This window comes from Blennius ocellaris (genome assembly GCF_963422515.1).
Source record: "Blennius ocellaris genome assembly, chromosome: 5".
NCBI lineage: Eukaryota > Metazoa > Chordata > Actinopteri > Blenniiformes > Blenniidae > Blennius > Blennius ocellaris.
Genome location: NC_137654.1, coordinates 20,396,989 through 20,541,167, shown reverse-complemented (window position 1 = coordinate 20,541,167; position 144,179 = coordinate 20,396,989). Strand labels below are relative to the sequence as shown.

The 144,179-nt window shown below is 42.1% G+C and overlaps 5 protein-coding genes across 6 annotated transcripts in view; 4 read left to right on the top strand and 1 right to left on the bottom strand.

The window, feature by feature from the left end:
* The window catches only part of prpf6 (PRP6 pre-mRNA processing factor 6 homolog), a 14,042-nt gene extending 10,608 nt beyond the window's left edge, over window positions 1-3,434 (top strand). Inside the window, exons 16-21 of the mRNA XM_080496718.1 lie at window positions 186-362; window positions 482-615; window positions 814-905; window positions 1,416-1,530; window positions 1,641-1,767; window positions 2,259-3,434. Of these exons, the coding sequence (XP_080352844.1) occupies window positions 186-362; window positions 482-615; window positions 814-905; window positions 1,416-1,530; window positions 1,641-1,767; window positions 2,259-2,411 (798 nt within the window). The 3' untranslated portion in view covers window positions 2,412-3,434. The remainder of the gene's footprint in view (window positions 1-185; window positions 363-481; window positions 616-813; window positions 906-1,415; window positions 1,531-1,640; window positions 1,768-2,258) is intronic.
* Window positions 3,435-7,759: 4,325 nt separating this feature from the next.
* aar2 (AAR2 splicing factor) lies at window positions 7,760-10,509 on the top strand. The gene is made up of 3 exons (XM_080497318.1): window positions 7,760-8,738; window positions 8,815-9,044; window positions 9,687-10,509. The coding sequence occupies exons 1-3, from the start codon at window positions 7,973-7,975 to the stop codon at window positions 9,852-9,854; spliced, it is 1,164 nt and encodes a 387-aa protein (XP_080353444.1). The 5' UTR covers window positions 7,760-7,972; the 3' UTR covers window positions 9,855-10,509.
* Window positions 10,510-68,864: 58,355 nt separating this feature from the next.
* Window positions 68,865-83,785, top strand: emilin3b (elastin microfibril interfacer 3b). Its single transcript, XM_080496176.1, has 6 exons — window positions 68,865-69,395; window positions 79,388-79,510; window positions 80,202-80,512; window positions 80,666-81,012; window positions 81,131-81,481; window positions 81,998-83,785. The coding sequence occupies exons 1-6, from the start codon at window positions 69,223-69,225 to the stop codon at window positions 83,141-83,143; spliced, it is 2,451 nt and encodes an 816-aa protein (XP_080352302.1). The 5' UTR covers window positions 68,865-69,222; the 3' UTR covers window positions 83,144-83,785.
* Window positions 83,786-91,063: 7,278 nt separating this feature from the next.
* On the bottom strand, window positions 91,064-116,357 carry b4galt5 (UDP-Gal:betaGlcNAc beta 1,4- galactosyltransferase, polypeptide 5; the record flags this gene model as incomplete). The annotated part of the gene is made up of 9 exons (XM_080497149.1): window positions 91,064-92,792; window positions 93,333-93,434; window positions 93,920-94,042; window positions 94,131-94,318; window positions 94,464-94,580; window positions 95,703-95,830; window positions 95,982-96,095; window positions 96,612-96,731; window positions 116,249-116,357. The coding sequence occupies 9 exons, from the start codon at window positions 116,355-116,357 to the stop codon at window positions 92,645-92,647; spliced, it is 1,149 nt and encodes a 382-aa protein (XP_080353275.1). The 3' UTR covers window positions 91,064-92,644.
* Window positions 116,358-117,664: 1,307 nt separating this feature from the next.
* On the top strand, window positions 117,665-137,716 carry slc9a8 (solute carrier family 9 member 8; the record flags this gene model as incomplete). 2 transcript variants are annotated; one of them, XM_080496003.1, is made up of 16 exons in its annotated part: window positions 117,665-117,906; window positions 119,252-119,436; window positions 120,613-120,693; window positions 122,506-122,564; window positions 127,277-127,360; window positions 127,830-127,931; window positions 128,148-128,182; window positions 129,130-129,273; window positions 131,899-132,034; window positions 132,124-132,229; window positions 132,312-132,428; window positions 132,532-132,614; window positions 132,706-132,817; window positions 133,759-133,979; window positions 134,815-134,961; window positions 136,664-137,716. In XM_080496003.1, the coding sequence occupies 16 exons, from the start codon at window positions 117,665-117,667 to the stop codon at window positions 136,775-136,777; spliced, it is 1,968 nt and encodes a 655-aa protein (XP_080352129.1). In that variant the 3' UTR covers window positions 136,778-137,716. The 2 variants fall into 2 exon arrangements, with proteins under 2 accessions (XP_080352129.1, XP_080352130.1); XM_080496004.1 differs by lacking the exon at window positions 129,130-129,273.
* Between the last annotated feature and the right edge of the window lie 6,463 nt (window positions 137,717-144,179).

The window sequence follows — 144,179 nt, the reverse complement described above, 5'->3', positions numbered from 1 at the left end:
TTAACACATCTGAAAGCCACGGAGATATTTACACCGCACATACTGAGCTACAGTATAAGGGCATTATGTGTTAAAGCTGTATTATTCTACATCGTTTACCCCACAGGCAGGAGAGTGTCAGAAGAGCTTCCTGTTAAAGAGCGTCTCCTGTCTAAAAGCGTGTGTATTTGCAAAAATCTGTGCAGGTGTTTATGAAGTCGGTGAAGTTGGAGTGGGTATTGGGAAACATCGAAGCCGCACAAGACCTGTGCACTGAAGCCCTGAAGCACTACGAGGACTTCCCCAAGCTGTGGATGATGCGAGGCCAGATTGAGGAGCAGTGTGAAAACATGGATAAGGCCAGAGAGGCGTATAACCAAGGGGTGAGGCCAGGGGAGATGTTGTGTTTTCCTTTTCTTGAGCACTTGAATAAACCACCAAGTGCGGTGTGTGTTTGAATTGTCGCATCTAAATGATGATTGTGGATTTGTTTTTGTTGTAGCTGAAAAAATGCCCCCACTCGGGGGCTCTGTGGCTGCTGCTGTCTCGTCTTGAAGAGAGAGTCGGCCAACTGACCAGAGCCAGAGCGATCCTGGAGAAGGCTCGACTCAAAAACCCCCAGAGTCCCGAGCTGTGGTGAGAAAAAACACTTTCCTCACTTAATGATCTGTGGAGGTGCTGCCTGAGCGGGTGACTGCACAACTATACATGAACTTTTGAAAATAAATTGTCTTTTACAGTCCCTCAAAATTATGTCATTCTGAAAAGCTCTCTTCTATGTGACTCTGTGCCTCTTAGATAATATGTGTGTGTGTGTGTATGTGAATTAACCAGGTTGGAGTCGGTCAGACTGGAGTTTCGGGCTGGACTGAAGAACATTTCCAACACACTGATGGCCAAAGCTCTGCAGGAGTGTCCAAATTCAGGTCAGTTTGTTATGAACAACAGGTTGTCTTTAGTCTCACCAGGCTTTAAAATCGATTTCCTTTCATTGTTCCTCCCAAGTCTTCTGGTTAATTCAGTTTTTCCCTGAAGTTGTAGGCATCCTCACTGGTGATTAATCTACTGTGAAGTCATAACAGATCTCACTTTCACCTCTATACATATAGCTGATATTACTGTGTCTGTTTACTCAGAAAATCATTAGTAACCATCAGGTGATTATAAGTGTTGAGATCAACATTAATGGATCATGATGTTGGAGTTATCATTCAGGTGTCAACATACAAGTCTTTACGTCTGTATAATTAGAACCGTCCGTATGACTAACTCTCCACTAATGCCACCGAGAGGTGCTGCTGAGAAGACAACAAATATCGTCTCGGTTGAAATTAGTACGTGCAAATGAAATCATTTGCTTTTGAAGTGAGTCCTGTCTAGAAATGTAAAACGTTACCTGGTGTCCCCCCCCCCCCCCCCCCCCCCCCCCTGTGAAGGTATCCTGTGGGCAGAGGCCGTGTTTTTAGAAGCCAGGCCTCAGAGGAAAACCAAAAGTGTGGACGCTTTGAAGAAGTGCGAACACGATCCACACGTGTTGCTCGCTGTCGCCAAGTGAGATAACGTCCTCTCACACTTTCATACTAATTACACATGAAACGTTGTTCAGTCCTTCAGATAAAAGTCTGTTTTTTTTTTTTATCTTGACCTTGTGCACACGTCAGGTTGTTCTGGAGCGAGCGTAAGATCACCAAAGCCAGGGAGTGGTTCCTCAGGACGGTGAAGATCGAACCGGACCTGGGAGATGCTTGGGCTCTCTTCTCCAAGTTTGAGCTGCAACACGGCACAGAGGTAAATATATATAGTCTACCAAAAAAAAAAAAATTAATTTTTTTTTTAAATCTCTTGTAACCTTTGTGTTAGTGTTGCTTTATTAATATATTCGATATTTATACTTAAAGGCCTGTTTGATTTTAGTCCTTTAATGTACTTTTTTTGTGAAAGCTGCACCTTATTTCAGCTTCTCATTTCAAATGGTGCTTTATTTCATAATTGTCATTTTGTCTTTATTTTCCCTCCTGCTATTCATATGCTAGTAACATGTGCTGCTGCCTTTAGTTTGAGTAATGTCTAAGAATTTTAGATTTGCTTTGTTTTAAAGTTTATCTGTGGATGTGAAAGCAGCTCACAGTCTGAATGTCCTCAAGGACGAATGAAGTTTTTCATTGTGGATGTTTGTTTGTTTTTCCTGGTACCGTACATAGATTTGTAATGGCCGGCCCGTGCAGCCAGTGTCTTATATCAGCGTGCGTCTGAGTGGTTTTTTCCTCTGCGTCCTGCAGGAGCAGCAGGACGAGGTGAGAAAGCGCTGTGAGAACGCGGAGCCCCGTCATGGAGAGCTGTGGTGCGCCGAGTCCAAACACGTCCTGAACTGGCAGAAGAAGACAGGAGAGATCTTAATGCAGGTAGCCAGCAAGATTAAAAACACTTTCTAAGGCTGGGGCTTTTGGACTGAATTCACCTGGAGGAGTCACCGATCCAGCAGAGAGCAGCCGAGGACACGCTCATTAAACCGGGCCGTCTCCCGTCTTCACACCTTCCCGAAGTGGGAGAATTCCAACAATTGACATGACTTCATGTCAAAGTGAAAGTGGATCCCAGCTCATTTGATAGAATGAAAAGCTGCTGTCAGGATCAGTGTCGAGACTTCCTCCCATCCGCTGCAGTCTGACTTCATCCACTTCAACAAATCTCTTGACACTTGTTTCTCCCGGGTTTATTTTTCTGCAAACATTTAGAAAACTGCTCAGATTTTACTCACAGAACATCATGATTCCGTCTGCTCATGTGCATTTGTTTAACTTTTCCAAGCAGTTTAATTGAATGGCCCCCACATGCTGTTTCTGCCTCCCACAGTTTTTTGTTTTAAGTCTCTGTAATTCATCTGGACGGCAAGATCATTAAACGTTAAAAACAAGACGAGTGAAATGATGGCTTCTTTCATTAACGTCTAAATTAGTTTTAATGAACATTATTGGACACAAAAAGTTGATCACGAGTTCAGTGAGACCATTTTCAAATCCATCAAAGAAATATTCTAAAGGGAGCGACAGCAAATAACCTGCAGTGATTAATCAGGCTACTTCTTCTCAAGGAAATTAAAACTTTGAAATATGTTAATCTAAATCTGTGGATCGTTTTCACTTTGACATATTGTCTGATTTACTTTGTCAATAAAGTTTAATTTCACACTGTTTGAACTCCTGGTAAGAAACGGAGTGCGTCAGTTTGTTTAAACAGCTCGGTTCGTTGGTTTCATCTGGAAAACAAATATTGAAAGATTAATTTTCCCCTTTTATACCCTGTATGTGGGCATGTCATAGCTCCAGATTTGGCTTTATTCAGTGTGATGTAAATAAAGTCTTTGTCTTGTGTTATTACATGATTTCTCATGTTGTAGTGATGCTTTTACTTTTTTTGTTTTTTTTTGTTTTACATGTCTGCTGTAGTCAAAATAAACAGACGACGTTTAATTTTTTTCCCTTTTTTGTGTGTGATTTGAACTTTACATGTTGGCAGCTATACGTGTATATGGTGTGTTATAAACCTTTAGCCGTACAGTTTTAATCTACTCGTCCTCCCATGCACATCAAAAGCGATCACAGCATATCTCGTGAAATTGTTCCTGTTTAATAGTCTCAAGAAGCCATTTTCAGGACGGAACTGAACAGGAAGCAGAAGTCACCATTTTGGTGGCCTCACTGATGAAAACACCACTTCAACTCTGCAACAAAGCAGTTCAGTGGAACTGAAAGGATGAAGGGAGGTGATTGATGACAGAAAAATTTCCCCAAGACTTGATGGGACTGGAGTTTGGTGAAATCCTATACTTGGCGTCAGCCGTCCATGACGGTGGAGGAAATGTGAGCGGCAGACCGCTTGGTGATGTTGGAAACCACAGAGCGCCACGTCGGAAGTCTTTCAAGAAAGAAACGACCTTTCTTGCATCCAAAACCGCTGGACGATGGTACGTCAGATCAACGATGGGGATTTTCATTCAGAGTTGTTTGGAAACGACGCAGGGAACGGCAAAGTGCAAAACAAAGATGTTGGAAAACAAACTAAAACAACTGCTAGTTTACAACACGACGCGATAATTCCCCAGCACCGACTACCCAACTTAGGCAGGACTGAGACGAATCTGATACAAGGCTCCTCAAACATCTCAGGAAGAGCTGAGTACGTACTCTCGAAGAAGAGCTGCACATGCAGTGTGTGGTTTGGTTTCCAGTCCAACAAAGCTATTATGCTTTTGTTTGTTTGATTTTAATGAGGTATAATAGTGTATCGGATCAGTTTGGGTTTTTTTCCCAAATAGATTCTCTCCATTCCTGTGACTGTTCTGGTTTTGTTTGTTTTCCAGATGTTGTAACGCACATTCTGTGGGATTTCTTCCCTCGGCTTTCATACCCATTTAATTTTAAAGCACAGAGTTGACTTTTCTTTTGATTCCATCGGACATCCATACGATGACAAGATGCCCACTGGTTGCCTCCTTTTAGAGGTCTACCAGGAACGTCCAACTGGCCCTGAAGTCGGCCCAGGATTCACTGGAGAGATTATACCTCTGGCTTGGCCTGGGAATAGCTCGGGGTCGCTGGAGGAAGTTGCAGGGGTCAGGGATGCTCTCTGCTCTCTGGACTGCCACCGTGACACTACCCAGGAAAAGAAGACGGGTGGATGGATCCATATGACGAATTGAAGTTTGGGAATGTCACAGCTATAAGTCATTACCAATGCTTTATGATCAAATGTATTTTCTCCTCTTCTGTCTTGACTATACTTATAAAGTTCATCATTGATCGAGGAATCTGAAGGAGTCCTGATTCATGAGATCATGTTTATTTTTTTTAGTTCCTGAAAGCTGCTCAGTTCCTTCTGTTTGATGTTTGTTTTCCCATCTGTTCAAATGTTGTTCATTTGTCTTGATTTCAATTGGACATCACCAATCTGATCTTTTTTGCCCATTTTTACCTGTTCTGTGATTTGTACCATGTCTTGAAAGGGAATGAAGTCATGGAGTTGTAATGTTCACTGTTCTTGATTTGATCTGGCATTACTGGCTCTCTGATTTTTGGCTGTAAGGACTCCCAATTTCTTTCCATAGAGATACACATTAGTGTTATGCCAGTGTCTGTCTGTCTGTCTATCTGTCTATCTGCCCCCCTCTCTCTCTCTCTCTCTCTCTCTCTCTCTCTCTCTCTCTCGCTCTCTCTCTCTCTCTCTCTCTCTCTCTCTCTCCCCTTGATTCTCCTTTCGGTTTTATACTTTATTTGACAGTCCCATTTTTTTGAGTTGCTGCTCTTTTTCTTGGGATGCAAAAATGCTTTCAGCTCGTTTTCTTTTTCACTGGAATACTAAAAATGTAAAACAGCATCTTTTGTAATAATTTTGATCGTCCCTTTCAGGACGAAACGGATTTTGCCCATTTCTTTCCCACTTTGCTGAGTTGAGAAAGAATCAGTGTGACGACTATGACATCAGTTGGATGAGGAGTGGTCCTGCTGTCACTGACACAGATGGATTTACTCATGTGAGGATCCCGCAGAAGAACATGATAAATGGCAAGTGCGCTTTTGGTGCGTCTTGACGCATCAAATGAGCTTTGGCCGATAATCATAGGAAAATAAGCAATGTTGTTTTTTGTTTTTTTGTTTAAAAAAAAATTGAGTTGTGGTTTTCTCTGTGCCTTGGGGTGTCTGTGTAATATTCGGGGCTATACTGTATAAATAAAACTAAAGTGAACTGAATGAAATCCTCTCTCCTCCACAGTGTCTGACCGGAGCTCTGGTCCGTAGTGCCCTGCTGATTCTCTTGTTTGCCACCTCCTGTGGTAAACGCACATGTGACTACAAAACAATACTGGACTCCTACAGAGAACTCATCCTAGTTGAGCTTCAAGATATGGTATGGCAATTAATTTCATGGACATATTTCGCATTGATATGTCACGGCGAGTAGCTGTTACGGTTTTAAATTGCGCGTTGTTCCACGATCAAGCTCAAAATGTGACACACAGTTACACTTTTTATTTCAACCCGTGAGACTTGTTTGGATATTTTGTCAAAGGCTGCCATCCTGTGTCTGCTGGGCTAACTGGTCCAGTTAATTTCTTATTTCTTGTAGAATTTAACTGGTGCATCTAATCATCACAAAGAGAGAGACCCCTGTCCTTCAAGAAAGGTAAATACATTTCAACCATTATGGCCAGAGTAATTTGTTCTCATCTGATATCAGAACCTGTGCAAGATTTTGGTTTCATGTGCTAAGAAGTGTACCGAAATATATGTTTATTGTCCGACTGGTGATATAGGCGTATAGGAGCATCAGACAAACTCTTTGAATATGTCAAAATCCCTTCACTCTTCGTTGTTTTGTTTAGGCACATCGCATCCTGGTTTCCATCTATGGTATGACGCAGCAGGTGCGGTGTCAGAGGGGCAGAAAGGAGCCATCTGACCTGGAAAAGCCAGTGGGGAGAATGGAACAGCTCATCATTTATAACTGCAACTCTGATCATCTGGTAAGAAGAATCACACAAACAAACAATGCTGCAGCTCCTTAGTCCCAAATCACACATTGTTATAGAGACTCTAAATAAGTTTGCTGTTTTTTTCCTATTGCTTTTAGAGGAAGAAAGTCATTTGTTCTGCCGCCCAGAAAATACGAGGGAAGAAGAGAAAGAGGATCAGGATAATTAAAGCCATAAACGCATTGATTGTTTGTTGGCAGAAATTGCAGAGTGTCAACATGCTGTAAAAATAGGAAATACTGTGTATCCCGGTTCTAAAACAAATATGTGCTCAATGTTAATGAAGAGGATTCAGCAGGATTCAATAGAAGACATTTCATGGCCATTGCTCTACTGTTATTGGACTGCTGTTGCAATAATCATTTACCTGTTGTCAAGTTCTCAGTGTTTTCTATGTCAGATCTATACCAGACTTTGCATATTAACAATGTCACTTGTCTAAGCAATAGTTTTCATGAAAACCACAAATAAGCTATTAAATATACACAATTAGTTCAAATAATTTCAGAAAATGCAAACGTTCTCACTTTTTTTTTAAAACCATGATTATATTTTCTTCTTATAAGCTTTATGTTATCACACACCTGTAGATCATATACTAGTTACTTTTTGGATACACAGTACAAAAAAACATAACCATTTGACAGATTTCATTCAAATGTCTAGACTATGCAACTTTTATGCCATTTGCTTATAATTTATATGTAATTTACAAAAAGTACAACAATAAAAATGCTGAAATTCTATATGTTGGGGGGAAATCATTTCTTCTTCATCTCATTAAATCAGTTTTGTTTGGTCTTTTTGTTAACTTGGAGTTAAATATCTTTTAAATATACGATTTCACCTCGTATCAGTAATTAGTACATTATTACTTATTGGATGAATATTATGCATTGTAACCTAATGTATTATCTGGTTTAATCATATCCAACCAAATATACTTTCCTTTCAAAAAGCACAATTCAGAGAAAAAAATACATTTTCTTCACAACTTTATTTTGTTTTAACAGCTATTTTATTTGCAAGATAAAAACAAGTGAGACAAAAATAACATAAGCGAACTATTATTATTATTATTATTATTATTACAAATATTTTTGGGATCTGGTACATGTATAAAAAAAAACATCAGACAGCGGAACTAAGGTTGTGGCGTTGTTTCCGCCCGGATCAACAGCTCCGCCGTACTGCTTCCACTCGACGTTGTCCTAACGAGACATCATCAACTTGGAGAAGTAACCATTTAAAGCGCGTTTAAAACTACTCCACCGTATTAATTTATGTTTGCTGACATTTTGCGATTTATTACCTGAAGATAAACGCGCTCGTTGGAAAATCCGCGTTGCTCTGCGCGAGCTTGATACAGAATATATTGAAAGTGTTTGTGGACATGATTCGTTCCGTGAACGCGTGAGAGCAGAGCAGAGCAGAGTTGAGTGATTCGGGCTTGTAGACTCAGACATGGCCAGCAGCAGTTCAGTGGACATGGACCCAGACGTCGCTCGGAGGCTGTTTGAGGAAGGCGCCACCCTCGTGCTGCTGGGTGTTCCTCGAGGCACTGAGCTGGGACTGGACTGTAAGAGCTGGCAGGTGGGTCCTCGTTTCCGGGGGGTGAAGATGATCCCCCCGGGCCTGCACTTCCTCCATTACTCCTCGGTCAACTCTCCGGCGTGTGGTTCAGAAATCGGACCGAAGACGGGCCTCTTCCTCACACTGAAGCCCAGGGAAGTGGTCCTGGCCACCTGGGACCCCAAAGAGGAAGATCTGGATTTCTCAGCCTCCAAGAACCAAGAGGAGGTGAGCCGAGTCCGGGCCACCTTGCACGAGCTGGATCCCTACCTGGGTCCCTATCCCTATGAGGTGATGAGGAAGTGGGTGTCTCTGTCAGATCGCATCAGTGAGGAGGTGGCCAATAACCTGCAGCCTCTTTCAGGGAGAATCTGTGCCTTCAGTGATGTGATTCCAGAGGTCGAGATGAGGCACACCAAAGACCGGGCGGAACAGCCCAGGAATGACACGGCCTGCCAGAGCATGAGAGAGGGTCTGGACAGACTCCCACGGATGAAAGTGAGGGAGGGGACGGAGCTGCGGTTCTCTGACATCCCCAAGAAGACTTACCCTCCGGGGGCAACGCCGGCCGAGATCACCCAGTGCAGCATGGACCTGAGCTACGCTCTGGAAACCGTCCTGGAGAAGAACTACGATCAGCAGCCTCTCAACCTGCTAGGTATGTCTCAACCTCTTACAAACCAGTGCATTTTATACGCAGAAAGCAAGGAGGTAAAATGTCGTCGTCTCCGCAGGCGAGCTGCAGTTTGCCTTTGTGTGCTTCCTGATTGGGAATGTGTACGAGGGCTTCGAGCACTGGAAGCGGATCCTGGCTCTCATGTGTCGCTCGGAGGAGGCCATGCGGATACGCAAGGACCTCTATCTGGGGCTCATCGCCGTCCTCTACCACCAGCTGGGGGAGATACCGCCGGACTTCTTTGTTGACATCGTGTCACAGAGCAACTTCCTCACCACCACGCTGCAGGTAAGGTTTTCTTGCACACAAGCAGTATTTTGTGCTCGGATCGAATCGCCGAAGGCGTGCCGGATCGATTCTTGCTTTTCTTGAGCCGTTTTGACTCTCCTGCAATAAACTCATGTTTCCATACGTCACGACACATCTGCAGGTTGATGAGGGAAAAACTAGTGACTTATCAAAGTTTATATTTTAATATTCAAACATTTCAGATAAATAAGTAAAACTGTATCTGTACAGTTTGTTTGGCTGGCCTTTGTTAAATCCAAAGGTTAAATTATGTCTTCTTGTGGTAAAAAGAGCAAATTTGCAAAACTTTCCATTTACATCCTTAATGTGTGCCATAGCGATTCTCCTCTAAGCTTTTTATTTTTCTCTGTTGGGAGATGAGACATAAAAGTTTCCTGGTGAAAGCTGTTGTGTCAATCCGCTGTAATAAAATGTTGAAAAGAAACATCTTGAATCTTAAACTCTCAAGTATCACTCTGTTGTAAGAGCGCAACTCAAAACTGTAACAGTAAAGTGAGTCTGTCACTCCCTTCATTTGCGATTCTGTCTTTTGTGGTTAAAGAGTCTCCATAAGAGCAACATTGGCAGCGTAGTTTCTTCTGAAATCGCGATCAATCGTGACATTTACTCGTTTGTCCCCAGGACTTTTTCCAGTTCGCCACGGCGCCTGGTGTCGACGGCACCCTGCGGAAGCGGGCAGAGAAGTTCAAGGCTCACCTGACCAAGAAGTTTTCCTGGGACTTTGAGGCAGACCTGGAGGACTGCGCTCCGGTGGTGGTGGAGCTTCCTGACGGAGTCACAGTGGACTGAAGCCGCTTTGCTGTGGATCCAATGGCAACAACGGGGACATTGAAGCAAAGCTGTGAAATGGTTTCAGAGGATCAGAGGACTCAAATGATGGGCAGTGGCACAGGCCAGGAGGGAGTTCCCATGCGGGGGTCGTGGGCCTGTACGGTGTCTCATGTGAGCAGAAGTTGTGTTCGACTTTATTATGTTCTTTCATTTTCACAAAACATCTTCCCTCTCTTATATCAAACATTCACTTTTATGCCTTAGTTGACCACATTTGCTCAGCGAAGTGAAATGCTGAGTTAAAACACTGAATTCAAATGTGAAGTGTTTGTTATTAAAGGCTGCTGCATATTAGAAAGGAGTGGCGCCCCCTGGTGGTCTTATGATCCAATCACAGCAAGTGTCGCCTTCAAAATAATTTGACAATAAACCAGTTGCCAGAACAAATCTGTTTAATGTCGATGCATAATTTTCAACGTCTGCTTTTCAGAAGTCACAAAATGTGTGCAAAGGAATAAAGTTTCGATATGAATGGCTCTAATTTTAAATAGATAATTATTACTATGTTGTTACTTAGTGCTTTTCCATAGTGGTGTGGTAGTTTTTATGAAAATCGTTCTTGTTTTGCATATTGTCTTTTTCTTTGATTAAACACTCCTCTTAATAAAATATTATAAAAGTCAGCTGATTTTTGCACGTTATTCCTTCTATCCATCTACCGTGGACCTGATCCCATCTGCCCCGAGGGCAGAGGCCATGCTGGACAGTTCACTGGTTCATCACAGGACAAGCACGGAGAAACATTCACACGTGCAGGACATTTCAGCGTCACTAACCAACCTCAGATGCATGTGTTTGTGACTATAGGAGCACTCGTCCAAGTGATCCAGAGGAAACGTACATACATACTACACGTTGGGAAAATATACAAACTGCAAGCAGAAAAGCTCCAAGCTTTCATTTACTTTTCATTATTTTCCAGACGGCGATTTCTCTTTATCTTCCACTAGATGGCGTACATTGACCTTTTCTTTTTTTAATGAAAACATTCCGTCCTTCGAAAGAGCTAGAAGGCATTGTTGTAGATGTTTGGACAGGAAATCTAAGAATAAAAACCTGCAGTTTGAAGACCGCGGCACGTCTTTTAGCTTTTTCTGTCGAGGATCTTTGAGGGATGTGAGGAGTCAGTCTGGGCTGCACCAAGTGGAAAACATAATTATCTGCACTTTATTAGAAATGTATTGATGGAAATGTGTGATTTTGTGTGATTAATGGGGCTTTGGTTGTGTTTTCCTGTTCAATCCATCAGTCTATTGACTGTTTAATTTCACCACTGCCCTTCTTGAACTCTATTTTCTTCCATTATCTGCATCTCTCCTCTGTGGTATACCCCAGCCCCTGAACTAATCTATAACTATAAAGGTCCAATGAAAAGGACACAAAGCCATCTAATGCAATTATGTGTGTCAATAGCGTCAGGGCCTGTTGAGAGCGAACCAAAGGCCGATGCAAGACCTCCACTCTCTTCCCAGCAGGCACATGGTATTGTGGAATAGACAGTAATGGTCGACCTTGTGATAAAAACTCACCCTTTAACAACTTAAAAGACGATCAATCCTGTGTTTGTGGTCCACTTTGAGGCCAATGGGGAACTTCACTGGTTCCTATTTTCCTTGAGATTGTAATTAGGAGGAGAAAATTGCTTGGAACGCATGGAGGAAACATATCGGCGCAACATCGCTGGGCTTGTGTGCCAGTGATTTGTAGATTCTGATTCCCCCCTTCGTTGACAATGTACGGTCACAGAAACGACTCTGTTGGGATGTCTTTGGCTTCCCAGCTCCTTCATTAGTGCCGTAATTACAGTTTTTACAGCAAGTCAGCAGACTTGGCCAGCTTTTTCTGTGCCGCATGAAACCTTTTCTCCACCGGCAAATCTCTCCCGTTGTTCCCCGCGCTGCAACCATTTTCCTCCCTAATCTCCTCTATTTGTTTTGTTTGGTGCGGCCACCCCGGGGAGCAGAGCACACTCGGAACGCGGGCTGGGTGGATAGTGCCGACCCCTCGGATGTGAGCAGGCCCTGTCAGTCATGGTGCAGCTCTCTCTCCATTAGATGTGAGCGGGTCATTTCCACGGGGCTCACAGGCCTCTCGCCCTGCCAGTGTAAACACAGGCCCCTCTGTTTCTGTCTCGCTCACCCGCTCTCCTCCCCTCTGCACGGCGGCAAGGGGGGAAGTTACAGTGCATGTGTGTGTGTGTGTGTGTGTGAGAGACATTTTGACCGTGTCTGCTCTGGTTTTATATGAATTCAAAAACGGTCTTTAACGACATGTGGACATAGCTCCTCACTTATTGACTGTGGTTTTCTGATCACTTAAATGTTTGCACTAAAAGATAGTTCAAGACCGTTCGCTGTGCACTGGGAAGGAATTTGAGAGTGATTCCTGGAGACGCATCAGATTATATGCAATTTCTCTGACCTTTTTGAACAATGGTAATATATTCCATACATCTTCTATGCTGCTTTATCCGACCTCACAGAGGGCTGGAGCCGATCCCAGAGGGCTACGGGCAAAGGCACCTTAAGCAGTAGCCAGTCCATCACAGGGAAAACAAAAAAAGAGACACATCCACTCTCACATCCACAACAACTGTTAACCCTCGACACCGTGGATTTTTATTTTAAAAGTTAAAACAATTATTACATTTCACTTATCCATTGTCATTGCATTTGCTCCTGTACAACAACCATGCGGTCCCAGTCATCATGTCAATGAACACAAGCCACTTCTTTGATCTGATTTTGTCGCGGTACAGCACAGTGAGGGAGTCCAGCAAATCTACCCCACCTATATTTTTATTTATTTATTGTACTCTCGCTACTGCAACGCAGGGTGACAGGGATGGCTTTTTCCCTCTTCTGGTCCCATCTGTCTACCTGGCTGGATACACACCAGTGAAGTTACCGAGAATCCCGATTGACTGGTTTTCATATCATTTCACCACAGCAGTCTTCCCCGTCACAGACCCTCATCAGGTTTTCGTCAGACGTCCGACTGGCTCCTGGTAGTCTGTAGCTGCGAACAGTACCAGTCAAGTGGATTCCTACCTGAGCAAAAGATGACAGGGACATATGTACACGAGCTGTCAAAGAATAACTTCTGATTCGGTTGCTTTAGTTTTGACTGGGCCAGGCAGAGGATAATGTGGCCACTTGCTCCAACATGTGGCAGCTCAGGGGGTTGTACAACTCTCCCTGTATATAGTACATCTCAATGTTGTGCGGAATACCTTCAGATCTGGCCAAGACAAGCATTTAGTCACTCCGTTATGGTTTCGCTGGAAGGCGTTGCTGCAGCTTGTTCCTTCCCTTGAATGGGACCATCTGTTCACCTCCAGAAAGCTTCTCCCTCATCGGGGTGGTTTTCAGCTTTGATACCAGTGGCTGGATCTTGTGCAGTGGATCTGGATGATCCTGTGTTCCTGCCTCGTTGCTATTGAAGGGCTTTCTTGAGGGCTTCTCACTGATTCGGATTCATGGCGTCAGCTGCCATGCTTTTTTAGTCTTGAAGTTTCGGGGCTTTGTCTGGGTCACACTGTATCTCACACAGATTTGACTGCTCTGAAATTAATTCAAGGACATTTCTATCCAGAGTGGCCTCACTGCCATTCTGGATATTGATTGTAGTTGGCACTGGTGGCTGTTCTCCTTCTGGCTAGATGTGGAATACCAGACTCTGTTATGGGACGGAGACCTTACATTTTTCCTCGGCATCTTCATTTTCCTTTTCAATCTCATTAGCAGACTCATTCTGCTTGGAAAATAAATAAGCACACACAATTATTTTTATCAATCATATTGTTCTCTGTATGCTTTAATTATACATTCGAGTGCTTTTTCAGGCACAAATATAAACATGCACATATAGGCATATGTGATTGTTGAACATACTATTTTGACCTTTCACTATTACCCGACCTTCTAACTGGATCTCTGACCTGATTCTTGGGTCCAGTCTTCCTCCACGGTCAATCTCATCCTCAGGTTCACTGCCCTCACTGTCCATTGAAACAATCCTAATGTGCATAGTGAGGGTCCTGCGGCCGTAAAAGTGTCTTATATTTGATAGTAGATGGTACATCAAAAATATCGAGTATGTTGCTCATTGGCCAATCAACCACATCTCCAAAAACCTCTTGTGTTTCCTCAGAGCAACATCTGAATGAAATCATGTACCCAATTCAAACCAGGATTTTCTTGAACAGAAACATATCCTGCAATGTTTTAGAAAGATATAAAGGAAAGAAAATCGAAAGAGACAATTCTGGGCCAGAAATGTGGTTTGTTGCCTGAAGACAATGCTGTGGGTTGACTTGGAGTCAACAATCAACTTCACATGAAGAAGAAGAAGAAGAAGAAGAAGAAGAAGAAGAAGAAGAAGAAGAAGAAGAAGAAGAAGAAGAAGAAGAAGAAGAAGAAGAAGAAGAAGAAGAAGAAGAAGAAGAAGAAGAAGAAGAAGAAGAAGAAGAAGAAGAAGAAGAAGAAGAAGAAAACAGAGAGAGAACCCTAACCCGAACCCATTATGGGACAGTCCTGGATTTAAACCTGGGAAAATCTGGCGGGTGAGATGAAAGTGCTAACCACTGCAGTGCGCCACCTATGTAGGAATATGTGTTTGTGTGTATTATCAACTTTTGATAATGTGGTTATATTACAATACTATTGTTATATTCCATTTATATCAGAAAAAAAAGACACAAGTTAGTCCTGGTGTTAGTGTTGTAGAATTTCCCCCCACTCTCCACACTTTTCCCAAGTGCTTCTTTTTCTCACTTTTTAGTCCGGGACTTCTTTCTCCCAAGTAAGTTTGTTTTCATGATCGCAGGCTGCCATTCCTCTGTAATCCCTCTACTGCACATTGAGCCGGCTTCACATGTCTGACTCGCATGACCCAGTTGTGAGTCAGGCACGTGTACATTTTCCCAGGATGCGTATATATATATGTGTGTGTGTGTGTGTGTGTGTGTGTGTGCCCAAACATATGGACAGGAGCTGGTGTTGAGGTATGGAGAAGAACAGAGGTTCTAAATGTGGGGATGGACGAGGTATAAAAAATGCTCCTGGAAATCTCTTACGCCAGAGAGAAGGGAGAACGTGTGTATGTGAATGTGTGAACAATATGTTCTGTTATAGCGATCTGCTGAAGTGATTAAAGGCAGGAGCTACAAATGAGGCGGCAGACCTTTGAGGTTCGGCCGGCGGGCCTGTGTGCCTCTCTCATCATGTACAGCGAGGCACACAACAGCTGGCCAATAAATTTCCGAGACCAAGTAACTAAATTTGTGGAGGTGAACCGAGTACAAGCTGCGATTAGTGCACACGGCAGAGACGGACATCACCCCGACTGTCATGTCTCAGTGTTGTCACAGGACTCATAAAAGTGTCTGCGCCTGCACTCTATATCATCCACGAGAGCTTCACGAAGCATCGGACGGGATTCTGAATCAAGTTGTAGCCAAATACCACACACACACACACACACGCACACGCACACGCACACACACACTCACACTCACACACACACACACACACACACACAAACAGGTTTTCTTTCCTTTTGTTATTTTCTTGTCTTTTGTGTATAGATGTCCTGCAGTGAGACACAAACGTATGCAGACTGCATGGTTTGCATACTTTGCTAGTTTGATCTGTGCAGGTGAGTTATCACAGTGACAGCGAGGCGGTGATTAGTAGATGATTCATTGTGCTGCAGATTATTTTGGGGATTTGTATGATGGCGTCTCAGCAGGTTCAAATGTTTGTCCACCTTATTAATAGCCTCACATTTTGTGTCCATGCATCTGAGTAGTGTTTGGCAGCTAAAGATAGTTTGGTATTCATTCTGTTAATGGAATTGGATCTTTGCTTGTTTGGGGGAACCTGTATTGTGTGTTGGATGTCTACAGTGTGCAAAAGAGCATCGTCCATTTAAGTTGCAGGTCAGCGTTGCGCTCAAAGACACTACACCATATGGACCAATGGGGGCTTGAACCTGCAACCTTCTGTTTGAGAAACCTGCTCTACGAACAGAGCCATAGCCTAACTAGTCTGTGTCTGTTCCATTATGATGAATAGTTCAACTTTAAAATGTTCATTACTACTTCACTGATTTGACAAGATGGACAGATTTCAGTCAACTGATTGAACGGCGTGACTGATTTTGTTAACGTGTTTAATATGCTCTGTTCTTAAACTAACAGCACATCAAACTAACACTGACACTCAAGATGAAGTTAAAAAGGGAGTTGTTCAGTGTCTTGCCTCATCATGACTTTAAAATCTTCCCACAAATACTTTATGTTATCTCTCATGAGGAGTGTTTGATTTTCAGTGTTTGTTCCTATGATGACTTGAGACCCTATGGGGCAGCTTGCAATCTGATTTAGGTCTCCACTACACTACAGTAAAACAAGACTACTACGACTACTACTTGTAGTGTGTCGGCCCACTGACATAAAGTTAGACATCAATACTAACTCTAATCTTTACCTTGAGTGTAGCAGAGTTTTGGGGGCTTCACAAGGGAACTGCCAGTTTGTTTAGCTCTTAAAAAGACGACACCACACGTGTTTCATGCCTTTCGGGGACATTGCATTGATAAACATTGCTTTCCCGCGGATTCACTCTAAATTCAACAATAACTACTGAATGCTAACTCTTCTTATTCAACCCATAACACAACTTTATCTTTAAGTCTTATCTTGAAACATTCTCTCTTTGGATAATATTTTTTTTTTCACCACAAGAATGAGAAGTTCAAATAATTTCGGTACATAAGAGAATTCTTTCCCCATAAGAGTAATAAAAAACTCACGCCCTCTCCCTTCTGCTTCATTTTTCTTCCTGCTAACCCTATTTGTCTTGAACAGTTGTACATCTGTGTGTGAGTGTGCGTGTGTGTGTGTGTGTGTGTGTGTGTGTGTGTGTGTGTGTGGGGGGGGGTATGAGGTGAAAGCTACCCCTTCCTGGTAGCCCCCCCACCAAGGAGGATGGGGGAAGGGGGGAGGGGAAAGAGGTCTTTCTGATTTCAATCCCCCCCCCCCACAAAAAGGATGGAAACATTCATCACTCATAGTTTCCCACCGGGCATTAAAGTCATTCCTGTTTTCTTCTGTCCAGTTTTTCCTGCTTGATATCAATTTTCAGTGCTTTCTTTCGCCTTGTTTCTCTTCACCCTCAGTTGCCTGCGCCCTCTGTCTTGTGAATAATTCAGGTGTTTCTGATGCATTATTCAGACTTTTTCTTCCCCTCATACTTGCACACATACTGCTTTTGTCTACTTTGATTTTGCCCCTCTTTTTGGTGAAATATTGAAAACGCTCCTTCGTCTATGCCCTTTTTAAAATCCCCCCTCAATCAGGCTGTTCTCCTGAACATCAGGTATAAAACACTGACTAACCACAAGTTGTATTGTTTAAAAAAAACAAAACTCTTCAGGGCCTGAAAATATGCACAAAAAAAGCTTCAGTTCTGATTAAATCATCACTGCCTTTAAAAAAAAAAGTGTGTAGCTTAAGTGTTGAAACTAGCAGCCTGCTGCTGATGTGCTGAAGTGAAACTGGCTCTGATGTTTATTTGAAACAAATCACTTGCAAACTTTATAGTCTCTCTCTCTGACTTTGAATTTTCACTTTGGTGTATCTCGCGCTGCACTAACGGCTCAGAAATGGCTGCTTTTACTTTAGCTTCTGCCAGTTAATGTTGCTTTTCTTGTAATAGCATTAAAGAGTGGACTGAATTTATTTCAAAGAGAAAATGCATCTCTCTGTATCACTGTACCGCTCACCTCCAGATCATTCTTGAAAGCTGAGGATTTGTTTTGCGACTTGGAGTGCTGTCAAAAAGCCACAGAAAATCTCCATCTTCCCTGTTTCAATCACCAAATCTCTTTAAAACATCAGTAAATCTTCTCTTTCTGTCTCTTTTGTACTTTTTTCCCCCTCATCCCTTTCTTTCATAGCTCCGTCTACTGCTTTCATCCCTCTGCTTCTTTCTGTCACAGCTCAGGCTGAGTTAATGGCGCCATCATCCAGAGGACTGATATGCTACTAGTGTGGAGCATGCTCGTTTCATATCTCCTCTGTACTGCTGAGATCCTCACTGAGAATCATTCACAGGCTAAATAAACATAATTACACACGTGGCTATTTATTAGGTAAATAACTGTTAATCATCCTTTTCTTTAAAGTGTTTCCATTCAGCCTTCCAGCCATAAATGAGTCTCCTCCAGTGTCGCTGGCCACAGTCCCAGCTCCATCGCAGCCGATTGTCCCGAATCGGGGCCCGAGCTGCCTCCTGTCTTGTCCTGCTGCTGTCACCACCACCATTAGGTCCGTCTAATTGAGCAGGCTTCTGTCAGTGTGTGTGAGTGCGTGCGTGTACGAGGCCATGTTGCGGCCAGGCTCTCTGGAGCCAGGTGGCCACGTGTTTGGCTCGCAGGAGGACGTTTTTTTCTGTGCATGTTAAACCACAGGCAATAAACACAACCATGTGATGTACACACAGCGCAAGGTCTGATGCGATGCCAAAGGCAGATGATGAATCGGAAGACATTAGACGGCACCAGAAATGGGACATTTGGCCGATAAGGTAATAATTTGGCAGAAGTTGGTTGGGATTCGTCCAATATGTTAATGGAAGTGCAACAGAGTGATAATGGCTTTGGATTTGAGATATGCAGCTTAATGGATAAACACTGCAAATGAGAAATCAGTGTCTCTTAATGAAAGAGGAATCTTCGGGTCATACATCCAATTAACTCAAACATAACTGCACATTCTCCTGCACGCACCACATCGACAAGATGAGGAGAAAAACGTTTCAGCAGCATGTTATGTGTGGTCTGATTGTGGTATGTGAACCCAGGATGATTAAAGCGGTGCGATCCACATCACGACTGTGGAGGAGCTGCTCATCTGCCATGATGTCATGAAAAGCAGCAGCGTTATGCTATAAACACCCCATTTTTCGCCGCCACACGGAAGGAGCATCACTTCAGTGTTTGTGCCATCTCAACTCTCCTCTCCTCAGGTCACCCTCTCTCTGTTATGTGGCTTTGTGTGCTCCCGCTCATGTTTACCTCCCCGACCCCGGCTGCCTGACCAGTAAACAGTCACTGGCTCTGGTCCGGGCCTGGATCAGCTCCATGTCCACATTACCGCCGAACCACAGCTGACTAATGAAAGTCAGGCCCGGACTGGCCACAGAATGCCTTCAGAGAGACTACTGGAGTGTCCTGGCAAGGGAAGAAAACTACTACTGTAGACATGCCAGTGATGTTAAACATCACAGGATGAACTCAGAAACACCAGATGAAAAAAAACAACCAAAAAAAAACACGAAAAATCATTCAATATGTTTTCTATTTCTACAAATTTATATTCATGACTCGCTAAAGCTATAATAGAATCATTCAGTGATGTCTTACTTTTTATATTTGACCACAGTTTGAGCAACAAAATGCAAAACAAAGTGCTTCACACATTAAAAACAGCAGATAAGGTAAAATACTACAGCTGGTACTTACTAAAATGAGGCCTTAAAATAAATTTAAGAGAATTGTTTACATACATAAAAAGATAAGGACAAAATTGTAATAAAATAAATATTGAGAATGAGTCAGATGAATACTTGAATACATGGGTAAAAATGAATAGCAAGATGTAACTTTAGGGTTAGATAGATAGATAGATAGATAGATAGTGCGTGTGTGCATGTGTGTGTGTGTGCGTGTGTGTGTGTGTGCGTGCATGCTCACTGTACTGTACATTTGTGGCTCTGGGACACACACAAATCATTTCTTGTGTTTTGCCAGCTGGGGTGTCAGAACCTGATGGGAGTGGAGTATCCACCCCTCAGTTCAGACTCGAGGGCTTTTATTCTTGTAGTTCCTGGAGGGAAGACGTCCAGTTCAAAGTAAACATTTGATCTAAAAGCTCCCTCAGTCACACACACAGCTGGCCGTACAGAAGAAGACAGGCCTCCCATATGTTCAGCTTATATACCGGGAATAAGGGTGAAGATCTTTACAGCTAATGATATTCTACTCCCGCTGCTTCCAGTCTGTATCCCTTCCTGCTCCCCCAACACCCGGGCAGCCAGGATTCATGGGTAGACAAACAAAGGCCTGCGCGCCGGCGGAAACACGTGCAGTGATTTGGTCTCATTTAATGGTCAAAGAGGGGGGAAGACCAGTTTTCTTTTTGAACTGAAGAATGGCGCTGGCTTATATTCATGATGTGACCGATGACACGTTTTTCATTTTGGAGTGAAAAGTTAAATTGCCTTGATATAAAATACTCTTTAGATTGATACTAAACAATAATGGGGTGATCACTGTGGCCCCGTTTACGTGATGTTTTAAGTGTAAAACGTATAATTTTTGCATTTTCTTTTCATAAAGGTTTTACCTTTACCTGGCAATGTTGCTTTGAAAATGTTTACGCACAGATGGCTGAAAAGCTGAAAACATTGTTTTCATGTTCATCCACAAGTTGGTGCTATTGGTTATTTTTTGTAATAAAACCACACACACATACATGCGCAGAACAATATGCTACAAACGAACAATAGCAAGTACATGGGCATTCGCATGGACAGATGATCAAATTGGATTGTAATTCCGGCACGACTCTCAACTATCAGACCGCCAATTCCCAGGAGAATATGGACTGGGAGTCCTGACACTCTGGAGGCAAACATTGTTGTTATTGTCCATCTGCTCGTGCACGTGTAGAAGAACTATTTATTATTGCTGTGGTGTGTATAGAGCCTTGGTTGGGCAATAAACAATAAGAAAGAATAATAGAGGACCCCCCCCCCCCAGAAGTTAAAGGTGATACCTGACTTTTGAAAGGACTTGTGTATTAAAGCTGTGGTCACATGTCAGATAGGGAGACAGGTTCATATGTCATGGCCAGCATCAGAACTTGACTGTCTCACCTCACAGCTCCCACGCCCAATACTGTTTCCCATGGAGGGAAAAACGCATTCACACTCTTCATCTTATCCTCTCCTTGGTTTATTTTCACACATATAAATGTCCCAAGAATGGGTTTCCCCTTAGTTAGCTGCATTTATTAGTTTAGGAGGACATTGACTATGACTGCCTTCTGATTGGAATTTTAAAGTCTAACTTGATGTTGTCCTGATGTTTAAGACATCCATGTCACAGAGTGGAGAATGTAAATTTTGGTGTTTGTTCTTCTTCCACTGACAGAAACATTCCTTTTCTACAAACCCTTTTCAGAAAAAAATGACACACGCTTTAGAGATTTATGAGCTCATGATTCTCTATAAAATTTGTTTAATGACCTTTTGATTTTTACCAAATGAAACGTGAGTGGAAACACTTTGATTTTCAGCTCCTGGCAACCGCTCCACTTTTTTGTTTTGTGGAATGGTCAGTTCGTGGTTTTAGTACAGGTTCTTTCATCTTTTCTGTTCAAATAAAGCTTTGGCTTGGTTTGATCTGTGTGCACATAGCAGGTTTCTGTCTTTTTTTGATTTGAAAAGCAGACTTTCGCTCCGCTTTTCTTTTGACACTCCTGTCAGTCTCGTGAATGCAGTGGAATGATTGGCAAATCAGTGGCCGTCACACCCAACCAATTTGGAGTCCAGCTTTTCACACAATTATTTCACACGCCCGAGAGAGACCTTCAACTCTCCCGCAAGGATATAGGCCCACATTGTAAAAGTTTTTTTTTTTTTTTTTTCCTTTCAGTTTTAATATTGAGGTTAGAAGATCTTGACTTTTTATAAGTTAACAGGGACTGGTGGCAGTATGTTTTTATTTTTTATTTTTATGTCTGTGTGCATGCTGAAGACATATATTAAACATATTCTTCCCATACAAAGCAACAAAGCCGTCTTTACTGCTGACGCCTTTGTGCTTCGGAGGGATTCGTGGCTAATCTAAAGGAATTCCTGGCTGGTCCACTTGGGAGTTGTTTCTCATGCAGCTATGCCCGCGTTTCAGTAGTAGTGCTGCTATGCTAAGTGGATACAATCTGCCTTAAGTTAGACATATGGGGTCGCCAATGTAGAAATTCTTGTCTTAATAGCCAATAGCCTGAGAAAACACAGGGCGGTCTGTAGATCTGCACGTTGGGGGATCCTAATCCAAACCACACAAATGTACTTACATGTGCATGCATGCACTCCCTCTTTCTGCTGCAAACACACCCACACACGCACGCACACACGCGCACACACACACACACACACACACACACACACACACACACACACACACACACACACACACACACACACACACACACACACACACACACACACACGTGTTTGACTGGCACATGTTCAGTGATGGCTGTGGCAGATATCCTTCATATCCGGTCCACCAAAGAGTGGAGGTTTGTTGGTCTTTGAGATTCCTGGATGAGATGTTAAACTCACACTGTCATCACTCTGGAGAGCTTTTCTTTCTTTCTTCTTTTTTTTTCTCCAACCAAACAAAAATAATTGTATTAGCAGGGAAAGTCACCCTCTCCTTAATTGTGTGTCAGTGTACCTGCAGCACCAACCTATAAGGATACCTGTTGTGTTCTTTGCATCTCAGGTTATTCCAACAGAACCAGAAGGAAGTTCATCAGTTCTGCATTCGCTGTTGAAAAGCTTGAGAGCTCAATGGGCACGAAGGTAATTTGTATGATTTATGGGCTCGGTAGAAAGGGAGCTGCGGGTCATGGGATCAGGACTTGAGTCAAGCTGGAGGGTCAGGGGGATGATTTATTAGCCACACATTCGCACTGCAGGAGGGTTTAATGATGAGTAGCTCTGTTGGTGATGCGAAAGGCGATGATGTGGTGGGCGGAGTAGCTCAGGTTATTGTTATGTATACTGCAGTTTCATGACATTGTTAAATTATACTCAATATGTGGCCATCCCACGACGAGAGTGCACTGAATGTGTGGGGTCTCACCTTGCAGATGTGTTGAAGTGCATCGGTCATTAAAAAAAAAAAAAAGGAAAATAGAAACCTCACAACATCTCATGACCACAGCAGAGCTCTAAAATATCCCTTCTTTATGCAAGACACTGAATCTGGAGTGACTCCCAGTGGTTTGTGAGCCCAGTTTTATTGCGTGAGTTTATATATGAATGGATACACGTGGTGGATCAAGCATTAAAATGAGCTTCATGAGTAAAATGCATTTACAATTTAGTTTGGAAAACGTTATACCACAAAACAATTTTCACATGTATCATTGGGTTTATTTTCCAGTCTGTCTGGGGTGTTTTATATTGTATATATATAGTAATCGTGAAGTGATCTAAACAACATTAATGGATCGCCATGAATTGTTGACAAATATTTTGTTATACTTTGTCAGAATGGCTGTTACACTAATTTGTGGTAAACCATGACCATTGGACTTCTGCTCTATACCACTACTTCATTTTAAAGGCCATTAAAAGATTAGCATGATTTAGAGGCTTCAAAGAAACTTTGTTGGAGCTTCATTGAAACTTTTTGATTGTTCGCATTGTGAAATGAAGAATATTATTGTACGCAATAATGTTAAACCTTCCCTGGCTACTGAGCCCAGCTTAATATTCAAAACAGCTTGACAGTGACTTAAAACTCTCAATAAAGATTTGTAATTTGTCACCATTAACACTCCTTTACCTTGTTTTCTCATTATCGTTCTCTACATTTCTTATGATTGTGGATGAATTGCAGTGAGGATGGATTCAATCCTGGTTGATCTTTTAATTTTAATTAAAACTTACAATAAAAACAATGTTTGATATTCACTGTTGTTGGTTGCTAGTTTCACATCTATTGTAGTTAATGCTATTGTCCACATTTATTTATTTTTTGTTATTTTGATGTTGCGACTCCTTGACTTTCCCTCCTCAAACTGATTGCTGCTCTCTGATGTGTTCCACCTGTGTCTGAGTGTGAGATTGTTTTCACCTGCTGACTGTGGTATATATTGTGCATCTTCTGTGAGCTCTGGTTGTTGGCTTGTCTGTGTCTCTGGGCGTTTCCAGTGTCTCATTGCCATTTTCTGTGATCTCAAAGGCTTTGTGATTTTGTGTTTAAAGTTTGCGCTGAACAAATGGGCTCCTCTTCCACTAACGGTGGTGTCTACCATATTGAGTTTGCCTCTGTGCCAAACAGAACAGCCATCTTCTCCCCAAATGACTTGATGTTGGAGCTTTTTGAATTAGATTGATGTTCTCTTCAATCATCCAGGCAAATAACAATGTTTGTCATTAACAAATCATCCGTCCTAATTTAAAAATGTTGTTTAATTCAGATGAACTGGGTGTAATCAAGCCATTTATTTAAATGAAGTGTGATGAAGGAAAAAGACCTGAGTTCTCACGTTGATGAACTAGTTAAATGTTCCTGCTTTGGTCTACAGAAGCACAGCAGAAAAACATGAACCTCCAATTGAAGCAGACCCTTGCTTCATCCCAGTTGTGAAGTTGTTTGTATGAACACTTATGAAATTATCATATTTTTTCAGAGCAGCAAATGTGTAAAACATTGTGGAGGACTTTCATAGTGTTCCTGTAAGGAAAAACAAAATAAAACAATCTAAAAATGATTTCCACCCATAATACTTCACAACTATACTTATCGTACTTAAGGGCAATTCATGGAGAATGCATATTACCTGCAGCATCATTGTGAATACAGACTTGACATCTGGAGGAGAATTCCTGTCTTTATTAAAATGTGAGATTTGTTTGACCAACCCTGTGTCATATGAAGGATTATTTTGTCAGACAAAGCAGCCTGTTTAAACTGTCCTGGGCCTCCACTGAAGCTCTCATTTAAACCAACATGCTCCGGCTCGCAGCTCTAAAATGAACATTTCACCAGTGATTTATTGACACTGATCCACCAATCAGGAATAATTACATTCCAAACTGTATTATGGAAACTATCCTTCTGCTCTGTATCAAAGCCTAGTGTGAGACTGGCCGGCTCCTCTGCAGCTAATGTATGCATACACATGCATGCCTGGGATGTTTGCCGGCCCTGGTGAGGTGCAACACAGGAGGCTATGTGGAGTAGACACAAGCAGCAGCTGCTGTGTTAGTGTTAGATCCATTACAACCACATGTATAACCTTTGGCATGACATTAAAACATTCTTCTGGGGTGACAACAGGAGATATGACAGAAGAAATCACTACAAAGTATGTTGTGTACTTTTACATGCACCAGAAGGAACATGGCCACAGTCCAAACTGTCACATTGCACGAGCAGTATACATGCGAGCTGGCTTCACTATCTAATGTATTGGATATTCTCATATTGTCAGTTTGGGCTCTAACGCAACCATAGATAGGTGCAGTCCTGATTCAGAAAAAAGAAAAGTGTTGGGACACAAAGTCCAACAGATGTTGATTTACACTAGCAATTAAATATCGTATGATAATTAAAGGCGGCAATAAACAACAAAAGTCTTCAGGGTAGTTTTGACAGGACAGAAGTTTTCTTGGAGTTTGCTCCAAGTTTTTAAACTAAAAGCAGATTTTTGTAGTTTCATTCTGGGGACAGAAATCAGGAGTGATTCAGACGACCTGTGAGGTCTGCATGTCTCCCAATGCAAACAGAAGACAGGAAATGTTTCCCACAAATATATTCAAAGCTTTGTAAAACAGCAGTAAGTATTTAAAATTACTTCTCAGACAAAGAAACCGGACAAATGTTGTCAACCTTCTTTGTCCATCTGAAGGCGAAGTTACTTGGATAGCACTGTTCGTGTGAACATGTCAGCCCGTTACTCAGATTAACTGAAGGTCTGTACATGTATTGGAGTCTTTTGACCCAACTCAGTGACTCCACGTCAAAGACAACCCAGAGCCAGCTGTCTAATAAGAGGAAATTATATTAAAATGATATGATGAGGGTTTGGCAGCTGGACTTTATCTAAAATGGGTTTAGGTAGCCACAGTGATCAATCGAAGTGCACACAGGCATGCAGGCACGCACCTCGGCATGTGAGCGGACCTCCAGCCTGCAGAATCCTCTGTGCCTCTCCTGTGCTCTGACACTGTGCCAAAAGCTGTGAAATGAGATGATTATGTGTGAAACGATAAGCCTCTCACTGGTTTCTGTGACCAGGACTGGACAAATGAGGGTTAAAGGTAGGTGATTGATAATGTTGAGAGAAAGCTGCAGGCTAATGCAACTCCATGGGGGAGTGAGGGAGGCTAGGAAAAAAAAAAAATTCTTCTACATCGCTGCATCCAGCTTTCTTTGTATCCTGTGGCTTGAGGGATAAAAGTATATACAGTCAGAGATACATGTGATGGAGGCGTAGCGTCTCCTCCTGCGGGAGCCCCGTTTCATAAATGATCCCAGGCTGAACAAACATTCATCTGGGTGTGAAGTGCGGTCTTTACCTCCTAACCCACGGTTCCTCCTGCTCACAGCCCCCCGGCGGCGTCGGCCCGGCTCTCCTGTGATGGCATTCCCTGCATACCTGTGCTCTCATCTGACGGGAGCACATGTGCAGGTCACAGGGCCGCAGTGGGGAGCGGATGTATGTGTATTAACTTAAATCTCCAGTGACAACCCAATTTTCCCATTATTGCAGATTAATCTTTCCCAGGCTGCTTGAGGGACAGGGTATATAGGTTTGGCTGCTAAGTGAAGAGGGGGGGGGGGGGGGGGGGGGGGGGGGGCGCAGTGCGAGGGCTGAAGGTGGGTATTTGAGTGAGAAGCCTCAGCCCTTATCGACTGTGACCTCTGACCCCCTGATGTGAACTTGAGACGAGCTCAGCAAAGGCCGACCTCCTCCGACAGTGTAATTAGCGTGAACAATAACGCACAATTGGTTCCAGTTGGATTAGCTTGAACTCATCTAATAAGGCCCGCAGCGCACCAAGTGGCTCAGTGAAGCGCTCAGTTTGGGGAATGATACACATTCTTTGATGTTTTAATGAAAGGCGTCTCTCTCTCTCTCTCTCCCCCTTTTCACTGCCCGGTTAAAGCCCACATGCACAATAGATAATAATAGAAGTGTTAGGTCCAGCAATAAATAACCAAAGTAATGCAAGCAGTCTTTTCACTGTATAATTTACATTTTCTCATTTCTGTGTCAGCTGCTTCATTTCTCAAGATTTTCACAAAGTGGAGTCCAGAATTTCTGCAAAAATTTGGTTGGCATGAGCATATTCATCTGTAAGTGCTTAATTTTTCATTTCTTTGGATGACGCAATCAATCATGCTTATTGTAAGCCCACAATGCATTTCATTGTAATACTCCTCAGACATTTTTGAAAGTACTTTTGGTCCCCAAAGAGGACATTAATAAAAACATTTGCAAGTCATAAAAGGAAATTCGATTTTTATATTAAACTTCAGTGGAGCTTCAAAAGTACTTTGATTCTTTAAAAATATGTATAACCCAAAATGACAAATGTAAAAGGTTTACGGTTGATTGAAATGATAACCTTTATTAGAATTTATACATTTCTATTCAAAACCATCATGAATTGTAATGAATACATATTGATTTCACAAAGAGCATAGGACTAGTGGTGTTACGGTCGAAGCGTGGACTCAAAGGCCGGACACAGCAGGTGGTGAGAAAAGTGTTGTCTTTATTAGGTCTCAGGGGAAAGGTGGGGAGCATTGAAGCAGAGCTGTGTTCGTGCAGGCGAAGGTCAAAATATTGAATTTCAATTGAGGGCTGGATATGAATCTTGCTCAAAATCACAACACTTGGAGCGACTGGTGAAATAACACAGATGACCTGGCAACAAGATGCAGAATTGAATTCCAACTTATACTGCACTCACCAGGTGCAGACGATCACAGACTCAGTCACATGGTGAAAGACATCAGGGCAGGGACCGGCAATGAGACATGAAGAGGGAAAGACAAGGAGCCGAAAACGAGAGACTCCAAATATAAACAGGAAACAGACAAGACATCATATTTTTCAACATTATTTTACTCAGAATACTCTATGGAGGGGGGGGGGGGGGCTTGCATTTTTTCCTATAAGGAAACATTATGGCAAAGGGGATTAATGGCATTTAAAAGGGATATTCATTTGTTTTAAATACACATTTTTGAAACTGAATCTAACAGAATCTAATAGTGTAATGGAGAAAAATCCAAATCATAAAATACCAACCATAAAGTATAATGGATCTTATGGGTTTCCAAAGGTGAGTAGCCGAAACAGCTTGTCGGGGAAATTAAGGTTATCATCTGATTGAAATCTGTAGTATCATACAACACAATCTTTCTCACATCTTCCACATCTTTCTCAAAGCCAAACTTCTCATCAGCCACACTGCTTGAGGCGTGTCCAGAATTAACCAATGAGGAGGCAAAAAAAAGCAGTCACCCGTGCAGAAAGCGGGAAATAAACGGGACCTGTGGGAAGTTGTGATGATTCTTAAAGTGTGAAAGACAAACAGTTTTTACCAATCTGCTCAAGAGGAGACAACTTTCACCCCCTCATGTGGTAAAAATAATAAAGATATAATTTTCTGTTGTGTGTTTTGCAAAATATTTTGTGTTGAAGCTATTTGTTTGACAGTTGCAGAAATCAGACCCAATGTAAGGTTTGGTGATGTGCTGGTTTCATATCTGTATGGCTCCAAACTAAAGGTTCACCCAATCGCACATACAGATATTTGTGAAATAGAGATTTCTTGCAGCTATTGTTTTGGACATCTAAATATAAAATTGCAGCTGTAGCCCTTGGCAGTGACATCAATAGGTAATATTAAACCTGAACTTCAATAAAAAGCATTAACCTTAAAACAGGAGGTATAAAGTATGAATGCTAAAAAGTAAAACCTGGGTATCTATTTAACACCATTCCTTTCACTTAGAAAAGACTGGATGTCTGTTTGTGGGGGAAATATGGCGCCAAAAAAGCAGGGGAAAGATAACTGGAAACACTTCTTCAAAATATTTTCATGATTGTGCCTGTGAAGTCATTCCAGGCCACCTTGAAGTCATGGAGCGCTCTCTTTTGGTTTTTCTCAAGTCCAAAGGAATAATAAAAAAAATAAATTTACTACCTTAGTCTGAATCACCTGACCTGAGTCCACACATCTGCTTATTGCGCCACCTATTCCCATCATATGTCTCTAGTCAGTTAATAAGAAACTGCAGGTAAATACGGAGCTGAAGCTGGGATTACGCAGAGTAATGACTAACAATTTCAACATACCGTCAACCCATCTGCTTCCTTTCACCTGTGAGCGAGTGGCTCCGGCAGGAGGTCTCGGCACGCACGGATGTTGACGTTAATTGCCCAAAACCTTTTTTTCTTCCCCACAATGCAGCCAACGAGGAGTAAACAGTTGTATTTGGTTAGGCCCGTCACAAAAGGATTGCCCTCAACTGAGTCCAACTTTCTACAATGGTATCTCTGTTACTCAACATAGAAAAGGCTCAGTTCCAGACTACCGGTATAAATTATAACTACTGTAGTCATCCAACATTTTTTTAAGGACCGCCTCAGATCCCAACACAGACTTGAATAATTTACTGTTCTGTGTTTTACTGTAGCTTGGATACAAATGATGGGACGACCACAACGACTACCACAAAGCCCCGGCTGGTAATTTGGTCTGTTTACTGCCCAAAGTGCCGATTGATTGCAGCTCTTTCCCTGTTTACTGTTGCAGAGCCGCTTCCAACTTTATGAACCAAAACGAGTGGACTCCAGACCTCTGCAGAGGATTCTTCTGTCTTCGGCTCCTGAACGGCTTCCAACAAATTGAACCTTTCTTCTCTCCTCTCCGTCTTCTCTCCGCAGGCGAAACGAATGCCTGAACGGAACGCTTTGATTCATTTCAAATGTTTTGTGTTTCCATCTCTATGTTTCCAACTTTTCTCTCTCCCTGTATTGTGTTAGCATCGAAAGTACTGAATCCTGTGTGCCTCCTGACATGGCTTCAGATGTCCAGGATGTTTCTATCTTTATCAACTCTTGTAGTGAAATGATAATCAGCTAAAGGAAAAAAAAACAAAAAAAAACAAAGCATCCTTGTGCAATGTGCAGACATTTAATCCCTTGCAGTAGGGGAATGTCAAAGACTGAAGCGTGCCAACTTCGTCCATGCAGCTTGTTTCCTGTGGAAATGACTGACCAGCCCTTCTGGATTTCTGGCTGAGCTGATCACGAGCATATCAGCACTACCATATGCTGTCTTCACCGTCTCTGAATACATTCGGTTCACAGTTTGGTTTCTGTATATTAACATACAGGTTAAAGAGTAAATCAAAATGAGATTGACCTCTTTTAGGTCAGATAGATTAAAGGGTCAGATGTTGCTCTTGTGGATAAGCAGAGTGGAGTTACTTATCTTGCTTACTTTGCCCTAGTGGAGAAAGCACAAAATCAATTTATGTGTAATCACAGCACAATTATTGTGAGGTCATGTGGGACAACGTGGAGGCAATAGGAAGTCACAAATCCTCAGATCATTGCAGAAATAACCAAGCAAGGAGTTATAGCGTACGCTGCCAGCACTGTTTAATTAGAACTGGGGTGTCAGGGGAGGACTAGCCACTATTACCTCTGATTGGCGAAGCTGAAATTATTTCCATTCCTCCATCAATTAAATGTAGTGGTAGAGGACCCATCTGTTTGTGGTTACAGTGCCTGGCTCTGAAATATGCTGTATCCTCAGCTATTCTGTTATTCCGATGCGGAATGGGCTTTGTTATAATCACAGAATTTGCTTTGGTTTATAAAACACTATTCGGTGCAGTAAGCACGTCTGAGAGTGCGTGTGCGCTGAAAGTTGACTCCCGGTCACTTGTTGTGTTGAACAGAAACTTAGCCAACAGCCCAGCATGAGATTACATCAGTGATTATGTTGTTTACCATGTTTGACTTTCCCACAGAGCATTTGCGTGGGTTCGGATGGTGTCACGCGTACATTCGAACAATGGCGTATATCAGGTTTATGAAGGTAGGATTATTTTAATGAGTCCGTCTCTTGCTGTGAGGAGCGATCACGGGTTTACAGTGCGGAGGAAAATTATGGCATTGCCGTTCTAATTTGGGTGCACTTGGGCGATGTAGCATTAAGAAATTTGTTCAGCAATTCATAAAGCCAATGTGAGATAATGTCCAAATAATGTTGAAATCCATAAGCAAACAAACTACACAGCAGAGCCTCTGCCAATTCTTCATCATGGCCGCACAATTGTTAACGCCCGCAGCAAAATAATCAGCAGACATGTTGGCAGACACAATCTAAACAAGCACAACCTAAACTTTTATCCACTTTAACTCTTTTTTTTTTTTACAAACTGCAGTATTTGAGCCAGAGAACACAAACAAACAGAGTAACCAAAGACCACACCTCCACATCATTGCATTTCGTTATCAGATTTTCAAGGCTTCATTGTTCCCATGATTCACTATCCTCGTGAGCTTTGAAGATCTCATGTGTGAAGTCCCAAAATGCCTTGCCATTCCGTTGTGTCCCGGAGAAAGTAAGTCGAGGCAAACCTCAGTCTTCTATCAGGTCACGGTCAGAGGGATTTCATTGTAATCTCCATGATCTTCTCTGAGGGTGTTTCCCATTACAGTTGCTGAGCAACAAATAACATCCACTGATTGTAAAAATTCACACACAAAAAAAAAAAAAATCATGATGAAACTTCTGCATCCTTCTTGTATAAGCAATATTTTGGACATGCTGTTTTATATGCTGCTAGGGATTAATACCTGACCGTCTTTAGATTGTAACGGATAACTGTAATTTGAACAATATCAAACAATATAGAAATTGTATAGTTTCCTACTGTGTGGCACATATGTTATAGTAGGTGAGAGGACATTCAGGGTCACCACAGTGGATCATGTGATCTGTTTCAGACGGGAAGCCCATCCCAACACAGCCTGAGCATTTGGTAACGCAAGGGTTTACTTAATTGTCCATTGAGATGACCAGTCAACTGTGGGATTCAAACCATTGAACTTCTACATGCAAGCTGGCTTGCCTTGCTTCCCAACAATAGTAAACATGCCCATATGAATAATATTAAAGATTTCTGATGTGACATCATAGTAAGACCATCAAAAATGTGAATCGATATATTGTCTCCTTTTATTTTACGCAAAACTTAAGATTTGTATGGTCCATATAAACATGTAGAGCAGGCTTTGGATCAGAGATTTTCAGGTTTGAATCCCACTGCCTTCAGGCTACCTGCTCCAACCATGTGTAATTCATGCCAACTATGAATAGGATGGATTAATTTGCAGATTTTCCATCTAGCTGATAAACTAAGTATTGTAATTTTCCAAAAACAGTGTTCAGCTCTGTCAGATTTGGTGGTTTCACAGCTCCAACACACTTGATTTAAAAGACTGAATTGTGCACAGCAGGGGGTCCGTAGGATCGGATTTAGGAAACAATATGTCAGACTTAATTTACTTCCTCCAGTCACAGATCCTGTATCATATAATCAGACATGGCTCTTTGATCTAGATGTCCCAGTTAGCCCATCAATTCAGCTGATTGGTTTCTGTCTATCTCGTAGTTTGGCGAAAAGGAGGGTTGAATGAGTGCATGACGTTGGACGCCATTACTCACTGCATCAGACATGCTTGGAATTCCTGGCTGTTCTCTCCGAGAGATGGCTTTCATTTTTATGATCACAATCACACAACTTATTGTCATGTGTCATCAACTTGGCCCACAAGGGCGCTGACTTCGAAATTCAAGTACTTTATTGTGTTCGGCGCAGCGCTCTCCCCTGTGCATGGGAATTTCAACAATGCAACTTGTAAAGCCTCATTATAGGTCGTGTCAGGGTGTGTTAATATTTTTCGGTGTTTTTCTCTCATGGAGACTTTAAAAGAAAGAAAGAGAAAAAAATAAAAGGAGTAATTTTCAGTTGGTTTCCAGGAGCTCGAAAACTTATGCAACACATAACATGTGGTGGTTGGGTTCTTGCACACACACTGGGAAGATGTCACACGTTCAAGATATTAACAACACACACACACACACACACACACACACACACACACACACACACACACACACACACACACACACACACACACACACACACACACACACACACACACACACACACACACACACACACACACACACACACACACACACACACACAACCTGCAGTTGTTGATTTGTGGTTCCTTCATATGGCAGTCATACTGAGCGAGACAGAGAGATAATGCAGAGCTGTTATGATGTGCTTGGCCAGTAGCCTATGTTAGGAGGAGTTGTGTGGTTCTATAGAAGTGACCAGAGAGAGTTTCAGTGATTTTCAATTCCTATTTGGCTTTTTCATGTGGCTCCAGAGCTTATGTAACAGCCTGGCCAGCAGCTGCTGTTACATCAGCAGCAACAGGACAGTGATGTCCTTGGAGCACAGCTGAAGTCACTCTCAACAGCACATGTTAAGGTATTACAGAGGCTAAATGGTGCTTGACTGTTTTCTGAGTCCATTTGGACCCGTCATTTATAGGTGGGCCTAGTTTCAGTGGGCTCTCATCCCTATTAGATTGGCCTGGAGGATCAAAATGTGAAACTGACGGGTCGGGTAGGATGGCGCCTGGCTGATGATGCGCTGGATGCAACGCACTGGTGGAAAGAAAAAATACTCAGAAAAATCCTTGGCATGAACTGTGAGTGAGGTTAATAAATAATGTGGGGGATAAATGCGGGAAGTCGGGACAGCATCTGGCTTTTGTTTGACCAGCAGCCACAGAGCCAGCCTGCATCTCCAAGTTGGAGTATCTCTGTTTATCTGTTCACTTTACCATCTCTGTTGCCCTCATAAACTGCCAGCTGTGTCAATACAGTTGTGATGTTTGCTTCCTCTGACAATGTGTCTGTCAGACGGTGGTGTCAGCCAGAGTGCTCCATCACAAAGGCCAAGAGGAAAAGATCTGAACTAAAGTCAAACTGAACTGTAAGGGTAACATTGCCGGTAACGATGAGCAAAGAGTTGGAGTATATTTGTTGATGCTTCTTTTCAAGTCAGTGACTTGTAGCCACTAAACACATATGTTTTTGCTAATATAGCACAGACCACGTCAGATGTTGAAACAGATACATTTCACCATTTAAAAAAAAGAAAAGGAACATGGGCAACAAATGTATAGTGCAACAATTTCTTTGATTGATTGGCAACAGAATACAGAATACGACCAGGTATGAAAGGAACATTTCCTCCAAGATATGAAGGCGGACAGATGTTCAATAATCTGCAACAAAGCAAATGGTTTGTCATGAAAAGAGAAGTCATAAGTGAAGACGATCTAGAAATACATGAGTTTCCTCTAATCAAAGCTCATTTAAAATGATCTGAGGCAAAATAGAAAACATTAGAATTTTGAAAAATCAAATGTTAAAATTCTTTTGGGAAAAATTAAGTGTTACAAATAAGGATATGAGTAAAACTGTACTCTAAAAATGTGTTGTTTTTTATTGTTTGGATAAAATTTGATTGACTCATCCTTTGAGAGCATTGGTTTATTACCGAGCCTGTTATTAGGCACAAATTAACCATTTTAGCCGCAGTAGATATCAAAATGATCTCCGTCAAGCCAAAAATACCTGCGTTTTCAATAGTTCTTGTACTTATTTTCAAATCCTTGTCATTGGTTTCTTAACATGCAGCCAAATGGGATGAAACACGCTCGCACCCATACAGAGACGGATCACCAGTTTTCATACAATGCTGCGAGTTTGCTTTCCCTCTCATTTGTGGCAAAATATGTACAGTGTGTGTACTCTGTCAGATCTCTTTTACTCTCCCTCTGAGTCTGCAGTCTTTCCATGTCATCACACGCATACGGACATGCACACATGCCAAAAATGTTCCTTGTAGCATGGACAATTAGACGTCCTTCTTCACAAGAGGCCGTGCTGGGAAGGAATACCAGATCATTACTTTGTCATATCGGAGACCTCACACTGATGGATCAGCCTATTCTCAGACGTCAAGAAGAAATAATGCAGACCCAACAGTCTACTATTACACTGTGGAAGCTACATATGGTGTGAGAAGGAACTATCTATTAAAACAACGAGGGTAGAAGGGGAAGAAACCGTGAAAGTCATGCAAAGGAAAGGGAGCATGCAGAGCTGACAATCAAAGAATGACAGATTCCCGAATTAAGAAACCAATGGCATGATGCACACAGATGTAAAAACGTAAGACAGAGTGACAGAAAGTCGTGGCTAAACTCACAGTCAATAATCAGGTCAGAGGTAAAATTGGCGACAGGATCATGGTGGTCCAAAACACGGACAGGGTCACTGAGGTCAACTCTATTTGTGGCTGAATTCGACCTGTCAGCTTGTCCATCCATCCATCCAGCCATCCATCCATTTTCTGCCGCTTATCCAGGGCCGGGTCAGCTTGTATTAGGGAATAATTAGTGAGAAAAAAATGGCTTTGCACAGGTCCGGTTGGATTGATGAAGACGGAGAGTCTCTGGCAGGTGGAAAAAAAAAATTGCTGACCAGGTCACGAGTTGTTTGTGAGCCAGTGAACTGTGTGACAGTGAGTCTAACAGCAGCTCCGCAGGGCACGCCTCCACCTGTGACTTTGATATCAGTGCTGAACTGGAAGCTCTTAAAAATGCCTCCCTGACCTGCAGAGAAAGAAAGGAGAAGATAAGCAGGAAAAAAAAACAAAAAACAGCTGAAGTGGAGATATTTCCTGGAAGGAAACGAAACCCATTTAGAAACCTTGAATTCCAGGCTTCCCAGGCTCCCCACAGCAGCTTGGAAACTGCGGGGATCAGATCGGCTCATAGTGACAGGATGGCACAAAGTCAACTTCCTAAGAGGATGTTCATCTATGTAAATGAGGAAAATGGGATTTTTGTAGAGAAAGTGCTGTTTCTATTTTCAATTATACAACAGGGTGTTTTTCTCCCATTTTTTATTTAATTTTTAAATTTTTTAACCATTTTACTTGTCTGTTTGGCTTTCTATTGTATTTCTGGCACTTTGCTGACTGAAAAATTGATGAGTCTGGTGTGATGTTTTCCTGTGATTGTGGTGCACCAGCAAACCAGCGTCTGACCAGTAACATTGTATTTTTGGACAAGGACATTGGTGGCACACCAACGTTAATGTGTTTTAGTCAGCCGAGGTCACTTAAGTCTTTCCAAAAGAACCTTGTTGTCATGGACTTACTGACCTTAACATGCTTTTGCCTCTTACTTTTTCCCACAACCGTGGTCAGGAGACACGGGGGGAGACTTTATCTTTCTTTCCGAGGCCAAAGCTGATGCTCGCCTCAGCAGTCAGGAAGCAAATCTTGAGGCTAAAGCAGTAAAGTAGAAGTGGAAAAATGCTTGAACTCAAGCTCCTTAACACATGTATGATATGAAGACAAAACTGTGTTTATATTCTCCTCAAGCTACCTTTGGTTCAAAGCTAACCCTTTTAGCTTCCTGAAAGAAAATAAAACTGACCTGGTTTGAAGAAGTGTATTTCCCATTTACTTCCTTGCAGCTTGTTTCAGTATGAGGCAATTCCAGGCTTGTACATTACGGCATGCTTCTACAAGGGCTCGGCGGCGTGGTTAGTGCTGCTGCCTCTGAAAAACAAAGGTTGTTGGTCGTAATCCGGTCATTTGTATTTGAGTTTGCATGTTCTCCCTGTGTGTGGGTTTCCTCTCACGGTACGAAAACATGCATGTGAGGTTGATTGGTGGCTCTAAAAAGACCCTAGGTGTGAATGTGAGTGTGTGTGCTTATCTGTCCCTGTGTTCACTCTGTGATGGACTGGTGACCTTTCCAAGTGTACCTTGCCCATAGTTCACTTCGATTGGCTCACGGCCCTGCAGAGGAAGAATCAGTATTAAAAATGGAAGGATGTTTCTACCTGCCCTACAGAATTTAGAATGACATCACAAAGCAGTGTAAAGATGTAAATTAATGTTGTTTTTTTTACATTGTAAGTATAAATTTAAAATAGACATTTGAAGCCAAAAATGTGTTGAACTCTGGTCCTTTTAAAACCAAAGGGACCATGTGTTGCTTCAGCAGTTTTCATGAGTTAGTTATGGTTTGACTTGGGAACCACTGACAGCCCTCTTCTTATGTTTTGGCTTCTTCAGATTTAGACAACACTATTTGAGGTTAGAGTAGAGGACCAGATCCAACGGCCCATAAAATCCTCATTTCAGGCCTTCTACCATCAATCTCCAATCCAGCCGGGGCTCCCTCCTCTCTTGTTTTGTTTGTATAGTTTCAAACCTTTTTATTTTTTAACAGCCGATGTTTGTCTACATCTTTATGTGCTGTGAATTCCCTTTTCAGCCATGCTTTGAGATGGCATCTGCAGCTGGTGAATTCTCATGTGGAGCGTCATGGAAGTGCTCAGATCACAGATCTACACGGCAACTGTCCACGGCAGCCGGTTGCTTGTGGAACCAAAGTCATTAACAATTTATGTTGTGTACTTTGTGTGTGTAATTTATGTGTGATGTTGTGCAACATGTGTTTCGTGCATTCTGAAACCAACGTTCATGTAAAAGAATTAATGAAAATATTATATCGTTTAATAGAACAATCATACAGGTCATGCAATGAAGGGAAGTTTCCTGTTTGAATGAGTTAAGAGTTTTGTCCCTGTTCCTCTTTGATCCAGCAGGTATTTGAGGCTCGTCTGTTCAGTCACTCAAACTCTTTCAGTGGCACTGCTCTTGTGTTGGGTGTTCTTGTTACAACACTATAAACACACAAAAGTACTGCGTCAGCTTTGTCGTGGTCACAAGTGATTAATACTGGCTTCTGGTGTGCTGTTTACACTCTGAATAATGAGTCACCGTGCTGGACAGCATCTTCTCTCGCTGTGTCCTGATTATTTGGAAAGCTCACGAAGACACAGTTTGAAATTTGAGGATGACATAACGTGTTAATGTTCTGTGACCATGGGGGAACTGGAAAAGCAGTTTGGGAACCACAAGACGGTAATGAGCCACGCACGCACACACGCACACACACACAACAGTGATTTAGTTCCGATTCAGAGATCTCCAATGTTGACTTGTATTTTTTTCCTCATCGCGTGTGTTCTCATGAAAAATTGATAACCACTAGAGAAGAAGAACGAGTCCACAAACATGCACGCTCACACGATAGTTTGCACTCCTAACCCAAACCCTAACTTTATCTCATTGGATTAAAACATCTCACCCTTCAAATATATGTCAGCTGTTACCAGTTGGAACCTCATTAGTGTGGTGTGCACATTGAAAACATTATCTGTTCACTTGGAAAAAAGAGAGTTGAAGTATAGTTTTATTTGGGACTCTAAGCTGTAACTTACAAGCTACTAATCGGTAAACATCTTATAGGCCAGGAACACAATATTTGTCCCAGATTTGCTCTGAAGCTGTACAGTATTCAGTTAGTAGTAGCCAGCAAAGCAAATCGTAGGTATCTGTCCTGGACAGTTTGATTTTAGCTTGCATTCGCAATTGCCTTGGGCACTTATCAAGCATATGGAAGCAGTATGTGAGAGAAAGCCTCTTGGTGTGTGTTGGCCAGACATGAGAGGAAATACAATGGGAGGGATGAAATCCAAAACACTAATCTCGCAGTAAATCCACGCAGTGGATCGGTGGCTGTGAGAGGTCAGCGAGTTGAATGTGGACACGTCCGATGTGGAATTGCTGTGTCATATTTCACACGTGGTGTCGGGCATCGGCAAGCAATTTTTCTGGAGGAGAAATGATGTGTATCACTTGTCGTGAAATGTGTTCAACTCTGTGTGTTTATGTGTTTATGGGGCTGTGGTCATGAAGACCATTGCTTTCTGGTCCACAGTCCCAGGGTGGATCCTGAGTTCTGGCAGTGATGAAGAATATTGTTCTGTTGAAAACATTGAAAGCCAACACCACAAAATCTGACTGCCCGCAACTCCGATCCCTCAGGATGAGCCCCTATCACCCCTTTCTCTTGTTATTGTCCTCCTCTATTCACAGTGGGACATTCTTGTTTGGAATATCTTTCAGGTGCCAGAGAGAACAGGATATTCTCTATTGTAATAATAATAATACAAAGTCAAACAGCTACAACGGTCAACATCTTTTAAGATGACTTTAACGTTCGATGACGTGTTTGAACTGTGCGTCTGCACACTCTGACACTGTCAGTCTACTGAAATGGAGCAGGTGTCAGACGATGTGCAGGTGTGTCTGCCAGAGGGAAAAGATTCTAAAATGAAATACTTACCAGGTGATTTTCTCGCACTTTTTTTTTTTTTTTTTGCTCATTTCACTTTCCATCTGAAAAGACCAATCAGAAAAGGCTTACAGGGCAGAGACATGTCCAAATACGGCCATCATCACCATGGGCTCCAGGTGTCAGGCCACGTTAGTATCAGCGACCCCCACCGAATGCATCTGTCCCCCTGCATTAAGCTCCAGCTCTAACCTCAGGCTTCCCAGGCCCCGGACAGGCCACACCTGGTTTAACCTGTCCACAGATGTTGAGTCTGTTTGTGTGAAGGATGAGGGGAAAGCTGCTGAAAAGTCGGATTGGACTCATTCATTGGCTGAGATCCAATGTTTGATTCCATAGTCTGGTGCCCTCGAGCTACTGACTAAAATAATTAAAGTAATTAGTGTTCCTTAATTAGTTCATGCAAACAAAATGCCGATAATTTTCTGATGGACAATTTTCCAGAACAACTCTCTATTCCTTCTAACAATTGAGTCAATGTTTCAAATCAAACTTTCATGTCTGTTATTTGTCCATAAGTAACTGAGTATGTATGTCTGGGACGATGCCAAAAAAAAAGATTACTGAGAAGCCAGAGGCGCTTGTGTCTTTGGTTTAGATACTAAAAGGCCAGAGGTGGTAAATGAGACCAGTGGTGGAAGCTGTCAGATCTCATCTTGATAATTCTACAAACATGTGACGCAGAAAAATAGCTTTACTGTCATTGGTAGCTGAGTACATTCACACTAAAACCATCCCACACATGCAGACCTTTGGACAGTTGGAGAAAACAGGCCCGGGGAGAAAATGCATAAAATAAGACAATCAAGCCCAAAATGGAACTCAGGATAAACTTACTGTCAGGTGAATGTGTTCTGCTACCATAACAGAGTGACATTAAAGACGTTAATTGCAAGCATCTCTTAATTATAAATAAATAAATGCAAACATATATGTAGTTTAGAGAGCTCATATGAGGTTCTCAGGAAATTAACCATCATCATAAGCCATCCCAATTTTCCCATTTCATACACATTTTCTGTATTTAATCTTAAAAATTGTATTTGTGTTGATTTCCACCTTCTTTTTATACATTAATTTCTTCCTATTTTGTGTGAGAAATGCAAACATTTTCAAATAGATCTCATGCATAAATGGTGAACATCAAAATGAAGATGTCATCTGTTCACAAAGATCAGACAAATTTCACTTCCAACAGTTTGGTTGCTGTTATAACTTTATTATTGTCACTCCTTTGTGATTCAATGGACGAGTATGAATCTGAGGCCCGGTCGGAGAACAGATCTGCTGATTTGCTGATCTCCTGGGCTCTGACAGCTTCCAGCTGCCCCTTCTCCCCACTCTCACGAGTGCAATGCTTTCCAGATGTCTCACACTGACTGGCTGGACAGATCCACAGCTGGACCGCGGGATGAGAGAGCGAGAGAGCGAGAGAGCGAGAGAGCGAGAGAGAGAGAGAGAGAGAGAGAGAGAGAGAGAGAGAGAGAGACCTGCCAAACCTGGATAGTTCTGCTGGTCTGTCACACTTGATAATGTATCTGTTTCAGTTCAGTCCAAATGAACCTTAACCCACAAAATGTCAGATAAGCAGCAATCATTGACATTTAACTTTTACACCAACAGTTTCACATGAGCAGAGAGTGCATTTATTACAGTGCTGAATATGTGCACCATTATGCCTCATTTTGAAATCACAATTACTCATGGGCTCTTATATTACAATGCATACACTTTTTTCATGCATTCATTTGATTTATTACAGCAGTCATCAGAAAGTGTTTTGTTTGACATCCTTCTCCATTCGGGGATACATTTGCGAGCACATGCATGCTTGTACGTGCACACACGTGTGTAGGAGAAGAAAGTGCACTGTGTCAAAACAAATGATCCTGGCCCTCAAGCATCTGTTTGCTCATTGATATGTAGTAAATAGCTTTTCGCAGATGCACAGGAACAATAGCCTCCAGGAAGAAGGCATGAAAACAAAATACAAGATGTTCCCTTCTTTATTTGCAGTTTCCCTGTAACAACTTAAACTCCTGAGTGTTTAATTAAAATGAAAGTGGATGCCTTGTGAACTTGGAAAACATATTAAAACTTTGAGCCAGTGTTGCCCCACCTGCTCACAGATCCTCACGCAAGCAGTTTGAAGGTTCCAATGTGGTTTTTGGATCATCACTGTTTTACGACAACACATACCTTGGGCTCTGAATCATGTGTCAGCTTGAGCTACATGGTTGTATTCACGTGAGTTTGACCATGTCCGTCCTCTCTGAGATCTTTTATGACCTTTCAACAGGACTCATTTGATGTCAGAGGCCTTGTCAAACCAGATGGCCCCTCTATTACTTTTGAGCTTCAGGTTAACGTCACATGGAAACTGCTAATAGCATTCACACTTATTTTTGAGACAGTTCAACCTGTTTACACAACAATGCTTCAAGTGAAAAGTCATTGTTTTTGTAAAGTTTCACGTGCACACATCAAACATTCTGAAAACGATGGTTTTCGTGTTGGGCCTCGGGCGGGTGGTGTTGGTCATATTTAGAATGACACTACACACACATGCCTGCATAGAACAAAATGCTATAAACATTAACAATGGTGAGGGCAGAAGATGAAGTTGGATTGCAAGTACGTGCGATTCTCAACTATTACTACAGCTATGGTGCGCATGCCAAGTAGCTGCGTTTCTGCCGCCAACAAGGAGATGAGACCCGAGTTTTTTCAAAAGTCAAAGTCCTTGCTCAAAGACGCACATTAACTGTAGGATTCAAACCTGCAAACTCCCGATTCCAACTAACCTCTTCGCCACCACTGCGTATTTTATATAAAGACTAAGAGTTGCAGCCTTGCACACAGCTTCAATTAACATTACTATCAACAAACTATTATACAAGTAATATCTACCAGAGTGCCAAAAATAACATGAGAAGAAGGCCGAAAATGAGTTGTACAGAGGCTGAGGTTGTGTTTTCTATTACGGTACATGGAGATTTATTTACTCATCGAGATCGGATGTTAGTCCAGGAAGCCAAATAATTTGCCTGCTTTCCTCTGCAACTCTTTTATGTATCTGGACTTGTTGCATCCGAACCTGTTCAAAGATAAATATATTGCAACATTTTTAGTGTCTGCATTACATTAAGATAAAATAACAACTCCTCAGACAGCCTTGACTTTGAAATTCTTAAAGGTACAGTATATATGATTAAGGAGACCCCTTCCGTGCTCTTGGGAGCACAAACGAGTTACTGTTCCTCAAGTTTTGTGGTGAGCTTATTAGTTGTTTCCAAGAGTGTTTTCACTATCACTGACTCACTGCACCATCGAGTAGTACAAAGTAGCATTACAAGAGTGACTCACTCAGCTGGTCAATCATCATCTCATCTTAGCATATGGATCATTTTCAAAATGTCTTTGGGTAGTTTTAGGTAGATATTTCAGACTATATCTTCAAAGAAGTGTCAAACAAACATAAGAGGTTAATCGAATGTGTTGCATATCGCCACGATTTAGCCTTTTTTTAAGCCCTGTAAAATTGAATATTACCGTCTTCACGATGATTAGACATTATGTCTTAAAGTAACTGTTTTTGTATTTCCTTGATTCCTTGTCTTCGGCAAAGCCTCTTCGATTCTGAGGCACCCAATCATTTCCCCCAGGTAGTTGGTACAAGTTCCCTTCGACACTCACTGTAAATATATATATATCTCACAGTTTCTCATGATAAATGAGTATGTTCAAACGCCTGTTTTTAAATTCAATTAGTCAGAATGCATTTTTTACAGTCCCTGAACACTCACAGCAGGAATTATTCTTTTCTTGACTACTTTTTGCTTGACCTCATAAGATTTGTGTTGCCTCGCAATCATTTCTGCAGTCCTGTCTGATTCATAGGAACAGTTGGTGTGCTTATTCCACACCACTAGTTATGAGAAACACTCTGCAGACACCACAGTAAGGATAGATGATGTGACACTTCACGTGATATCGTTTGTGCTCATTACTCATTTTAAAAGGCCGATCTCGGACAGTATCCAGCTGTTGTGAGTGCAGCTGCAGCTGCCTTGGCTGGCTGTGATAGGTAGAGCTCTGGATGTATATACCGTTATTGTTTGAACCTTGAGACAATCTAGGGTGTGTCAATACTGTAGTGGAATCCTGACAAATACATAGTCAAAGTTGAGACCTGCACAGCGCTCACATTGCTCACATGGCCTCTGTTGTATTGCACCCATTACAAGAAGTGTATCCCTGCTGAAATTGCAACAGCCAAAGCATAGCTGTTTCTAAAATATACTATAACACCCTGCATGAAACAAATCACGATTGGAGCTGCAAGCCTGTCAAACCAGCACACATAGCTTTATTTCTGAATGCAATGTCCTATGATTCATGATTCATTCAGCCTTGAATGGATATCTTTGTCAAAGGATAAAATAAGTGGCCATAATACAATCAGTTGTTCTTGTTGCAGAGCTGTATTAATCTGAAGGAATGCGTATTTACTCTACAGTAGGCTTCATATTAAGTAAAGCTTTTCTTAGTAACAGTTTTTGCCCCAGCAACAGGCGATTGGGATTCTCCTCTTAGAACGTAACCTTGCTGAAGATGTTTTTACAGTTCTCGTCACTACATAGAAAGACATAAACCACATCGTAAACAATTAATAGTCATTTAACCAAATGACCAAACGTAGAATAACAAAAAATAAAACCCAAATAAATAACCACAATAGACAAATACAGGCTCCCTTCACTCTACTGGACCTCATCCTGGTAAAGGTGAGACCTTAGTGGGGGCCTGACTCTAGGATTCATCTCCAGAGCCCCCCAAGCCAATGCAGAAACAATCCCTCATCCAACACACCTGTTTCGATTGCCTGCAGTACCTGGAGAAAGCCTAATTGCACTAAAGTGGAACATACAAAGTCAATAGGGAAATTCCCTACTCAGGAAATGTTTTGGGTTTTTTTTTCTGCTGTGAGGCAAAAGTGCTGTCCACATCACCACCAGGCAGCCCACAATATGATTCAGCAATATGAAAAAGATCAGCTTCAAATCCCTTGAAAGTATTTGATGATCTGTGGTCATGCAAAGTTCCAAATTACAAACACTTGACTAGTCTTATCATTTCAGGCAAGAGAGGAAACACAAGCTGCAAGGAAGTAGGAGAGGAGTAATAATGAAGGAATAATTTGTGATGTATAGATTCCTGAGATCACATGTAGCCGTAAGCAGTGGCTGCATGTGTGAAAGAGCTCTTTGTCTTCGGTCCAGGTTGTTGGGTTCAGCTAATCAAACGGATTAGAGACGACTTTGAAAGTCTGCCCATTGGAACCGGCCATCCACACAAAAACAAACACACTGTAGTGGCTGCAGCCGTCCACTTTCACTGACGTGCCTGTTTGTGTTGATGTATGTATGGGAGCATATGTGTCTGCATACCAGTGCACTGGACTGTATGAGTCTTTGTGCTACAATTTCCTGTGTGCAAGTTGTAAATGTGGATCTATTTGTGTTCATGTTCAAGGAAAGAACATCCTTCCAATATTAACTAGCTGCTGTCTGGTTCCTTTTCAAATGACAGGAGAGAGAGGACCTACTCACTGATATTTGCATTTTCCTGTTCCTCGTCTGACCCGACATAAGTCGGCTGTGTTGACTATATCTGTTTCTGGCATTTTAATGCAACCCAGATCCCATCATTCCTTGCCTCATGTGACGCTTTTAAGTGCATCTGTTTGAATGAGGATGTCAGAGTCTATCCATACATATGATGCACAGCTGAGTTTTGTACAATATTTCAGGTTTTTGAAAAGGCTTCTGCTTCACATCCATTAATTTAGATCATAAACAAAGTAAGCAAACCAGATTGAGATGCTGCACACAGCCTGATCCAGATAAATGTTGCACTTCCGTTACAGCCTCAATCCTGATGATTGTCTTCGATCAGTCGCTGTCAAACTAGGTTGTCATGTCGTTTCTCAGGAATCTGGTTTTAAAGAAAAACAGGCTCTTTGGTATCGCTCTGCAGCAACTTTTATCATCCATCAACGTGGAGCTTGAGGCTCTGTGCCAGAAAGCTTCCACCCACACCCAAGCGTTGTGTTGTGGTATTGGCCCCCAATGCTGACAGTCACATTGAATCATAACTCAATGTGTCCGGTCAGAGAATTGATGAACATCCATCTGTCCATCCTGTATACCGCCTTAACCAAATGAGTGCATTATAAACCAATCTTGGCTGGCTTTGAGCGAACAGACTGTCAAACCTCTGGCCACCAGTTTTATTCAAAGCCATTTCTGGATTGCGGACGAAAGTTACGCACAGGGAGAACATGTTATCTCCACACAGAAAGGCCCCTTATGAACACAGAGAAATTGACTTTGCGAAGCAAGCTTTTTAACAACATATTGGATTCCTTGTTTTCTCATCAAAAACGCTCAATCTGAATAAATTATAAAATCATTGATTGGTTAATTCCATGTTACTTTGTGTTCTTAATGGCTTTTGAGGGTGAATATTATCATTGGTTGTCTGAAACTTGTGGACCTGAAGGTCAGGGCATGACAAGAGAAAGGCTGCGGCTTATCAGTGAGGATACAGACTTGTTAACTGCTCCTGATCCCCTGGCTTGATTACTTAGTTCTCCAAAACAGGGAAACACCAGGACTTTCCAGTCGATTTTCTCCACGTGCATGTGCGTGCGTGTTTGTATTTTCCCTTTGCTGTGTCGGAGTGCTTCCACTGAGTGTTTGCTCAAGAGGAGAAAAGGTCAGATTGTGCAGGTCTCGGTTTTCTGTTATGTTTCAGTCATGGAATCACAGATGTCTTTGTGTCTTTGCTGTTCGGGTTAGACTCTCTTTAATAGTCTGTACACCCACAAGTGAGCATGTTTACATACACAGGCTCATTTCATTGCCTGGAAGTGTTAAAGTCTGGGAGGCGAGGGGAGAGTAAAGCGCTGAAAATGGGAAAACAAGCTGTTTCAAATCCAAGAGACGGCCTTACACATCACCACCACCACCACCACCACATTAGTGAGACCTCAGAGGAGATCACACAGACACAAATCAAAACTGGGAGAGGAGGTGCTGGCCTCTATTTACTCACAGAGAAGTCTCTTCGATATAAATGCATTTCAATATAAATAAAAGCATGAAATTGATCATGCTTCTAGCTGAATGCTGGAATGATGGAAAGCTCCAAGTGAAAGCATTTTTTTTTCAATTTTCACAAAGAATTGCACAACAGCCTGTTTTTTTTTAATCTGGAAGTGACTACTGTGTCTGTGTCTAATCAACCACAATGTTGATGCTCTGAGCTTACAAAATGGAATGAGTTATGGTTGTTTGCAGCTTGGTAATATTTTTGCCATGTTTATTTCCAGTATATGATGCAGGAATACTATAATGAACCACAGCCGGCACCACATGATTTCACTTGTTTTCACATGCATCTTCTCACTCTTACTTTATCTGCCTCTCTAACCGCCTCCCAAACTGAGTCCCAGGAAATGTAAACGTGTCACCTTGCTTTTCTCCAAGATAGTTTTCTCATTTTGAAATTTGCTCCAGTAGAAGGATCTTCACATATTTCTGATATCTGTCAACCTGTAAGATCACAGAGAGCAAATTCAGAGGTTGCCAGATACAAACGGGATACAAAATCATCGCGGTGGCTTTGCGTCCCTGTTTGACCAGTGTAACATTTTTGGAAACTATGTAAATCCCTGGGAAGAGCATTGCAATGCAATACGAAGAAGAAAAACAGGAAAGGAGAGGCCACTAAATAGGACAGAAGACAGAAAATGAATAAATATGTCATTGAAAATCCACTAATTTGGAAAATGTGTCTCACTCATTCCAGATGTTTTCGAAAACCTAAGTTTTATTTGAAAGTGAAGAAATGTCTGGAGTCTCCCGGTTCAGCTTTGTTCTTGGTTTGAATGAAAAGACATGATACTGCAGTTATTGTAACAGAAGCATATTGTGGCAGCCCGTTGGAGATAAGATACAACTCTGATCACTGATGGCCATGAGGCAAAAGTTACCACAAACAGGAAAATGTTCTTGAGGTCACTCATCCATCATAGGACAATAACAGAGACAGACAATCACAAATACACACACTCACATTCACATCTATGGAATTTGATCTAGGGTCACCAATTTAACTTGCATGTATGATTTTGGACCCACGCAAACTCCATCCAGAAAGTTCAGATATTTGGCCCATCGTGAAATTCTCACTATGAGGTGGGGATTGTTCCCAAAACAAAATCTGCCAAATCAACATCTTCAAAATGTTGACAAAGCATACATGTATGTACATACATACTCAAGCATTGTGGTAAAAAATGTAGAGTGGAAACATCTGCAAGCCTTATCATGTACCGCAATTACCAACTTTATGTGCATGAGTAGATGTAATTCTTTGTAAGAAAAATAGAGGTAAAGAAAAAAATCGTGTAAAACTGGTATTGCATAATAACTTCAACTGCTGTTCGTGTGGAAAGCATGCTCTAATGAAAATATCCATCAAATCTATTGAGAAAACACTTCCTTTATTTTGAACATTTAAGTATATGGAAATCAAATAGCACTCTGACATATTGAATACAATGGAATTGAACAGAATAGCAAAACGTTGTTAATCCCACACAGGGACATTCTTTTAAGCAATTGCTCCATACAGAATAGAACATGCAGAATAAATGTAAAAGAAAGAATATAAATCAAATACGTATCATTAAATATTAACATGTACAGGCTTACTGGTGACTAATTGAAGCACAAAAATGATTAAATTAATCAAAACAGAAAACACTATTTACAGGGAGAAGTTATAGAAACTTACATTTAAAGGAATGAAGGATCTCCTGTGGCACTCGATGCTGCATTTTGGCGGTTTGAGTCTGCTGCTGCAGAGCCTGATGGTGTTGAATGCACTGGAGAAGTCAAAGAACTTGACTCTCACAGTGCTGTGCAGGTGGGCATAGATGCCACAAGTCTTTCCAGGTTCTTCATAATGTGGGACATCAGCACCACCAGTCTGTAGTCCTCAGATGCACAGGGACGTAGTGTTTTCAGTACAGGATTGAGGATGTCTTCCAAAGCATGAAGACTAGAAACAATAGGGAACTGAACACTACAAAACAGTTCTCATGAATGCAATTTGGCATAGTGTTGGAAGGCATTCTAACATCATGGATGGAGCTTTTAAGGCCTCTCTGTGTGGAGTTTAGAAATTGGTTGGCTGGCTATTCCCAGTGTAAAAACATACATTCCATTCTTTCCCATTTTATTTTGATACACTCCTGTCTTTTCCACATCCCTGCACACTTGCCATTCCATGTTGGCTCTTTTTCTGTGTCTTATTGTGTCAGTATATTTTACATGTATTTTCTTCTCCCCAGTGTATATAAACCTCTTTTCTGCTTGTCTCAGTGCCAGATCGTCATTGCACCTTTGTGTCGTGACATCCCACATTTTCCCTTGACTTCACTCTGGTGTTTCTGGGCACTGTTAACATTTCTGGATTTACCTCTTCCATTATCTTGCAGTCTGAACCCAACCTGAACCTTCAATAAACTCTTTGAACTTTAATCTTACTAGTGCTAGTGCACATCTGCTTTTGGGTTTGCCACAGTCCATGACACGTACTAGTGATGGGCTGCTATGGTCCAAAGCCACTGGAGCTGATAGCAGTTACAGGTTATCTTCAATCCTAAATCTGCTTCTCCAACCTCAAGGCCACCATTGCCCACAGAAGACCTGATATAAGGGATGGATTGACAGATGGATGGATAGATAGCACTACCGAAACACTGAAACCATAGGCTATAGTCAAAACTAAAAGTAATGAAAGATTACAAAACTCCTCAAGATGAATTGTGTCTGTGTTCTCCATGGATTATTTTGCACTTCACACTCTTTTATCGTTTATCTAGCACAAGGTCATATCTCTTTGTTTTAGTTCCATACTCAAAGATTCTGCCAAATTCTTGGCTTACAACTGGCCTTGTCCTCAATCAATACTATCTAAGATGTCACTAATCCAGTGGATCTTCTGTACTGTGCTTTCTCTGCTACTAATTCAATCAATTATACCAGCAAAGCTTTTCCCCATCTCTCTGGCAGGTGTCCCTCCGGTCGCCATGACTCCCAGGGCACTTTCTGTGTCCAGCTGGCATGTTTGCAGGAACAGGGACAGCTGGGATCTTTGACCATCAGGATTACTGCATCCCAGTCAGTATCATCCTCATCAGCCGCAGCCCATCAAGACAAGAAGTTTTCCACTTCAAAATCCATGGAAATCTTTCCAATTTCTCAGCCATCACTCCAATTGTACGTTCATAGTTTTACTCAAATCGTGACTGTCTATAACTACTGACTCCAGTGAGTGAGTGGTTTGGATATATTACTGATTTGATTGTTTAAACCTCATACCTGACATTTTAAAGTTGAGAGAAAGGTCTTTTTTGATATGCAACACAGGCATGTTGAGACTGTAATAAGGTTTTGGCATGCAAACCATGAATGCTCTAGTCTATATCCTCTGTGGAGATGGTTCCAAGTGTAATCTCAGTATGGCTATGGATCTAAGCGACAACAACAGAAAGGGGCTTTAACACGCCATCTCAAATCTGACAAACATGTAGCATGAAATGAAGTGTCATCTTTCGACCTTGATGGCTCCAGACATTTGAGCTGATATGTGGAACTCTCCAGTGAACCATCTGCATGTGAGTGGTGTTGGTGTAAAGAAAGCATTTAATCAGACCGTGAAGTTGGAAGTTGTTCAAAGTTGTGACATTCAGACGTTGGTTTTAAATGCATAAGTGATAGGACTGTTGCAGCTGTAGTATCTGTCATCTAATGCCCTAAAAGTAGCTAAAACATAAATGTGTCAGATAAGAGACCAACTTTGTTAGTGTTTCATCAAAATGAGACTATATTTTCATAATTCCAAGATTAATGTACTTTATTGATGTAAACGTGGAATAGTGGTGAGCAATGTTGTCCCACCGCAAGACTGGCATTCAAGTCCAGACCAGAGCATTTCTGTGTCTCAATGTAGTATGTACCCTGATGTTCAACTCTTTAATAAACTCTCGCTCCCTGTGACCCTTAAGTTTAAAGAAGTGAGTTGAAGTTGGATGGATGAATGGACACTAGGTCTGGAACATGAACTGATTCCAAGCCGAGGTTTCATTCAGGAACTAAGATCATCTCCTGTGCCTACATAGTTCTCTCTGGAAACTCTGATAACCTCCCACAAGTCAAAGAGATGGCTGGTGATGGTTAGTGACGTTAAAGTGAGCAAATATGTACATAAGTGATTGTTTTTGTTTCATGCATCGAGACTGACCTGACCCTTACCTTCACCACGTGTTGGCTGTGGTACATTTCAACCTGGGTTTTTACTAGGGTTATGCCTAAGACATTTGTTATCATTCAAAAAGGCAGAGAAACTTCTATCTGTTAAGAAGGTTCCTACCATTCAGTAGACGTTTGGTACTGATGCTTGACTTAATCTTTCTGTGTGTAAATGCAATTAACATTGATAAGTTCATTAATTTGTTCATATTTCTTATTGAATGAACCTAGCATGAACTCAGTCTCTTCCTAATGGAACCTCAATGACATTGGCTCGAGCCACCAAATTTTTGGCATCTCTTGTATAGACCTGCATATTTGCCATAGTTTGTGCTCATGGTCACACACGGGCAGAGGGCACAAATGAATTGACCTCGGGCCTCCGTTTGGCATGGCTATGGGCCTCCCTGTACAGACTAACAGACTCCTGCTTTTGTTGTGTGCTACCCTCTGAAAGCCTAACAGCCAGAGTCTGAATGTTGACTGTCCATGCTAATGGTAAACACTAGCCAAATGCCACAAACAAACAAAAGCAAACAAAGCAAAGCGCTTTCATGCTATTTTTGTTATGAGCTTCCTTTACTGCATCTCTTTCTTTTTTCTGTTCTCCATCTTTTCGTGTCCCCTGGAAAGCCTCTGTGGTTAGTGTGCTAATTTAACAGCGGAACAAGAAGTAAGGGGCCAGCACTAACAGCAACCCAAAGTTCATTCAGATGTCTGATGAAAATCCAGCTCTGCTTTGTTTACACAGTCCTGCAGAATGGCTCCAATCATTTGATCTCTCGTCCACGTTGGGTTTTCATTTACCATTTCCTCCCTATTTATTGCTTATATGAATGCTTAGGGACTGATCTGAACTTGAACCTATGTTTTTTTTTTTCCTTTTGACCGCTCAGGACTTCCATTTACACATTCACACAATAATATGAAACGGTGTAATTTAACCCAGTCACACAAAAAAATAATGTGTGCTTCCATGAGCACCAGCACAGCTGCTATGGTGGTTAATCATCCATGGTTTTGTCCTGTATCCTTTCTCTTTATTTGAGGCTCCATCTAATACACAGATAAACATGCGACTGATCCAGTGCCAGTGTAAGTAAGCCAAATCCTGGTTGTGAGGTAGTCTGTGGCTTGACTCCATTAGCTTTGGCCCAAATGGGACCACTGTGTTCCAGCTTTTGACCAGCAACACTGGTTCACAAACCCCTGGATCTGTAGGCAGACTAAGGTTCCAAAGATTTACACTGATTGACTGGAGTAACCACACTCTTTCTGCATTCCAGAGTTCGCCTGTAACCGAGACTAATTCTGTAAGCCCTAATAGATATTATCACTTTACTCGGAAAACCACACACCATTTAATTAAACCCGACTGCTCTGATACTGCAGCCAAGTGGTGGGGTGTTTGAAAGAAGTGCCAGTTAGTTCGGGAGGACACATTTACAGGTGTTAACCAAGTAATTCCTTGTTTTTCATGACATCTGAGTAACCTTGTATGATGTTTTTCTCCCCCTCTGGTCCTCAAATTCTCTGACTGTCCATTCAGAACTTTTTAACAGGCTGTCATCGTTTTTCCCTCCCAGTGTTTGCCTTTAGATGACTACGCCTGCTGTTTTAGAGCTCTGCTTTTCATTGGCTTTATGAGACCAACTGTAAATTCCTGAGTCTGTTGTGTCTCACCGTGGACTTCTTCCAGGTTTCCCTTTTACTCCACCAAATCCTGCCTCACCCAATGTAACCGACTGGCAAGCTCTTTGCCTGGCATACCTTTTGCACTCTCTGTTTGCCCTGTGAAAATCTGTGGGACTAATTATGAGGTGGTAATTATTAGGTACAGCTGATTAGGGATGTGCTGGTGGTGTGGCTTGATGGAAGGAGTCCCCTGTTGCTCATTTCCCTCTGAAGGTGTGTGGCGTAATGAGCTCAGGACCATTTAATACTTTTAACAGACACAATGAAAAGGCAACGAAAGATGTCTTGAGAATAGTTTATTGAGGTTTCATTTGATTAACCTAACAATACTGTGTTTTCACAAGCCACTCAACATGTTTGAGAACCTTTTGGTATAAGAAAGCGAACAGAAGACTCGGCATGTTTCCTCTAATCATTGTTCTGGGGTACGGAGTCAAGTCTCTCATAGGAGTAAGGCCATGAGGGCAGAAGTGAGAATGAGTGACTTTTTCAGTAGTATTTGCATAAGTTTGTCTTCTGAGTGATTCCGTATGTGAAATGAAAGGAGAATGAGGGAAACAGAGCCAGAATGCTGACTGTGAAAATGGAATAATATAGTGAGCGGTGGAGTGTGTGTTTGTGATACACTGGCTGAAGGAGGCTCTTTAGACATCTGTTAATAATTTTGCAGATGTGTGTTGGGGACAGAGAGGGGCGAGTTTCACTGTAACAACAGAAGCTGCATTGTGCTTTGTCTAATTTACTTGCTTTACATTTTTTTTTTTTTTTTTGCAATGCAGGCGCTCCAAGTGTTGACTCTTGCTTGCTGAATGGTTGCCATCACTCAGAGTGAAATGTTAGCACACGAGGGTTAGCGTATGAGATAGTGCGCACGTGTGCATAAAGTTTCTCTTCTCACACACACACACACACACACACACACACACACACACACACACACACACACACACACACACACACACACACACACACACACACACACACACACACACACACACACACACACACACACACACACACACACACACGGTAATCCTTCATATAGTTGTAATGCCAGTGAGGCCTCAGGTAGCTCCTGAAATGCTTTGAACTTGTTGCCGCAGCTTCTGTCCAAAAGAAATGAGTTTCTTAACAAGAGCATATGACGTTTTGAACTGGTGTATGTTGGAAATTCTATAGCAGACATTGAAGGCATTTGAATTTGTGTGGTTTGACCTTCTCTGATGTCGGGTTTTTACAAAGAAAAAGGTCCCTGAGAGGAAAATGTTGTAAATAGCATTCCGGGATCAATGAAGTGAAATCAGCCCCTCTCTTTACCACATGATCCAGAAAGACGGAGAAAGGGGAAGTATGAATGAAAGAAAGACGGGGTTGGAAGGTGAAAGAATGTCATAGACAGAGACGGTGGTGGGAGGGGACGAGAGGCTATGCAGAGCGATGGGACTGAGTGGTTGACGGGTTGAAGGGTTTGGGTCTGATAGCTCGATGTGCATCACTGGTCCCACTCCGTTCTCAGCCCATACACACTCGTACCCCTTTTCTAACTGAGGCATTCAGAAGCACTTTCCCACTGGGAAGGTCAAAGCCCCATTAGGAGAGCATTTTGTTGCTATTTGGTGTTTGTTGTTTGGAAAGTGAGTAGAAAAGGCAGCCTGGTGATGGAAAGAATTTGCTCCTGCAGCCCCTCGCGCTACCAATTCAGACTCCGCTAGTTCCCAGTGGGTTTTCTCTGCTCCCACACGGGGTTTCATAAGTGTCCAGGCAGAGGCAGTTTGTCAGTTTATATGAAACAAATGTATTTACCAGAAATCTGTTAGGTCAGAGATGTTAGGTTATCACCAACATTTCTTTATGCTGAAACTGAAAAAACAAAAAACAAAAACAAAAATGTTTTTCCTTAAGTCATTTCACCACAAGTGTATCTGTATCCGTGGGCACCCCTGCAAGCACATGTGCTGGTATGTGCATACATATGTGCAGATTTTAATGCTTTTATGTTTATTGGCACAAGGTGCATGCTGCAGACTTTGAAGATGCCAGATCAGGAAGTCGGGAGAAATTAAAGCGGTTCTGAGGAAAGTGAAGTGGAGCACCAGGGGAAGGTGGAGGTGAGTGTTTCTCTTTGAACAGATGGACTCCACAAGCGGTTTTAGCATCCATGGTTGAGCCTTATGCCAACAGTAAAGCCTTGAACACAAGCGTTTGACTGAAGACATTTTTAATAACATTTGTGGAGAACAATTACCTTTGGATTACTTCAATACCGTATATGTAAAGACAAGAGAGTAACATAGTGTAGTACCAGTGGTAATATTTACTGGCTACTGCAGATACCAGTAAGCTGATGAAACACTTTTTTGCCTGTACTGTAGCATAATACAGTTCAATGTATTCTGTTATTCTCCAAGCCTGGTTAAACTATTTCAAGTTATTAGACCGTTTAGCATTCATGTTTCTGTTGTGGTTTCATTGTAATGGATAACAGATGCATCAATTATTCTCCTACTGGGGTTACTTCTGTAGCGATCCCACCGAAAGGTGATCCGACTGCTAAACGTATGATTTTGTGATTAATTAAAATTCTTATTAACTTCTGAGACAGTTTCAAAATACAAAACAAAGAATTAGTTATTTTGTTATATGAGCACCAAAGATGTGACATCAAATTATTTTGGGTCTCATTGAAGTGTTGCTAATACATGAAAGGTTTTGTCTGCATTTTCATTTCACAGTATTCTTCTGTGCAGTTACATATTTTTTATGTAAGTGCTAAAAGCTCTGTTATTAATTGTGCACTTCAAAATAAAAGACTATCATCTTTTGAATTCTGAGCTTGAACTGAGTTATTTCCAACTTCTCTTCTTGTCCATTGTAAGAATCTCCAGAAGGGCCTGTGATATTCAGTTTTGCCTCCAGTAAGTCTGTATTTGTAGCACTCTAGCTTCTTTCTTCATGAGTACAGAAATGGAGCTGAAAACCTTTCGGCCAGGTCCCTTGCAGCATGGCGACTGGCATCAGGGAGAGTTTGGGCGCGACACAGGAAGCTGCTATTTTAGCTTTTTGGTTTGTGTTAAATGGCATTTGAATTAAAGGACAGAAATACATCAACCTCCAAGGACCAAAGTCAGGAAGTGCCACACAATGTCAGAGCAGATTAGCCATTATTTTTATGGTGTGTCTGATAATGAATTGCAAACAGAGGCATGCACCTCTTATCTTCAGCTTTGTACGTGTGTGTGTGTGTGTGTGTGTGTGTGTGTGTGTGTGTGTGTGTGTGTGTGTGTGTGTGTGTGTGTGTGTGTGTGTGTGTGTGTGTGTGTGTGTGTGTGTGTGTGTGTGTGCTTTTTGTGGGATGCAGAACTAAGACGTCAACCCCAGATAATGAGCGCTAAGGACTTGGGTTGCCATCTTTGCTCTGCCTGAAAGGCTTGTTAGTTGTTATCCTGTGGTGGACATAACCAAGAATACTGTAACTCAAGCCACATCATTCGTTACAAAACAATGGTGTCATTTCCAAGCCAATGTTTGGGTCTTTTTCTGGGCTCTCACACACCCACCAGACTTTCTGGATTGTGGTTTCTTTGTGGTGACGTTTGGCATTGCAATAGCTGCTGGCACCAGCCACTTCAGCCTCTGCTGGGTTTCTTTTGTACCTAATTGCTCACCACATATGTGACAAATGATGCCAGATGCCACAATGGAGAGAAATAAGGCTCCCTCAGATTTATGAGCTCCAGGGAAACAGTTGGCCTTATTTATAGGAGGTTATTTTACTAGACCTGGCCCCAGGGAGCGGAGAGTGACTGCACCAAGTGCCAATGCAGACCATGGCACGTGTGATCCATTAAGTTGTCCTGGAGAAAAGCTGTCAGGTATGTGGAGTGGCAGGTTGTCCTGTGTGGTGAGGGTGTATTTGTGTTTGTGAAGAAAAAAAACAACAAGAGAAGAGCACAGGAGGTTTCATTTCATAGAGAAAAGTGGAGTAAAGTCCTGAATTACAACTTGGCTTTGCAAAAAATTGAGAAACATGCAATGTTTCTCAATTTTATTACCACTTTTCGAGGTTGAACAGCTCCAGAAATAAATTCAGATTTATTCATTATGACCATAACATAGATATAATGGAATCTTCAACAAAAATGTTTTTGGTGGTTTCCAAAGATTGTTTTCACGAGAAATGATTACTCTTTTTATGAAAACAAATGATTTCTTAAACAAAGTAAATATGAATGGGACTCATCAGTGAGTCATCAATCAGTATCTTGACAAAATGTAAATCAATCTCCATTATATTCTCAAGAAATTCTACAATAATTAATCATTAAACTGTTGTTTACTTGACCTCAAGCTAAAAATCAATTGAGTGAGGGAACATTCAAATTTTTACTTCATGTTCATCTGGAGCTTTTCCTTTTAGTCTGCAGATTTAACAGATCAACACCAAGAAAAACACCATGGCACAAAAAGCAACACTCCTGCTTACAATGAGTGTTATTGTTGCTCCACAGTCATTCTGGAATGTCAATATATGGACATATGCATTCATCCATCCATTCTCTATATTGGCCTATTTAGTGTCATTTTGAGACGAGGGTGTTGACCTGTACTGCTTCAGAAATGCTGAAATGACATCACTGAACAAAGCATCAAATACTTTCTGTCAACATTGGGGAGGTCTCGTGATGTTTAGGGGGTTTCTCAGGTGTAACCTTGGTTTGCTCAGCACGGCACCAACCAAAAACACACATTTACCAACACAGACAGAATTGAAAATGACTAATGGATAGTGACTCCCAGGAAAACAGTATGAAATATCCATTCACTTAATGGAGCACTAAAATGGCATTGAGCCATTTTTCACACCAACACTTCAGTATCGGCACAACAAATCAGCACAGGAGTCCTGTTCACTTGCATCTTTCATATCAGATGATGTGATTATAAACATGCTGAGCTGCTGTTGTGACATTTTCTGCCGTGTAACTTCTACAACAATGTTTTTGTACTTTTCTAAATGCCACACAATGCATGTTCGATGACTGTGGTGGGACTCTCACTGACGGCATTTTCAAATCGAGATATGTGTCCAAATAAAAACTGAGAAATCCTCCATTAGATACATCAACCCTGATAAACTGATTAAACAATGCTTCTCGTGCTTCCCCGTCATGCAGCCACCTTAACAGGATCCATTTCAACAGAAACAAGTGTTGACACATTCTACACAATCTCCACTGTGTGTAATTACTGTCTAGTAATCTATTCCTGCAGGAATGCTATGATTTTGTAGCCTCTTGTTTTCAATCATCTCAGAGGCCTTTGTTCTATTTTGTCATTTAAACCCCGTTGTTGCCCAGAGACAGAAGGTCGTCGGCGTGTTTGATGCTGCTCCTCTGACTCGTCTGTCCTCTCCTAGCTCCCTCAGGTATGCAGCTTCGGGCGTCAGACTGCAGCCCAGATGATCCCTTCTCTGCAACGTGTCTGCTACGCTCAGCTCACAGGAAGTTAGGGAAGAAAAGAGACTTCACCAGATTTCACCATTTCACTGTTACTGTATAAGTGGAGTTTAGCCGATTGAGGCCTCCAGTTTAATATGAATAACAGGTAATGAAGTGTTATAGTCACTGCACTGATTTTCCGCTCACTTGTGCTGCAGAAAATAAATTTTTTCCCCTTCTCTGAATATGAAGAACTCATAAATGTCACCCACTGCAGGGTGCTGTGTTTTTTACAAAAACAATGCCAGATTACAAGTTGTGCCAATTCCACCAGAGTGATAAAAGCCTTCATCATGGTCCTCGATCACAGCACAGTAAATGGTCCATCTCGGCACGCAGTCCCTGCCAAAAAGCTCCTCTTTTCTTCTTTCTTTTTCACTGGTGTTTATAAATCATAAACTCAACGTACAGGCAGGGAGGCAGAACTAAGCTCCATGGACACGCATTAATTTTGCTCACTGAGCTCCTGCAACTGAGGTAACAAATTCAATCCCCTGAAAGGTTGCAAATGAAGTGTTGTGCAAGTTGCTTCAAAGTTTGCACTCGATTACAGTTATGAGACCATTCTTCTTTTTTTGGTCACAGTTAATTATTATGAGGGTCTTAGCATCGTGCACTCATTTAGTTCTGCTGAAATAAACCATTTGGTTTGAGGAAGATGCTCATTAATGTGGAGTTTAGATTAATGAATTAATGACAGCAAGGAAAAGAAATGAGTAAACAGCTGAGATGAACTTAAAACATGCAGAGGACAGTGAACAGTTCTTCACTGAGCAGAGAGAGAGAGAGAGAGAGAGAGAGAGAGAGAGAGAGAGAGAGAGAGAGAGAGATCCAGCAGCTCGGCAAAAGATTTATTTACAACACATTCGTAACCAAAGGAGGGGCATTGGGGTAAATAGGCCTTTATAGCACATTTTCACCACTTAAGTTGTCTCAAAGTGCTCCACACTGTTCACACTGCTGCTGTGTGAGGTGCAAGTATAAGATTGAGATTGAGATGGGGGAATCAAACCAACCAGCCTTGTTTGAGCAGTGATGGCATAGAGATTTGAGAAGCAGACTTTGGATTGAGAGTTTCTTGGTTTGAATCCCACAGCTGATGTGTCACCACTTGAGTGGCCCTGATCAGTACCCTTGGCCCCCATTGGCTCTGTGGAACGCTGTCGTGTCGTTGCAACTTCGCATCCTAGAAATGGGACAGGTCAATGCGGAATAAAAGAATTAGTTAGTACTGAAAGATGTGCTAAATTTGCTTCTTTGTAACACATTTTCCCACTTACTGCTAAGTAGTAAGAAGAAAACTGTTTTTTTCTACCAACAACCAATGAGAGTCATTGTGTTTTACAAGATGTCTGATTTACCTTCCCACTATCTTCACTCAAGGGCCTTTTACCATTGACTTGGAGAAGACTGAAGCTAAGTGACTGGGTGTTTGCAGTTTTTGTTGCCTTTGACAGACACTCTAAAGGCATTTCCACTTAAAGCCTTTATGCCCAGACAAGCGAGGAGGAACCAGCTGGCACCAGTCACTGATGCAGTGGAAAGTGTATTGTGACTCCTGGTGCATGGTCTGATTGTAAAGGCTGCTTCTTTGGACTGGGGTCCGAGTGTTTCAGAGGGTAGCGAATCCGGCTCCAATCACAGTTAATGCACTGCAGAATCAGTTTAAAGAGGAAGCCAAATGTGCGGCTACAGGTCTACAGTGGGACTTCACAATTAAATCCCTTCTTTATGATGGCGCAATGAAGGAAGGAGGGTTGGGAAGCCAGGCAGTGGGAATCCGAGGATTGATAGAAAGGACACACTGCAGACAGTGTAAATAGTGTGTTTCAGAACTACACGTGACTTTTTTGGGACAGAGGAGTGATTTTTTTTTTTAAGGATATGGGCAAGGAAAAGCAATGATGGCTTTAGTAGTTTAAGTTTATGACCCTTTTAAGTGTTGACCTCACGCGAACCATTAACGACCCCCCAACACGTGTGGGAAAAACACTCACAAACTCAACAAATGAGGGCACGCACACAAAGACATATATCTTCACACACGCACAACACACAATGTTCTAAGAGCGATTGGCCCATTTCTGTTGTTTCCACCACAGGAAAGCAAACAAACAAAAGAACACAGGCTGCTATTGTGTGGTCCAGCTTCTACCACTGATAAGGAGAGGATAGCAGGAGCTGCAATCACTAGACAACAATTGAAGTAGATATATGTGATTTATTTATTTCAGTTTTCACTCTGATAGTACAATCTAAAGGACTGTGAGAGACATACACTCCTACTATGCTATCTAAGTCAAATTGAAATAACTGGATAAAACTGCGTCCACGCTATCACCCACTTAACTCAGAGCAAAAAAAACAAAAAAAAAAATCTAAACCCGCTGACCCTGAGCAGGCCAAATGCTGCAGAACACTGTTTCAAGTCCCTCCAAAACAAAAGAATCCCTTCTCCATCATGTGTGTCTACTTGGCTTTTGGAGGGATTTCAGAGAGACTGGAGAAAAAAAAAGGTAAAGACCTCATCTTAGACACATGGAGCAAGTTATGCCCATCCACACACCCTGCAGTGCTATCATAAGTTTGGTCGCTTCTCTGTGAAAACACACAATCTGAACAGTGCATACCAGTCTGAGCCCTGAATATGGGACAACTGAGGTCCAATATTTGACCACACAATATACTCACCCGCAGTGATTTGCTTTTGTTGTAACAATGAGCTGCCTCCAACATTCAATCACTGATGGCGGTCGTATGAAAGTGATCACTGGAACTGATGGATTCGTATTTTGCTGGAATAGTATGCAAGAAAAAAAAAATGTATTTGCTAAATTAAAAACAAGAATGATTAAATCTTGCATATTTCGAGCACAAAAACACTTTTGAGTCCGGTTGGGCCACATAAATCAAACTTTTTTATTTTCCTAATGTTGAACAGGTGGAAGCTGACATCACTATAAACAACTCCACCCTTTCACGTTTGGTATATAAATATAGGTTTAACATAAGGACCTGTGTTCAATATATTTCTGTTGAACCAATACGTCAGTGGCTTTGCCTTGACTGTTGATTTTTCTGTCACTCAGCTGGATTTATGGTCATTGTAAGCTTTCAGGTCATATAGATGCATACAGGCCATGCCTTGTGCGGCAGTAAACTGGAGTGTTTCCTTTCTGCCAACACTGGCTACGCTTTACTGACGTGTGTATGCATGTGCGCACACATGCTTCAGTCCACTTCTCCCACTGTCTTCCACATGTGTCTATGGCTTTTTCCGTTGCTGGCAAGTAAGTGTGTGTGTGTGTGTGTGTGTGTGTGTGTGTGTGTGTGTGTGTGTGTGTGTGTGTGTGTGTGTGTGTGTGTGTGTGTGTGTGTGTGTGTGTGTGTGTGTGTGTGTGTGTGTGTGTGTGTGTGTGTGTGTATGTGTGTCTGTCACTCAGCCTTCAGCTGGGCAAACCTGTAGGATTGCGTCACATGCAAAGAAAAGAGCAGCCGTGGCCAGTAAACTAGTCTTTAATTGCTTTGCAACTGGGAACACATTGCTCAAGAAACAAGAGGCTCATTGTGAGAACGCGTTCATCTCCGCACACCTCATATTTTCTGCAGACCACTGACCCCCACCAGCATTTACAATAAAGCACAAAGCCAGCAATTAAAGCACTAAGTGTTTGTGCATGTGAGCATGCTTGCAAACTCTCAACATGTGTGCATGCATTTCCATATCTTAACTGTAGGTCAAGATGCCGCAATAGCTTAACCCGGGTTTAATAATGTGAAGTCACTTTGCTCGCTGAAGGATGCACAGCTCTGTGTATTGAAAGCGATGGATACTGGTGTGTGTGTGTGTGTGTGTGTGTGTGTGTGTGTGTGTGTGTGTGTGTGTGTGTGTGTGTGTGTGTGTGTGTGTGTGTGTGTGTGTGTGTGTGTGTGTGTGTGTGTGTGTGTGTGTGTGTGTGTGTGTGCGTGTGTGTGCGCGTGCGCGTGCGCATGCGCATGTCATGATAAATCTAGGCTGGGTGGTGGTGGTCTGGCTATGATGTAAACCAGATGTGGACTGGATGCAGACTATGGTACCCACTGGAGGGAAACTGTGCACGTGTGCATTTGTGTCTATGCTGGTGCATGAGGAGCACCAGCATTGATTACAAATCCAATGTAATTTTGCATCGCACCAACCACATTTGGCACAACTTGGTCCTGCCTGGAATGAGCTCATGCTTCATGTGACTGATGCATGAATCACGTAAACTTCATGCAGCCACTGCTGTCGCACGGAGTCCCGATATTACTGAAGCCAATCAAACGCTGTGTTATATAAAGTATGTCGATACTCAGTGATTTCATTTAACCTGTAAATGTCTGGGTCACACTGTATTAGGTTTCTCTTGATGAAGAGATTAGACTGGAGGAATGATGGCGAGATTGATTTTAAACCAATTTTCCAAGAAAGCCCACCCGAGAAAAACCTCCCGAATGGCAAATGTAATTTCATAGCAATCCCCTTGTTAGGAACGAACCTTCTTGCTGTATGAATTCTGTAAATCAAATCAACCAATCGACTGGGGACAGAGTACACTGGGTTCATTTGTTAGTAGCTAGGACAACTGAATGGCTTCTGAAAAAACATACTTTTACTGGTATATTTTGCATCAATCTCTCTTTTGGATTCAACATTATATTGATATCAATCTACTGAGCCAACACTTAACATAAAACACAGCAATGAATCTGCAATGAACTGACAAAACCGAAACAAGCATGTGAGAACAGTGGGTAATTCTCCTTGCAGCAGCAGCAGCAGCCTTGTTTATGAGCACTATTCATCCAAAAAGTGTTTTGTCTGGTAAATAATCAGCGAAGGCCATCGGGGCAGGGTTTGGGTTCAGCAGTGATCAAATTGTATTGTAGCAGAAGAATAACTGTTGCAGTTTAGATCGAAATTGTAATTTGAATGAGTCACCAGATGTGACAGGAGAGAAATCCGTCCATTTTTCTGTCCGACCTGTTCTGGCTCTATGCACAGTATATTGTTATGATGGGCAGGGACTCATTGTCGATGACACTGACACGTCGCACAGACTAACACAGTGCAAACAGGCAATTTTAATCATATATATTCATAGCTGCGACCAATTTAAAGTAATCAATTAATGCTATAAACTATGAAAACACATTGAGAACATGCTGTCTTCACAGAGAAGTACCCAGCAAAACAGTAGGTTTGAATCTAGAACTCTCTGCTGTGATCACGATCCTCCTGGTCCCTAAACATGCCATCAAGAAATGTTTATGTGAGTGCTCCGTGTGCAGCAGTCATGTTTATCTGCAGGTTGACAGCATGCAACAATCGTTTAAAGAGCCGGAGGAAGCCAAAAGCAACATGATGGGTGAATTTATCAATAATCAAATTAGCCTGTCAGCATAAATATTATCATTTATTTATTTCACCACTGGAGAAATAAGAACCATGACGGTATGACAATAGATCATGAGGCATCTGTCAAACAACATCTGATAGAAAAGAAGGCTTCGATTACCAAATGAAAAAGACTAGGGATGAAAAATGTTCCTCACTTTTGGACATTTATATTCTTTCTGGGACATTTTCTGGTATTTGGATTTCCATGTCCAAACATCATACAGATATCATTCCACTGATATCCATATAATTTTGTTCTATAAAGCTGTTTATTATTAGTATTTATTTATTTATTTATTTCTAGTCATATTGTTGGGAGGAGTGATGGAAGAATGGTGAATTAACAGGAGGCAGAGTGAGTGTTATTTGCAGTGTATTAACATCTTGTAGCCAAACACAGAGCTGCAGAGCGACAGGTTTTCTCATCCTTCCCAGATGAAACCCTGGAGCCAAGACGCTGCCGCCACCATCGCCCAGTGCGGTCCCACTCTGTTTCGGACACATTAAGCGTCCGAAACCCTTCAAGACCCCTCTCTGTTATTTGAAGACCCGCACTCAGTGTAAACAGTGTGCATACCTGACGTGGAGTGACAGTGACACTGAGAAGCAGAGTGGGACTTTATGGATGAAAAGGACAAAGTGCCTGTTGTGCATTCATGTGTACACTCTGAAATGTCACTGCGGTCCCACACCCATGTACATTTTTATGACCTCATATCGTCCTGCATCTATTGTGGCAAAAATAAAAAAAAAAGCAGTTTCCATCACCGGAAGGCTCTGTGACCCCTCTGGAAACATTGTATTGGTCTTCATATTGAAGGTCTTGAAGGGCTCAGCTCACAGCAGCTGGTGTATTGTGACAAAGCAACAACTTTTGAAAAAACACTTTGTTGTTTTCTCGTCTCGACACATGAAGTTTTGTTATGTACAATATAGTCAAATGTCACTGAGTGAAACGTGTTCAAATAATTTGAAGGGTCTTGAGATTCGCTACTCTGCTTTGAACTTGTGAAGATGTTTATAATGTATAAAGTTTATACTATAAACACAGTAACTTGCAGTAATCGTTCAGTACCTATTGGTAGTAATGGTGTACAGTTCCTGGTGATCCTCTGTTATGTTTGCACCTGACTTTTACCATAACATGGAGAAAGTTCAAGAAAAAAGTTACCAAAATCAAGTTACGCATATCTTGGTGTAGATTTGTTTGTGCAAGGGAGTTAGATCTTCTTTATACATAAATGCTCATCCTGTGAGTTTTTACTCCAGGCTGCACATGTTGAGTTTTAACATTGATATTTCAGACTCGGAAAATTGGATTTGGAGAGAAATAATTAACAGGCATTACATGCATCCATCTGTTTGTGATTGTTTGTGAAATTGATTCTCTTTTAAAACCTGTAAGCAGTTTCTTAATTGCATTTACAAATTGTATTTACATTCTTTCAAGCTTTAACAAGCCAGTTTATATCACTAAATCATGTACAGCTATAACATGTATTTGTCTGTTTGGACATTTTGATTATGGCTTTTTCAGCTACAAGGCCTAATTCATTAAGACTGTAAATAAATCTTGAATATTATGCTATTTGTTTCTCAGGTCTGGTGTTCATAAATCAAAGTGTCATCAGATTGTAATTTGAATTCAGAGCTTGATCCTGACTGGAGCACCAACTGTGACTTCAGCTTTTCCCAACTGAGCCTTTTTCAAAAGAAGAAAGAAGCAGGAAACTTCTGGAAAACCCTGAGAACATTTAGGATCTCATCATTCATATTTAACAAGCTAGTTGAGAAAATGGAAAATATGCTTTTAGGGCTTCAGTAAGAGCTTTTTGCTTTGATTTTTTTTTTTAAATATATATTTCATACTGAACTTTCTGTGGATGCCATTTCTCTATGCACGCCATGTGAAATCTTACCATACCCAGGCCGGCACAGAGGTCTTCTTCTCTCTTTGGTTGCAAACCACTGGTGGGCTTTTAAAGCCTGTGGAGTGGAGAGAGAGGGTAATTTATCACCGTTCATCCTGAACTGGTGTAGATGGAGGCCTGATTTTATTGCTGGTGTCACATGTTAACGAGCACACTTTATGGTGGAAGTGATGGAGGGTCACACCACTGAGGAATTAACACACCAAGTGGGCTAATAGCATGTAAACTTCTAGCAGGAAAAGTTTGAGTTTGCGGGTTGAGGTGTATAAGGAGCACTATCACTGCGGCACAAATGTTTGGGTCCCATGTGTGCATATGACCTTTCAACTCCCAATAGCCTGGGAAGAGGGAATGAAATGACAGTTGTGGTCTTCTTTCATGAAGATTGGTTTGCGTCCCAGGTCACTACTGTAAGAAAGTGCCCACTTGTCTGAGTAAGCTGATGTCACCGAGCTGGAATCTTTCCATTTTCTCTGCTCCGTCCACACTGTGTCTGGGCATCTGTGTCTAAATCTAATAAAAGTGTGTCGTCGAGAAATCCCGGAGAAGACTGATAGCAAATGATGAGATGGTTCATGGAGGGGTTAGGGAAACGGATCTAATTTAGTGGTGTTCCGTTTCACTTAAGTGGATTCATTAACTCCTCTCACTGTACACACTGTCTCTTCTCTCTGTGCCACTCTCAGAAAGTTCGAGAAAGACACAGGCTCTAAGTCACTTGGACAGGATATATCATCCCAAGTCCAGACTATATAAAGATGAGAAAATTAAACATTGTGCCCCATAATGTCGCCCTTGTTGGCTTGTTTTCAATATAAAATCCATATTCCATCAAATGGTTGGTCAGAGGTTGAGGAGTGAAAAAAAAAAAAAGTTGGACAAATTTCATCTCAGATTTCTATCTCAGTGTATGGAACCAGTCAAGACCAGCAGATAAGGATACTTATCTAAAACTGCTTACAGATGGCGCGCAGGAGATATAAATCCTGGGTTGGCAGAGCACCTCTTTATTCGACATAAAACAACAAGGAAAAGAGCGACAACAGGATAAATTTAGACTCATAGGACTTACAGTCAACAGTAACTTGTTTTGATTGGTTAATAATTCATTACGTTCTCTGCTTGGCTCACCAAGAGTATGCTGCACAGTTTAAGTCTTTTTATTTGACATTTATAGACTGGATTATTTGTTTACTACAGTATTAAGTACCTTGGTTTTCATTATAAACTCCTGAACTGAAATGAGTCAAATTCACTCTTATTTTTCTTTCTTCCCCCCTGACATCTGGACAATGTGCCGGGGCTGACATCTGGATAAAATTGTGCCAGTCATTTCAGTGAAAAATGGTATTTGAGTGTTGAGCTGTCTGCCAGAATGGACAAAGATTTTAGTTGGTTTCCGTCTCGCTGCTTCTGTAAGGTGACGGTTTCTGGGGAGTTGGGCTAAAGGTTCAGAAGGAAGAAAAATAATTGTTGATCTTTGAATCTGCAGCAAAAAAAACCAACAAATATATCCTGCAGCCTTGAGAGCGGTTTCTAATCTAAAGCACACAACTAAGATTACAGGCATAAAGAAGTCAATGACTGAGGCTCCGTTTACGCGACAGTTTCAAGTGAAAATGAAAATGTGCTTTGGATGTCCATTTACCTGACAGCAGTGCTTGGTGCAAACTGAAAATGCTTTTTTTTTTTTTTTTTTTAAATAGTCTGACTCTTTCTCTGTGGAAATGCAACTTTTTGAAAATGCTGTGACTCTGTCTTGGTGTCAGTAAAGGAAAGCGCAACTTTCTTTAAATGGTCCAATTCAATTGCGCACCACGGCTGTAGTAAATAGTTCTTCTGCAGATTTCCGAGTAGACGGACAATAACAACAATATTGTCCTGGGACTTGGGAGTTTTATAGTTGAAACTGTTTTTGGTCCTCAGGTTTTTAACGTCACTTGTCATATTTGCCACGTTTGTGTTTGTCACAAAAACAACAAAACAGTCAAAGAAACAGGCCAACTTGAACCTGACTTTCAACACAGAAAGAGCTAAGATTAATTGTATTTTGCTTTCTAAAGTATGAGGTGGGCTTCCTTTGGGAAATGGGAATGCAATTTACCATTAAATTGGATCCCACAATTCTCACATATATTGAGGATGAAACATGTGTGGCTCCTCACAACCGTCACAGTTTCTCTTCCTTTGTCTACACAGAGGAACTCCTCCACTCACACCATGGGCCTCTTTGCCTGCCGTGAAGCTGTGTGTTTTTCTTTCACACTGACCTGTAAATGAAGAGTAAACATCGGAGGGTAGATGGTGTGTAGCCCACACACAAGTGGGAAGGATGCTACAAACCGACTGTTCAAACAAAGGAACTAATTCACGCGGCGGCGGCCTCTTCCTCCTCTTCCTCCCGCTCTCCTGTCTCCCTCGTAGCTTTGAAAGTTGCCCTAATGACGTTAATTACCCAGATTTTCAGCTCTCCCTTCACACATAAATTGATAACTGAGAGGAGTCAGTTGTGATGCATCCAGTGGATATTTTCTTTTACAATATTTCAGTGTCTGGAAGTCGGGGAAACACTGTGCCCTCCTCTCTGATGTGCCATGTTAATCCTTTTTGTCTGCTGTGGAACATAAAGCTTTTCATTTTCCCGGCTCTTCTCCTCCAGTTAGACTCACTGAGCAATTTGTCAGTCACAGTTCTGCCCGACAGTGATTTAATGCCACAACTACAGTCATAAAACTATATAAAACATTTTTATTTTTTTTGGTCATATGCTATGATTTGCTATTTTTCTTCAGTCATAATTGTGAGTCCAGGACAAATGATGGAGGGTCATTAAAAATTTATCATTTCAGTCTGCAAACGAGAGAAAGCAACTAATTGAGAGCATTTGTTTCCCTTGTCGGAAAGCTTTATGGAAATGTCTTCTGGCTCAACAAACATTCATTCAAACACCGATCAAACACTGACGCTCGCTTATTATGCCAACTGAACTGATTTAAGCAATTCCCAGGGAAACCCCACAGGAGGACACAGGAGGCGGTTATGCATGAATTCAACAGGCACATGGAAGTGCAGTAAGACATAAGCGGGGGGTCAGGGTGTGGATCGCAACTGAAGCTGTGGTCGGGATATTTAATGACTGACCGCAGCGAGGCGAGGGGGAGGTCCATTGTGTCCGGCTTGGCCGCGGCCGCGGCCGTGCACATGGCACAGCACACCGGGACAACACTTTGAAGTACAGCTGCTGGCGAGGCAGATGGAGAGAGAAAAAGGGAGAGTAAAGAAATAAAAACCTTTCAAGAGATTTAGGAGAGAAATCCCTGGTTTAAAACTGGAGCAGACAAAGAGAGGTCAGAGCTATATGAAGCAACTTTTTGTTGTCGTTTTAAACCCGATCTGAATATGCAGATCTGTATTTTCTGTGCAACAAAGAGGAAAAGTGAGAACAAGTCACCAAATGATATTCGCCCCCCCCCCCAATCCACCCTCCTCTGCAGAGCTGGGGTGGGATATGCAAATACAGGCTGTCTGTCTGCCTGCCCCTTCAGAGGCAGCAGAGCAGCACATTGCTTCTCACACACACACACACACACACACACACACACACACACACACACACACACACACACACACACACACACACACACACACACACACACACACACACACACACACACACACACACACACACACACACACAGTGCAGAGTACTTGGAGGGTCGAGCCTCGTCAGCAGGTCTCATACACTCACTTGCATGTGTGTGTTTGTGTGTGTGTGTGTGTGTGTGTGGGGCTTAAACCGTTCCTAGAAACACACTCGCTCACACTTTCTTCTTCCCTCCGTCTCTTCTCTGTCCAGCTCTGCTCTTTCTCCTCTCCCCTCCTCCAGCACACCTTTGTGTTGTTTTCCTTGCCCTCTTCCTCTCCCCTCCCTCTGCAGCCGCTCTAGTTCTCCCCCTGCTCTGTCCCGTGTCCTCAGACTCTGGTTAGTGGAGGAGCTGAAGGTGTGCAGGACGAGATGCTGCTGATGCTTCAGCTGCTCAGGCACTTCAGGGCCCACTGAAGAAAAACAGGACGAGGATCCCAAAGTTACAATTGGTGTTCTTTCCCCCCATTAGGCTGTTGCAACTTTTTAAGGCTCTGGAATTTTAAGACTGAAAACAGAAGAAACGATGTGGACCACATTGTGTCAGCTCTTTCTCTTGGGGGTCTTGCTCTCTGTGGTGGACAGTAAAGGAACTTTCTATGGAGGCAATGTCAACTCTTTCTATGGAAGCAGGTACAACCTTTACAAGGCTGGATTCAACCCCCACCACTCGCCAAACAAGCCCATGACTCGTCACAAGTAAGTTCTCTGTTCTGGACGTGTCACCGGTGCGAATGCACATGTTTTCTTTTTTCTCTTCCCAAGGTGAAGGGTATTGATTTTCAAAAGCATTCCAAGTAGCTTGAGTGCAGGCAGGACCCACCTCGTACTGTATTTCCCCAGAGAAAACCATGTCACCAGTGAGTTGCAAGAATATGGTTTCAGTTAGAGAAGCAGCTTGTAACAGATCCCTGAATTGACGCTCTGTTTCTGTCCTCCTCCAAATCTGTCCCTTTTCTGTGGTTCACACCTAGAACCATCTGTGGCCGCGGATAAACATTATAGAGCAACAATGACATGCTGCGTTACAAAAACAAAGCTGTCATTATGGTCTTTGTGGTGCAGCGAGGGGGTGCTGAGTTGATGACGGGTTATTGATCTCTCACAGGCTCTGTGTGCGTGCGTGCGTGCATGCGTGTATGTGCGTGTGTGCGTGTGTGTGTGTGCGTGCGTGTGTGTGTGTGTGTGTGTGTGTGTAAGGGGTCTCAATTAGACTTACTGTACAGATGGGCACCCGTTGCCAGAAGGGAGTGGCACAGTTATTCTCCAGCCAGTCTTGAAGCAATAACAGCCAATTTACACTTTCTTTTTGGGTCTTTTTTTTTTTTTACTAACGTTTTCTGGCTCTGTCTGCCAATGCATTTTCCATAAACTTTTCCAGTGAATGTGATGTTCTTGCGTTGCATGAACAATTCACAGTACCTTTTAACCGTAAATACCAGTTAACCCCCCCCCCCCCCCCACACACACACACACACACACACACACACAGATAACACCAACATTATGGACTATTTTGGCAATCACTAAGTTTTAAAGTGAAACATCTATTTAGGCTAAACTGTGCAGATGGGTTGTGGATGATATGGCTCCTTTAGTTTATCCTCCCTTGTCCTCCTCCCTTTCTCTTTTGCTTGGCTTCCCATGAGAGCTGTTATGTCTTTGGACAGCTCCCCAGCTACCTGCTGCTTCACTCAAACTGCCACAGAGGACTGTTGATTGCCCCGTCCTGCTCAGTCTGCCATGCACCCTCCATCTACAATTCATGGACACTTCAGCATCCACTCCCTCCCCCCCTCCATGCAAAACCCACATTCAGACTCCATGTAATCATTTTTTACTCACGTAATCATTTTTTTATTTTATTTAAATGTATGATTTTGTGTAGTGAAAACTTCCAGCAAAATGTCACAATGTTTATATCAATCAATCCATACACATATCCTTTTGAGCTTTTATAACTCACACGATATGTGAGTTCTGCTTTATTTGTATAGTGACGGCAACAACAAAGCCATCTCATAGTACTTAAAGACAAAAAGAAAAGCATCGTAGTTGGAGTGGATTATGCAATGTAACCTATGAGAAAAGGTTGAAAGTATTTGACTGGAGGCTCTGTGTCTTATTTTCACGAGGTGACTCGACAGTGGTGTCTCCTTACATTTTGAGAGGGAGACCAATGAGATATATTTATATTTCATGGAAGCCACTTTTATAGTTGGCCTTCTATCCTGACAATACCAGATAAACCACAGTAATTTTGGACACTTGCAGATCAATAGGCGGTCAGTAATTGTTGTAGCTGGTAGCCGTTAATACCCCCCCACACACGCACACACACAGACACACACACACACAGTGTTTATACAGGGAGCTGTTGACCTGTCCTGGACACAGTGGGCCTCGGGGACGTGTCAGTGTCAGACCACCACCACAGATATATGAGCTCAGTTGTTGTCCAGCTGACTGGTCAGTGGAAATAGACACTTAAAAATAACACACGTGCTCTGATGACGTGAGTATAAAAGTGTGCGCGTCAGAGTGTGCTCTCACATAGAAACGTCTATTTATGTGTGTTTTCTGGGAGATTTCACTCGTGTCCTCACAGCTTGCAAAATGTAACTTCTGTTTGCGACTGACCACACCGTCACGTGGAGAAAACGTGCATGTTTTCTGTGGGGTTTATTAAAAAAAAAAAAAGAAAAAGAAAAGAAAAAAGGAAAATTCTCAGCTGTTAGTGCTCCACAGACTTTTTGTCCTCGTGCTGAATTATTATCTATGTTTTGGCAGCAAAGCGGGTGATTTGATTTCACAGTCAGTCCTTTCATTCAGTGCAGCCACTCACCGCTGTGAGAAAATATATGGCCCTCTAGTCACCGACTGGGACATCTCAGACAGTTACAGCCATCCCGTCATATCTTTATTGCACAGAGGCGTATATCCCTCCACTTGGTAAAAATGTGGCTCGGGAGTTTCCAATTTCATGAAGTGTGTTTTCATTCAAAGCTTTGGCAGAAAAAAAAAAAAAGCAGAAAGAGTTTTTTTTTTTTTTAAGTCGCATTACAACACATCATATGGTTGACATTTGGCTTGTTTGTAGATGCAAATGATTCTAAAAGACAAGGGCATGCATTGCTTTCTGTCACATGATTCTGCATACTTCCACACAATGTCGACTATCAGAGATCAACCAGGAGTCACTGGGAAATATGTGTTGGTTAAATCAATTAGGATCTCAGCCAAGTCTTTACTGATCCCATTAGAGACACATCAGAGGGCCTTTCAGTGACGTATGACACACAGTTCAGAGGGCAAAGGTGAGTGTGTTGGTCGAGGTCAAAGGTCACAGGCTGCTGTTGTACATTTGTGCTCAGTGTCCAGTGGAGGACGCGAACGGAGCCGGACTCCTGCCAAGAGTCACAAAGCCAGGCAGTAAACTCCCAACAATTTATCTAAATCTCATTTCAATGATCTGAAAAAGTTGATGGTTTTCAGTTCTCTGGAAAGAAAAAACAAAACAAAAACAATTTCAGGCAACTCAGTAAAATACTGAGTTTATTGGTAACCCCCCCTACTGTTTTCAACTGTTGACCCTAAGGGTCAGAACTTACATACATCTTCACTGCTTGCTGACAAAGAGTAGAGCGTAAATTATTATCCCACTCTGCTTGAACTCATAATGAATGCAAAATAAACCCTACAAATACGAACTCACACCTCTTTTTGAGGAAATATTACTACAAAGTAATGATACTTTAAAGGATCAAAGATGAAGATTTCGGTGAATGTCACTGACGTTATCCACAGAACAAACTTCGGCATTTACTTCTTTAACTTAAAACTTTAGATTAGAGGGGTCAAACATGTCAAACAGTCAAAGAGCCAAAACCAGGAAGTAACGATTAATGTAGGATTTCACTCCATTTGGAGACGTTTTGCTGCATTTTGAGATTCAGAGCAAAATACTTTTGGACCAAGTTAAAACTGTTTTGGTGCATCGCTCTAAAACTTCTTGCTCAGCTTTGCATACATGCATAAAACTTCACATTGAGTTGATGTGCAGGTGAAAACCACAATATGCAATGCTTCATATGAATTTTGGTTGGTGACATTTCAACCTGTAACAGTTAACCTTCGACTAGATATTTCTACTTTTCTTTATTTTTCTTTTCTCGCACACTGGTTCATGTGACCTGACTTACTTCTGAATAAAGCATCACATACAGCTCATTTACAAGCATTGCCAGTGTTTCAATTATTGGAACAATCATTGAAAGCCTGCTCGACCCAACAGCGCAGAAAGCTTACTCAAAGGAGATTAAGTGCTTTGGGAAATGCTTGAGGATCAGTAAAGTTGTGTTATTTCACTACCGGTATTTGAGCTTCCTCCTGTACGCAGAAAAGTGTGCAAGTTACAAAACACTTTTTTTAGTCAGTTCAGACCGCCTTACTGCCACTGGGGCACCATATTCTAATTCAAAAGGATGTGTTATTGGATTTATTTTAAAAAGTTGGCCGGATAAATATTATGAGCAGAAATTTTAATAAACCACCTATTAAATTCAGTTTGGTTGGAGATGAATCACTTTTTCTTCAATTTCATCTTTTCCTCATTGGACAATCCTGATGTTGTGTTTAATTTGTTGATCACTCTAATCCTAAGATATATCAATTTTATTACACAGTGGTGTAGTGTTTAACACATACAAGAAGGTTTCCAATTTGAGTCTTGCCAGTCTTTCTGCTTGGAGTTTTGCACAGTTTCCCTGTTTAAATGTGTGTTTACTATGTGTACTCCAGTTTCCTCCCACAGTCCAAAAACATACATTTGATGTTAATTATTAATGCTTAATAGTCCTGACTCTTCAGTGTGTTATTATAAAAGAAAGGACCTGATCAATTGAAGTTGAAGTCAATTTCAAGTATAAATGGTTCCAAAGTGGATTTTGCACCTTGAAAAATGTGAGTCTAACTACTATAGATTGTATTTTTGTTGTTTGTTTGGGGCGTAGCATTCTGGTTTATTGTCTGTAACAGTCCAATGTTTGATTAATTCCTCCACCAAACACCTCCAACTTCATAGAATGAGGCTTGATCTGGTAGTTGTTGTTGCTCGAGCAAATCCATGGTGAAGACAAGCAAACAAAGATGGAAAGAATTCTGTTTCCAACAGGTTCCTTATAAACGGGCTCCTGTTTCAGATGTCAGTCATGGTATTATTGCATTATTGGATTAGCTGATCAAACCAGAAGGCATGCAAACTGGAAAGACAATCTATTTGCATGTGTGTGAAATTCAGCCTGCTTCAATGCAGGATTTTAATAAATTATTACCTCAGTGAAAACAGGTCATCAGTCTGTTACAGAGTAAACTTGAAGTGACCGACATTGACATTCACACTTGCAGGTAATTGAGAGAACATGCAAATTCCACACAGAAAGGCGAAAAGGCTAAGCTCGGGCAACCAGTGGACCAAACCACTACACCACTGAGCAGGCCCTATCGTCTATAAAAATAGTACGAATTATTGAAATGAATTTGTTAATGACTCCAGAAAGAACATTTGGAGGTCGTCACCATAATTTGAGCTGGCTGTATATAAATAATGATCGGCACTCAAACTAAAAGTGCAGCTGGCTCGGGAGTGACCCCGTCTCTGGATGACAGAGTGATCCCTTTGGCGTTTGAGTCGGGAATATCAAGCCTTTAACCCGCACTAGCCACGAGAGCACCTCAGTCAGCCCTGCACTGCGGGGCCTTCAAGAGCAGCCAGTTGGCTGGAAATAGGCATCATTAAAAGCATAGTATATGAAAAGAGATGGGCCCTGGAGGAGACGAGTTAGCTTATGGACACGGTTGTTAAAGGTCCTATTAAAGATTGCGTGCTTTTCTATCTGGCCCACTCGAGTCGTAAATTTGTCAGGGCCGACAGCGGTGGGCTGGGTTCAAATAGTCAGGGACCCCTGCAGGTGGGAGAGTGGTAGTAATGAGCAAGGTGAGCCCTTTTAGTGGCGCGGTGTCAAAACACGCGGGGAGAAGTGGCAGGGCTGAGCGCTGCACAACGGTCAACGGTGTGAGAAGACAACACGGGGGGAAAAAAAATTCAACACGGGCTAGATTGGTATGCTTGGATAATTAAACAGAGATTACCTGCAGTGTTCATATTTTTAAGGGAGAAGAAGAGGAGAGGTTATGAGAAGGAGGGGGTGGAGGTGCAATAATATTTATGAAAAACCTTCCACATGAGAATCAGAGGTGGGAAGTTTCTGGTTCCCCACTAAAATGCTGTGATTTGATTTAGAAAGCGCAATCATATACTGGAAGTATTTACCCATAGTCCAGAAAATACCACGCTCCAATTCTGGTAGAAGTGAGTGTGGCCCACTGTGATCTGGAAAAAGAGGTTTTTAATAAAGGTTGTGGAAGGAGAGGGGCAGGTCAGGTGATGATGGGAGGCTCAAACGCAGTTGGACCTGTTGGGATTGGGTGGTTCAGTTAGGGTGCGGTTTTTTTGGTCATATTTAGGGTGTTCTCATGTTTTTTTCAGTGTTTAACAATAGGCAAAGGAAAAGTGTTTAGAATAAAAGACAGCAAAAGACTTCACTAGAACATTGTGCAAGTTAATGAATTCAGTCGATTTAATGCACAACTAAAAGTGTGCTTACTGTCTCAATGTTTTTAAATCTGGAGGCGATTGCAATGGGAAGCACTCAAGTAGAGGCACTTCATTTTGTGGTTCTGATACTGCTTCCACATTTTCACATTTTCCAATTGTCTCCTGTTCTTCTTCATGGCCAGGAAACACATAGGAGGTGGACTATCACACACTCACAATCATTCCAGGGCCGAAGATCCTGCTCACAGCGCGCTAATTCTATGTTCCCACAAATAGATGTGCTTTCAAGTAAACACGTGACGGTTTTTGCATACTTATCACTTCACATATCGGAGCAGTCCAGGAAATGCATGCGAGTTCGGACAAAAGAAGAAAAAGTTAAAAGCTGTGGGGAAAAGATGAGCCACAGAAGAGATTTTAAAAGTTTTAAAGACGCCGGTGTACAGCATGATAGAAGCATAACAAAATTCTACAAATGAAAGTGGTGGAGGGCATCTGAAGAAACATCTCTCACCACAATAACCTGCCAGAGGCTGATTTACACCTCCTTTTCAAACAGTTTCAGATAAAGTGAAAACACATTAATCTATTAACATAAGGTCCTCTCTGAATTTCGAGTGATCTGAACACAACTTATATTCAATATTAAGGCTGATGTGCTGAATGGATAGTTCTTTATTTTATCCTTTTGTCAGATGGGATCTGTAGTGTGAATGTTGGTAGATCAGTCAACTCAAGTTAATCAGGCCCTTAGTGTCAACAATTAACTTTCAAGCATGTTTTTGGGCTTAAACCCACATAAAGTATTTATTCACAGAAAGTGTCACAGTCGTACAAAAAAACAGCTCTGAATAGACCTTCACACGCCTTCCTCCTTTTCCCTCTTCCTTCCCCTTATTCCTCTGTTCTCACATCAGGACTTCTCATTCCCTTCACTTCCAGACATGTCCAGAATAACTCGACCTTCTCCCTGATGGAAATCCTCCCACTCACACGAGCAGCCCAAAACAAAGCTCTCACCTCTCCTGCAGCTGCAGCACATGGCTGGGACAATAACAAATAATAAGGAGAGCACTTCTCACATACGAGCGCTCTCCCTTCGCGGTCAGGGGTTGGCTTCGGGCTCATGCAGTCCTCTTATTGCAGAGCTGCGGGGCCTCCTGTCGCTCACAGTGAGACGAACGAAGCCGCATAGTTCTGCGTCTATGAAATGTGCACGGCGGCCGCGTGTCATTCCGTGCGCAGTTTACGCGCACATTATCGCCGTCTTTCAAGTTGTAACTCAACATTCGTCTTGTAACAATCTGTTTTCGCACAGGAGAGGAGGTGACCTGTTGTTGCCCCCGCCGACACCGCGGCGCAGGGGGACGGGATTTATCACGGCGCTCCACTGTGAGTCTCACAAAGCCAGGTCCCTCCCAAACCCCAGCCCCGTCTGTAAGACACAGAGGATAAAATATCTCTCATAGGCCCAAATGACATTGACAGATCTGTGAAAACAGGCAAGGAGCAGATTGTGGAAGGAGACTGAGAGGCAGAAACAGAAACCTAGGCGCACGGGGAAACATTCTTCATTTTCTCATGTGCATCTGGATTCCTGCTCTTTTGAGCCATTATGTGTGAGCCGGAAGGTCGCTGGCTCGCGCCCAGATGTGCACCTGACAAACAAATGAATGAACATAGGCACTTTCCACTTCCAGTGCGCGCGAAGGGTCACATAACTTATTGTAATTTAGATACACATGCACCCGGGCTGCTCTCCATCAGCTGTCACAGCTACTTGTTTTCCTTGAGGCACATTTTCCCTCGACACACACATACGCCAAAGAAAAACTCCTCTAGCGTTTTGATCTCGTGATCTGATCTGATTTAAAATCTGATATTAGTAATCAATATGCTCCTTAAAGCATTCATGAACGTAACTTTTCTTTCTTGACTTCTGAAATCGGCCTTGACATCCCCACGTGAACGCAATCTTCGGCGAGTATGTTTGCGTCACGTGCCTCACATGGTTTGAAACATCGCTGATCTCGGCGCCAGTAATCTGTCAGAAGTGTAGTGTGCAGCAGATGACAACACAGGGAGGGATCGAAGTTAAACTCCCTCCGGGATGGTAAAGAAAAGATCCTGCAGGTGGGGTGCTGTGAGAGGAAAAACAGCATGAAAGCAAATTATTAGCAGCACTAAAGCACTGCATGAGTCAGCCGGGTTGTTAGAAGCCTTCGTGGGACGGCAGCATGAGCCAGGATCATTGACGCTGCAACATTTTCGCAGTTGTGCCGCGTTTGCAGCCCTCATTTCATGTAGCTGAGCACCTTCCACAGCCAGACAATCTTTGTATTTGTTATGGCGGAGAAAATCATCTGCAGCGAGCGGTAACTTGCACATGTGAGTTTTAAAGTACTCCCATCACACCACATCAGTTAAGGTCATAAATGCCACTTCCTCCTGAACACATGACCTGGCAGCAGGTTGTCAGGCTGGTATGAAAGGGGCTCTGTCATCCTGACGCCTGCCCTTTTCCTTCCACCGTTATTAACATATGTCAACACTGGGAAAGTGGTGACACACACACACACACACACACTATCGGCACGGTGGGTGATTTGCAGAACGTTGCAGAAGTTTCTCACAGATCCTAACAGGCCGCCCTGCCTGTCGCTTGGCATGCAGACTCTCCTCAGCCCCCGTGTCTCTCCCTGCTGCTCCAAAACACTTCTATTTGTCCCGAAACAGCTGTGGAGCAACGCAAAGTACTGCATGTGATGCTAAATGCTCCCCTCTGAATGTGAGAAATGCTTCACATGTGGGCCTAAAGAGCGCAGTTCATCATTTCCTGTGTTGCACAGGGAGCCTTCTGCAGTTTCTGTAGCTGCGCTGGAAATGAGGCGAGAGAATGACTGAGACGGTCCAACGTGATGCAACAGTCATTTCAAGCGGTTACACAAAAGTTATTATGCTTCGGACTCTGGTGTAGTGTTTGGCACTTACGCCTCACAGCAGGAATGTCCCCAGTTCGAGTCCATGGTGGGGATTTTGTGTTTAGTTGGCCTGTTATTTCAATATTTTTGTTTTTTTTGTTTTTTTGGTAACTCAAAGTTTCCCATAGATGTAAATACGAGTGTGAGTGGATTGACAACATGTCCAGGGTGGAATCTGTAAGAGAATGAAAGGATTCTTGGAGAATATTGCTTTCATATCTCAGTAATTTTTTGATATAATTCAAACGTTCACATTTTTTTATACAATTAGATGTTACATCTCAAGGAGTGGTACTCTTAAACATTTAAGGAAATAAAAACAAACGACCTTCAAACCTTTTCTGATCTTGTTGTCGTATCAAGTGTCCATCTAAACCTTGATGAAAGAATGTCAGTGTCATCATCAATACATGAACAAAAAATGAAGACTGAAAAATGGAGCCATGAAGCTATAATTCAGAAGAATGAAGGTAAAAGCTAAAAGCAATTATTCAAAATCAATGCAAATAATCAATTAATCATTTTTTTTTAAATACTGCTTCAGCCAAGTCAGGAGTTTGATCCTTTCCTAGATGATTACTGGTGAATGTTGGTGACATACTGGACAATTCACCAGTCGATTCCAGGGCATACAGAGAGACACACACTCACATACCCACTAATGGGAAATCTAGATACACAAACAAACCTCAAAAGAGCACCGGAAAAAATCCATCTCTGATATATAACATGTATGATCCTCTGAAACTCAAACCAGAGATCTTTTAACAGTGAAACCACTGAACAACCTCAGAGCTCATTAATTTACGTTAAACACAACAAAGTAGTATGCAAATGTGCAAAGGAAAAATGGGTACATAATGGGAAAAGTCTTTGAATTGAACTGGACTGAAGAAAACAAATTGTTTCCTTTAATAAACCAAAAGTTCAAATGGTATATGCATTGCAGTTAAATGGTTTGAACTTGAAGACTGCCTGCCATAACATGTACCACAGTCAGTATGGTCATTTTCCAGGGTATGAGGTTTTGCAGCGTGTGTATTTGAGTTGTTCAGCTTGTGGTTTGTTGTAACAAGTTTACCATGTGCCTGCAGAAACCACTGCGCCTACGTGGTCCAGAGAAACATCACATGCACCATGCAGGATGGCGTGTCTACCTATGTGAAGGCCGAATATACCACCAAGTGCATCTGGGGACAGAAATGTCCCGTCGTCATGTAAGTTAAACAAATGAGACCGAGGGAAACATTTCACTTTTAGCTTTCTGTTCTGCAGCGCAGAGCCCAGTGTGTAATGGAGTCTGCGTAAATGGCGCCCTCGAGTGTTCAGATTATATATGGCCCATTTATATTTCCTGACGTGAAACTCAGCTGAACATGTTTATATTCTTCTTCAACGAATCCGTTGAACTTTAAAAACAAAATACAGGTTCGGTTTTCTATTTTTGTTTTTAACATGAAAAGGAGTGAAACAGCTATAGAAGTACAACTGAAGTGAGTAGTCAGTATAAATAAACCTTTTGGATCATTCTGCAGATTGTAATATAAAAATAGAAGTCGGAGTTTAAATGACTTTTTTAACAGATGTAAGTGTATATCATCCGCTTTTAAACTGTGAGTGTCCTCAGTTTACCTTCCAAATCAAACGGAATTTCAGCTCAAACAAGACAATAGGTGCTGACCCAGGTCCAATCCTGTGATGCCACATTATTTGAAGCATGTTTTGTCTTAATCTCCTAATCTGACTCTCATCCACATTTAATCCCATCGAGAACACGTTTATATCTTCATCTCTGCTCAGCCAGAGCACAGGGAGATAGTGCAATGTGCACTTAATTAGTAAAAAGCTAAATGACTCATACATAACCCAACATGCACTTGTTTAATTCCTCATCATATGTTCTCTCAGGTACAGAACGTTCTACAAACCAAAGTACAAGGTTGGTTTTAAGACAGTGACTGAGCTTGAGTGGAGGTGCTGCCCCGGCTACTCTGGAGAAAACTGTTATGATGGGCCCACGTCGCTGCCGGACGTCATCATGCCACCTTTGAAACCTCACCGGCCTGGTCTGAAGGGCTTCCCCCATGGTCCTCGACCCCCGGTGGACCAGAAACCAGGAGGAGGCCAGCTTGAACCAGGAAGACCAATCCCTGGAGTGCCCGATGCTAAACCAATCCCTTCAGGACAACTGCCCACTGGGACAGGAAGACCAAACTATGGTGAGGACAGACTGTGACCAGACTGATGTATTCGCTCATTCTGCTGCTGGCCACTCTAATGTGAAGAGTATATGTGTCAGTGTAGCCACTTAGTATCTTTACAAAAACTATTTTTGTGAAATCTCCTCTTTGTTATGTCCTCTGAAACCACAGGAAACAGATTTGGCGTTTCGGGAGTGACCGGTGAACGTTTGGACCGGATGGAGGACGACATGCGCCGACTCACTCAGGGTTTGGACACTCTCAACGTGTTGGTAGCCGGACTTGAAGAGCGGCTGCGCACATCCCTCCGAGAAGACACCAATAAAATCCTGGTGTCGCTGCTGCCCAATCCCCCCCGGGTCCCAGACTCCACAGTTGGCTTTGGAGTGATCCCAGATGGGACACCTGATGGCGTGGAAGGAGGAGGACGTTTCAGTGGATTCGGAGACTTAGCAGGGAGAGTGACAGAAGTGAAGGATGAGCTGCGAGCCAAGACTCACATTCTGGAGGAGATTCAGGTGCTGTGCAAATGTGTTTGTGCAAAACAAGTCGGCTGAAGCTCTCCGAGCAATTCAACTAAATCACACTGCACCCCTTCCTGTACCAACCTCTGATGTTGACTCTCTGTGTCTTTAGGGGATGGTGTTGGGTCATGATGACCAGCTGAAGAGGCTGCAGGACGGAGTCAGGGGAAGGCCAGTTCTAGGCTCCAGCTCCAGGTCTCATGTGGATGAGCTCTTTGATGCCAGACTGGCTGGGGTGAGGGCGGACATCCTGGACGGCTTTGAACGCCGCCTATCGGGAATGGAGACGCACTGCAATGAGAGAATCGGGGAGGTGCAGAAGCAGTGCCACAGGGAGCACATGGATGGTCAGGAGCAGATGCAGCAATCATTGGACGGCAGAGAAACTGGACTCAGGGAGGAGCTGGGCTCTTTGCAAGCTCAGATTCAGGGTCTAACTCTGACAGAGAGCTGCTGCGGACAGGTACGGTACATTCCTGTTACTACAATAAATACAACATGAAAATACATGCAAGCAAAAGCGATGCTCTATTCAAAAGTTCACATTGATTTGGGTGTCATATAAGCAGACAAGAAAATACATGTGAAATTCATTAAAAAAAGGTTTTTTTTATCTGTCCAAGCTAGATATTGTTGTTGATGGCTTCTGGAATCCATACAAAATGAATATCATTTGTTGACATAATGGTTGGAGGCCTTTATGTTGAAAGTATGAGTCTGGATAAATCTTCATAAATCCCCTTCAATTGTCATTACATTTATGGTACATTTTTAGTTTTAATTAGACCGGTCGTGGAAGGAAAGGCAAAACCCAACTTTTAGTTTTGTCTCTGGCAAGAGTATTAAGACTCATTTAGGAAAAATATCTTCTCATCTTATCCCTCTAAAAGAATGAAAATATTTTTTTTCGAAAAATGTCTTAAACCTGATCCATTCCATGTTAATCCTCAGTGTCTGACGGACTTGTTGATGTCTGCAGGTGAACAGCCTGTCTCAGCGCGTGCTGCTGCTGGAGGAGTCAGTTAAAGGTTTGACGGAGTCTCAGAGGCATTTGCAGACCGCCCTCAGCGACCAGAGCATCCACATAGAGACCCTGATTGAGACTCGCCTGGTGGACATCGAAGGCCGGCTCAATGCGACCGGCGACGTAGCAGACGGGGGCGAGTGGCACCCGGGTGGCCTGGATGGCTTCAAGACGATGCTGGAGGACAAGCTGAAGACGCTGGAGGAGAGAGTGTTTGTGGCCGTGGAGGAGCTGAGCAACGCCACAGCCCCGGCACTTCTGGAGGGTCAGGTGGTCCCTGCACTGGAGACGGAGATCGAGACTGTGAGGAGGAGAGTGGAGGGAGATTTAGATGGGATTCAGAAGCAGTTAATAGACCTGGAGCTCCTCTGCACATCTTCTTGTGCCCCCTCCACTCCGTCGGCAGGGCGTGTCACCGGCACTGAGGAAGAGGAGGAGTGCGAAGGGATGGAGAAGAAGATGACAGACCGTCTGAACTCCCATTCGAACCAGCTGGACAGCCTTAATCACACCCTGCTGAACCTACTTTCCCGCATCACCCAGGAGGAGTCGGGCGGAGCCATTCAGGGTGAGATCACACTACTGAAGGTCAACATCAACTCCGTCAATAGAACTCTGAAGGGCCTGAAGGACTCCCTCAGCTTCATCGCCAGTGAAGTGGGGCATGCCAATGCCTCGTGGGAGCAGAGGGAGAACCAACTCGTCAACCAGGTGCAGGGAATCACCAAACTGATGGGTCACCAGGCCTCCCTGCTGGGAGCCGGGGAGCGGCGGCTGGCCCAGCTGAAGGGAGAGCTGGTGGCCTTGAAGAGACAGCTGGCCGGCGAGCTGCAGGGCTGCCGCAGCACGGCCATAGAGGTGAAGAAAGAGGTGAAGAACGTGGGCAGCAGGGTGAGCCAGGTGGAGGGCCAGTGCAGCAGCCTGAGCGAGCTGGCCGAGCACCTGGAGAGGATCCGGGCCGAGCTGGAGAAATACTCTGACTCATACCTGGCTGAGGTGAACGGCACCCTGGCCGTGCATTCAGAACAGCTGGCTGAGCTGAGAGATGGGGTCAAAGACTGCGGGAACAAGGACGCAGCCAGCCAAAACGGAGACCAGTAGCATTTGAGCTACAGATTTTATTTTAAAGAGAGACTTATGTGTGCTTCTCATTAGGCTCAACTGACTTCCTTTACTTCTGTCGTGTCTCTCTTTCAGTTTCTGTGTGCACAGATGAAAGTGAACTGAGCTAGTGAAAGTGATGTGAGGAGAGACAGACACAGAACACAAAGACATGCCTGAGGTTAAAGAGCCGGGCAACATTTTCCCTTGAGATTTTATGCTATGGGGCATTTGTTTATTTTCTTTGATTACGACTATTTTGTTTAGACTTTTTACCTTTTTTTTTTTTTTTAACTTATATGGAGTGACTGCATTGTGTTGATGTCAAACTGTTTGTATTAGAGAAGTGATGGAAAAAAAACAACTAAACGCTGCTACGGGTTTCTGCTGACAAGCACCCTCGACATCCTCTGTGTGGACACTAGTCTGGCCTCGTTGAAGAATACTGTATGCCAACTCGGTGCTATTTACATTGTCCATAAATGTTTGTGTTCCACATGTTTATGAAGGGCTCATATGTACTGCTTTGACTGTCATTTTCTGCCGCAATGCTCCAAGTTGCAGGGAAATTCCATGATTCACCATTGGGGGACAGTGAAAACACACCGCATGGTATGATCAACGAAAGAGAAATAAAATCAGAAACCCTCAAGAGCTGTGCTTAGGTTGGACCTGTGTGTTTTTAAGGCACCATCTTGATAACGAAGACCCGGAAAAGTGCTATGCACGATATGAATGTGTCTAATTAGGCATTACTGAAGAAAATATAATAGGAAAATTACCATAATAATAACCATCATTATCATGGAAAACGATTATGTATGAATACAGAAAATACACATTTGATTAGGAAGAAGTCACTGATTAGCTCTCATATAGCCACAGCCTGTCAGCTCCTTTGTGTTAAATAATTATTCTAAAACAAAAACAATACATGTATTAAAGCATAATCCAAAAGTTATTAAAATATAAGATTATCAGCTAAATCTCTGAAATGAACTATAATTATGGTGTTCCGATGATTGCTTGAAACTAATTTAGCTGCACATAAACATGATCATATAAGGATTACACAAACTTCTCTGACTGTTTATACCAACTCGGATTTTTGAGTTACTGAATTTTCCTCCATCCCTTTTCTCCACAACTTCTTCCAATTTACAGTGGTAGGGAAGCTGCTGCCAATCCAAGAGGATAAAGGGCAAAGGCTCATTCCTCTGGGCGAGTTCATGTGAATTTCAGGACAAACAGAACGAGACAATCACACACATTCACACACACACAACTCTCCAGAGAAACCACACACATTCACAGCGAAAACATACAAATTCCCAAGAGAAAGACTTGAACCGGGGGTTTTCCTGCTGTGAGAAGAGAACACTCACCACTACACCACTATGTGGTCCAGTGTATTTTCAAGCATGTCACATGAGGGGAAATCAAGCCACACTAACCTCCATGTTCCACTGCAGTGGCAGATGTTCCACTGTGGTGGCAGCGTCATCACTCCCAACATCTCACTCTTCTTTATCTCGTCGACCTTTTTCATCATTATGGCTGAAATCCCCATAAAAGTAAATAATGCAATGATATCATCTGCAGTGAGTTCACAGGATCAGAAGGGTCATGAAATCTGATGGAACACGGGAATAATAAAAAAGTTTTTCACTGGCAGTCAGATAGCAGATGTCAGTGCACTCAAGGCAGCGATAAAAAAAATTACTTGTCGCGTTGCGGCCTGTTGCGTGCTGATAATCTCAGAGCAGATCTTGAAAATAATGTTGTTCAGGCTCTTTGTCGGTGTGGAATAAAGGAAAAGGATGACTCCAAATCAAAGGCCAAGAAAAACAACAAATAAAAAACCAAGGGCACCTGAAAACTGGAGCGGAGACAAAATCACCTAAAACTATGCAAACTTTACAAATAAGAAGTGATTTTTTTACTCTACATGGAGAGTAAAAAAAAAGACTTTAGTAATTGTTTTTGGTGTCTATTGGAACAGATTTATGACAGAAAACAAATTCTGAATTATGAGTATGCCAGTCATCAGGCTGCACTGTCTGCAGATTTCACAGAATATCAGCACATAGTTTCAGACAGCAACATATTTCACTGATTAACTGACTGCCAGCATGTAATGGGAACCAGAAATATACATTACTTTATGCTGTACAGCATATAGGGTGGAGGAGTCCGAGGCGTGACTCCACACAGTAAGCTATTTTATGACAGGAATTAATTTCCCTTCCAGCTCTTTGAACGAATTGAATGCATGAAGGAAACTGTGCTTTTCTGACAATGAAGGAACTAAAACAGATTGACTGCATCTTGCAAGAGTCAAAAAAACACCAGCTCACAAGCCCGTAGTCACATGTTGATAAAGTGAAGCTATGAAGTGAGAGTTTGCACATTAAAGTCGTGTAACGTCAAAGCTTGGGTGAGACCCAAAGATGGTGAATGAAGTCGAGGGAAATGAGCCGCGAAAATGAGTTGACCTTGCAGCACTGAAGCGCCTTTTAGCAGGTTTTCTGTACAGCATCAGCACATAGGTTTTTTTGTTTGTTTTTTTTTCTTTAAAGACAACATCTCCCAGTAACCAGAACAGGACGAAGCAATCACAGCCTAATGAAACCCAGAGGCCAGGCATAAAAATAAAGTAGCTGGAGGGGCTGTGCAGAGCGGGTGGAGAGGGTGGAGGTCACAGGCACAGACTAATTTGGATGTGTGGCTGAGAGATGAGCAGGGAACAGGGGAATGACAGTGGGATGATTATGAGCACGAGAGGAGAAATACGGTGGAAATGGTTCAGAGGAATGGCATCACAGGGAAAATATAAGCACAGATGCAGAGGAGGGAAGCACGCGGCTGTGACAGTCAGGAGCAGAGCTGGTAAAATGGAAGAGGAAGAGGGATGCCAGGCTGATAGACGATGATGTGACGGGGCACGACAGGCAGGGACACAGAGGATGGACACTGAGACAGAGAGCACAACAGAGTCAAGCGGGATGAATAATGTGAGAAGTGGAAACAGATGTGTTTACATCCTCCTCGTCTCCCGGCTGTATGCCCTGTGTCCCGACAGAAAAGCCACAACAGGGGATGTTGAAAATGTCCTGCCAGCATAAGTGTGCGACACAAAGAGGGAGCTAAAACAGGGCAAACAAGCAGCAGTGGGATTAAAGCCCCGGGCCGACTGCAGCTGAGCGCTCCGCGTCCCCATGGGAAGCTGCACTACACCAGGACTGTCCTGTGGGTGACCCGGCGACGGCGATGTGAGGAACATGAATGGAGGAGGAGAGGGAGAAGACGGCTGCTGTAATACTGGGTAATATCTATACCTGAGACCGTGACAAACTGTTATGTAATACAAAAGAATGTTACATATTCATGTGACAGCCACACACGAGCACTGCTCTCCTCCTCTGCCTCTTGTTTTCACACATACATCAGGCCGCGCACACTCACATGTACAAAGGTTGCATCCCACAAGGCATTGCTGCTCTCTGATTTGAGCAGATATGAGAGCACGGGCCCTCAAATGCATGTTGTCGGCACGCATATCATATAGAAGGCACAAAGAAAGCTTAAGAACTGTGGAAAGCTAAAGGGCATGCCTCTTGTCTTTGTTGAGCCTATGTTTAGAAGTAGCGCGCGCACACACACACACACAGAAAGAGAGCACAGAGGAAGTGTGACTTGTGTGACACCATTCTGCACCACTGAAACCTCCAGATTCAGTTATTCAGCTATTTCCTGATGCAGATTGCAACACTGTGCGGAGAAGTGCACTGAAACAAAGGCGCCACACAAGGTACCAAAGCCTTTGAGTGGCACAGCACTCATGGGGGTGCGTGCGGATGAATTAATAATGGGTGTGTGTGCGCACTGTCATGTGGTGCGTACACATGCCAAGGCAACTCTTGAGATCTTAAGAGCTGCCCTCTGTGTGTGTCTGACAGCTAAGTGACACTAGTGTTAGCATACCAAAGCCTTCTGTTTCCAGACTCCATTAAGATGGGGCTTCTCCAGCCAGCCCCTTCAGCCTCAGCCAAAAATCTCTCTCTCACTCACACACTCATTCACTCACACACATCAGCAGGGAACCAGGCAGGTGTGTTTAAGTGTAGATAAAAGCAGGTATTTTTTTTGCACATTTTCAAATACAATGCATCATACTAGTTCATGTCACAATATTTTTGTGAGCGTGTGTGTGTGTGTGTACAATGGTGCACAAATGCTCTGGAATGCATTCATGTCCCATGTTCAAATCCTATTCCTGCCCCTTAGAATTCCCTTTTCTGAGAGCATAATTAAATTATCAGCTGTCACTTGTGTTAACCAGTGGAGATGCGTAGCTAATGTGCTAAATGCCACAGGGTTGGAGCCGCTTTGATTCAATGAATCTTAAGTGACCCCTCGTCAAAGCATCTCATTCTGTATCTCATTTTCTTCTCTGGGTGACAGGCTGGAGGTTCCAAACAAGCGTCGTCATTGTCTCCGGATCTGGACGTGTCCAGCAATCATTGACAAGAGTAGAAAGCGGGATGGTTATAAAAAGAGCATCACAAAGAGGGAATCTTCTCCCAAGATAGTCGCAACTTTTTGGCAAATGTGGATCCCAAGAAATGAAGGCGAGGCATCTGAGCCAAATAACAGACAATAAACCTCTGTTGAGGGAAGAGTGCTTAAGAGGGGATGTGACGGTGCCTATATCATTGCTTAAACCTCTTTATACTAATGCCAACATTTCATCTCCCAAGTAAAATCAATTTGTAACCATCAGACGTTTAGACTTGAATACGTTCCCTACTTTTCTCACCATCATCTCTTACTATTTTCCAGGCTTACTCTGGAAATACATAATAGAGCTCTAAAAGGAGAGATTCCCGCTCTTAACGGTGACCAGGATGGGCTCTGTTTCTCATTCAGGCAATGAAGTGTAAACGAAACGTCTCTTAACAGGAAGCATGGCCGCGTGGGCATGTTTGCACTCTGTTCAGCAGTCATCGTACGCAGCACAACCACATTATTATCTGTAACATTTACAAACCGAGTCAGTGACCACACCGATTCCAGGCAGCTAATTTGAAGCAGGCAGACCAGAAATGAGACACAGAACGAGGGTGGGGGGGGGAAAAAGCATCCATCTTTACAAGTTTCATTTTATTGGTGTACTTTGACAATAACAATGATGGTATAAAAGAAAATTTCCATCATACAAATCTCAATAATCAAAAGATAATATGCCAATACACAAACAGATCCACATAAGGCTGACATCAAGTTTTGACAAATGGCTTCAATTCAAGGAGAATCTCTTTCTCCTTACAATAAGAGAAGAGCTAGTTTAAATTTTTCAACCTCTGTCATTTTTTTTGTTTGTCTTTTTAGTAGTGGGCTTTCATACAAAAAAAAAAAATAAAAAAAAAATTTGTGTGGGTTTTTGGAGTGGATTGTGTCGCTGGTTTGGGTGCCTGTGCTCCACTGTAAGCGTTTGATGGATTGATCCTGCGACCTGCACCTCACAACTGCTGTCACTTTCAAAGAGACATCGCACGCCAACACAGGGACAGTGAGCTTCATCTGAAGTCGGATGTCCATGTCCACTGGACATGGCAGGACACCTATGAGGTTGTGAAGGGCATCAAAAATTCACTGGATTAGAATTCTTTTTTTTTCATTCAATGGAAAAGAAATTAACCTGTGCTGGGAAGCAGTGATGTAAAAACACTGATGTCACTGTGTAAAGCTTCACGAGAACTGAAATGGCACCAAATACACCTCCAGCCAAACACCCTCTGAAGCCTTGTTCTTTATGCTAGCATCTGTAGTGATTTAAGACCTTATAGAATTTCTAAAACACTACACACAACAATATTTACAATGATCAATATTTTGATATGCACTTTTTTTTTTTGAAATTTAAATAGTGTTGCTTATAAAAAAAAAATAAAATAAAAACTTGAGTGAAAAAACACTGCAATAAATTAAGAAGCTTTAAGGCTGCCAGTCTTGTCAGATGCCCAGAAAATGGTCCCTTCATTCAAACTGGCACATAATGGATCAGAACAGGTGAGATTATGGTACGATGAAGCCTCTTTAGTGAGCAGCAGTCCTGGTCTTGGTCTGGATTGAGACCATGTACATTAAATATATAGCAGGAACAAGACTAGCCAGCATGCTCTTATCATCTGAAATCAATGTAGTTCCCATTTTAGATAAAAGCGAGAGAGTGCTGACCGATTTGCCCCGTTACTATTTCATCTAGTGGACAAAAAGCTGTCTAGTAGTCACAAAAAGAACATCTTCCTAAATATATGGTGTTTGCTGATGAAGCTGCTTCTACATTGTGAAGTATAGAGCCAAACACTGACTCTAATGAATATCTCGATCATCCAGATGGCCAAATCATCACCTGAACACTTGTACTAAGACCATTTGGCTTTTGCTAAATGTCCATCTAGCTTTTAATTTAAAGCAACAACATGTTTTTTTTCCTTAAAAAAAAGAAAAGAAAAAGAAAAGGAAAACAAAAGAAGATATTATACAGTGTATCATGTAGGTGTTAGGAACTACAAAGAGAACCTGCGAGTTCTTCACAACCAGGTCAATAGAAATTATAAGTCAAATCAGTGCTGGAAAAGAAAAAAAATAAAAAAAATGAAAGAAAAGACAAACTTTTCAAAACGCGGATGGAGGACAGTTCGACCTCTGAAAGGTTTGTAGCCATTTCACTCGAACACACGTGGAAAAGAGAGAACTTTTGACACAAACTCTGCGCCTGTCCATGACTTTCACTGCTCACCTCCTGAGTGACTGGAGAGGAGGTAAACGCGCGCTTCCGCTTCCGGCGATGCACCAGAACATAAAATGCAACGGATTGGATTTCAGCTGGCAGGATGAAAAGGCAACAGGTTTACAAATGTATGGATGTAAACTCTACTCGTATGCAGAATTGGAAGGAAGCAGCCGCACGGGTTGGAGGGATGTTCTGCCCGTTGATACCGGCCTCTGTGGTGTCGGGATTGGTTCCAGTAAGCACGTCCAATGGGTCCCCCGTAAGGGGACTACAGAAGGTCAGCACCATTGATTATCAATTCGGACAATGGAGGTGATCAGTGAAAGACAAGAGGCCACGGGTAGGTTTTGATTGTGTCGTGCTCTTCCTGTGGTTGTCACACAAAATGGCCTCCTCCAACGTATCTGCTCAGATTAATAACACCAGGCTACAGGCCTGATTCCATTTCATTAGAACCAGCTACTTATGTCAAGTCTGAGGAGGAAGTCTGCGTCCGAATGAAATGGAACAGCCTTGTTTTCACAGACCTGAACCTCGCATCCCACACAAGTACACAGAACTACGTTTCAGTGCATCTAACACAGTCTGTCATATGTCACCTACTAAATCTTCACATCAACCGCAAGAAAAATAAAAACTCAACAATTAAGGAAATTAATCCATCAAATAAATAAATCGAGGTCCAGCCTCTTTACCTCTTATTTCTTCAACCACCCACACCCCCCCCCCCCAGACGATACATCTTAAGAAATGCATACAAGGCGATTTGTGTGAAATGAAGTAGCTGCATGACTAGAAGACAGACAGTGAAGAGAGTATGTCTGCACGATATCTTGAAAAGAAACTACATTACAGTATTGGGATATTTTACTCAAAATCAACACTGTCAAACACACAAATCAGGAGTTATACACTCCTGTGTATTTTCAGAGGGCTGTCCGCCTATGTCGAGCATAGCGTTCGGCTGTAGGCAGCTGAACGCCCCCCCCCCCCCAAAAAAAAAAAGAAAAAAGAAATCTAAATGGTTTAACACGCCGAAGTCTGATTCACGCAAAAAATAAAACAATGGGGAAAAAAAAAAAAAAAAAAAAAAACCTCACAAGCAAAATCCTGGCCACAAATTAACATACCCGACATTGGAGATCAGAACTTAGATCTGTGTGTCGATATCCAAATCGAGATAAAGATCACAAAATAAAATAAAATAAAGGCAGCCATAGATTGGTTGTTGAAGTGATACAATTTTTACAGCACCCATGGTGGAGGAGGGCTGACTAGCAGTATAACACTCGACAATCTGAAAATAAACAAGCAAAAGCTTCTGTAAACACCAGTGACAGTGACAGCAATCAAGTATTCTCTGCCTCCAATTTGCTCCGATCAAAATGAAGGTGAGTAAACATTAAGGGTGTGGGGATCTAAAAATAAAATAGCAACCGTTTATCTCTCCCTGGCCTGACTTCACACGCTGCAAGCAAAGTGAGATCTAAAAGTCAATGTGTTGGTTTGGGAGTGCGAGTCTCCGGGAGGTCACACCGATAGCCTTGCACTGACAGCGAGATACATACAGGCCATTTGCATAGCTCTCCCTCACTTACAGGCGGACATGTTCACAGACACGAGTACTGAAAGGGTGGTATGTTTGTTTAGGCAAAGTTGAGTTGAATGTGAAGTTTGCATACGCAGTCACTCCTTTTGTGTCGTTCCAATAAGGGTATGCTAGCACCCGTGCTATTGCATCTGTATTGTGAGGAAGTCAGGGCTATTTTCCGCTGTCTGGTATCACAGCTTATTGCTAACAGGATGAACATTGCACTTCAACATACAACCACGTGCAGGCAGCCAGGAGCATTCAATGCAACTATGCAAAGACAAACATCACAGTCTCCAAATGGTACGTTTCAGGGACAAAACGGAGTTAGTAAGGGATGATTGAGGGATTAATATTCTCTGAACTTAGAATAAACTATTTCACATACAATATATATAGATATATATGACTGAAAACACTCACTCATTATCCTCTCTTGCTCTCTTCACCTGTAGATTTGGCATACTTTATGCAGAGCCAGCTGCACAAGTCCTCTCGGTTAACGTTGCTGTTTGGTGTTGTGTGCATGCAAATGTTTTCACAGGTTTACTGCATTAACAAACTAATAAGTGCAAGGGCAAAGAAAAAAAAAGTGAAAAAAAAATCAAAGCCTCAGGTTCATGTCAGCGCATTTAGGTCAAGCTTTCGAGTGCGTGTGTGTGTGGGGGTGTCTGTGCAGTATGTATCACAAGCTTTTTTTTTTTTCTTTCTTTCTTTTTTTTTTAATTTTTTTTTTTAAATAAGTCAAGCCCAACAGGGCAGAGCTAAATGGACAGAAGAAGAAATGACTAAATGAATGGATGCTGAAGGCCAAAATGGTGCAAAAGGCATGTGGAGACTGAAGTCTAGATAAGCCCAGATGAGAGGAGTGATGGACTGTGGCACAAACAAGTGCAGCATTTATCCCTATTTTCTAAAATGATTTATCAAACATACTAATTTGAGTCTCCATATTGTTATTTTTTTTTTTTTTGTGTTGTTGCATACAAACAAAAGAAAAAAGCAAACGAATAAACGGAAAAGTCCTATGCAGTTTTGTAACCGGTGAGATATGGCTGATGTCCCAGAGGACTTTGATTCCCAGGTGTTTTGCAGTCCAGCTCTGCCTACATCAGTAGTCGGCTACAGGCGCAAGCTTTCTGCTCAAGCTGACTGTGATGTTGGTGTAGAGAGGCCTCCTGGAGACCAGCGGGGAGTAGTTGAGGTTGTTAAGACCATCCACTTTCTGTCTCTCTTTTGAGTGACGTAGTAGACTATACCTGCAAGTACAAACAATCAGTCAGCAAAGAAGAAGAGGAAACAGAGATAACAGCACAAGCACAGACACATTAGACTCCGTGAAATGAGACCGCTACTTTAGTAAAGACCAAAAAAAAAAAAGAGAGAGCATACATGAGAAACACGATCCAGGCTGTTATGTGTTTCAGACACAAGGAGCACAGATGGAATAATGACTGATATTTGACAAATACAGAGGGCTTTTCCAATGAACCGTTAAAAAGTCAATTTGTTATATGGATGAGTTTTGGTCCAACTGCTATATACGTCTTTCTGTGTTTTATTAACAATTAAAAGAAATCGTTCTTTTTGTTTTGTCCGTTACAAGTAACTGAAGAATTCGGCCCCGAAGCATAGAAGCACATCACATGCAAAGTATTTAAAGGCGTTGAAATACTCTCAAAGTCACCGCTCTGGCTTTTTCATGTGACTGACTTACATCACATGAGCCTAAAGCTTTGCTGCAGTCACCAGCTTCCACTTTTAACCAAAGGGTGTGTGAGTGAGATGTGTGCACCAACCGTCCCAGGAACTGGACTTCTCCACGATGGTGATGTGGGATCGACATGTAGCGTCCCTGATCGCCGCGTGGTCTGCTCACTGTGTAATTGGCAAACTGCACCCTGCACAAACATGCCATGGCTGCTTTATTTGTATTGTACATAGCTGGGCGGATCAAGCAATGCAGTGATGACTCAGGCTTTAACCTTTACATCGAAAGAACACAATGATCACGAGTCTAACAGCTGTCCTATCACATTACATTCAGTCAATAATATTCTATAGACACAAACGCACATACACATATGGGGGGGAGAATAAATCACAACTGGAGACAAAAAGGGGTTTCATATAACTGGCAGGAACAAATACACAGCTTAATCATAAAGAGATGGCCAGGTACACAGAGTAGTGTGTGTCCAGCTGCCTGTGGGGGGTGTAGCGAGGCAAAGGCAAATGGACAAAGACAAAAAGCAGACTTATATTAAACAGAGTGATATGCCAACTGGCCCAGCTCATTGTCCGAGCACACCTCAAGAGTCAATACTGTGTGTGTGTGTGTGTGTGTGTGTGTGTGTGTGTGTGTGTGGTTTTTTTTTTCCCTTACCTGTTCCAGAGGTCATCATCTTCTCCTCCCCAGCCCCAGAATGCATTAGGAAAGCCATTAATCTTTTTGAACTGCTTCACTGTCAGGCCACTCACACCTCCAAAGAACTCATTATACGGAAGCCTTGGAGGGAGAATCACATATATTACATTCACTTTAATTAAGGATATATTTGCTGAATACTCCCACGGAGGCAAGAATGAGGACTCACATGTAAGAGTACTTGTCAAGTTTGACTGCAAAGTGCCGGGGCATATCGGTACAGCCGTAATAGTTCCTGTCGTTCTCCATGAGATGGTCGACATCATGAAAGATCAGACAGTCCCAGTCCAGGTCCTTCATAGCTTCCTTATAGCCCACGTTGAATAACATGGCTCGGTTAAACGGCTCGGTACCACCCTGAAGAAAAACAGCCACCTTATTGCTTTTCTTTGTGCATTAAACTCTCCCGACATGACAGTCACGTTGAACAAGACTGTTTCTCTTTAACATTTCGGGCGAGTGAAGACAGACAAATTCGACTACTGAATGTCGGTATGCATACCTGCTCTATGACATAAAAGGCAAACTGGAGTCTCTGTTTCTGAAGCACTGGCACCAGGTGTCTCATGAGGATTGGCAAGTGTTCATGTCGGTTCCTGAAGGGAACCAGGATTGCCACCTACGTGCACAAAGTGAAAGAGAGCACAAAGACTGGATTTGAAAGATACACAGACGCATCGATATATCAGTATGCACAGTAGTCATATAGAAGCTAGATGTGAGCACTAAAGCAAAGTATGACTGATTTTCTGCTCTCTCAGCAGTGGGGAAATGGGAATGCGTGGGTGAGGGTGGCACCGTCATCAAACTAATTATCAAGAAGACTCCAGATGAAAAAAGAGGAAGGTTTGCAAAGCTGTATTTCCACAGTGTGATCTCGCCATCATCAGTCAGAAGCACTGAAGCTTTTAATGTTTAGAAGAGCTGCATCTCTTTCTATAATGGAGCGGTAACTATGACAGAGAGAGACAGAGAGAGAGAGAGAGAGCAAGAGAGAGAGACTGCTGGGTAATCACAGACTGAAAGAGAGAAGTTTGGTTGACAGGACATGAACAGTCTCTTGGGAAACAGGAATGTGAGAGATAAACAGATGGCAGACTAACGTGCTCTGGTGGACATAAAAAGGATCAACCCAAAATACATACACAGTGAAAGAACCTGGTATAAACATGAAACACCACTACAAAGAGCAAAGAAATTGCAGACTCCATTCTTTACTCTCTACTCTGTGAGTCCGTGAATATTTCTGCCTCTGAATGTTGGACAGTCACATCAAAACAGGAATAATAGAAAACATGGTGTAACTGCACGAATACATGAGAAATCCTCTCCACTGTCGCCTCTAACGTACTCTCCAGATGGCCTAAAAAGCCGTTTCCATGTAACTGTGCATACAACTATGAAGAGAGGTGCTGCAGCAGCCTCACAATGATCATACAGGGTAGGAAACCTAAAACAATCTGAATTCCTCCATTGCATTTGTGTGATTGCTTTTGCAAAGGCTCTATTTAACAGATGAACAAATCAAATGTCACCAGCAATAATGTATTGCAGCGCCTGACTGCTCACGTCTGAAAAACGCAATACCTCGTGTGGAAATCATTCGCTTGTAGCATAGTGGGCGTCACAGCAAAGAAAAGGCAAAATAAAGCATTTTGAGCGACTGCATATTAGATTTTCATGAAATGAGGATTAACCCGGTTTACTGTTGCCTTCATGCACCTGTATGCTTCACACTCACCTTCCAGCGAGGTATACAGTCTTTGGGCTTCCAGTAGCCCCCATAGGCCATGCTTGGTTCCACCTCCAGCAAGGACCTTTCCACATCTTCCAGAGATACTTCACTCATATTCACATCCAACCTGCCCTCTGTGTGTGTGGGGCAGAAAGAGAAGAAGAAGAAGAAGAAATGAGAAGCAGAAAGTGAAAGAGAGCCATGATACCAAAAGAGGAACAAAGTAAAGAGCTGCACGTGAAAAAAACCAAAAAAGTCAATCAAAACCTTCCACAGTATACGTACTCATAGAGGGGAGCCTCTCGGGGCAAATCTGCGAGGGGAAGTAGGTGAAGCCCTCGGGGAGGTATGTAGTGGGAGGGGCATCACTGTCATTGAAGTTGAAGTCATAGGAATAATCTGAAATCACACAAGGACACGTGGCAGGATGACCGACATGCTGAGTGTGGCTGCATGTGAGATTACTTCATGACAAAAAGTGCAGAAAATGCAAACTGGTCATCTAAGCGATTGAACTTTCACCTTCTTGCATGTCGGCTCTAGAAATCTTAGGCGGTAAACCAAATAGCGTTTTAATCGTGACGCTACTTCATGTCATGCCGCTGTCGGCTACTAATTGGGGCTTCGGAGCCCCCTTGTGTAGGCTGTAGTTTAAAAACAGCGCTGGGAGAAGTTGGAGACTCACTAAAACCACAACGGTTTGTTAGTACATCATTCAAACCAATTAAAAGTCAAAGTTGACTCTGTCGGCCTCACCGGAGTACCTGCTTGATAATGTTTTCACATATATACATGATCTATGTCTGAGACTCGACAGTTGCTGTAAGTTTGACCCCTGGTTTGATGCTGCCGTCATACTTATCTAATAACACGTGTGAAGGCTTGCTCTTTGCATTTGGGTGTATGTGTTTTTACCTGTGCCATTGACGCTGTAGGCCCCTCGCACCACTTGCTCCAGAACCTGAGCCCCAATGTTTTTTACGTTCTCTTTGATCTGGATCCCTCTGGCTTGGACCATAAACACATATTCATTCACTGTGGGAAAAGGAAGGAACAAAAGAAAGTTAAGCCATTTTCCCCCCCTTTTTTGTATTACACAGGAGTTCAGGAAACTGGTTTAAAAAGTAAGCACAGCACATACCAAAAGCAAAATACCTCAAAGTAATGCCTACTCAGCTCAGTTATTTCAAGCGAAAAAAACTGAGTAGGAATTGTCCTGAGCACGGGCCTTCATTTCTTTTTGTCTCGTTGAGAAACAAACCTGAATAATATTCAACTTTATAAGAATGGGTCCAAGTGTCTTCCACCTGATGTAGCACAAAGTGATTATCTGCTCTGGTGACTTAATGAGGGGGATTTCCCAAGCACACATCAAGGGGCTTTCGGCCTAAAGAAGCCAAGTAATGGAATGTTAATCTATCATGAAGGGAGGGGGGAAACAGGAAAACAAAACTCATTTAAGAGGGTAAAAGGGACCAAGACCATGAATTTGAGTTCATTGATTGGTTACTGCATGCAGTGTATGACTACAACACTGTTTGGCCTTGTTGTTACTCCAATCTCCAACAATTGTTGATGTATTTGAAGAAAGAGTGAAAGTTCCTGGATACATGAACCCGAGAAGCCAAGAATGAGCCACTTCATACACGTCAAGCAATCACCAGGACAGGTCAGCCCAACTACATCCTGCATCCAGCCAGTCCAACACCAATGTTGCACTAAACACGCCGTGTCCCTGGTTTACCAGTACTGCTGCAGGGGATTGCATTGGATCCGGAGGGATTACCCCTCACACTTCAGAAGGCATGTCAACCATAGATTAACTGCAATTTTTAACCTTCACACGGTTAAACACGTTCTCACTGACGTGGTTACGTTTTGGTATTAATGTCTTGGCTGCCGCTGCCGAGTCGCGGGAGAAAGACACAGAAAGCAGCTGTGTTTTCATGAGGAGTCGGCATGTCTAAAGCTGTTAGCGATGACGGTCATGAATACAGTGCAAGACGGGTAGCATGAGGGAGGCACCGAATGTCTCTGAATCCTTCCTCGTTCGAATTCGAATCAACGTGCCCCATCTTGAAAACCGAAAAATAACTCACATTTTTGTAGTAAGCGAGTCACGTGAGTTTGAAATGTCAACCGAGGTAAAAGGTAAATATCCCAACTTGTGTAATGAGATTCTTGATCCAAGTTTTCGTCGTGCGGAGCGGCAACTCCAACACCGTGCTGCCACGTTGATGGATCTGACTGCACAATCACTGGTCATTAATCCAATCAGCATTTTTTTTTTGTTTCTCTTTTTAAAGCAATCCTGATATGATCCACACTATTCTATAGATGTGCACGTCTGGGCGAGCGTGTGTGTATTACTCCGGAGCTAGAAATCCACGGGATGCGATTAGTCATTGGTAATTGTGTTACACTTTCCATCACATTCATCTTGTTTTATACAAACTGCCAGGCTTGCAGGACTACAGAGTAGTGGCTAAGCGGTAACTGAAATCGATGCTCTCATTTCACGTCGGCGACAAGCAAATATTACAATGCCCGCGACAGGAAACCTGCTTCATAAAATAATAACAGAGGAAGCATAAGTACGAACACACAACAGACCCCGTTTGCTCATATTATAGCCGACAGAGATCACCACATGGCCACTTGTCCACACGTGCAAACGCACACTTCCGAGGCACCATATGATGGAAAAATGCTGAGAGGCTTCTGGAGTGCGACCCAGTGCAGACAGCAACATACTTTGACATGTCTGCATGCCATGCCTGCCAAGCATATGGTGATACATTATCTATGCATCGGCCTCACAGAACAAATCCAAAGTGTACACTTGAATTCAAAGCCCAGGCAGAATGCTACAGTGTCTTCAAATTCAGTCTTCTTTCAACACATTTTATTACATTTTTTCCCCAAAAGGCCTTGGTACTTTTGAATTTCAGGTAGGCTGGAAACAATAACTGAAGCCGTTGAGCGCACATGTGAAGACCCATCAATACCTTTTCTACTGCACAAAAAGCTCCTCGGTTCCTCTCGTCAAACACGTGCTCCGAGAGACGGGGCGGTGGTGAGTGCAGAGGTGTTCAAGGCTACAAGCTGCGACGAATGCAACGAGACACAACGGATGTAAACTTCCGAGGAAACCAACACAGCGCGCCGCAAAGCAGGGCCGTTATGGCACCCAGCACGTAAGACATGAAGGTATATACATGCGTACAAGATGACGGCCATGTAAACCACGGAAACCCACAACCACATCTGCTTTGCTCCTTATCTCGTCCCGGATCGCCTCCACTCCCACCCATCAAGCATGACAAGAGACCTTGAACGACCTTGTATCCTATGGCGGCTCAAAGAACATGCTGTCTCCATGCCAAGACCAGCCCACATCCCCACATCTCTCCCTCGCTCCACTGATCTATCCTTCCTTCCATCTTCCTCTCCATTGCTTTGTGCGGCCGTCTCTGTGTAATGTGGCTTCTATCACTTTCTGCCAAGTCTGTTTGTTCCTGTCATTTAAGTAAATAATGTGAATGACGGATTGCAGGCTGATGGGAACAGACCACAAGACCTTCAGCATACTGTATGTAGAGGTTAATCGAAAAAAAAAAGAAAAAGCCAGCAAGCAGGCAAAAAGAAAAAACACACACACACACACACACCCTTGTTACGTTTCTTCTACGGGGTAATTAAGTGCACATTGATAAGTCAGCAGTGGGAGGCGATCAGTCCTCTGCTGCTCCCGCCCCGATAAGCCCGATAACCAACCCCCCCCCCCACACACACACACACTCACGCACACACACGCTCCCTCTATGCACACACTCCTCTCAGGGCTTAAAGCTGTCACTCTCAGAAACGGTCATTTTAATGCCACTGCATATCAGCGACACCCACAGAGCCCGCACTAACACAAGAGAACCCCACGAGGTGGGGCACCACGGGTGCATACTCATCACATCACAGCGAGTGCTAAATGCGTACTCTGCTGGTGTAGATGGCAGCTGAATTAATTACACTATCAGCAATGTAACACATTGAATTGCCTACACATGATTTAGCAGGCCCAATTCAATAGCGTATTGGAAAATAAACAGGCGATTACTCTGAGCATCAACACTAAATCCCTCACAATTAACTGGAACAACCTCTGTAATTCAGAGGTATTGATCTATTGAGGATGGTCGGAATTGGCACGAGATGATGTAAATACACAAAAGTGTCCTTTTTGTGGATTACTATTTCTCAAATGAATTATAGTTTTACCTCTTTCGACCTGTCGTGAGGCTGCAGCCGATCAATGCAACACACACACGCGCACACGCACGCGCACACACACGTGCATTACCATATAGGGATTTTTATACTTTCCCTTTTCCTTATTGGCTGATGTTTCACTGCCATCAAATCAAGTGAATGCCCCTTTGTCTTGGTTCCTCTTTTTTTAAACCATGTTTTCTGTGGCAAAGAGACGATGTTGTTAACTACCTTTCTCACTGCGGCACAAATAACCCAACAAGCTCACATCCTGTCTCATCTGTCACCCAAAAGCCCACTGTCCTGTTTTTTTTCTTTTGACGAACGTTTTACCATGCAACTGATTTTCTTTTTCCTGCACCGTGCGGTGTAACAGCAGAACATTCAAAATGTTTTTGCCATGTACTTGAGGTTATGTGAGCACTTCGATATAGAGATAAAATAATACAAGTTAAGCCACATCTAGAGGAAGTGTTCCACAGAAACACTGAACCAAAACCTCTCATTCCAATCTGAAGAAAGTCATAGATGCTGAGTAATTTGATAAAAAGTACAGTTTTGTGGACATTCAGACTGCTGTTAGGAGTTCTGTCCGATGGGACTCGGCAAATGCACCATATCAGGAAGCATACACAGCACTGCTATTCAGACATGTTTGCTTTGCTGATTAGATACCATTTTGACGACAGTTTTAGTAACACGGGCATTCATGGCTGAGTTCATGTTAAGTAAGCACAAATGTGTAACGCTTTCTTAGAAAGACTTTCCCACCATCCCCCCGTGAGCGATATACCGGAGATACCAACTTAGAATGTTGTTGCCTCCTCTATAGCAATTTAGGCTGAAAACTTAACTGAATCTCACGATTTAAAGATTTAATATCAGTTTTTGTTTTTTACAATATAAACTATTATTAAGTTGTAACTGTCCCCAATGCAGCCACAAGCCAGGATTTATTATCAATGATTGTAATATCATGATGTGACCTACTGACTTCTTTTTCCATTGGGCCCCACATTTTTTTTTTTCTTAGTTCCGCCTTTTTGCATTAGATTCTCAGAATTGACAAAAACGTCACACCCACACGTTTGACGTGGTGCCTGTTGTGCTGAGCGAGAACTCAACATCCTCGGCGAGCCCACCACAGAAGAGCAAGAAAAGCAAGTCAATAGCAAATAAAAGGGCAAAGGTGCATAACTAGTGGTATTGTGTCAACACGTCAGGCCACTGTCACAAAGACTATCTGTTCGGTTAAACTTTCATTTTGCTCGGGGAAATAGTTTCTGGAGGACTGCCAGCATGAGAACATGGAGATGATGGGCACTACAGCAGACCAGCGCTCGCTATGACCACATGACACTCATAAGTGTATCATGAGGCTTCTCTGAGACCACACACACACACACACACACACACACACACACACACACACACACACACACACACACACACACACACACACACACACACACACACACACACACACACACACACACACACACACACACACACACACACACACACACACACACACACACACACACACACACACACCAGTGAGAGGAAAGTCATCCTGCCGGCAGTGACCGGAACTTATGACAATGAATGGGAAGGGGGGGTGGAGGGGGGGCCTCTGGCTCACGGACAGAGGAAATGAGTCTCCACCACTGTAAGAAAAAAAAAAAAAGAAGCTGATGCCTTACTGCAACAGAAGTGACATCAGTTCTTATCACAGTTCCTGGCAGGCTGCCCACTTCCTTAGAGCATCCCAACCACGTGCTCCCCCAATTCCTTCCCACCGACTGCCACTTCCTCTCCATACTTTAATTCATTCAATCATTATCCGTCTCTCCGGTGTTGCTGCTGTTTGATTACCAGAAGCCAGTCCGAGTGTGAAAATTGTGACAAACGTGAAAATGAGTTTTCTACTTTGTATGATTTAAACCATTTTAACTTCGTTCTGATTTTGTCTGTCATGTTTTTTCCTCAATCATCTTGATTTCGGGTGTGAAACACATTTTATTTCAGAGGCAACACACAGACCAATTTCACCTTGAGTGGGCCGGACTGGTAAGATACCACCATTAGAGCCTGAAAATGTACATTTTTTTTTCTTTGTGGTGGCACCGAATACGCCAATTTATTTTTTAATCTTCTACGACATGGAATAGTGCTGAAAGTAGGTCATCTAAAAATCGCATGTCGACAGAGGAAAAGAACAACTACATCAGCGTGAACTCAACCATGAGAAACGTACTTCTCTACACGTATGTCACACATTGTGCTGCTACTCAACGCTATACTTCTTGTCGCCTCCGCTCAACAATGGAGGCTATTTGAAGACACGTGACCACATCTCAATTCACTCCCGTTTCATGGTGAGCGCGATTACATAATCTGGGGTCACTTTCTTTAGCTATTCCACAGTCAAAGGTCCGTATGGGCCTGCAGGAGTAAGAGTGAGTCTGAATTGGCATGTGAAAGCTTAGCATGGATTTAATGTGTCACTACAAAATGACAGCAAGTGACGAGTCTGAGTAAAGATCTGATAAAGACAAGAACGGTTCACTTTCTACACTGTATAAACAGTTACATAAAACGAAACCTAGAAATGCACAGAAGTTAGTTATTAAAAATGCTTGATTCTGTTAAAAAAAAAAAAGTTGATTAAAGAGAGAGAGATTTCAAAGAGTGCCTATAAAAAAAAAAAAAAAAAAAAAAGAATATTGTGTTGATGTAAACCCCAAGGGTTCATTTTCCGGTCAACTGTATAATAGCACTAAAGCACCCTGCAGTGCACTCACAAAAACACAAAGCTTTGAGGAAAACTGAACCAAGCATTGCACATTGCAGCTTTTGTGTACTAAACAGGTATGACACACACGCAGTATCTGTCTGACTAAAACCACGATCCCATTCAAAAAACATGAACTCAACCTTTCACTTCTGTGGAAAAAAAAAAAAAAAGAGTGGAAACTCAGCATATGCCCATGTTTATAAGCTTTAAAAAAATGAACTGCCACCCTCAATGCTGCATTACATTGCTGCGTTATCCATGACTCTACTTGACTTAATTATTCTTGGCTATCTGCTGAGCAGTTTCCATTTAAAGACCGGAAGGGAGCCTGACTAAACAACTATAGTCAGAACAGAAATTATTCAGACACCTCCCATAGAAATACTGCTGATTGGGCCCCGCGATTCATACATCAGCAAACAACCCAATTAATCACATTTTCACTGTCTTTACTCAAAACACCTTAATGCACCGAACTAAAATCAAAACCATACAACTTAATCCATACTTTTTAACCCCCGTTTGGCCCGACGGTACAGACGGTACTGTAAGCAGTCTAATCAGAGCCCGTTAGGCCTCAGGTCGTAATGCGCATGCTCATCAGCGGAACTATTATTATCGTGGCCAGGTACATGGACATTATGGGATTGAGCAGCAGCATCCAGCCGAGTCTCCTCATCGATTGAGAGATGAAGGCAGAAAGCAGGCGCATGGCCGAGCTGTCACACATGACCTAACAGCCACGCACGCAGCCTCCTGCCTCCTCCCATCACAGGTTTCAATCCATCCGGTCCACTCGCCGACTCCCGGGGCGGAGTAGATGAAACACAACGCCGAGGTGAACAGTGAAAGAAAAAAAATTAAAGCCCAAGGAATGACCTTCTCCAGAATCGCAAAAATGTCGGCTTGATTTAGGCAGCAAGCGCTTTTCACAGCCGTTTTCACATAAAAACTCATTTTACACACAAAAGTTCAAACATTTTTATTAGAACGAGATCTGATGTGTGTGATTCATGGTCCAGTGGAGGAATTCTTGTTGAAAAACATTGTCTGGAGCTGTACGGGCAGAGATGCCAACATGTGTCACCCAGCAGTTGGCGTCACACAACCGGCTGATAGAGCCTGTGCACCCGCTGAGAATTTTGCACATGCACCAGTCTCATGAAAATTCATTTACACATAAAACCTGTAACTTTTTTTGTAAGAATTAGAGTAGATATACCTTCAGTCATCGTTTATTTCATGTTTTTGGTTGTCAATATAAAAATCTATCCATTTAAATTAGGTTTTCTTTTTGGGTGCAATTTTAGGTCCAGTATGTTCGTCCAGTATGCCAAAATGAATAAATAATTGGAAAATCACATAGGGGAGGTTGTGCTGAAAAGAATGATACCAAACACTGTTTCAACACTTCAAAGAGTGTATGAAGGCAAAATCAAAGGTAGTCAAAGCTGTGACTTTACACAATTGTCTATGAATTGTATTTAATTTTTTATAGATATAAAAATGTGTGCATTGGCTTGTGAAATCAGCTAATTGAATATACTCTCTAAGTTATGAAACTGATAAAAGAAACCTGCTCTTTTCTCCAAATATGAAAAAAAAAAGGTCCAGTGTCCAATTTTAGGTCCAGTGTCTTCATCCAGGGTGTCAAAATGAATAAATAATAGTAGAAACAAGTAGGTGAGGTGCTGAAAAAAGGGACACCAATTATTAAGTTAAACACTTTAAATAGTGAACTATGACGGTAAATCCAACAGTAGTGAAAACAGACAAATTGTCATTTAGGGCCCAAAGTGTTAAGGCAGGTACAACAATTAGAAAATACAGCAACAGGGGAGAATTTAGTAATACATGCACTGAAGTGCCTGAATAATTGTTGGTCCATAGACCTTACCATTTTTCAAAGTAGTTTGGTGCATTAAGGTTTTTTTGAGCAAAAACAGTCCAAATGTGTTTAATTAGGTTGTTTGCTGATATAAATATGAACCATAGAGGCCAATCAGCACCATTTCTATAGAAAAAAAAAGAAAAAATTCAAGAGGTCTCTGAATAAATTTTGATCTGACTGTATTTTCACTGCATTTTCGCACTCTGTCTCCTGGCGACACTTCCTTCTTTCCTCACCTTTGAATTTTCAGGCTGATTTGCTGGTTAATCAATGACAATAATTGACTGATTAATTATCAACCGACAAAAGCATAGTTGCACATTAGAGAAGAGTGTTGAACTGATAATCCATAATGTCACAGATAAAAATAAGGAGGGTGGAGCTGATAACGCACAATCACAAGATAGCATGAGTAATATTTTGTTGGATGTCTTTTATAAGTGGAAACTCTGTGTAATGGAAAATGCATTGTGGGAGATTAAGAGGGGAAAAAAAAAAAAAAAAATTGGCCAAATAATATATGGCGCTCAGACACGGCACACACACTAACACATGCCGGTAGGAACAACATGAAGTCTAGTTGAGTTCATTATTGGTCTTGCACTAGTCCCTCTGTCCCTCCATCTGTTCATCTGTCCCAAATGTATGTATGTGTGTGTGTTTGACCTCCCCCGAGTCACTATGTCTGCTGAGCCATGGCATGGCAGAGGAACACAGGGACCAGACGTGGTGAGGAGAATTACATAAACGACACTGTGGTGCCAGGACCCCTTGTTTTCACTCTGCTGCAAGCAAACACTGAAAAACAGATCTGAGGGAATGAAAGTGAGAGATGAAAAGAGGCATAGAGACAGACAGATTGTGGGTATGTATGTGTGTGAGCTCCTGAGAGAGACTTTCTTTTCCTGGTACACTCTCTTAAATCTTTTTTTTCCCCCTTCTATTCTGCTGCTGCTTGATTTTCTGGGTGGATAAGAGAATGTGGGCAGTAATGCAGGGGTTATTTCTGTCAATGCCAAATCATTCATGTAAGTGTTAAATGCCAGAGTATAATGGGTTCTATCCTTGGTCTGAAAAGCGTATTAGTGGATTTAATAGAGCACAAGACAAAAAAAAAAAAAAAGATTGCTGCCGTGACCCCATGTGGTCTAAGCTGGAAAGATGATGAATGGATGGATGCTTAGATGGGAATAAAGAATAAGAAAAAGAGATTGTCGTTATAGTGGGGATGTATGATCCCAAGGAATCTCAAATCAGCCAAAGGTTCGACAGCATGACGTACTATTGAGTTTTGATAGGATTGTGACTTACAGGTGTTCAGTCATAATCCCATAGATGGTAGCCTTGCTCCACTGGATCCTTAAGTTTGCGCCTTCAGTAATTACCTGAGCAGAACTGCAATTGCGCCATCACATGATCAGTAGGGTAAAACTAACTGATGGTTGCTTTGTAACTGGATGCGTAAATCCTGATGACAAAAACAACTGCAGCTGTCTGGTACATACCAGTTTAGTTTCACTAGTAATTGGTCAAAAATATCCGGATATAAGCTTCACAACTTTGGCTTTATTTCATTAGCTCCTACAGTCTGCCTGCAGCTGGTGGCCATAGTCCTGCCGACTCTCCTTTAAGTCCCTGTTTTTTGGTCTGGCCACTGTTGCTCCTCACACCTGACTGAGTCTGTGTTATGTAACAAGTGCAGTGTATGGAGAAGATCTGACTACCTCTGAGCAGCTCCTGCCAAAACGACGACAACGCAGCTCATTAATTCAGCTCCAAATTCATTTCCGTCTCTTCCCTCAATGTATCCGTTACGCTTCTCGTCATCTTGCAGCTTTTCAGCATCTCTCTTTCTGAGGGTTTCATCTATCCACCCATCTAATTTAATCCTTCCTTATCTGCTTTCACAATCTCTAATGTCACAGATTGTTCATTACTTAATATTTACAAGTATAGCCCCGACGCCATCAGTTAAACTCCCTCATTGTGTAAAGGACAACACGTTGCATAAATGTGGCTCCACCTCCAGAACTTACAGAAGAGGGTTGTGACAGAGGCAGGGTTGGGGCAGGACAGAGGCAGGACTGGGGCAGGATGAGGGCATGACCAGGGGTTGGGATCGGGGCCCAGAGTACAGTTTCATTCCTGCGGTACCCCCGCTGCTCCCTTCTGCCCACTTCCGCCTGCTTTTATATTTGGCGGCTGTCCAGGACATTCTTGTGTTATTGCAGTGGCTCAGTGCAGAGGACACACACACACACACACACACATGCATGCACACACACACACCGTGCCGCCTATTTTCTCCTGCTTGCTCTATTTTCCTATTCCCCCCAGCAGAAAGATGAGGTCTCTTCACAGCTGGAGGTTACTCCTGTTGACTGAACAAATGGGCCATAGCGGGCAGCTACTATATCACACTGCCACAGCAGATACATACAGACGGGCAAAATGCAGAAAAAACACACATGTCCTTCCCACTGGATTTCCACATTTAACTCCACTCAGACTCATGTAGCTGCAGTAACTAAATGCGTCTGGTATTCTTCAAAACACATAGCACAGGTGTTTTAACTCGACACGTTCAGGTCTTTGAATCTGTCCAATTACATCAAAGCTACATTACTGCATTTTTTTTTTTGGGGGGGGGGGGGGGGGGTTGTTAAAACAAGCTGCAGCAAATATACTTTAATGCATGGCAGCAGAGTAAGTAGCATTCCTGCATTATATTATACTGTATGCATGAAATCAGAGTATTAACTGCTTCAGTTCATGCGGGTCCTTTCTTCAGCAGAAACGTTTTTTGCTTTGACGTGATGAGACACAATGAGGACTATGTGAGTAACTCAAAGTGGTAGTAAACCGATTAGCGGATTTTTAAATAATCTACAAACCCATTATTTTCTGCCAACGGGGATCCAGGTCAAGACGGTGACACTGTTGACTCCCCACAGAAAAAAAGAATACATAAGTTGTAGGAAGAGCTGGTGGCTGTTACGTTAAAATGTTGTTCATACAAAAATAGTTGATGAATTTAATCGAAAGAATGATGCGATGTAGTATAAAAGGATAGTGTGTGTGTGTGTGTGTGTGTGTGTGTGTGTGTGTGTGTGTGTGTGTGTGTGTGTGTGTGTGTGTGTGTGTGTGCAGATTGCTCAGCGTTTTACTTCTTGCTCCCCCTTCTTGTAAAGTTCACGGTGGTCTGTGGCTAAACCAAAGAATAAAATATAGCAGCTGGTAATTAGTACGCAATACATTTGCACCATTATCATAGCACAATGATTGTAAATCAGCCGTGGCTGCAGCCATGCTTTGTTAATCAACTAAGTTGCCCTCCTGAGGTTTTATTAGAGGAGCCGTCTCAGGAAGCTCATACAGAAGTTCTTTCTGTGTTGATCGCTGCAGCAGTGGGGCGAAGGCCATAAAGATGAGTGTTTGTCACAGAGTGATAAAGTTACACTGCTGCTCAGCCAAAAGCAATGACTTCCTCCAACTGTTTTATATTAAAACCTCCTCCATTGTTTCAAACAAGGTTCAGGTGTAATCCAGCTCGTGAGGCAGTCTTCTTTGCATTTGCTGCCAGAAGCAGCCAAAGGTGCTGATCTGGATACCTGAGAATGCGACAGGTGTTGGAAGGCAGGCGGCGCGGTGATATCGCTGTCAATTAGGCCGTGTTCGCCCGGACAAAAGCACTGGGTCAAATTATCTCGCCAAGTCTCGACCATAGGATGCTACTACAGAGCAAACAGCATGAAGACGAGTGAACTGTTGCTGTTGTGCAGCATATTTAAATCAATTTTGCAAAATGTAGCTGTCAAGTACTTTTGTTTCTTACCTCCGAGTGAAAATATCCGGTTTAACCTTGAAAGATGAGTTCAAATTGTTTCAGTTTTGTTGTGACGAACGGGTTACTGCAAGTGTAAGCAGTTCCCCATTTTCTTTTCTATATTGCCCAAGTTATTACTGCAAAGAAAATTCATTATTTGTAAAACAATTGAGCCATTTTCTTACTACCACTCAAACATCCATTCTGAAAAAAAAAAATGTAGCTTTCTATGTATGGAAATATTCAAAAGTCGCAATCAAACTAAACCACTTCGAAATTAGAACAACCCTTTTCGACGGCTCGTCGATGTAGTAGTGTAGGCATGGAGGTGATTCATGAAAATGACTTTTTTAAAGATGGAGCTTGGCACTGTGCAGGAGCTCTGCTGTTGTGACGTCCTTATTTAAAAGTGAGCAAAAACACTTTAGATGTGTGTAGGTTGTTTTTTGCTTTGGTTTTTTTGGAGGGGGGAGAAAAGAAATGGTACATGCACACAAGTAGGTGTTGTCTGTCTGGAAAGCAATCTATTTTCTGTGTTTTTCCAGAAATACAGACTACAGCGTCCTTGCTTTCAGTAAACACTTATTACAGCCAAAGCTTAAAACCATTGCTGTCCTCACAATAATAATCTCCTACCATCAGCAGCACTCCACCCATCATTAACACCATGTTTGAATTATACCTCACTGGCAATATCAGTACAGTACACCGGCTTATCACAAGTTACAGTCGGACAGCCCTGAAACACATGACTGAAGTAACTATGGTAACCATCTCAATAACAAAGAGAGGCTCAGACCAGGTCAACAAAGACTGGGATTCTCCTCAGGATGATTAGGTTACATAAATGATTAGTGGCTCAACACAAGACCCTCAAATGGCCTCTGAAGTGACTCACAGCTTTCCATCAAGACCCCCTGGCACACCTTCACCCCCCCCACCTAAACTACACTCAGCTCCACCATCTGTCTGTGGTCAGATATCCAGACATCAGGGGTGGATCCGGGTCATCTTACAGAACGTTTCAAGTCCCAACAGTATGATAGCTATGCGTGTGTAGGCATCACCTCCTGAATCAGCCATGACTGCAATGTCTTGCGGCAGATATGCCAAACAGACTAACGTTACAGTATCTGTGACCGAAACAAGAACTTGAGGTGAGCAGAGCTGGCGTTAACATCGCAATAGACAATGAAAAACTCTCAACACAGTTTGACGATAGATACCGAAATGGAAGTAGCATGGCAGTCAATGCCTTTTTTTTTTTTTTTTTTTTTAAGGAACTTGCCAGCAGACAATTAACGTCACAGGGAAATCTTTCTGTACTCTGGACTTCCGTCCAGTTGATATACAATAAGGAACTTGTGTAATCAAAAATGATTTGTTAAACCAGGACAGCAAAGGGGAAGTGGATTGACATTTCAGCACTGTGCATATGTCCATGACTCAGAGGTATAGCTGTTGTGAAATTGAGGATTTTTAAGTAATGCGTCTCAATTGTACTGGTTGTCTTGCATAAATAGAATTTCTGTGGATGAATATGCAGGCATAAAACACAGGAAAAGGTTAGAAACACTTTCATTACACACAGTAACACTGAGGAGTGGCTGTGTCATAGTGTTGTCAAAGCAATAAAACAATATAATGGGTGGTGCATCAAACAAGCACACCACAAGACAAAAAAAACAACAAAAAAAACCCTTACCGAGTCCATTCAATACAGTAATATTATAATAAAGAATGGTTTACAACTGAGATTTGTAATTCTTGTTGATGTAATTTCTTACCATTGTGTATGAACAATCTAGTAAAATGTATATGGAGTGCGTTGTAAAGGTGTGGGTGTGGGTGTGTATGTGTGTGTGTGAGCAGGGTATCATACGGTCAGTGGAAGGCTTTAAGAGGATTGCTCATGCCTCTGATTGAGCTCACAAGGTGCAATGAACTCTCACTCTATTGATGTTTAACTAAATTCCTTTGTGAATAGAGTATTTAGAGTCACATGTCCTGGGCCTGTGCGCATGCATACAGGGACATGAGAGACTTTTACCGCCAGTCGCTTTGCACAAACAGAAAAGATCTAGAGAGAAGCTGGACAAATGTGGGTCCATTTGATGTTTGGACACATCAATAGTATGTAAGCAAGGCCAGTCCACTTCAGATTAGTTATCGTCTTCGAGTTGTGAGCTGCAGTGGCTTTTACTCAGGGGTCCCATCTAAAGCGTGTCGGACAGAGAAAAGCCCGTGTCCCAAATGACTGAAATGACCATGTCCTTGAGGATTTGTTGCCACTGGGATCATCATGGGAACAAGGATGGCATGTGGTTGCTGCAACAATAAAAAGAAGTCAGCCCTGGATGGGTACCATGGAAACGGCAGTGGAAATGTCAAACGACAGTCCTTAAGTGCTCAAGCCGGGAGGATTTCAACTGCTGTGTATTTAACTTTTTCTTTGCTTTTTACTTTCAATTTGATAGATTTTTAATATTCATTCAAAGAGTCACACTCAAATAATCATGGATCAAATTTTAAATAATTAAAAGAATGTGACAAAAGTTACAGCAGAATAATTTTGTCACATTTTGCATGCTTGCCTATTCATAATGTAATCCATCTGAGGCAGCTTGGCACAAAGTTAATATTTCACCCCGGCTATCTCCAGCCCCTGGAAATTAGCCCGAGGAAGCGGACTGGATTGAGCTAAATGGATGGATCAATTAGGCAGCAGGAGGAGAAGGAGGGCGATAAGAGGAGTGAGGGCAGCACTAAATCAGGCCTTCAGGGCCAAAGATGGATGGCTTTATGAAACTCAAAACTCTGAAACAAATGAGACATTGGCAGCGAGGCGTCAGACCCACCAAGCTCAAGCATTATCAAAGAAACCAATCTCTACTTTCCAGGCACATTTGTCTATACTCACGCATATGGTCACTCCCTACTGCAATGCACAATGCACAGACAGTGCTGCAGACAAACCCCAGAGGATCTGTGCTGGAATCTAGCCAATACTGAGTGCTATGGTTACCACAAACAATGCTTCAAATTTTGAGGCCCCCAAACTTTGTGAAGAACAACAACTTTACAAAGACTTAATAAAGGCTGTTCCAGAATTTGGAATTTCATAATATCCCATTTTTTACTGTAAAATAAATAGAGGTCAACTGTTACAATGCAGGTAAATGAAAGTCTTAAACCAAGTTGAAAAAAAAAAAAAAAAAAAAAAGATTACCATAAAGAAAGCACCATGTCCTCATCAAGGTTAATGATTTACCCCCATTAAGGCAGTCAGAGTAACAAGTCGAGGGTCTTAAACAATGCTGATCTGGGTTTAAGGCCGAGGTTAGGGTTATGGTAGCAAACTGCATAGCTGCACAAATAATCCGCCTGGCGTCGGTGCCTCCCCACAACTCATATAATATCTTTTCTTTTTAAGATAAAATCCAAATCGGGATTCAAATGTTCCTGAGGTACGACAGGTCACTCTGTCACTTTGGAAAAGCTTGCTTTGCAGGAAGCCACTGCAACAAAAAAAAACAACAGAAAACTGATCTCTGGATATGTGCACATTTGCACCGCTTCATGGGTGTGACCAGAGGAAATGTGAAAACTGGTAAACAACGTTTGTCAGAGCAGAGGCACACCGTGTCAAAAGCAGCTTGTGAACACACGCCTGGTCCCTGACATGGTGGCAGCGCATCAGGCAAGTAAAGCATCAAAAAACAATGTTCTCGTCTTCACTGCAACACCCATACAGAACGATAATAGGTGAATCGAAGTCAAACCCACATATAAAGTAAATAAACTAAGAACCTCGTGACGATGTGACGATGTGATTCTGTTAATGTTGCCATGAAATGACAATTATGACCCATAGATTGCCCCTCCGAGTCATACTTACTCGTATAACTTTATGAATAGATGACACAATGTGAGTTGTAGAACCATGACCTTTCACAATGTTAGCTGCCAAAAAGCAGAACAGGTTAAAAATATCTCCATCAAGTAACTGCTGTAAATCTGCTCCATTCCCACACATAATACTGCTAACGGCACATTTGCAGGAAATAGTGATGCTGCAATTAAAATAAGTTGATCAAATATGCACCGGGTTGATAAATCTACATTTATGGCGGCAGGCCACCTGAAAAGTTCAAAAAGCATATTTATCATTAACCATTGTCCATATATGAGCGCTGTAGGACTACATTTATTTTTTGACATACTGGGAATCTATGTGATGACCGTTTGGGGAGGGTGTTAGGTCGACAAAGATTTGTGTCCATAAACTAACTCAGTGGCTGTGAAGGTATTGTAAGGTTGCATTAATACTGAACAAATAGAGTTCATCAGCAGGTGTAAGAAAACAAATTCAACACCGCCTTCAACCAATAGTGTTAGGAGTCGAGTCAAATTGACAACTCAAAATGACTTATTTATAATTCTAGTTTCAACACAAATGAATGTGTTGAAATGTATTGTAACGCACAAGTGGACCCCTGGGTGACTCGCTCAACCATATCTTAATTGCCTCACTTGCTGTGAGGCAACTTCGAAAAAAGACCATAAAGACTTTGCACTGTCAGAAAACCACGCCTAGATCTTAAGCAGGTACGAGATAAGACGCTGCGTTACAGGCAGACGTACACCCACACAGCCATTTAGACAGGAGTATGAACCTGGGCTCTCGAGACAAAGACAAGCACCTGGTTTCTTGCTTGCTCCCCATGGATGTGGAGGTGTGTGCGCGCGTGCGTGTGTGTATCTATGCTCAAACCTATAAATAGAGGCTGCGTCTTCCCTAGCGCTCACCCCAGTGGGATCCTCTCATGTTTTAATTAAATAAACTGCAGCAATCAGGCCCAGCTGTGCCCTGCATCCCCAGCCTGCATCAGTCAGCATCCATGCTCACGGGCGACATGGAGGCCGGGGCGTTAGTGCATATGAGTACATGGAGGCAGAAACACCAAGGCAGCGGCAGACCGTGAATAGAAACAGAATGAGAGAGAAATTGGGGCATGGTGCTCTGCCACCTGGGTGTCATAGGAAGCCCTGCTCAGGTGTTCTGGATGGGTTCCCCGATGTGCAAACCAGCAGAAGGAAAGTAGCTCAGCGAAGGTCTTTCATCCCTTACTCTCTATTTCTCCCTCATCCTTTTGCCTTCTCACACTAAAAAAAAAAAAAATATATATATATATATATATATATATATATATATTCCAACTCTTTTCCCTGTGGCTTCATTCAAATGATTTCTTCCAGTTATTAAAAGTAAAATCATAGCAAAAGCTTGATATTTACAGGTGTGTAGTTGAAGAGCATTCTCTGCATGTTGTGCAAGGAGAAATTACAAAATGATAAAAAAAAAAAGGCTCATGTGACCTTTATTTTCACAAATATCAGCGACATTGGTTTACTGACAACTCAAAGAGGAACCATGAACCGTCAGTAATCTAACTCTGACAACAGCATTTTATTTCCTTCCTCTTGAAGAAAAACGATAGATTGCCAGACGTTACCTATTGGAAGAGGTTCAGACTATAACGTCGAGGGAGGGGGGCCTATTCACTTTGTTAAGCTTCTTGTATAGGTAGCTCTTGATTAATACCCAACAAACACAGCTCCGAATAAGACTACCCTTCTCGATGAATTATCTTTTAAAGATCTGTGCTTTATCTGTGGATAGAAGGATGGATCGTGAAACAACAAGCGCCATGAAGACAGTAACAGTAATGTATTCTGTTGGGCATGGTTAAATCAAATGCTAATGCTGTGTTGTGGTTTCAAACGTTTTTGTTAACCAGCCCCATTTGCTTCCTTGCCGTCTTTGACAAGCTTCCGGCTCGCTTGTGCTCTGACCACACTTTCTGAAACCTCAGCTAATGTCTGAGAATCAATATCACTACTAGTGAGTAAATCATACCACCTTGTGACAAAGAACTTCATCCAGTTCGTTTCAGGCGCATCACCAATCCGTCACATGACTTCCAGATTCAGGCTTGCTGTAAAAGACTAAACTGCAGCTGGTAACAGCAGTAAAAGCTGCCTTGTTCTTGGTTACCATCTATAATTAATGGACTAGTGCTGCTGGTCCTTGTTCCTTTTTCTAAACTCACCGCCAGTATTCCACATGGCCATTACAACCCTACAACAGTCAACACCCAGGAGGATGAATATGGCCTTTTGCAGTTCTCATTAAGTTACCAGACGGCATCAATACCTGAGCATGGAAAACAATGAAAAACTGAAACAGAATATTTTCATCCCAGGGACTCAACGATTTACTTGTTTATTTCTTTTGCATTTAGAGAAATCGTTGAACTCCGTCACCTGGAGGCTATTCCTGTCAGTAATGTGTCTTCCATATGAGAATTGATTAATTTATTGATCAAGCTGTACACAGCCGGTAAAAAGCGTGAATGAGTCAATAACGATTTTAATGACCGTGAAGCTTTCTCTGCGATGTTTTCGGCTACACCTGAGTGACACACTCATATGGTCGCCATATACGAGATCTGCTTACCTGCATGTATATCATGGCCTCCCAGTGTGCAGTGTTTTGAACAGAAGCATTAAGCCAGAGACATAATGCTCAAACAGGCCCAACCTTAACCGGCATGTTCAGCAAGCATAACAGCATACCACCCAGAGGTGTCTTTTAGACAGTAAATAGGAAAAGGTCCCAGTGGCCAATTTTTAGCTGCACTTTGTTTTTTCTGTGGCGCGTTTCCTTTTGAACTTTCCTCTTCTGGGTCCCAAAATAGACTAAATGCAGTCATGCTGTTGCTGCTTAGTTGCACATTCATCAGTGTTCTCTAAATCCAGTCAATGGAAAGTTATAACAGATCTGCTGGCACACAGTCAAGGACGGAGCCAGGCAAAGTCCCATTTTAACAAGTGCTATGCTTCAAGATAAGCCCTGGGATGCAATAAATTAATTCATGTTTGGGTGATGATTGCTGAAATAGCCAGAATGATATGCCAAACTGGACAAGAGGAGTTGACGACCATGGCCTGAGCTGTGAAAGACCATTGCCGACTCAGTGATTAGATATATATATATATATATATATATATATATACATACCGTAAAATAACAGTGAGCTAACATGCAGGCCCACACGCAATAGGGAAGAGGTAAGGGTGATAAAATAAGAGAAGGATCTGCGTGATGAATTAGTAAAAAGGAATGGGGAGATTCAATGATGTTGCACAGCTGCATGTGACTTACAGGCAGCACATGATGTGAGGAATGACTTGCCTGTTAGTGATCTCTATGCTCAGGTTCACATCACAGATGCTATTTAGGCCTATGAATCATAATGCAAGAAAAAAACACACACACACACACACACGCACCACACACAGACACAGCCAAGTGGTTACTTAAATACATAAATACACTCGTTCAGATGGAATGCTTTATAGACGCATCCAAAAATCAACGCCAATTTTTTTTTCTCCCCCCCCCCGTTTGGCCCGACGGTACAGACGGTACTGTAAGCAGTCTAATCAGAGCCCGTTAGGCCTCAGGTCGTAATAAGCATGCTCATCAGCGGAACTATTATTATCGTGGCCAGGTACATGGACATTATGGGATTGAGCAGCAGCATCCAGCCGAGACTCATCATCGATTGAGAGATGAAGGCAGAAAGCAGGCGCATGGCCGAGCTGTCACACATGACCTAACAGCCATGCAAACAGCCTCCTGCCTCCTCCCATCACAGGTTTCAATGAAAAATATATACATATATATATCCATCCAGTCCACTTACCGATTCCCGGGGCGGAGTAGATGAAATATAACGCCGAGGTGGACAGTGAAAAAAGGAATAAAAGCCCAAGGAATGACCTTCTCCGGAATCGCAAATGTGTCGGCATCATATAGGCAACAAAAGCACACACAGGCACGTTTGCGTATCTCCGACGAGCGGACAGTCCTGGTGTGTCCGGATGAGTATCCGGTAGTCCGCGGACAAGCCGGGGTTCGACGAACCGGGCGGAGCGGTCGGTCTGCGGCAGCGGCGAGCCAGGCGACGAGGAAGTCCGTATATTTCCGCGGCAAGTCGGGGGATAGGATGGAGCCTCCAAGATTCAATCAAGACACTCCGATTTCATTCCTGTTGGAGGGGGTGGGGTGGGGGTGATTGCGGCGGTACGGACGCTGTGTCCGGTGTCGAAGCGTTTGGACCTGGCCTGTGTTCTCAAACGGAGACCATCATTTGGGTTCCACGCTACGTCGCTATGGTGTTCTGGTGTTCTGCCCCTCCTGCGCTTCGCCTGCCGCCTGCCGCCTGCCCAGCCCTGTGTGAATGGAGCGCTCCCTCCGCAAAAAAAAAAAAAAAAATGAGCAATACCTAGTGGGCGTTAACGGTGGCTGCAGCCCAACACACACACACGTACGCGGTTCAACGCTAAAAACGTAACCCCCCGCTCCGCTCGTGACCACGTTATGGCAACCTGCACGAGCCCCGGTAGTTAGCCACTTAGCTCGAGGAGTCACAGCACGGCGGCTGTAATGAACGACAGAGCGGGTTTGCGTCGCGTTTAAGAGCACGTAATATTTTATATCACGTAAAAAGGAAACGTGAATACGGGTTGCCATTGAGGCTTTCAATGTACAGCCTGATTTTTTCCAAAACTGGCCTACACCAAGTAAAAACGAAGCAGGGAGACACATTTAGAGACACATAAAGTTTTCTTTTAATAACGTTAGGGCATTATTTTGGTTTATATGAATACAAATCATCGACTATGGGTCATTGCAAATACGATTTTTAGAGCACCTTTGCCTCTGCAGGTACTTTTTGCAACATTCAATAGAACTACAATTCCCAAACAAGACCAACCAAGATGTGGGCTCGCTGCAGCAAAGGCTCATGGGAAACGGATTACAAATTGATCATGCAGCGTTAATGGATCCAATAAACATTTGAACGCAGAATTTCTCCCTCTGAAACAAACATACACTTTCATATTTTACACACATGAAATGGGTCAAACGTGTCGATTAGTGTGCATATCGTCACCGTAGTCAACCCAAAACGTGTAAAAGACTACAACTCCCAGCAGAAGCCTAACCAGGAAGTGCAGTCGTGATGTCAACAGCAACACGAAGCTGTCGACATGAAACTGTCTGTCTTCTTTTATCCCCAAACCTTATTTTCGTGTTTTTTGGTCTTGGGGTGAGAATGAGAGGAGTTAGTCTGAAAGTTTTGTCGCTATTGTTTTTGCTGTTATTCGTGAATCTGTGCGTGTCAGAGCGTGCTGAAAGGGACAACTCGTTGGATGTGCGTGAGAGAGCTGACGATGAGCTAAATGTGAAACACCAGGAGAATAAGACTCCCCCTGAAAACAACCGTGCTGCAACGAAACCCGATAAAGAAGATGACCTGGACTCTGGCGACCCCCTGAAGGATGGACCGCCTCTCAGGTTTTATGTCTTATATTAGCCTTTTAACGGTGAACTTAATGGTCTTACTTGCTCAAGCATATATATAAATATATATTTTTAAATATCCAAAATAATGCAAAGTTTCTCGTTATGGATACCTGGACAGGTTATATGTGTATGTGTGCCTGTATGTATTGTGTTATGTTACAACCCAAACAACCTCCTTCAGGAAGCTCTTTTCTCATGTTTCAAAGAAAGTGCAGCATGATTCACCATCCATTCATCCATCTATCCATCCATCTTCTATACACTTTATCCTCTGCAGGGTTGTGGGGCACTTGGAGGCAAGCCTAGCTATAGACAGAAAACCACAGAAAGGCCTGGCCAGTATTTGCAAAAGCTAACCACTGCTCCACAGTGCCCATTTGTTTAAATTCGATATATTTATTCATTTCAGGGTCAAGGAGGGCTGGAACTCCTCGTAGGTCACTGGAGGCGAAGGCAGGGTTTACCTGGACAGGTCCTAACGGTCACCCTGAAGTTCCCTGTAGATCACACTCTTGCCGCATCCTCCTCCATCCCATCCAATAATAATATCTGTAGTTTACTCCCTGACCAAGGAAGTCACAGATGATTTATTATTGTATTTGTTTTACAATGGAGAGTGTCGGCAGGATCAGCTGAAACACATTTGATAAATTCCATATCATGGCCGTATAGCATTGGAGTTGGTATATGACGTATGTGGTCTTGCACTATCGAGATAAAGCTTAATCGAGTGCCTGTTTTAATTTGGCCCTCTGGCCTTGGTGACCTGCTTCAGCTGTGTAGCAAACATCGTTTTCAAGGATGATTATGTGACACTCATACAAAAACGCTACGAAAATAGCTTACTGTGTTCCCCAAAGTACTGTTATCGTCACATTGTCATAATGGTGTGCCCAGATCATCATCCTGTTCACTGCATTTTTAAGAAGTCCTCTCTTTCAGTTTCAAATACAACCTGGACATCTCGACAGAATTTCTCTGCATGCCTCGATTGTCAGAATTCCTGTGTCAATCAAGGCTCCTGTTTCATGTTGTGGTACATGGCCTCATTGGTCTGGAGGAAATTACCTGTGGAGAACTGTACTTCACATTCAATACAACATCAACAGACTAAACCTCAAAGTCACATATTGGCAAGCACACATTATTGGAAATAGTGGTGATTACTTAGAATGGTAGTACTGTCATGGATACCACAGGCTATAAGTAACAAATCATTATTTTTACACATTCAGCTTTGACTAATCAAAACTGTCAAGTGCACATTTAATGTGTTTAGTTATAGGTTTGAATCTCCACCCTAACACGCTTCCTTTCTTGTCCTGTCACCGTGCAGCAAGTCCAATGACACCACTGAAAACTACAGCAATGAGACCCTCCACTCATCAACAGCCAACACAAAGCCAACGACCCCGGCACCACCGACCCCCAAACCCATTCTGCCTGTCCAGACGGGCGTCAAAGCACAGGAAGAAGAGCAGTCCAGCGGGCTGACCATATTCTTCAGCCTGCTTGTAATTGGTGAGTGGACATTTACTCTCTCTCTTTCTCTCTCCGTCAACTGTTTATGTTGCAATCTGTTGGTGCAGCTTTCCCATTCACAGAGGATTATTTTCTCAGAGGAATGTAGTCGAGTCTCCATCTGGGCACACAGAGCAGAACATTGGAGCTAAAGGGAGCCACGACAGGAAGAATGCTTATTTTGCTTCATACAGTATGCATAGCTTTGAGCTTACACTGCTAATAATGGACGGCAAATGTGCCGCCACTTTAGTGTTTCATTCAGTCAAGCTTGAGGATGATGATTCAGGATGATGGAAGTGGGAAAAGGAAGGGATGTGGTTTCCACGTTGCAAGGTCACGAAGTGCTTTTTCAGGCACAATACACACATTATCCACATTAGTTCAATCTACCACTGTAACAATCAAGACAGAGGGAATGGCATAAATCATGCATGAAGTTACTTGGTTGGACTTGTTTGCTGTGTGGAAACATGGAATACAAATGTAGTTGTAAACACTACATATTCTACATGTGAATGTTTTCCAGAAGTATGCACTGTGGAAAACAAACTCTAATTTGGAAAAAAAAACTGCACACATGAAATAGCTTGATACAGATTCCACAATTTACTTCTAAAACACGCTGGGACAATGCAGCTCTCCCTGAAATCCAATTGATCATTATGTAATATTTCCATTCTTAAATGTACATACTTCAATTATTGAAAGTTTAAGATCTTTCTAACAATAAATAATAGTCCTGTTTTTTTGGTGTTTTCCATCATAATGATGCTAATATGCATACACATTAATTTACGCAGAGTAATTGCCGAAGATAATGTAATCATATTGTAATTAAGAAAACGGTGACCTTTCCAAACAATTGCTTTGTCCTTATAACTTTGAACTGTTTGGTTTTTAAATTAACTGTACAGTTGGAACGAAGTGAACTCGCCTGTGACTGTATTTATGTAAACAATGGAAATTGAAACCAAGCTCAATTATATATTTTCTTCTGCGTTCCAGGCCTGTCTTCCGTTGGTTATTGAACCACAGAGAAATTCTTAAGTACAGTGTACAAATGGTGGATGTTTTGGGGCTGATCTGAGTCGTTGCGACATGATTCTTTTTGAGCATGGATGTATTTGTCCTGAATATTCATTCAGTGGTCTTTGCCCTCCCATCTTCCCTCAGGTATCTGCATCATATTGGTGCACCTGCTTATCAAGTTCAAGCTGCATTTTCTTCCAGAGAGTGTGGCTGTTGTCTCTCTTGGTGAGTGGCTTTCATATACCATGTTGGGAATCCTGAAATATATAGCGTTTCTGTAGTTCAGAGCAAGTAAATGCTACGGCACATTTAACCAGAATAGCTTTCTTTTGTTAAGCATTTATAAACCACGCATTGGATGTGTTTTTTATTCATTTGTAAATTCACTTTACTCTTTGTCATGTCAAGTATTTCCTTAAATGCCTTTTTTTAAAAGTTTTGGTCTTTTGCAAAGATTTCTTCATGTGTCCTCCTTTTGTACCTCCTATTTTTTTGTTGCGTCCAAAAAGTCCCACACGTGATCGGATACTGTGTTTTGCTTGGCGGATTAGGAGAAAAATGCTGTTTCAGGTTAATATTAGTGACAGTCTGTGGCTTGTCACTTTGCCCATGGTCTGCATGTGTTGACACATTCACACTCAAGTTGTGGTTTCTCTACCAATGACTGCCTCCCTGATCCCTTCTCACGAACCAATCCATCTTTATCTCAGAGTCTTAGGTCCGCTTAAAAACTGGAAAAAAAAAACCCAACAATGAACTAAAAACACAGACAACCGTAAAATAGAATATTATATCCCACATTATATCCGAGTTCAAAGTTTAGATGTGTAACTTGACACTGCTTTCCTTTGGTTTGATTATAACCTTTCTAATTTCAACAGACTGCTGGTCTGTTTGTAAACCAGCTGTTACTTTCATTGAAAAGTAAAGTAAATGTCCTCTTTGGAGTGTTTGGGCCTTGTTTAGGTATCTCTTGATGTTTGTCAAATAATGATTAAAAAAAAATCCCACTTTTCACACGAGTAAAACGGTATAAAATGTCTGAAGACTCATCCTGCACTAGTAATGTTTCCAACTTTCCATCCAATAGATCAGCGTATTCAGAAGGTTTCTCCTCAATCAACAGCATCTGATGTCGACACCGTTCATGCAACACAACTGGCTACTGAATACATCAATAAAACCTTTTACATGCCTCTTTTACCAGAAATATGAAAAAAAAGAAGAGAAATCAAATAGCACTCCGACATTATTCCATTTGGCTTTTCAGAATACTGTACTTGAATACTTCTAATAAATACACAGAAAGAGGCTCTTTCAGTCTGGATGAATGAAGGTGAACCCGTCAGTGCCATGTGCTGCTGAGACGCTTGAAGTTGACCCCCCTCATCTCATTCCCTCTGTTCATGTTTGCACAGTTTTGCTCACACGCACTCGGTGACACACATCTATCTTGACCCTGAAGGTCTTTTCCTCCTGCCTGGCCAGTCTCTGGGGGGGAGTGGGGAATTCTGGTGGCGAGAGATAACACACCGCTTACAAATCTGCTTTTCCTTCCTCACCACTTCCTCTCTCCCATCTACTCATTGTACATCTTCCTGGGCACTATCCCTTTCAATCTGACAATATATCTCGACTCCCCGTGTTTCTCGGTAGCTTTTATTGGACTAAGTTCTCCCTCTTATCAGTCTTTCTCTGTGCCCTTTACCCGGCTTTGTTTTTTCCTCACCCCTTTAATTAATGCTCGACCGAGTCCTTTTGCAAGTGAGCCGATGGCCCAAGCGGACTTTCTCAAAGTCAAAAACTAAGACAATGGTCTTTTTATACTATTCCTACCTAAATAATTCATGAGCTATAGTGGACATTTGCCGGGGATCAATTTTTTTTCCCGAGCCCACTAAAATAGCACCACTAAAATAGCACTTTGCTTCAGGTTTTCAATCCATTAGGGGACGATTGCAGTAAATTCCCCTAAAAGGGACATTGTGAAATATTTCATCAGTTTTATTACCATTTTTCTCTTCTGTCTCTTTCTAGGCATTCTGATGGGAGGCTTCATAAAGATCATTGAATTCCAGGAACTGGCCAATTGGAAGGTACAGTCTGACTTTTTACAGTGCGGTTCTCGCCCTCTCTCATTCTTTTAGTGGGACTCTACGTTAAGTTGTGAAGCCTAAAATGAAACATTATACAAAAAAATGAAATGAGCATTTTTCACAGGTCTTGTGTTTATATAGTCATTTAAATTGCCTCTAAATTAGATAAGTGATAATAATTTTAGTATCTGCAAAGCCAGCCCAGTGCGGTGAGGAGGGAGGGACAAGAGAAAGTCGACACTTTTCTTCCCTCTTCCATGATCCACTTTATTTCATTCCAAATTCCCCGGGAAACCCCCCAACATCCCAACTCAATAAACATCTGTCATCCATGTGCTGTTGTGTGTGTGTGTGTTTTTTTTTTTTTTCATCTCTCCTAGGCCTTTCAGCTCAGTCTTTCATTTCCTGGTCGCCGGCTTTTGTCAGAAATCTCATCTCACTATCTCAGTAATTTTTATCAACTAGTAGTGACACACGCTCCTCTTCGTTCCCAGTGAGCCTCGCTTTTTTTTCCCCCTTCTTCTTCTGGTTCTCACAGCCTTTAATTAACATTCCTTGTTCTCTGCCAGTGAGTGAGAGAGCAAGTGAACAAGAGCGGTAGAGAGATGGCGAGTGAGGGGGAGGGAGGAAATGACTATAGGTTGTGTCAATGTTTCTTGCACACAGAGGTTCATTGTTTTTTGCCCCGGGGGCCCCCGCGCTGGTGCTGAGTCATCAACACTAGTAACCAGAGCCCCCGGAGCCCCTTTAACCATGTTGCCTCTGTCCTGTGAATCTGTAGACAACATAAAACAAATAGTCCTGCACACCTGCTCATGTTTGCTGTGACTCTGAAGCTCCAGAAGAACTGAGTTGAACTTGCAGCACGCATGGCACGCGGCCGCAGCTCCTGCAGGAGGCATGTCGAGAGATTTATGACCTATTGGAGACTTGAAAAGAGCCATAATGTAAATCCATTATGGCTGACCTATTTGTTTTTGAGAAAAAGCCACGAAAAGTCGGATGTGTCATGCAACCTGTGCACTGACTAACACAGCCAGTGGCACAACTGTGGTTCTGTTGGGCCCGTTTTTGTTCAGCTGCTGTGCTTATTAAATTGTGCATTCATTTACTTGCATCTTGCCATCATAATAAAACACAGGCATCCGTCCACCCTGATCAACTGGGAATCACCTCAGATCTCAGTTTTTTTTTTTTTTTAAGGCCTCAAAAATGATGAAAATTATCTTTTCGAAAGCGCAGTCGTCGGCTCCTTGAGCTACTTTTCTGAGGCTGGTGTAGCAGGCCGTCAGGAGTGTCCGTTGTCGTTGCTAAATTCACCATCTCCTTTTTACCGCCAGTCTGTCTTCCTTTAGCCAAGCCGCCCCTCCCTCTCTCTCCTCCTCACAATTCAACACATGAACCCAAGAATTTGTGTCATGCGCCTTTCAAGGCTCCTCAATTGCTTTTCTCTCATCTGTCCGTCTCTCCCCTGTGCTCTGATACAGATCAGAGAAAAAAAAAAAAAAATACCGTGATGATTTGAAGCACTTTGTCTCCAAAATAAAATGGAATCATTTAGTTTAGTCTGTGTTCAGGTGGAGGGGTCTGTAGCGTTTTATCGAGGCTCACCATTTTTCGTTAGTGGCAGCAGCGGTGTGTTGTAAGCCCCAAAGGGAAGTGCATACTTTATTAGATCTCTCCTACGCCATTGAGGGAGAGCGTGACATAAGGAGTGAAGCTTTAATTGTGGTTTCAGGGGCCTTTTTCCCATGTTGTGATGTCACTGCTTGTCAAAGCTGAGCCTCAGGGGGCTTATACTCTGAACGAAGGTCTCTCCAGTGTCCCCACTCGTAGTATTCTCTTATCTCTCAACCCTCTTTTAACTCTGCTCCCTTCATCTTTTCTCATTTAGTTCAAGCTCTGTCTCAGCACTTCTCCAGAGTATATCCATCCTCTGCTTTCTGGTTTTTATCCTTTTCATCTTTTCTTCTCTTGTAACATAGTACACTGGCCACTCTGTGTCCTCGTTAAAGAATATATGGCAAGATCTACTGACCTTCAAGCAATGTTCAAGGGTGGAAATAGAAGAGTGATATGAATGGAATTGAACATGATGATGATGTTTATGTTGCCACATAAACTGGTTGGGGCATATTAGAAGTTGCAGGTCAACTGGGGTTTTCCCCATCACACGTGAAGATCGATCCGAAAACAAAAACCATCGAATGTGCAGTGAGAACAAAAAGGCTTTCTTGAAGGTGGGGGTCACCACATGCAAAACACTGTACAGAAAATCGTCTGCCAAACCGTGTGCCACAGCTGTCGGCAGGCACAGCAAAAATACATCCAACCTAAAGAAAAAAATAATAATTTTCTGGTCTGATGAGTCTGAATTTCTGTGGCCACCTTCAGATTGCAGGGTCAGAACTAAGCAAAGACGGTGGGAAAGCACCTTTGGTCATTTTCTTAGTGCACTGTGTCTCTGTTTGTACCATCTTAACAGAGCTAAAAAGCCAAACAATACCAACGTCCCAGTCATCTCCGGCGACTTTCTTGAACATGATGGTAATTCATTTGTATTGGAAAAGTATCATTGGCACTGGTTCATCATCAAGGAGTCATTCAGGGGCCTGTAGCCTCCATGTCTCCAGGACCTTGTTGAATCTTGTGATGTGATGAATAAACATTCCTCTGTAAAAGTCATAGCAGCTTTTCAAATTCTTTTCTGACGTATTGAAACAGGCATTATTTATGTGTGGTTGTTAAACATGCACGCTCTAGTACAGCAATGGAAGGTAGATAAAGCGTTCCTGTTTATGTAACAGGTGTGCTCATTCCTCACTTCCTCTGTTGAAGGCTTGAGTTTTGCTAGAAGAAAAAAAAAAGTCAAAACAGGAGAGGGAAGCTGGAAGCGACAGTTGGCCTACTTTCCTTCCTGAAATCTGAATAGATTATGATTCAAGCAAGAACTTAAGTCTTTTTTACATCTTCCATTGGTTCCCTGTGTGCTCACTGCATTTGCAAGAGCTTGACAACCTAATTGTTGACGGATAATCGCATCTTTTTCGATCTGCTTTCTCCAGGTATAATACCCACAATTACAACTTTACAAGACGGAAGTGAGGAAATGTTTAAACATCGTTCAGTGGTTTTCTTACCTCTTTCTTTCCAACTTCTTTTAGATCTTAGGCCTGAGTAATTAGTTAAAAGGCAAAATAAATAATAAATTCTGGAGATGTGGAAACTAGTTGTCGTCATGTTTTATGATGATCTGCCTGCGTTATTCATTTGAACTTTTAAACTCACCAGTCGCACTGTTCTTATGTCAACGGTAGATAATTAGAGCATGAAGCTGCTTGTACGATAAAGTTGAACCGCGGCTCTATGTACCTGCAATACCTTAAAGAAAACCCACATCAAATGTGCAAGTAACTGTCTCCATGTCATCTGGTGCTCATGCATGTTGGGTGGGGATTCAGGCTCTACCAGCTGTCAAAACTACCTGGCATAGTACAAAGAGCCAGACTGTTGACGAGGTGAGACGTTGCCCTGCCTTGTTCCATGTTTCTGACGGAAACAACTGCAGCTCAGAAATAAACCTCCAACATGCACTAATGCATACTGTGTATTGACTTTTACATTACTAACATGGATTTTGCACACACACACACATACGCTGCATCATGCAGGCACATTGGTAGCCGGAGCGTAAAGCACGGGCACGTGATGCTTATGTCTGATCTTGGAGGCTCGCCCATTTAGCTGAGAAGCAACAATGATTTCATTATATTGCAGCAATAATCAGAGAGCCAAGGTCACTGGGCTGCTTTCAGGGTGTATGAGTGGATGAATAAGGAACTTTGGAGATAAAGGCACATCCCGGTGTTTTCATGTTTGCAGCATGTGTGGAATTTGTTGTTTATTTGTTGTGCGAGGATATAGCGAGCACCCTGTGTCTGTGTACGTGTGACCCTCGCCCATGAGCCTTTCTATTCATGTGACGAAGTTGCGGATCAGCTGATGATCACTGAAATCTTACCAGCACAGATACAGACTGTAGAAGGCAGATGGTGTAATAACCATAACATATGTTGCATTATTATTTCCACTCATTATTTATACTTTACTAATGATGTCCATCCATCTTCTGCACTGCTTTATCCTGCTTTTGGGTTTTGGGATGCTGGACTTTATTACACGCTGGACTCAAAACGGTCCCATACGAGAAAGTTAATGTCAGCTATTAACTCTCCTGGAAAACCAGAATACCTGAAGAAAACCAACACAAGCACAGAAAAGCCCCAACCCAGACTCAAACTGGGGGCCTTCTCACTATGAAGCAGGCGTGCTATTCACTACACCACTGTGTGTCCTCGCTCATGCTTTAAAGTGCCAGTTAGGATTTTTGTGTCCAGTATTGACCGTTTGTAGGTTAGTTTTAGAAGACGGCATGTAACGGAGCGATCTACTTACTGGAAATGTTTCCTTCGCTTTCTGTCACGTTTCTGCTTCCAATATATGTTAGGATTTGCTTTTTTATTTAATCTTCAATGCTCCCAGCTTCACTCATGTGGAACTGAGTATTTTCCTTATACCTCATCAGTTTGTTGCCATTGGCCAGCGTCCTGCTGAACACCAAGGTTTGATTCAGTGGTCTGCTTCCCACCTGCTGCAGTTTATTTACTACTGCGATCGGACTGTATGTGACTGTTTCTCTTCTCCCCTGGTAGGAAGAAGAAATGTTCCGGCCCAACATGTTCTTCCTTTTGCTCCTGCCACCCATCATCTTTGAATCTGGATATTCTTTACACAAGGTACGGCAGCAGAGCGTGTCAACAAAGCTGCATTTACACAGCTGACAGATGTTTTCATCAACATGATTAAAAGCTGTGTAACAAGCAACTATGCAAATGAGAGTTTCTCAAAGGAAAACATAATTTTGTGCCCAAATATGCTTTTCTATTGAGTTTTTCAAAAACGGGCAGCTCTGCTATATGTCAGATTTTTTTGCTTCTTATAATGTAGCCCATCTCGTTCATATGCTCTTTGACTCCCAACATTTTCTATTTATTTGTGAATCTCTGTTCTGAAACATCTGACGCTGGGTTCAGAGCCTTTTTCACTCTTTCACATCTCTTGCAGTTAAATTTGGATTTGTCTTTGTTCCTGTACTGTGCCCCACTTTTTATTTAAACACTGACATGTTATGTAACACGACTGTTATTTTAAATGGCGTGCTACCAAACCCGTGAATTCTTAAGCTGTATGTGGACGTATGTGCAGGGGAACTTCTTCCAGAACATCGGCTCCATTACCCTCTTTGCTGTAATTGGCACAGCCATCTCTGCCTTCATAGTTGGAGGAGGAATCTATTTCCTGGGCCAGGTGAGGCATCCCCGCTGTAAACAACGCTGTCTGACCTCCTCATGGAAACTGTGAATGAAAGAGTTCAGTTTAATTTCCTGCTTCAGCTTCTTAGTGTTGGTTTCTGAGATACCATCAGAGAAACACTTCTAAAAATGATCTGCTGTTTACTGTGAGGTCACATTTCCTTGTTTGATCTCATGTGGGCGTCTTGTGTTTTCAAATGCTTTTCCTAAGGCTGATGTGATCTATAAGATGACGATGACCGATAGGTGAGTACTGGCTCTTCCACTTTAAACTGTCGTTCCCCGTAATGGAAAAACAGGTTTTGAACAAATGTCTGACAATATAAATCTTGTACCCAACAGTAGTAAACAGGACATTCTTTATTGTTACTCAGTCTCATCACTAACCGACACCCAAAGTTTACTAGTGGAGTTTTAAATACTTCAGCCTTCTGTAACTTAGTGGATCTTTTAGGGAGTTCCAGACAGAGGGATAATCCATTTGCTGACACCAATAAAGTCTGTTACTCCACACCCGTGTGTTTTTAGCAGAGGAATTTACCGTTGTCGCATGTTGTCCTTCCTGCACAGTCAGCCCGACTTTTGCCTGCTCATTTCCAGCAAAGATGTTTATTCAGTCCTGGCAGTATGTTCACAGTGTTTCTCGTAAACCACTTGAACATATCTATGTGACACTTATAATTAATCTCATGCATGGATTGAGAAAGAGGTTCAAAACAGCCCTGAATTCCTCATCTCAAGCTGGAAGCCTGCAGAATGTGGCTACTTTTAATCTTCTGTAAAACCTTACTACAAGTTGACTCATGTTTGGTTACTTTTGTGTCGGTAAATGTTGTCTGTAGTGTAACACAAACGCACACAAGCTGACGACAGAGCTCAAGGCTAAAAGGCCAAGCAGACAGCCTCTGCTTAGGATCTGAGATAAGAAACCAGCAACAAAAACAAGGAATCAGGACCACGATATCGAATCCTCAGTAAAAACATCGATAGGAACAAAACAGTGAAACAATGGTTTTCAGTCTTGTGCTCGGAGTACATTCCAGTTATAGAACATGCTTTGTGCACATTGTGTCTCTTTGGGCTATGTTAATGTTTTCCCCCCTTTGCTGTCAACACACGTTTATTCTTGCCTGCGAAAGTGTCACATTAACACGGTTAAGGTCTTCCTCCGTCCTTCTCACACCACTGTGCAGCTTTGCCTTTGGCTCGCTCATCTCAGCCGTGGACCCCGTAGCGACCATCGCCATATTTAACGCTCTCAACGTGGACCCGGTCCTTAACATGCTGGTGTTCGGTGAGAGCATCCTCAACGACGCCGTCTCCATTGTCCTCACCAAGTAAGACTCTCTGTCTATTCCCACATGGGTTGTTTCTTGGCCAGCGCACACGCAGGCACATTTACATTTGTCCATGCACGATGTTGACACAGCCTTTCACCAGCAGCAGCCCCACGGATAAAATGCAAAGACGGTTATACGAAAGGAGCAGATACACACAGCAGCAGGAGGCAAACTCACCTGCTGCTTCATGGAGTATCCCCTTACAACACCTTTAAATACTGCATTTATCCAGATATAGAACTGGACAGCAATACAAAGACAAAACACAAGAGGGAGGCAGAAGTTTGGGATCATCTTTCAATTTAGTACACTTCAGTGCTGCATTGATATCTACTACGACGACAATAATCCAGATTTTGTTTTTTTAAAGATGACTCTTTTTAATGGTGCCAATAAGAAGAAAATAAATGAGGTGTTTTTCTTCATACTGTAAAAAATATAGCTAAGATATAAACACATATTTAGTTATGTAACTACGTAGGTAGTTATTAGTAGCCGAGGGGGTTGTCGGATATTCATGAGCATTTTCAGAGAATACATGCATACATTCGTACATTCTATACTTTCCTCTGGAGACAAGTTTATTCCAGCCTCATATTAAAAAAAAAAAATAATCTTTTCATCAAACTTCGGTCCAGTAAAAACTGCATGATTACTGGACCTGTGTCCAGTAAAAAAAAAATTGGCATTTCGTGATACCGGTGACCTGGGGTTTCTTGAAAGGTGCTGATAAATATAATGTATTATTTTTACTTGTGTTCATAAACAGGGTCACAAGTATAAAAAAATATATATATCTGATAAAGGCCTGGAAGCAGAACCAAGATAACTTTGAAATATGCCTACATTTCTTCTCGTGAGATTTAAATGCTGCAATGAATTTTGAATTCACTAATAAGCACTAGTGTTTTAAACCTTTAACAGGAGATTGAGTAAAATGTTAACTGTCCAAATAGTGAAACTACTTAGATTTCTCTTAACGCCATAAACGTTAAGAAACTTATTTGCATTTGTTGAGCAGCTTCTTTATACACGGAACTATATTGTAAGTAAGAGGGACCAAAGTACGATGGACAATACAGCAAAGTGAAGCCAGATTAGACATTGAATAAATAAATCACTCTGTTACTCGCAGCCGTAAGAAATCCTTAAACAACACAAAAATAACAGTGTCTGGGCTCCGAGCCGTCCTAGATAAACAAAGGCACAGCAGGTGCTTCCAGTTGTAAATATCAGTGGCTGTCTCCTGACCTTCTGCAAATTACTTGTCACACTGTGACTGGAGTAGAGGAGAGGGAAAAAAAAAAGAATAAACCAGACGTAGTTTATCATGTTAAAAACTAACCACCATTGTCTTGCACTTTCTCAGCTGATACCTGACGATGTGGGTTCAAGGCGGCTAAAAGCTGATAAGGGTAAAATCCCGTCGCTTGCCAGAAGTGTGACGTGACGAAAGTGGCGTTCATACATGACACTCACAGACCAACCCGTCTGTCAGAAACTCCCCTTTCCTATAATTACGGGAAGCGATGATTCCTCGCATTGCTGAACTCTGAGTTGACATAAGGTACAGTCTGTTCAGGGGGCCGCTCTTTCTCAATGAGTTTACGTCGTATTGGCAAACCGTCACACAGCCGCGCACAGAAAACCCGACAGACTGGTTTGACAGGAACATTTGTCGGCATCATTGTCACTCTATCTTCCGGCTATGTGCGCTCTAACGCAGCCTTATCTGCCCCACTCACAGCCAGCTAAATGTGCAAAGTGATCTCAAGTGTCTGCGTGCCCCTGTAGAGTAAATGAAGGTATGAATAATAGATAGGCCCAACAGCCCTGGCAGTTTGTTTGTTGTTAGCACCTCGCAGAGTCACTTTCTTAGAAAGCTACTTTACCGTTTGTTGTTTTTTTTTAACCGCTGTACAGCTAATGCTCTGCGTGGGAGCTTTGTTAATGAGCATTAGCATCAGATTATTTATTGTGCCGATTTTCTTCTGGCTGCTTGCGTGGGTAATTGTAGTCAAAAAAGAGGATTTAAAGTTCACAACTAAAAAGAGCTGCCTCTCCTCCGGATACAGCTGTGATTAGAAAGAAAAAAACTAATCCTGAATGTCCTTTGACTGATGTGAAAGTGACATAAATGATATTGTTTATGATTGACATCCGTATGTATTGTGGCACTATCGGTGTTGTAAAGTATGGTTTTAACATTTGTGTGCCTGTTTGTCTTTTGTTGCTTTCTTTTTTTTTTTTTTTTTTAGAAAAGTGCTTCAAACATCCAATTTGTAATACATTCTATTTTTATATACTAAAACTAGTTACAAACAATCAGATTATTCATCTCCATTGTCACAAGTCATTCTGTTTTCATTACCCCCCCCTGGTGTGTTTTATTATTAACATGGCGATATGATACAGCTAATCTCGCTTCGGATGACAGGGTTTTGATGGTGGATTACAAACAGTTTCCACTGTAATCTGCATATGGTCTGTTTAATCCCTCTCATGCTTTCAGTGGTGGAGTGTGTCTGCCCTCTAGAGTCAAGTACAGATATTACAACAGTAAATCTGCTGCTGAGCTATTGTGGCGTCATTTGTGATGTTGTTTTTTGCTCTGTGTTTCAGCACAGCAGAGGGTTTCTTCTCCCGCTCCGACAACGTGACGGGCTGGGAGACTTTCGTTCAAGCGCTGGGTTATTTCCTGAACATGTTTTTTGGCTCCGCTGCACTGGGAACCCTCACAGGACTCATCTCGGCTCTTGTATCCACTCTCGGTCTCATCTCCTTCATCTCATATTGTGCATATTTTCACTTCCCACCTGCCGTGCGGCTCCTTAAATCAGCGGTCAGTTTCTCAAACACTTTGACTTGAGGAAGACGCCCTCGCTGGAGTTTGGCATGATGATCATCTTTGCCTATCTCCCGTATGGTCTGGCGGAGGGAATCAAACTGTCCGGTGAGAGCATGCAGACCACAAAAGGACTCTGTTCAACTTCTCCCGCCAGCCTCTACTCACAGCTGAATTGATGTCCTTTCAGGAATAATGTCCATCCTGTTTGCGGGGATTGCAATGTCTCACTACACCCATCACAACCTGTCTCCTGTCACCCAGATCCTCATGCAGCAGACGTTGCGCACAGTGGCCTTCATGTGTGGTCGGAGAAAACCTGCTTCATATGTTGAAGTCTAACTTGATTAATGTCGTTCAAGCAGGTTGTATTTTAACACTATTTGTCTCTTTTTTTTTCCCCCGTTCAGAGACTTGCGTGTTTGCATTCCTTGGTCTCTCCATCTTCAGCTTCCCTCATAAATTTGAAATATCTTTCGTTATCTGGTGCATAGTAAGTTCTATCTTATTCAAAGATTATTTCAGGCTGGTCTTTGTGTAATCTGATTTATTGCATCTGTTTGTTTTTTTTTCCCTCTCTTGAGGTCCTGGTTCTTCTGGGCAGAGCCATCAACATATTTCCTTTGTCCTTCCTGCTGAACTTTTTCAGAGATCACAAGATCACACCCAAAATGATGTTCATCATGTGGTTCAGTGGTGAGATGACTCAACATGGTGGAACTTTTGCTGAATATCTTTGTCAAATAACAAACTTTTTTGGCTTTTTGCTGTGTGAATATGTTTTATTCACATTCCCCTCGGTTTCCTCACACAGTCCAAAAGCATGTGTTTATCTGAATTTGTGCCTCTGAACTGCTTGTGAACGTGTGTCTCTCTGTTCAGTGTCTGATCTGACTCCAAGTTGGATGCAGAGAGGATGTGTCCATTTTTTTTTTACTTTCACTTATTTCTACACCCACATTAAAAGCAGATTTTGCATAAAAGCATCTGTTCTTATAAATAATGTTATGACATGAGATATTCAGTTTTTGTTTTGCATGACTCGAAATCAGGGTGTCAACCAGTTTTGTTCAGGGGCCACAAAAAGCTCAGTTTCATTTTGAGTGGGTCAGACAGGTAAAATAGTGCCATATAAACATTTAAATTTGAACGCCAGTTTGTTTTCCCGTTCTTTTTCATGGTGCAAAGGATGCATGATGAAAATGTTAATAATGTCACAAAACAATTGCGAACTGAAAATGACTGCAATCTCAACAATAAGCCAATGTTAATGAAACCTGGTACAAAATACAGCAACAAGTCAAAAACACTTCTATTATAGCTTTTGCATTATGCATGTTTTTAGGGAGTCACCCTGACAGCATGGCTCTCCAGTTTTTAGGATGTAAATTACAGCTGCTGCCTAAGTTTTCTGAAATTTCCAATTGTAAGCGATTTTTCTTTTATCTAGTTTAAAATACTCAAGACAGACTCAACAGTGACTAATGTGCACCCAGATCTTCATTTGAGCCTGCATTCTGAGAATAAGTATCCAGTGTGCTCTTTTGTAAAGATGAGCGTTTAGTTTGTACAGAACTGATCTTATCGTTCCAGTATGTGTTCTGTAAATATTCACTGTGCTTCCTCTCTTTTCCAAGGTCTGCGAGGTGCCATCCCCTACGCTCTCAGCCTTCATTTGGGCCTTGAACCGATAGAGAAGCGTCAGCTAATCGGCACGACCACCATCATCATCGTGCTCTTCACCATCCTCCTCCTCGGGGGCGGGACCATGCCGCTCATCCGCATTATGGACATCGAAGAGAGCCAGTCACGTCGTAAAAACAAGAAAGACATCAATCTCAGCAAGACAGAGAAGATGGTAATGGATGAAGCTCTGAAACACGAACACACACACACACACACACACACACACACACACACACACACACACACACACACACACACACACACACACACACACACACACACACACACACACACACACACACACACACACACACACACACACACACACACACACGCACACAGATGCCTACATTGATACTGGCTGTGCCATTCTCTCATCTGCCATCAGGCTCTTACTGTTGACTTCAGAGAGAGAAACATGAAAGGATTGATTGTGGTTTGTTTGAAGGACGGCGAATCAGTGAATCAGCGGGGAGTGAAGCACTCTCATCACAACGATGCACTCTTGGAAACATGGAAACTCGGACGGCTGGCATCGATACCATTTCTCAGACACTACAATGCGAGCTATTTAATAATACATTTTACTGCGTTGGCTCAAATTCTGAATAAGGGCTCGTTCTTTTGAAGTACAGCCCACCATCGAGGTCATGGTGGTGTGTTTGCATGACCTGTATATAAAGTATTAGCATGTTTGATGTGTTCCAGAGCTAAGTGGTACTCCCCTGAGGTACCAGCAGCTTCATCTATCACGCCCCTGTCTTCCTCATGGCCCTCATACCCTCTTTGATGTAATCACCCCCCCTCTTTGGTCCCTTTGCTCTTTCTCCCTCCTCTTTGTAAGAGCTCCACTGACAACACCACCCTCGCCGCTGTCCTGTCATTTTATCTTTTCCCCACACACTCACCTCCCACTCCTCCATATCGTTCAAGTCTGCCGCTCTTCTTTCATTTTTGTTCTCTCTGTTTATCCGCCTCCCTTCTCCTTCCTCATCTTCTGTCTCCAGGGTAATACCATCGAGGCAGAGCACCTATCGGAGCTGACGGAGGAAGAGTATGAGGCTCAGATCTACCAGAGACAAGATCTGAAAGGCTTCATGTGGCTTGATGCTAAATATCTTAACCCTTTCTTCACTCGCCGGCTCACCCAGGAGGTAAGGGAGAGTACACTGAAATCCATGCGCTGCATGGTATTATTCACAGTCCCTTCACAATGTTTAACCTGGACAGTTTGACACTCTGCACTTTATAATGCCCATCATTGTTCCCTTCTGTGCAATAATAAGATCAAATCTGGCATTTTCCCAATCACTACCAACATTATCATGCAAGAATGCAAAATATCATCATGGTTATTATCACGTCATTTTGTTATTGTTTTTAATACGCATTATTGTTTGGATTCTTTTGGTATTCTTTCTCACTGTCCACCTGCTGATGCAACAATGCACATTTCCCCTTTGTGGGATGATTAAAGGATTATAATATCTTTCACTCAATTCAAATAAAATTAAAAAAAATAAAATATATATATATATATATATATATATAGACACCTCACATTACAGCACCCACAGAGTTAATTCTCTTCTGTCACGGCTGATAGTACTGATCTTTCGTACAATCATTCTCTTTATCATCCTGCTGGTCTATTATATATTTTAGCCTTCTTTTGACTATAATTTTAATTCAGGCTGCCTGGATTATTTGTTAGTGCCTTCTCTTATAAGTTAGGGCTCTCTCTCTCTCTTTTTTTTTTTTTTTTTTTTTAATAAAACAACTTTAAGTTATTAATTTGATATTAATCGTTGACAAACTCATCGGATGTGAATTGTGTCGGTGATGAGACTAACTATAGTTACAAAACACTGTCTTTGTATTTAAATTTTATAATTGAGATATACAGAAATATACTTCTAAATAATTTACTTCTGATTCGTTCACTCTTTCCGTTAGAGAAGCAGAAATAAGAAAGAGCTGAGAGCAGCGCTGCAGCATCAAAACCATGAATCTACACTGTGATGGAGAATTTAGTAAAACGTGCATGTTGAGGGCTGCAATGTTGCCACATTTTTAGTTGATGGTTGTCAAACATTTGATTATATTTAGCACCGACTCGCATGGAAAACCAGCTGATGTGATAAAGGGAAACTAAGAGAAGTTTGAGCCGTCCAACAATTCACATTTCAGGGTGGTTCTGCTCTCATTTTACTGGTCCAGCCAGAGAAATCAAATGAGCTCTATACGTTAAAGATAAACCAAGTCATTGTAAATGTAGAAGCACAGAGTTTGTGAGTGATGAGTGACTTCTTGCCTGCGAGATTTAATATCTGAGGAAAAGATAGTGAAATAATTGCTGCTCTCTTATCAGGCATGCCTGCACAGAGAGGAGGGAGGAGCTGTAGCACTCAGCGGGAATCTCGCTTATTAATTCACACAAAGGCATCAGTTTCTCCAGGGGACAAAAATATTGATATCGTCAGTTTTTTTAGATTAATTCTGTATTAGCATCACAATTCAAGTAAAAGCAACTGAAGCCTTCAACTGCATTCTGCAGCCTTTTATTTATACTTTACTGATCACATATATGATGTATCTCAAGAAAAAAGAGACAATATGTGATGCTTCAATGCTGCATTGTTTCATTTTATTCTTTTTTTCTTACGCCAACTTCAAAACGAACGTTTTTTTTAAATATATTTACTGAATTGTACACCATCTGCTGCATTCATTCATAGTTTATTATTGCTGGAGTCTATACGAATGTGATTTCTGCTTTGATTGTTGAGTCACACTTTCTCCACCGCTACATGTTCATGTGACGATGCTTCATTAACGTTGTCGTTTGTGTGTTAGGATTTGTTACACGGTCGAATCCAGATGAAGACGCTGACCAACAAGTGGTACGAAGAAGTCCGTCAGGGGCCGTCGGGTTCCGAGGATGACGAGGACGAAGCGGAACTCCTGTGAAAACGAATTGAAATGTGATTTTCTGCCATGTTGTTCTTCACCGAGGAAACTTTGCTCGATGACGCACGTTATACGGTTTGTTTCCGATGGCGGTTGCGAAGGCAAGTGGCAGTGAAGCTGTGGCCTGAATTATCTATGTAAAGCAATACTTGAGCACTTTTTATGCTTCTCTGTTCACATTTGTAATGCTCTCTGCTATCTGGCTCTCATTATTTGGTGTTCGCTGGAGGTTTCACTTCGTTTCAGGGGAAGGATTTAACACCGCAGTGCTGCGGGCTCGGTGTGAGGTTTGTATAAGCCACAGATTTCAATAGAATTAATTGTCTCAGTGTCTCCACTTCTGTATGCATTAGAGTTCAAAATTAATTTGCTATCATAAAAGGAAAAGCCGAGCACATATATGATTAAATACAAGTCGCAAATGAGCTATACTCCACCAACCAGGCGGCAAAAAAAAAAAAAAAAGGTCCAAGTAGGCAAATGAAAAACTAATGTGTTTTTATAAAAATATTGCAGGAGGATAGTTTTGTCCTTGGACATTTCAAATTACCTTCCAAACATAGATTCAATTTAAGTCCAAGAAACAAACTTGACTTCTCTTTGGAGGTTTATGCCACTGAACTGTCTGAAGAGGATGTGAAAGTCTCTGATGTGATTTTCACTCCTGATTTGTAAAGGCAGACACGCACCAATGAATGTGAAAAATCTGGCAAATGTTTTATGATTTTTGGTTTTCTATTTATTTATAAATCGTCTACGTGTTCTTTGTGGGATAATAGCTTTTATACACGCGCTGTGAAAATTACAAGATGAAGAAAAGACATATATTAAATTATGACATTTTATCTGCACTGAATCATTCTTTATTAATAAAAAAAAAAAAAGGCCTCGGGTCGAAAGCTTTTTTTTTTTTTGGTCTGTAATTTCATCCTACGTGCAGGAAAGGCGGCACTAGAGTAAAAGATACCTGAAACCTCCGGTTCAAGTGTCTCAGGTGAATACGTTTTAATACAACATTTACATATTTCAATGATGATTGCTCACTGCTGGCTTTTCTAATGGGCTTTCCTTTCACTTTCCCCTTCCGAAGCTGCATGAGCTAATTATAATTCATTCCGAGATTGCAGTGAGCCTCTGTGGGTGGTTATAATGTGTCTGAGTGAGAAATGGAGCCAGATCAGTCTGTAGAGTAATTAGAATAGCTAAAAAGGTTAATACATGGTCCTGCTGGGGAGAATGTCCTGTCACCTGAAGTCCAAACCCCCATGTCCTGCTCTGAGGAGCAGTCGTACCCTTGAAGCCTCTCGTGGGACCTCATTAGGCCTATTTATGAGGAGGATCCTCGTCGGTGGTGGAGTGACTGTTGGCAGTGGATGTGCACATGTCTCAGGGCTGAGTGTGAAGGAGGTCACACATTGAAGTTTGCTCTTCATTTATACCATCGGCAAGAGAAAATTACATTTTGCCAGAACATGCCGATCCCTACTGACCGGACATCGACTGAACACATCAAATCTGGCTTTTATTTCAATGACTTCCCGCTGAGCCCCATGAATTGATGGGATTATGTAAGAAGAAATCCCCAAATTGACATGTTTTTGTAATAACTATGTGTTACCAGTAGAGGGGGTCCAGATCCAATGGAGTGATGTATGAAAGATTAATGCTTTGAAGATAACAGGGGGTCACAGTGCTTCTTTATAAGCTACTCATTTCCCAATAACTCAAAGCAAAATTATGCCAAGAGAAGAGAAAAAAGTGAATGATTTATATTGAGTCTCTGAACTCCATTTTTTTTTTTTAGGGGGGGGGGGGGGGGGGGTGTTCCCATTATTTGTGTTGATCATTAAAAGCACAGTTCTTCATTAATAAAAATCTGCCTCCAAGTGGGGCATTAATTCATGGTTTTATTGGTGATATTTTACCAAGTGAGATTACTCAAGTTTTTGACATTAACTTTCTTGTTTTCAGCCCTTATAACCTTCCATGTACTTCCATGGATGATGCAATAATGCAGTTTGCTCCATTCAAAGACAGACTGCCTCACAGAGAACCCCTCAGTTGTGAAATATTTGATCATCTTCTCATTTCCTATTTCACTTTCCTTTAATTGTCTTTTTCTTCTGTCAAAGGATTGACGTAGGGAGCGGATCACCTTCTGATATGTCCCGTCTCCTCAATCATGCTGGAACCTCCTCAGTGGCCTCTCTTTCCTCCTCACCATCTTTTTTTTTTCCCCCCGACAAAGTTATCAGTTCTTCATACATGACCACATCATCTCAAACTCTCCAGCTGTTTTAATTCCTGTTCTGCTCACCTTCAGTGAAAACCACGCGGTTCTCACTTCTCCTTCGCCTGGCCCTGAAACACACAAACATCTATCCTTCTCTCCATCCAGTCAGCCATCTCTCTCCCTTTTACCAATCGTAATACTGATGCTCACGGTCCATGTTCTCTCCTAAACATTTCTTTTCCCCGGGTCCTGCTTCAGTCTACAGTTACACAGTTGTCTAACAGCGACATTGGTAGTTGTTATAAACCCGGGTCTCGAACGATATTTCAACAACACATTTCAATGGGGGAAAGCTTTAAGCCGGACGCCCTCCTGATGCAGCCCAGGGCAGGTGCTAATTTTCTGCTTGATTTTCACTTTCCTTCATCTCAAACCAAGTGAATCGGGTCTTTTCATCCCTTCACGCTGTTCTTTTGACGAGTCTGACTAAATGGTGGAGTCCAGGATTTTAACTCTTTGGGTGCGAGGTTTCATACACGAACAATTTCTATGTTGATGGAACATAGCCCCTCAGGGTGGGATTCCTTTATACTCTATTACCATGTCCATCACTTCATTTGGCCCCAAGGGGCAATTCAAGTCACAGCGTATAGTAACAAATAGCCATACATCAAAAGAACCATTAAAAACAATCAAATCGCGATATAAAGGTGTATGCGAAGATCAAATGTATATATATAATATGTTCTTGCATGAGGTAGCTCAAGCTCAAGTTTCTGAAGGAAGAGATGACGTTTCTGTCACAAGCAATCAAAATGTGCCGTAATTTATTAAGTCTCTGTATCTTCCAAAATGGTCTTTCTGTCTTGTGTTCTCAGCACCTTCAATGTGGCCGAGGGTGCGTGGATTGACCTTGACCCTTTAAAGCTGGATCATCTAATCTTTCATTGATTTTTCCCTCAACCTTGAATGCAATTTATGCATCTCTTCTTTACCTGAGCTGAATGTTCTATGTGGAGAAAATCAAGGCGGTGACATACACTCCTTTTTTTTTTTGTCTCCTCACAATCCTGACAATTTCTTATTTGGGATCAGGGGAAAGATTAAGAAGTGGATGAGAGAATGAAGTCTGATTTACTGCCGAACAGCAAATGCAAATATGTTGGCTGAGCGAATGAGAACATATAATTACACTTTTGGTTGCACAGGTGATAAATTAATATCTCACTCTGGCGCACTGACAGCTTTCTGATGATGATGCACAAGCACTTGTGTTTGCGTGTAAACGTGCACGTGTGACAGATTGTATGTTTAACACTGAGCTGCAGGGCTTCAGCGGGGTGATTTCACTGATTAACATGTGCCGGCAGGAAAGGTACCAGATCATCTCTGAAATCGAAAGAAACAGCTGGAGTGGCTCTTTTCAGGGCACATGGGCCTCCAGCGTCCTCCCAGGGCAGATTGATCCTTTAATATTAAAGCTTCACTGTTTGCCATCTGTTTCTCTTTAACTCAGTTCTCCCGAAGGCCGTCTTCAAGTATCGACTTGTTCAATAACTCGGCTAATTGAAAGTGGGAGGACTTTGACAAAAAGCACAAGAGAATTTTTATTAAAATCGTAGCAAAATTCACCCTTGGGGTGTTTTTAGAATATATTTTAAGAAATCAGCTCTTTATCAGTTTTTAAGTATGCACGTATATTGACTCAAGATAACATGTTTCAATATCAATAGTTTAAGTGGAATAGCCTGAATTCACACTGCTTTAGTTTAAAATCTATATAAAGTTTATAGAACATGTCTTTTTAATGATAAAAAAAAAGTCCACTATTTTACTAAATAACTTCAGTACATCTTTAAAAATAGACCTGCTTTCGCTATCACTGTGATTCTTGACCTTTTTTATCCCCGGATTGCCAAGGCTGCAGATCCCCACACTGAATCTGAGTCATTAAAGCATCACAGTGAAGGTAAAACACACCGAGACATTGTTCACATGACAACAACCCAATGAAAATGAATTATTTTTGTGTTCTCGCGCAAAGAAATGCTGAAAACGCTGTATGTCAGGCCACGAGTAGGCGTTTTTAGTATTACATCCACCTGCATGCATGAAGCAAATGTTGAATCTCAACCTTCTTTGAAAAGTCTTTCAATCCTCTCAGGTCAGGGTCAGGGTGAGAGAGGTTGAAACACTTTTGATGGCAGCATTTGTCCACATTTGTAGTACTGTTATTTTTCAGAAAAGTTGTGTTTCAGAAAAACTGTTTGTACAGTTTAGAAAATTCTACACTCTAGAAAGAATTAAATTTTTTTAAATAATTTTGTTTTATGACCAACACTGTTGACATCCATCCATCCATCCATCCATCAAAATGTACTGTTTTCACTTAAATAACTTTGTCACAGGCAAAGCTTCGGGCAACCGGTGACCGCTGGTGTTAAAATCACACGCACTGGAGCAGTGAAGAGACTCTTTGGCGAAGCACAAAACCAAATCACCAGCGTTATTGTGCGCTACTGTGAGACGTGTACAGCAGAGGTGTTGTTTATTCTCACCTTTTCACAAGCAGCCCCCTTTTCTGTGTTTAACAGAACCATATCATTCAATCTGACTTGCAATACCTTGCCACTTTTGAAAAGCAGATTTGATCAACTATGTTCACCTTTGTGATTAAATTTGTTTTGTATTCACTTTCTTATGTTATTAAATGGAATGAAAGGACTTACGATTCCAGCTGCCCTCCAGCTTCCAGCTGCCCTCAGCCATTTTCAATTTGATTTTCGATTGTAGCTTACTATTTTTTCCCCTTTGTGTACAGAATAAAGATAACGTAACGACGGTGCCTGAAAAGCTGACAACTAGAGGCATTGTTAGTTAACACTCAATCACAAGTCAGGGCCACATGTCATAGCAGATGTGTACGAGGCAGTTTTGATTTTATCTGCAGAAATGTGGATTTCTTCTGAAGTAGAGAAATACAAAAAAAGACACAGAAGTGTACAGGTGTTTGTTTGTTTTTTTGGTGAAAACACAAAGGTTTCATTGCATTTTGGGCATCCGGCCATTGATATGACAACAGTGCTTGAGCCAGTGAAAACTTTTTCAGAACGAATCCCAAGGTGGAACTTTTTGAAAACGCTCCAACTCCATATCTGTGTAAACAGGGCAATGTGCAAGATTTTGAATTTTTGAAGTGGCCCCGACACCATTAATTAAATTCTTTTGTGAAATTAGTCTTTTTTTTTTTTTTTTTGTTTCATTGAATTTGCTGTAAATATGTCAGGGATGAATTAGTATTAGAAAATAAACTTTTGTGGAAAAACACAAGTTGACCTCAGACAGAGAATATGTCAGGTTTATAATTAAAAGCTATATTTCATATTGTTGAAAAAGATTAAGAAATCCGGCGATCAACCCCAACCAATTACTTTTGTGTGGCAAAAGTTCAGCATGAGCATTAAGGTGGTGAAGTGTGGTTGAAGGGTCCATCCTCCCACCTTTCCAATATGTGCAGTTTCAAATGTATGCTCATTGACTGCAAATAAGTGTTTAAGGATCATTTTTGCACTTATCACATTATCTTATTGGACCCAGGACTCCAGTGAGTCAAATGTGGAATTAATCTTTTATACTCTATCTTCAGGAAGTCGTGTTTTATAACACATCTTATTTTGGTCATCTTTTTATCAAATACAAATGGCATGCCACTTAAATGTACAATAATCAATTATTCAATGTCCGCATATATTATTGAGTGCTTTAAAATGGGTTGACTATAACAAAAGTCTGTTGAGATTTAAATATAAGGTCAACACACGCACACGTGCACGTGCACGCGCGTGCACACACACACACACACACACACACACACACACACACACACACACACACACACACACACACACACACACACACTTATGTAAGGATCTCCAGTAAAAGAGAACTGAGGCTTTGTGCTTCAAGCGATGTCAGAAAACTCAGAGGGTTTAGAGCTTTACAGGGATGTTTAGATAATTATCTAAGTAGTTGAAGTTGAAGCTAAACTTCCCCTCCTCTGCAAATAAAAAGAAAACACAGCCACTTGGGAGGAAAAAAGCTGGGCGGGGTGGGGGGTGGGCATCGCTGACATTGTCACCTTTAAATAGAATTGTGGGGAGTGCGACCTGTTGACACATGCAACAGGAACAAGATTACAGCAGTAATCCCTGTGTGGTGTTTTCATCTGTGTCCTGTTACTCAAAGTAAAATTATGTAACAGATTATTAGTTTAACCTCATCCTCAGTGTTTTCCTCGTCTCCATCCCACACGGGGGCTTAAATTAAACTTCAACATGGGGGGACAACAAGTGGAGAGACATAAAGATACATTTCATTAAATGTAACTAAGTAGAGGAAACCACTAATCCCGCTTTAAATAACAGATAATCAACAGACCAAGAACTTGTTTTGCACCAGTAAGTTCAAATGTTAAAAAATCACTATCATGTTCACATTTAATAGTTGTACAGATTATTGAGCTGTAACTCAGACAAACCTAAGAATTAACTGACTGAAAAAACAAAATAAAAAAAACATCTTAAATGTGAGGCCAGAGACTGGGCTGGTGCCCACAGAAGTAGTTTTTTTGAAAAAAAAAAACAACAACTGCTGTTTTCAAAAAGTACAGTTTTCAGTGGTTCCAAGCGTCATTTGTCGTGTAACCGGACACTCAACACTCATGGGATGGGAATTGAGTTCTCAACAAGAACCAGTTCCCAGTGATTCAATTACTTGGAATCATCAAATGCCAATTTCACAAGCATTCCCTTATCGATTCCAGTGGGCGCGAGTGATGTCACAACATACACAATGTCCATGGTGACATCATTCACCAATGCTGCCAGCAGGAAATAGGGCACCCAGGCAGCACAAACGCTTGAAAGTTGGGTTACAGAAAATAAGACAAGACAAGTTTTAGAGAATCTATAGAGACTTTAAGAAAACTCTTCCTGACGAAAACTGTAGCCTGACAAAGATTCTCATAGTGTAGAGCTCCTTGCCAGGCTGCTTGTTCGGGTCACGAGTCATGAAACAAAGAGTTATTTGTGCAACGTGTCATTTTAAACCTGGAAACACAATAAAAACTGAACATTTACATGAGTTTATAAAAAACTCGATAACTGCATT

Coding starts and splice junctions, on each gene's coding strand:
- aar2 (XM_080497318.1), top strand. CDS start 7,973: ATGGCCAGCAGCAGTTCAGTGGACATGGACCCAGACGTCGCTCGGAGG. Junction 8,739..8,814: donor GCAGCCTCTCAACCTGCTAG/GTATGTCTCAAC, acceptor TCGTCTCCGCAG/GCGAGCTGCAGTTTGCCTTT. Junction 9,045..9,686: donor TCCTCACCACCACGCTGCAG/GTAAGGTTTTCT, acceptor GTTTGTCCCCAG/GACTTTTTCCAGTTCGCCAC.
- emilin3b (XM_080496176.1), top strand. CDS start 69,223: ATGTGGACCACATTGTGTCAGCTCTTTCTCTTGGGGGTCTTGCTCTCT. Junction 69,396..79,387: donor AAGCCCATGACTCGTCACAA/GTAAGTTCTCTG, acceptor ATGTGCCTGCAG/AAACCACTGCGCCTACGTGG. Junction 80,513..80,665: donor GACAGGAAGACCAAACTATG/GTGAGGACAGAC, acceptor CTGAAACCACAG/GAAACAGATTTGGCGTTTCG.